Source organism: Wolffia australiana, chromosome 6 (genome assembly GCF_029677425.1).
Source record: "Wolffia australiana isolate 7733 chromosome 6, ASM2967742v1".
NCBI lineage: Eukaryota > Viridiplantae > Streptophyta > Magnoliopsida > Alismatales > Araceae > Wolffia > Wolffia australiana.
Window position 1 is genome coordinate 4471871 of NC_135840.1, and position 144179 is coordinate 4616049.

Here is a 144179-nt window from a genome sequence, read left to right on the forward strand (position 1 = left end):
AGCACCAATCCGACGCCCTTTCTCTCTCTCTCTCTCTCTCTCTCTCTCTCTCTCTCTCTCTCTCTCTCTCTCTCTCTCTCTCTCTCTCTCTCTCTCTCTCTCTCTCTCTCTCTCTCTCTCTCTCTCTCTCTCTCTCTCTCTCTCTCTCTCTCTCTCTCTCTCTCTCTCTCTCTCTCTCTCTCTCTCTCTCTCTCTCTCTCTCTCTCTCTCTCTCTCTCTCTCTCTCTCTCTCTCTCTCTCTCTCTCTCTCTCTCTCTCTCTCTCTCCCTCTCTCTCTCTCTCTCTCTCTCTCTCTCTCTCTCTCTCTCTCTCTCTCTCTCTCTCTCTCTCTCTCTCTCTCTCTCTCTCTCTCTCTCTCTCTCTCTCTCTCTCTCTCTCTCTCTCTCTGTTTCTCTCTCTCTCTCTCTCTCTCTCTCTCTCTCTCTCTCTCTCTCTCTCTCTCTCTCTCTCTCTCTCCCCCTCTCTCTCTGTCTCTGTCTCGGTTCTGTGCCTCCTCTCTCTCCCGGGCGATTCCATTCCGACGGGTTAATAGAACGTATTTCTCTCTCGACATTTCCCGTTTATGACGTGGAATCCACCGTGGCTGCCAGGTGGATTCCGCCGGAAATCCGCCTGGCAGCCACAGTGGATTCCACGTCATAAACGGGATATGTCAAAATCCACCGTGCCAAAAAAAAAGGTTCGGTTATATCTCAGATTTTCGATAAAGTTTGGGACATACCGTGCTATTAACCCTTAATAAAATACCCATGTATCTTTTAGAGGAAGTCTGTCCAGAAAAATATGTCCCCTTTTCCCAGCTATTTTCTGGTAGCTACGATTACTTTGTGCATAGCTTTTCTCTTGCCTTGCTTGATTAAGAAACAATATTCTTTCTACTCACAGATAGTATGTGAGTTACGTCTCTTTCTTTCATTTAAGAATCTTCCTCTTTTCATATTTCTTTTTCAAAGAGAGCTCTCTAGTGCTTGGCGATTCACGCATACCTGTTGGTCATTCAAGAGTTGAATCTTCTTAGATTTTGGCACAAAATACAGATTCTCCTTGATACTTGAGACGTGGTTTCTAGATCAAAATTTACAATTCCTGATACAAGAGAAAATTTGATGATCTGGCTTCAGTTTTTTCTCTGATGATCTGGCTTCAGTGTTAGGAAAATTTTCTAGGAGGTTTCTAGAAGTGAAGGTATGCTTAGTGGAAAGACTTATTAAGTCTTCATTAATAAATAAACAAATAATCCTACAGCCAGACCCATCCTTGAATTTTTTTATTTCAAAGAATGTTGGAATTGAAATCTTCATGACTTGTGCTGGTAAGTTTTAAATTTGCAGCAAGCATGCGGAGGAAGCTATTTGGCTTGCGTTGAGATGACTTGATGCTTGCCTTTTTCAGGAAAAAACTGAAAATCTCAAATGAAGACGTATACTTAGACTAAGATAAACTTAGATAAGAATTGATAACCTGAAAGCCAAGATTGGAAAACACTTTTAACCATCTGACTTGGTTCCTTTTCAAGACACAGTTGATTTAATTCAGACAGTAGCCTCAAGTCAAAACTGTTATTAATAAGAGCATTTAACTACGTTTTAAAAATAATTCATTTTTTTGAGATCGCCAAGTTGAGTCAAATGCTAAAGAGGTTCAAAAAAATACAGTAGTGTAATCAATGCCACGACAGAAGGTCAAGGGAAATATGTTTGTTAAATTCAAGGGGTTTAGTGAAATTATGATTGTTCTATTATGATATCATTTCGTCAAATAACACGATATTAATATCATATATTATCTATATTTATGTTATCCGTATCACGGTGAGCAGAAATGAAGTCAATCTAAATCTCTAAGAAATTTTTAAGAACAAATCGTTAAGAAAGTTGAACCCATTTCTTTAAACAATTCTAATTCACCTTCACTCGAAATACATGACTTAATATTGTGCTTAAATGGAAGTTTTCTAAAACTAAAGTCCATAAAAAAGCTGAAAACAAACATATCAGTTTATCTTTAGTTCTGTATCAGAATAATGGAAGAAGAAACGTTTAGATAATTTAAACTATTTATTTGCATGCATTTTTTCCTGGACAACTAATTCATATTTTCAAGAGATTTCTATTCAAATGTATTTATTGTTTGTTTTCAGCAGATAGTTTATTGGAAAAAGGAAAAAAAGCTATGAGTGCATATGAGATTAAATAAAACAGGGGATTCTGCATTATATATGCTGAAGTAAGCCCTCAAATCCGCAATTGAATATTTTAGGTTAGGTCACAGAGGACTGCGATGAATATAAACTTTAATATATTTAAATCTTAATGTAAATACACTTTTTCTTCAAATCTTATTGTAGCAGCGTGGATATTATTCTAATATTTTTATAGGGAAAATATAAAGCTTGTCTTACTAATAAAAGAAAGAAATATATTGAAGAGAGCTGGAATTTTGTAGTCTAAATAAGAAATATCACTGTCGGTGTTGTTGTCCCCAGACTAAAGCTGTATCTAATTGATGATAAAAGAATATAGTCACTCCCTTATTGTATACAAAGGTAAGGATTAAAACAATTACTCCCTTACTTTACTTCGTAGACCAAAATTATTTTGTTCACATTGATCATGGACTAAGGCTTAGAACTCTGCAAGTGAAACAACTTAACACTGTTAATTTGTAGACGCCCATAGTCTGCTTTGTGCTCTTGAAATTCTTTATGAATCAATCAGCAGTTTACTTTGAATCAGAACAAGTATATAGAAATTAAGGATAATTCTTTATCTTTTGAGTTGTTTTGCCAGTTCAGTCGCTCAAGATCTTTGGTCTCTAACCGGACCCAATGAAAGTATGGAATTACTTTGTTTAAATTTGTTGAGAATGATTCTGATCTAGTTCATGGCCTATTAGAAGGAGAAGGAGCTCTGAAGGGATTCTCATGGAAATAAAAAGATTCCAGTCAGTTTGATAATAATTAAGCGACATTGCTTCTTCGGTGGGAACCAAGACATCCATTAGATATGATGCAAAATGGATCTTGTTCTATCGTCGATCAAAATTTTCTTCTTGGAAAATATGAATCGGAGTTTGAAGGGGAAGGACCCCTCAATCCACGACAGATAGAGGCAGATTTATTCATAAACTTAAAATTTTGAATTATAATAATGAATAAATAACAACAAATCAATTACTTCTTGACGGATGAAAATCGAGTTTTCCTTGGTTCATTATTTCTAAAAACCCAAAAACTATAGAACATTGATGACCAATGGATCATCAAACAATGAGAGTGAAGACTCAGACCCATCGAAAAATAAAAAATTAATGTAAAAAAGCACAAAGCAGCTCATAGGTTGGATAATATCTATGTAGTAGTGTTAGGCCCCTAACTAGGAGGCATTCCTGCCCAGAGGCATGTGTGCTTGTTAGGAGGGCATGTTCACAGGAGACTCACGATCTGTAACGATTATTTAGTGTTACGATACACAAGGGTGGTGATGCCCAACCTCATCTTTCACGCGATCGCCCCCGTTTGTGGTGATACGCTGCAGATGGTGTGCATGCCCGTTCGCGCCTAGACAAGATGGATCAGGTGAAGTCTGCGCGTACTGGGCGTGCGGGCCAACAGGCGTGAGCACGCAGGCGCCAAGCGCTGCGCGCCAGCGCCAAGCGCCACGCGTGGGTGGTAACGCTTCATGCAAGCGCCGCACGCGGGCGCAGGACGCGCAGGCCGGGCAGCAGTGACGCGGGGCAGTGCGGGGAGTTGCGCAAGAAGCCGACAGCGGCCGCGCGAGCCTTGCACGCATCACGTGTGCGGGGCGCGAGGCGGGAGACATCCCACCAAGAGACTAAGGCAGTTGCGCACAGTGAGTGCCAAGGCGGCATGGGGGCGTGTTGCCCTGCGGGTTGTGCCGAGTGCGCAGCGCTCGGCTTGAGGTGCCGAATGCGGCAGCGTCACGCAGTCTGTGCGCGAGAGGTTTCAGCGCGGGTGCTGGTGGTGTGTGTGATCGTCAAGACGGGTGACGTGTGTGATCCCCATGCCCGTGGGCGCACGGCAGCCAACCCAAGAAATGTATAGCGATGGAGCTAACGGGCGCGCGCGGAGCAGCAGGCCTCGAGACGGAGAGGCGACTATCGTGGTGCGTTGCGTATCGTATCGTTACTTTGTATCATCCTTGGTCTTTCCCCATGTTATGATCATGACTACGATGTAACCTCTTACGATATCAATGCAATGACCATATTCCTCGACAGAGTTGCGTCCCCACACTCTCCTGTAAACCCTTCTATGCGATCTTAAGCTATTGCAAAAGACCTCTGCTGCAAGAAATCAAGGCTGCTCAGTGTTTTGCTCCATACTGAGGCCGGCACACGTCAGATTAGAGCGATTGGCATAGCTCGGGATTTGACCGCGTGACAATGAGACAGAGTTTTAAGAAATATCTTTGCATTGAAGATCACCTATTTTGGTTAAATCCACATAAGCGTAAAAAAAACATTCACAAGAAAATAGGAGATTGCAGCTATGAAGACCAAAAGTAAAAGTTCCATAGAATGGGATTTTCAATTTTTCAAAATTTAATATCCCAAGCAACAGAGAAGTAGAACTCAGAAGTTATACAATTTCAACGGATTCAAATAAATCCTACACAAAGAGTGATCCTTTCGTTTATATCCCCCACATAGAAAAAATCTATATTTGTTAAATTATCTCTTTTGGCCCCTTCTCTCCATACCTTAAATGAAAACTACTGGGAGAAAGAAGAAAATGAATAGGAGAGTTGATGAAGTAATCTCCCAAGCCTCCCAAGCCTATAGAACATTGAAAAACTTTGCAGTAGAATAATTACAAGGGAGTTCAAATAAATTCCACATAAACAATGATCCCTTCCTTTCTTTCTCACACATAAACTTTATATATTCATCTAATTTTCCCCAATTTCCCTCTCTCCCCCTAGGTTTAATAGGAACTAGGGGGAGAAGGAAACAATAAATAAGAGCGTTGATGAGGTAATCTCCGAATAGCATGTATAGAATTACTTACAGGGAGCTCATGATGTCCTTTATCAACCCAATGACTGGAGGGTCTTCAAAAGAATTTCCCAGCCTTTCAAAGAGTATGCCATCCACTCTGGCCTGAATCCCAGGGGACCCAAGTTCATGCAGCACCTCCTTCATTGTGTTTTCCAATCCCAATAACAACTGCCCGAAGCCAGTTACTATTTCTGGCAATGACGGCGACCGCCTCGATACTTCCACAAGTTTTACCTGAGAAGAAAATAAAATGTTAAATAGTTCTCTACTGCAAAGTCAAATAGTTGAGTAGTCCCTAATGAGATGATTATTTTTTTTTTGAAACAAAAAAATTAATCATCTCATTAGTGACAACGAGGGATTAAAAACAAAAAAATTGTTTTTTTGAAACAAAAAAACTAATGAGATGATTAATAACCGATTTTTTTAGTCAAACACATTGCAAGTCACTAGGGCTCCCCGACAATGACAAGTTTGTCGTCAACGAGGGATAATGATGAGTCATCCTCTTCATCGCATTCGCCCACAGCCAGAATAATGAGGATGAAATTGTCCTCTTAGTCACAGATGAATGATGAAGACGATGATGAATCACCATCATTTTCATCATCTGAAAGACTAAAAATAGAGAAAGTGACGAGAACATGATGGCAGATCGTGAATAAAAGACGATGACAACGATGAGAAGTCATTGTACTCTAGCTAACACAAGAGATCACGGAGCAGGTTATTTTTTGTCCTGTTTTCGATGTTTTAGAATGAGGTGATGACAAGCTTATCAAGACAGTGGGATTTTGACCTGCTTATCGTGTGGAATGCCAGCCTTCTGCTTGGCAATTGCGACAGCAAGAGAAAAACCACCAATTGCATCAACTAGACCACGGGCGGCGGCATCTCCACCGCTCCAAACCCGTCCTTGAGCCACGCTCTCCATTTGATCTACCTGCCATTGGCACAAGCAATCTTTCAGAAAGTTCATTGAGAAAAACTGTAACATTGGAAAGTTTTGGAGGTGCCTACAGTGATTGATCTGGAGAATGCAGCCTTGTCCCTGAAACGCTCATAGGCGTCTTGTGCAGATTTCTCAAAGAGTGCAGCTTCATCTGGCCTAAAAAGAGAAATAATTTCCTTATTCGAATCGCCATTTAATAAAGAGAAAAAAGGGACAGGATCCTGGTTGGGATCCTATCAAAATGTGAGACCTTATTTTATGGGATTTGCTATGTTTATTTAAATCAGTGATTGCATCTTTTTTCCAAAATTAATAAAAGAGTTCTAAAATTACCTCCGGTAAAATAAACAGAAGGTAGCCCAATCTTGGTTGATTGGATTAATTCAGAAAATTAGGACCAGTATTGAAACTCAAATATAAGGAAAACCATGCAATGAGTTGAAATCCCATTTTCCATTTCAAAACAATTGAATTAAATGTGATGGGTCACCTGAAAGGGCGCTGCTCAGCAGCCTGAAGCTCCGCAAATTTCCCCCTAGAGATGATCTCCTTATTGAAACCAATCCTTTCATACAATTTCTGTAAATTGAACTTTCCTGTCGATGAAAGCTCTTGTCACAATTACCGTCATGATATAGCTGGTCAAAAATTCATCAGAAAGACACAAGTTCGTCCAAATATACACTTGAGAAAGAAGAACAATGGTGTCCCAGACACCACGCTTATTATGAAAAAGATTCGATTTTAAATTAAGCAAAGTGGAGTGAAAAGATGACCCTTCATCAGATGATATCGTACGAACAAACCAATCACTATATTTTTTTGTCATTCTTGTTTGCAGTATTGTAGTACACAACCATACGCATTCCAGAACTTCCCATCCAAGAACTCTTCTCTAACATTGATTGCAAAGAATGTATCTGACAGATCAAACTTCTAAAAATTCATTATCCAGAGCAGAAAAGGCTAATCTTTGGTAAGTTTACAACAGAGTAAGATTGGCACATCCAGGAATCAAAGTGGAACAAGTTAAGGAGGAAAACATTTGGACTGAAATATTTTACTAGACGCTTAGCTCTCTCATTCAAAAATTTTCATTTTGTAAGTACAATCTTTTTTTCAAGATCAGTACCAGAAGGGATAAGAGCTTCGGTAGAAAATGAAAATAGTGCTCACAATGATAACGCCAAGTTTTTTGCCTTTCCTGTACTTTGTTACTTACTCTTGAATACACCCTCTAATCCTAAATTAGGGTCATACAGTAATCTTAAAATAAAGCACCACATTTTATCAACTTTGGGCTGGACAACAGGATTAACAGTTCATCATGAACATAAAATAAAATGCATGCTTAACCCTCAAATTCAAAATTTTATATTTAACATTCAATTCATAGAAATAAAGAGATAAACCTCCTGGTGTAAGTTCTATAATCTGAGAGATGAAAACCACTTGCCTGTGACTACTCCAATTGAGCCTGTCAACGTGAGCTTCTCAGCAACAATCGTCCCGGCTCCCATGGCCATATAGTAGCCTCCACTTGCGGCAACATCCGACATTGATGCAACCACAGGTTTCGAGGCAGCAAGAAGCCTAATCTCCCTCCACATTCTAGCATGGAAGAAGGATGGATAATCGCCAAGTATTATTTCATCAACGGACAAGATAACAATAATATAGCGCTTTTACAGTCCATGAAAAGAGAAAAGAAACTGACCTTTTCAGATTACAATAAGGTTTAAAAAGCAGATTCATGGACAAGCTTAAATTCGAGAAGAATTACACATTATCAGATACCGTGAGCCCACTGATACTGAAAAGCATGAAAAACTTAAACATGGTTTCAGATCTTTCTTTATCAAGCGTTCATCCCCTATCTAATAGACTATCATGCTGATCAAATCCTTCACAACCACTTTAGTCTGATCTAGGATTAATCTAATTGGTAAAAAACTCAAAAATTTTCAATTTCTTGTTGACTTCCTCCCTTATTATCCTCTTTGTAAATAAGCTCGTGTGTCGTACATTTATATGTATGTCCTCCCCTCCCTCCCTCACTAAATATTATTATTGAGTGTATTATATTTAGTGTGGTACTTCATCTTCCCTCAAAAACTATTTTAATAATTTATGAATGGCGAAGAGAAAAAAAAGTTATTGTGCTGCCAACAGTAAATAACGAGGTACAGGAACCAGATAGAACATCCACTATGATGTATCTAAACAGTAAGCACAAAGATATAACACACGCAATTAATGAGGGCATCCCAAGATAAATGAGGGAAAAATTGTAACAAACAGTTGATATATAAGGAGAAATGGAGTAGCCATATGCACGCAGAATGCATCCTTGACAGTAGAGAGGTGGGGGATGGGTAAGAGCTTGGGTTCTTAGTGGGAGGAGGTGAGAATGTCACTGTTAAGAGAGGAGATGAATGGTGGAATGGACATAAGTTCTTCTCTGCCTGCCCCATAAGAAGGCTACAGCTATTTAAGGGAAAACTAACCTTAAAGGGAGAGAGATCAAAATACCCCTCGAGGATAAAATCATAGAAATGCCCCAAGTGGGATAAATGACTGAACGACCCTAGGTACAACGAGGGTTATCTTGGCCAATAACAAATAGTCTCTTGAACTCCACCGAGTCTCATACTGAACAACTCCTTGAAACCTTATATTCCCTTTTTCATCCAAGACTCTTGTTTGAATCAGGAATGTGATATATAGATAGAGGAAGATACTAGAACCACCTTCATACGAACAACCTCCATGGCAACATATGTAGCATTTCATGGCTGGACATGCTAGGGGGAGCGAAGGTGCGGTGACGAAGGTTCTCCCTGGAGATGTGGCCTTGGGGGAGATTCAACGACAATCATCCATGAAGCTAGAAGAGTTCTGTTGGGCAATCGATCATGGAAGACGATGGAGGCTATTGTCAGGCCATTCATGTGACTCCATCGCACAATCTTGACTGGAATGGTATCCACAGACCACAATGAGGAAAGCTTGGAAGTGGAGGTGACTAGGAGATTCCAGCTACCAGGCCTGGCTTGGCTTAGAGGTCCAAACAGTAATTTCAAGGTCAGACTAACAGTGCGACCTCCCCTGCCACTGCACAAGACATCAGCGAGCTCTGGCGCATGAAACAGATTTCATGAGGAGACAAACAATATAGGTAGATTTGAGGAGAGGAACATAGGGGTCACCGCGTCCTTTGGAGGAACAATGGTCCAAGAGAGACCTACGTCAGGCGGCGACATTGGCCGAGGGTCAAGTGGGCAAGCATCCATCACCAAACATGACTCTGGAAGGCGGCAGATAGTCATCGGGAGGAGGAGCCCAGCACCGGACCACGGTCAGCCAGAGGTAGAGTCTGATAGTTAAATACTAGAGCAGAAAGCACATGGTGGTTCGCATAAAAGACCGCCCTATTAGCCATCATGTGACTTCGAACGTTGGCCATCTGGGTAGTATAAAAATAATCACTGGAATTATCTGATCTGAATTTCTTCTCTCCGCCACCTAACTTGGCCTTAACCAAGGAGAAGAACTATTTTATAAGGTTGGTTAAGTCAGATTTTCGATTGAGTAGAGATCCCCATGAAAGCCAAGTGTTCATTGAGTAACATAAGGAACCAGCTGGCAAGGTCCCTGGCGGAGCACGGTCTCCACACATCACTGTGGACGATTGCTCCTCTCCCTCTTCTCCACACATAGATGACAAATTAGCCACGTACACAGCTCCTTGGAAATGATGATCATCTTTACTGGAATAGATGGAGATGAGAACCAGATTCTAAGCAAGAGGCATTCCTATGCCTTTGATGAAAGAGCCCTAGGGCCATTCTGATACTTTCTGTGAAATGAGATCGCCTACTCTTCCCATCACATCTTTGTTTCTCAGGTGTAGTACACTGTGAATATTTTTTTTGAAACATAGTACACTGTGAATATATTGGAGCAAATTAGAATAAGAGATTGTTAACTTGTGGGCATGCCTATTGATCCGAACTCGAAGCTGGGACCACATGAAGAAGATTCTCCATTCAACAAGGAGTGGTATCATAAGTTGATTGGTGAGCATTTACATTTCAATCACTCCAGACCAGATATTGTATTTTCTTTGGGACTTCTTCTCCAGGCATGCGTCTCCTACAGCCTCATGCGCAGTCATGAAAAAAGATGCATTCTTTTTTTTGAAAGAGAAAAGTTACTTTCATACTTGAAGGAACAACATGTTATGACTTGATGTTCCATTGTGATGGAAATTTGCTTCTGCTTGTACAGGTGGAGAAGACCAGCCCCTGCTACAGAGAAGCGGATCTCCCTTGGTGCAGTCGGTCATTAATCCTGACCTTTGAAAGCCTACAGGCCAAAATTTTGTGAGGGACTTGAGATTTCCTGTATTTATTTCTGCTGCCATCTATCCTCCAGATCTTATGAAATAGACCATGGCTCAACATCTAACAAAACGAGCTCATGAAAGCTCCATAAAGGCTACGGGGGAATGAGTTCATAAAAGCTAGTATATCAGTGAGTTAAAATCCAATGCTTCAGTCCACAATTTACAACTGATGCGAGTACATGGAAGCTACACAAGTAAGTAAAGATACATTATAATGAAGGACTTCTATGAACCATGGGATCTGACTAGATTGCATTCATTTTCTTTGACATTGGCAACAAATCTACCACACAATGCAAGTACATTGATGTTCTAACATATCTGAGAGAGATCTATCAATGGAATACCCACACGTAGAATTCAATTGATATGCTGAAAACTAAAATTGAAGAAACCTAGCATTGGAAGAGTGATTTAAGGTTCATTACATGGTACTTATAGTGGAGAGGAGAGAGAGTCCGAAATGTCCCATATTATTGGGCTATTTCATAGACATTGAAGAGAAAATGAAAGAAACACATTCAACAAATATCACCACACAGAGGTGATGTCATAGATATAGTGACAATGAGCATTGCCCAATACAAAAGTTCAAATGCTGTCTGGAAAATGCCTTGAAGTTGGCAGATGACTTTGCAACACAGAGAAAGACCAACATTGAGTGCTGTTAAATATGTCAGTGAAGGTGGAGCATGCAACAACACCCATCTCCAGTGAGAGGCTTCTAACAGCCAGATTTTATCTTATAGGCTGGTTATTTAGCGCAGCACATCTTTTAGCCCTCCATCAGGGCTCCTTTTCTCTCATATTTTAACTCTAAAATCCTTTGACAAAGACTGAAGCATTCAGGTTTCCTTCTGGCTTCCCATTTTTATTAAAGAAGATAGCAAGATCTCCAAAGATCAATGATCCTCCTGGTGTAATATATATATGTTCATTGAATACACAAAAGACCCAAAGGCCTCCACACCGCTTGTACGACTCCTCCAGTGATACCTCCATTCCCTAAATATAATCTCATTTTGATGCAGCTACATAGCCCACAGCACTGTAACAGGTCATACCCGCTCTTGCCCCCCTAGATATGTCGCCCCATTAAGAGTGCCAGAAGGCCTCTGCAGAGGCATCCACCCTGTGATTGGCTGGCTGGCCTGCACTCCCCAGGCAAACCTGCATTAAAAGAAGAGATGAGTCTTCTTCACCCCCTATGCACAGAACGCATGCAGCTGAGTTTCCCCAGAACCATCTTTTCTTGACGGCCTGCGTCACCAACCTTTTTGTTGGAGGAGCAATGAATTGAGTTGCACCCCTTCCACTCCACCTCAACCTATTTCTTTTTGCCTCATCACGAAAAGTTCCTGAACTCTGCCAACTGCTTGGGCACCCACATATTCCTGATTACACCCCTACGCCCTCAGCATCTGGTTCATTCTCCTCTTACGATTTGCCATGAGATGGAAGAAGCTTGCGCTAACATTCCCCACTTTCAGCCACAGCTGCCTTGACCTCAATCCACCAACATCTTTTTACCTTCCTCTGCTATTGTCTCTCGGCACCATGCTGCACCTTTTCCTTTTCTTCTGATAGTGTTATGGTATCCTCTATAGTGTCCAAATCCTTAATTCTAGCTAGGGTGTTGGATCACTTATTGTTCCCCTCCTCCCTAAGTAGTTTCTTTAACTCCGTGAGGTGATTTTGTAGACCTCTGATAAGAATCTTCTGAGGGTTTATCAGAAGAAGAAAAAGATAAGAGACTTCACACATGCAACCCACAGGGACACAAGTGGGATTTGAATAAAGAGGAGAAGGCGGGACAAGAAGGTCTTTCCTCTTTGGAAGGGGGCCTCGTTCAAGAGCCGATTCAGCCTGGATACTAGCCCTGTTCTTTAATCATTTTCTGATCCATATGATTGGTGTATTTGATAGGGTTCCCTTGCCTCTCGAGGGGATTTTCGGCATAATTACCTTTGTGTTCCATTAAATAGCACAGCCCTCCTACGGGGGAGGGCGGACTGGGATTTGGTTATGAAGTGTAGTGGTTTCCCTTCCCCTCTCGTCTCTCCTATGTCTACGCGCTTTCTCCCTCCACGATCCCCATCCTCGTGATCATCTCTACCTCACCGCGTCTCCAGGCGGCACGTCCCCGGCCGATCCCTATCTCCCCAGCTCGGCCTCTCCTCCTACCCTTCCAGTTTCACCTTGCAACCCCGGGAATCCCCTTCTCGTCTCACCCTCGTCCACCTTCAGATATGGACCTCGATCGTGGATCTTATCATATTGTGTGGGAGATGCATTTCGGAGATTTTCTTGGAGGTTTCCACTTGGCTCTCTTTCCAAGTCAGAGGACCCTATCAACCTCCAATTTTGTTAGCCAACCTCATAGTCACCGGACCTTGCCCAAGACATCTGCTCAACATTTAACAACCTCCTCCTGGAGCCAGGATTTGTCTATCCTGAAATGCGCGGAACAGCTGGATCCCTAATGTGATTGCTCAACAATAGGAGAGTGATCCAACAGCAGGCGAGGACTTGACCACAAATCCACTCATGGGTAGTGCTCCAGGAGTTCCACTGAGCATTAGAAATGATACAACCGAGATAAAACTGTAGGACCTTCAGTGCTACTACATGCTGTCCATTGGTCCCATTTCCTATAGAGACGCCTCTGCAATGAATGCCCAAAAGGCCTATGATCCTGGTGCTCAGCCGCCTGCTCCCTGAGGTTTCACATCTGCCCCCAACGTCACATTGAATTCACCACCAAACCCCAACACTAAACCCTCGAGTTTTGACTCCACCCGAGTCAACTCCCCCCTTTACACCAGGTTTGCCAGATCATAAACCATGGGAACAAACTAGAAGCCATCACAGAGAACTGCCCCATCCATGACTCTTCCTTAGAAAACATCAACTCATTCCAGGACACCACCAAACCCCTGGATCTCCCTACTGCATTCGAGACTAAGTGCCCCTCAAGGAAATCACCTCCCACAGTCCTCCAATCCCATGCCTTGCACTTCTACAAAACATTGACTCCCCATTCCTGCAAATAGCACTCCATTATGCCTTTCCTTGCTCACGATGGAGCCCACGTACATTTACATCCAGGAGATGCACTTCATGACTGAGCCAGTACAATGCCTTGTCTTTTCCTGCTTGTACCCAGCCGGTGGAGTGCTAACCCCCTTCAAACTGGCTCCCCTACCCCCTTGTCAGACTCTACCAGCATGCCTGTCTCCTCTGTGCTCACCATGTGTATTGGGGTCTTTCCCTTCTAATTCACTCAGACACTGCACAAAATATCTGCTCTGATCCCCCCTCATCACCATCAGCTTCCTTTCCATTGTTCTCCCCAATGTTTACCTCAGCACTATGTCAAACTCCTTTCCGTCTGCACCAGCTCACCATTCCACTCTGTCCTGCCCTTCTCCGTGAAACATAGACCTCCGTCCTTCCTGGCAGCCAACCACACCTTTGCACCTGTCTGGTCCATAAATAACAACTTTTACCCGTCCGTACCCAATTTATTTACGCAGGAGGTACCCCCCCCCCCCCCCCGTCATGATTGATCTGCTCCGATGCAGCTTTCACGGTGCGGTAGACCTTCCACCAGCTCTTCTGGATTACTAGAAGAGAAACTAAGGAGATTCTCTCTCTGACTAAAGAACAGCGAAAAGGTGTTGAAAGTAACCATCCCAAGGCCCCGCTAGAAATGCGTAGCTAAAGATCTCATTCTCATTAAGTACATCTTCTACTGCATACTATCTTCTCGATGGTAATTTGCATATGCTCAGCAAGAGTTATTTTTCCACTGCCTTGACCTTTTGAAACATGAATGCATAATGAGTTTTTGTGCAATGTTTTGAAACATCATCATGAGTTTTCTTTTATTTCAATGTTTTTATTGGGTCTTACATGGTCAATAAAAGTTCTTACGAGTGGGTCACATGTGTAAAAGTGACCTACGTGAGTAGTTCTTTAAGTGACTTATTCCCACGTGGGAAACTAAGTGAGTGGACCCTGGCCAATGTGCTTTTATTTGTTGGTTTCTAAGCCAGTTCAGACAACTAGAACAAGTGAACTTTTGCTTCTTCTGGAAACCTCAGCTGCCACAGAGTAGAGCCTTTCAGCATAGGAGAGGAGAATAAAAAAGCAGCAGGTCTGAATGGTGGTTAAGACTTACCAATTAAGATATCATGATAAAGGTAGAAAAGGTTGAATGTCGAACGAAGGATCACCAGTAAAAAGGACTTACAGATCAGAAGCAAGAGCATCACCTCCAGGGCTATCAATTCTAAGGATAACTGCCTTGAACTTCTTGTTTTCTGGAATAAATAAAAACTGTATTAGAGGAATCACTCTATGCATAGTAAGCTAGAGAATTCAGAAAAATTGCAACAATCAATGAAAATTTACAGCCAGTACATGCAAATAATGATTATAATATCCGCAACTATACATTCACCAAACCAGTACACTGCTTCACAGACGTGATTTTGAAAGCAAAATTCAGCTTTTATGGTAGATCATTTTTCCCCAAATTTGTCGTTCGAACGCATCTTTTATTTGAAGATCATGATGTAGTAATCAAAGTGTTGAACTAGAATGTACATGAGGAGGGGTATATATACCCTAGGAGAGAGAGAGGAGAGAATATGAGTTAGTGATAAGTGAGGGAGCCTAGTGGGTTTATAGAACATGACCCAATAGGAGAGTCCTCTCACTAACAGCCCCCATAGCGAGGTATGGATGTCATCCATGCCAAGCTTGGAGGTAGCACGAACAAGGAGAGGATTTGATAATCCCTTCGTGAGAACATCGGCCGCCTGGTCGGATGACGGCACGAAAGACAAGTCGAACAAGCCCTCGTCCATCCGCTCCTTGAAGAAGTAGCGGTTGATCTCCATGTGCTTGATGCGACCCGTCTGGCCCGGATTTTGAGCCAAGGCAATAGCCGATTTGTTGTCACAATAAAAGTGGATCGGACGGGTGTACTCGACGCGAAGTTCGCGGAGCACCCCGTGAATCCACTGAGCCTCAGAGGCCCCATCCGCAAGTGCCCGGTATTCCGCCTCTGCACTCGAACGGGAGACACGATCCTGCTTGCTGCTTTTCCAGCTCACAAGGCCCCCGAAGGCAAAGATGCAAAGACCGGTGGTAGACCGGTAGTCCACAGTCGAGCCTGCATAGTCAGCGTCTGTATATACCTTTACAGTCGGCTCTGAGCTCCGGGGGAAGAGTAAACCCTTCCCGGGACAGCCCTTCAGGTACGCGAGCACCCGGTGAGCGGCCTGACGATGAATCTCATGCGGAGCATGCATGAACTGACTGAGAAGGCTAACTGCATAGCTGATGTCGGGACGCGTGTGGGTCAGATAGAGAAGTTTCCCCACCAACTGCTGATATTGATGGGTGCTGACCGGCGGAGAGTCACCCCCGGCGCCCAACTTGACGTTGGGGTCGATGGGGGTCTTCACAGGAGCACAGTCGGGCATACGCGGCAAAGTCAGCAGGTCCACCGTATATTTCTGCTGGCGGATGAAGATACCACGGGCCGAGTAGGCCACCTCGAGCCCCAAGAAGTACCGGAGCTGACCAAGGGCCTTGATCTCGAACTCGCGGGCAAGGGAGCGGCTGAGGCGTGAAGCTTCGGCAGTGTCCGACCCGGTGATCAGGATGTCGTCCACATAAACGACCAGGATAGCGACCCCGGCCGGGCCGTGACGGAAGAAGAGAGTGGCTTCCCCATTGCTCTGGGTGTACCCTTCGGCGCGCATGACGGAGCTGAAGCGGCCGAACCACATCCGCGGTGACTGCTTCAGTCCATACAAGGACTTCCGCAGTCGGCAGACGGTCCTCGGAGGCCCGAGAGGTAGCCGGAGGATGATGCATGTAGACCTCCTCGGTAAGATCGCCATGAAGGAAGGCGTTCTTAACGTCGAACTGGCGAATCAACCACTCATGATGAGCGGCCAGCGCCAGGAGGAGGCGGACGGTGTCCATCTTCGCGACCGGAGAAAACGTCTCGAAGTAGTCGACGCCGTAGGACTGAGTGAAGCCACGAGCCACGAGCCGCGATTTGCGGCGTTCCAGGGAGCCATCGGCGTTGTGCTTGGGGGTGTGAACCCACTTGCAAGAGACGGCCGTCTTCCCGGGTGGGAGAGGAACCACATCCCACGTGTGGTTTTTGAGCAAGGCGCGCATCTCCTCATCCATCGCCGCTTTCCAATGAGGACAAGCGATAGCATCGGTTAAGCGGCGTGGGACGAAGACAGAGTCGATGCGGGTCAAAAACAGGCGGTAGGGAGTACTCAACCTGGCGAAGGAGCGATAGTGAGAGAGGGGGTAAAGGGGAGTGCGGGTGCACTGGCGGACCCCTTTACGCAAAGCGATAGGCAAGTCAGGGGAGTCATCGTCAGCAGGAGAAGAAGACGACTCGGAAATGGCTGGCGGAAGAGAGGAAGGCGAGGACTCAGCAGACGGGGAGGGAGCGGAAGCAGGAGGCGAGGATTCGGGGGAGGAAGATAACGGAGTAGGCGCAATGGGTGAGGAAGGAAGCCCGACCGGTGGAGGAGAAGAACAGGACGATGGAAACGACTGTGGGAGGAGAGACGACGGTGGGAGGAAAGGGAGCAGCGGGCTCCAGAACCAGATCCGGCTCCAAGGGAGGGGCCGGAGGAGATGTGGGAGAAGAAGGGTTGAAATTCAGAGAAGGTGACATTGGCGGAGACGAAAAACCGACGAGAAGAGGGATGAAAGCATTTATACCCTTTCTGAAGCGAAGAGTAGCCAACAAAGACGCATTTGGCGCCGGGCATCCAGCTTCGACAGGAGGCGTCGTGTCATGAACATATGCCGTGCAGCCAAAGACGCGGGAAGAAGGTGAGTGCGGAGCTGCGGCGGGAAAGGCAGCCGACAACCGGTCAAGCGGAGGGCTGAACTGGAGGGTCGGGGTGGGCAGCCGGTTGATGAGATGAGTACTCGTCAGAACGGCTTCCCCAATAAGTCCACGGGACGTGGTAGTCCAGCAGGAGAGTGCGGGCAGTCGACGTGACATACCCAATACGCCGCTCGGCAAGGCCATTCTGCTCGGGCGTCGCCACGCAAGACGTCTCGTGGAGAATCCCATGGGCGGTGAAATACGAGGTCAATTCCTGGTTGACGTAGTCCCGCGCATTGTCGGACCGGAACCGCTGAATAGTCCGGCCAAACTGAGTCTGAAGCATGGTGCAGAAGGCTTGAACAGTCGAGGAGACGGCGCTCTTGGACGGCAACAAGTAGGTCCACGTGTAACGGGTGGCCTCATCAACAAAGATCAAGAACCACCGGTGTCCCTTCAGGCTGGCCTGTCGCGACGGACCCCATACATCGCTATGAATGCGATATAAGGGAACATCACTGTGAGAAGTCGACGGAGGGAAGGAGGCCCGGCGATGCTTCGCCAGTTTGCATGCATCACAAACAACAGAAGAGAGGTCCAAGCCAGTACACAATGTCGGAAAAAGTCTTTTCAAAACATGGAAAGACGGATGCCCGAGCCGCTGGTGAGTGAGTAGAAGCCGCTGCCGGCGCTGGTCCTCGACTGTCAACAAGCACCGCTGCACCGGGTTCCCCGACCGCCCCCTCTCGTCCAACAGCAGTAGGCCATCCGAGCGCCTAATTCGCAAAGTCTTCCCCACCTTGTCAGTCAAAAAGATCCCATCAGACTGAATGTGGAACGAGCAATGGACCGCATCGACGAGTCGCTGCGGTGACATAAGTAAGGTCTGAAGGGACGGAACATGAAGGACGTTGTGAATGATACCAAGGCCATCCACATGGATCGACCCGATACCAGTCACGCGAAGTCGTCCCCCACCCGCCGTGTGGACAGCTCGACCACCAAGGTGCCGCTCGTAGGACAGAAACCGGTGGTTGAACGGGGTCATATGCTCTGTGGCCCCAGTATCAAGCACCCAGGTGGTATCCGAAACGAAGGGAGCTTGGAGGGCCGAGTGTCCACAATACCACTGATCTGACTTGGGAAGGAAGAACGCACCGAAATCACTGAAGTGAGCCACGGTAGGCTGCGAAGAAGACCCGGTCTGCAGGGCAGCCAGCTGGGAGCTGAGACGGACAAGTTCGGCAGTCAGCTGGTCATTAGTCATGGCTGGATGGCTGGAGCTAGAGGGCGACGGGGCCGGTGCCTGGGCAAGATGGGCTCTGGCTTTGCGGGACCGGCGAGACGACGAGGCAGGAGCTGATGACGACGAGGGGGCGACCTCCGGATCCCGGGTACTGTCCAAAAATTTCTTGATGCACCGGGCCTCAAGATGATTCGGCTTGCCGCAGTAGGAGCAAACCACCGGTGCCCGAGAGCCCGAAGAAGGCTTGGGCAGCAAGGGAGGTTGCTCCGTAGGGCGGGACAGGAGGGCAGCACTCTCGCCGGGGGACTCGGCAGGCAGGTCCAGCAGCGGACGTTGACGACGAAGGCTGCTTTCAACCTCCGTCAACTCCTTAACCAGACCATCGAAGTCCGGAAGAGGAGTCTGGGAGTGAAGAGCCCGACGCCTGACATCCGCATATTCCGGATTCAGCTTGTCGAGAAATGACATGTAGCGGAGCTTGAGAGCATGGCGGCGGTCGACGCAGTTCGGATCCCCCACCGGCATGTAATAGTCCAACTCGCGCCACAGGGCTTGGTGGGCAAGGCTATAGTCCATAATGGACATGGTGCCATGTCGGAGTACACTCGCCCGCTCGGCCAAAGTAAAGATCTTCCAGTCATCAGCATCATGCCCGCAGTAGCGACGAGCGTGCTCCCAGATCTCCCGCGGAGTCGTCAGGTGGAGGAACTTGTCATAGACCTCCCGAGAGAGAGTGTGAGTCAAGAGCCAGGAGTGGACGAAGTACTGCTCGGCACTCCAGGCCGGGAAATGCGGGTCCGTGACGGGGAGGGGCTGGCAGGTGAGATGTTTCTGGAGCAGACGGCCGCGCAGAGTGTACTCGACGAACTTCAGCCACGACATCAAGTTCGGAGCACTGAGACGGCAGTTATCCGGAGCCGGAGGGAGAGGAGCACCGATTTTCGGCGACGGGAGTTCCCGGGCAAAGTCAGCCGCGGTGAAATCTGCTTGGGTTGACGTCGGGGCGGTGGATGCAGACGGATCACTGCCCATGCTGGAGGTAGTCGACATGACGGCAAACAGCAGCAGCGGCAGCGAACGAAGAACCGAACACGGTCCGAAGACGGGAGACAGTTGCTTGCGGGCGAGCGGTCCGTGCGGGCGCTGCTCGCGGGCGCTGCTCGCGGGCGGTGCTCGCGGGCGGCTGCTTGCGGGCGGCTGCGCTGCTCGCGCGCTGCTCGCGGGCGGCTACTTGCGGGCGGCGGCTTGCGGGCGAGCGTCCGTGCGGGCGCTGCTCGCGGGCGGCTCCTTGCGGGCGGCTGCTTGGGGGCGGCTGCTCGCGGGCGGCTGCTGCGGGCGGCGGCTTGCGGCGGCGCTCCGTGCGGCGCTGCTCGCGGCGCTGCTCGCGGCGGCTGCTGCGGCGGCTGCTGCGGCGGCTGCTCGCGGGCGGCTGCTGCGGCGGCTTGCGGGCGGCGCTCGTGCGGCGCTGCTCGCGGCGCTGCTCGCGGCGGCGGTCCGTCGCGGCGCTGCTCGCGGCGCTGCTCGCGGCGGCTGCTGCGGCGGCTGCTTGCGGGCTGCTCGCGGCGGCTGCTTGCGGGCGGCTTGCGGCGGGCGCTCCGTGCGGCGCTGCTCGCGGGCGGCTGCGGGCGGCTGCTTGCGGGCGGCGGCGCTTCTTGCGTGCGAGCAAGGAGAAGATTGAGAGGGTGATGGTGAAGAAGAAGAAGAAGAAGAAGAAGAGGAAGAAGAAGAAGCCCGCACACAGGCTTAGGGCTAGAGATGGGGATCAAGAGCTTGGCTCTGATACCATGTTGAACTCCATGCTAGGGCTTGGAGGAAGGAGAGGAAATGAAATCCTTAACTAGAATGTACATGAGGAGGGGTATATATACCCTAGGAGAGAGAGAGGAGAGAATATGAGTTAGTGATAAGTGAGGGAGCCTAGTGGGTTTATAGAACATGACCCAATAGGAGAGTCCTCTCACTAACACAAAGATGTGGAATCTGCAGACTGCGATACTATTGGGTACAAACTAACTTGGATGTCACTTTAGAGTTACCACACAAGCTTTGATAAAAAAGAATTTGCTATCTTTGTCTTTCCCAATTGCCATGCAGTTAGAGAGTACAATAAAGTTGTCCAGAATTCATTACCAATAACACTGGGTATGTATACCAACCCTTGTGAATGAATAGGGATGTGTTATAGCAACCCTTGGGGTATGTATTACAACCCTTGTGGATGAATAGTGTAGACTATAACAAGAAGTTGTATCGCTTCCAGACAGAAGATTTGTCACATAACTAGGCAAACACAAGAGTCTTCAGACTGTTCCGATCTGGATAGATGTAGAAAATAATGCAGAGAATAGATGTAGAAAACAAAAAGCATGAGATCCGATCTGGATCTCCCCTCCTGGACATCGGGAATGTGCCTTCAGACTGCTCCAGCTCCTGCTACTGCTCCCCCGAAAGGTAAATTTGAAAAAATAAAAGACCAGCGCAAGTGTCTTCTTCCCCCGTGGTGTTCCTTATAACTGCACGCTTATATATCGGGCACGTGCTGTTCCTTTTCACTCCATTCGAAACCTCCTCCTTGAGTATGCCTAGTTAAAGTACTTATCTGGATGTTTTAGCATGTTGAAGAGTTCTACCTACTGTACCATTTTTCTGAATTTCTTCAGCTTCTTTTCATCTCCTAAATCCTTGTTGTCCCTCTCATCTACCTCCTCAGTAGAACTATCTTTATCTTCAGAGTTAGAGTAATGGATCTTATCAATGATCAATAAATAAAACAAATTATGGGATAAACCTCGTCATGCGGCAACACTTGGTGGGATAACAATAAGTTCAAGTTGGCATGAAAATGGAGCTGCAAAATCATGGAAAATATTTTATCTCTACACACACCAAAAGTAGGCATATCTTTGTAGAAAAAAATGATTCAGGAAAGCGGTCATGAATTTAAAATTTGGGGAAAGAACAAGTAAGATGTTATTGCATATTTATTTCCAAAAATAGATGTTATTGCATAGCACTTTCATAAAACAAATTAACCAATGAAGGAAAGAACAGTGACGCCGACCTCTTACACTACGGATTTTTTCAATAAGTTCATCACTAATTATGCCAGACCCAGGTAGGCTCAGGCCCCCCCGAGCGCGATTAATGCTTCCAGAGGCCCTAATTACAGCCACCAGATCTCCACTTCCCTCTAGCCCAAGTGTCCACTTTCTAACTCTGGAGTATCTCCTGGATGAAAGAAGAAAAGGGTTTTGAGTATTAAAATCAGTAACAGACCAGTTGCAATGTAATATTTTCCATCTTCCAAAAATTAACTTGAAAATAAAATCTGCAACAAACAGATTTTAGTACAAATAAAACTAACTACAAAGAAACCGTTGTCATTCAAAGTTTTCCCTTGCAACAGCACAAAAAATAAAATAAGTGTCTCTATGCAAAATATCATGACAGGCGAAGCATGAAGCTGTTTGAAAACAAACATTTAAGAAACTCTACACGACATATCTCATAGTTGGTCAAAAATCATTAGTCAAGATACAGAGAAAAAAGATAATTTTCAAAAAGCTGCTGGTTTTAATTTTAATTTAGGAAAAGCTCAACTAGATTTTTGCAAGTCTATTGAAACTGTCCACACATCCCCTCGGAAGCCACATCAACTGCCCTAAAGTTCACATACTTTTCGGTCTTCTTTTTTTTTAAAACAAAAAAAAAAATAGTGTTCCCAGTCGTCTAAAATATTGATCCCAGATCCCTTAAGGGTTCCAAAAAGGTAAATGTGATAAAAAAAGTAGCGAAACAAATCATTATTTTTTAATCACGGAAGCAAATCAAGTGCTTATCACTGTCAGTAACGTGAAAACATGTAGCTTGTCATTGATCAGTATCACTCAGTTACGCATTATCTTCAGAAGTCAATTAATTTTACAGGATTATAGAATAAATGACGTTCAACAATACCTAAAATCAACAGAATGAAGTTTACTTTCCTCTTTCTGCCCAAATTTCTTCTTTAACATCGATGTGATCTGCATTGAACAGAACATGAATGAATAAAACCTGATCCATCAGTTATCGGCTCACCACAAGAATTCACTATGTGCATGACACAAAAAAACGACAAATATAAACTCTACAGTTGCGCGGTGGCATGAAAACTGGCAATCAAAAGATGATTGACCTTACACGTCGTCACAGAAAAGAGGTACAGATCCTGCTCACATGGAAGCTACCTAAATATAATCATTAAACAAATCTCTCAAGTTTCCTTTTTTTTGAATAACAAATCTCTCGAGTTAACACAATACACAGCGTTGTCTCTTGATAGACCATCATTGGGACCTAAACAAGAGGTTTGGTCACCAGAGAGAATTTCATTCCCAGTGATAAAAAATAAGCTATGATGACCAGAAACCACATTGGCTTAAGGCAGTTAGGCCACTTTAACATACATGTCATTGTGGGATATTTTGGGTATTGTGCCAACACGTTTTCCAGGGCAAAAAGATATTTCAACAAGGGTGATCCATAAGAGAAGATGCAGAGGGAGGTACTTCTATTTTAGACATCTCTCTCTCCCACACCACTGACCCCACGGCGATGATATCACATTGCAAAGAAAAATCCAAATACTAAGGATGATTCATTGTGAACTGTATTTCCAAAAGGCACTGTTATACAAAAAGTGTGACGGAAAACAGAGAAGTATGCAAGTCAGGTTCTAAAAATCTTCTCAATATGCCAGAATTTTGGCAGAATATTGCTTTGTGAGCATCTGTCCATGAAAAGGACTAATTGGGAGGATGAGTTTCCTGAAGTTAAAGAACATTCGAAAAGATCATGACAAAATATTAAAAACACTTCCAAGGGTTAAGGGAAAAGACCTCATTACAACACCGGTGACTGGTATATACCATTTTACAGAAGACTGGGCACATTAGGAGTAATTTATAAGTGGGGCAGATATATAAAGGATGTTGATAGGTTCCTCGCCGGCTCGCACAGTATTCAATACAATTCCAAAATTGCAACAAGTGTTCTCCGTGAAACAGTAGGGAAAAACTGATGTTCGAGAGAAGAGGAAGGATAGGATAGGGCGTGACGAGAGAGGGAGACGTCAGAGAGAGAAGGAGCGGGGAAGTCTCCTGCAGATTCGTCCGCCTGGAGCTCCTGGGAAAAGCGAGGAAGGGAAAGGGTTAGGGTGGCGTGAGAAGGAAGAAGGAGAGTAGGGGAGGGAGAAGGCTTACTTGGGCTCTTGTCTGATTCTCTTCCTCGGCCCCCCTTCCCTTATGACTCAGGGGGCTCTGTGAGTCATAACCTTTAGTGGGTTTGGGCCTGTTCGGACCCCCCTTTGTGGGCTGAAAAGACAGGGGGTCGTCTGGGCCCTTGCTGACGTTGATATTTCTGGATCAGGGTCTTAACAGATGTCTATCATCCCTCTCCCCCTCAGCCTTGGTATAGATGTTGAATACCATCCCATGGAAACTGGGACCAAGAGGGCCCTTGTTGAGGATATCCGCCACTTGATCAGGTTGCCTCCACCTTCTGTTATAATGTCACCCTTCTGTTGTCCATGCTGATCTACCTCGACATGTTTAGTCTGTCTGGTTGTGTTGAACCAGATTATGGGCAATAGTGATAGCATATTTTTTCATTAAACAATTAAACTGGGCCATCAGTCACAAACTTCAGGTGCTGTAGGATCCCTCAGATCCAAAAACCTTCACTGACTCCCAGGAGCAAGGAGCTGAAAGACTCTGCACTTGATCAAGAGACGACATGCTGTTTTTGTTTCTTCCAGCACACAAGACTGCCCCACAAGAAGGCACAATGGCTTGACATTGACCTTCAATCTACAACTGAGCCTGCCTAGTCAGCATTAGTGTAAAATTTCACAGATCTGTCCTTGGATTTAACGAAGCATATCCCCTGTCCTCGAGCTTTCTTGACGTACCTTAGGACACAGTGCAGCTTGCAGATGAGTCCCACGAGGGTTGTGCTTAAACTGATCAGTAAGCTGACTGCAAAACCAATGTAAGGGTTAGTATCAGTTAGGTAAATTTATTTAGCAATCAATCTTTGATACAAGGTTTGATCCATACAAGGACAGTGTCAATAGAGTCCCAGTTTTTCATTCAGGTCAATGGGTGTGCTCATGGGTTTGCATGACAATTTCTCAGTCTCCTTCCGCAAATTCAGGGTGTACTTCTGTTGAGACATAAAGGTACTGTCTCTGGAGTATGCCACCCATTTACAGCTGGCCATTTTCTTCCCCAAGGAAGTGATACCAAGTCACAGATACCATTCTTCTGGAATGTCCTCATCTCTTCATCCATGACCTGGCACCATTCACGACTTGATAAAGCTTCCACCATACTCAGCCGCTCAAAAGATGTAAAGTTAGAGATGTGGTTCAGTGGTCTTTGTGTACAGCTGTTGTTCCCTTTGCGCAGCAATAGGCCCAAAGAGTTCTTCCTCAGTAACGTGGATTTCATCATTATGACACTGCTAAGCTCCAGAATTTACTTGAATTTCATCCCCTTGATTGGATTGATCTGGTATAGGTACTTAAACCACTGCACTTGGGTGTGATGCCTGTGCCCCACCATCTTGGAGTTCTGTCTCCGGCAGTGGCTGACTCTGATCATTGCCCTGGGTCTATAGGTGGAGAGGAACTGACTGAATCAGATGATCATCGTGCGGGTTCGCAGAGTTGACTGGAAAAGAATATGATCCTTCCCCATAGAAAGGCTTGGCTTCATTGAACATCACACTGGGTAAGGCAAGGAATCACTTGGAAGATGGATAATACCACGTGTACATCTTGGTGGAGGAATGCCCCACAAAAATTACTACTGATGGAACTGGGATCCAACTTTCTAACCTCCGGAGTCTCTTCTTGAACACGGGCAGCACGCCGAAATGTCCAAGGAAGAAGCTCTATCTTCAACTCCACCTGGGATAGTGACTCGGCAGCTCACCCAGACGGCTCAAATAATTGAGATTCCTGGACAGTATTTAGTTTGTGAGGTGAACACTAGTCAGCATTGCCTCTACCATGTAAATCATTGGGACCCTCATATAAAGAATAAGGTCTAAGCTGTAGCTAATCCTCCTCTTGCCCCTTGCATTCTGCTGGGGTGTATGAACACAAGAGGATTAATCAACAATTGCCTTCAAAGAATGTAATAACTTCTGAATTGAAGTAGTCGCACGCATCCACAGACCGAAACCACTTTATGGTTGTATCAAACTTGTCTGTATCATTTCACTGAATACCTGCACAGCCCTACTTCAGATTTTTTTCTTCAGTACCCATACCCAAATATAGCTACTATATGCATTCACAAATACAATAAACCTACATGCCCCGGACAGGCTCATTCCAGGTGCTGGCCCCCTCAAATCACTATGTAAGAGATACTATGAAAAGAATCAAAGTAGGCATACTGGCGCTATGAAAAGATGTTCTCTTGTGTTTGCCCAACATACAGGTCTCACACAAGTTTGAACATCAAATCCAGAAAATAAGGAAGAAGATAGGCAACGAACTTCTAAAGGTGAATGGTCCATTAGGCTATGACGAAGCAGAATTCTCTCTTTTGCTCTTGTGCTCATTGGGTCCTCCTGGGTCCAAGCTGGCTCTCCGCTGCAACACATAAGCAATTTCCGTCTTCCAGCAGAAGCAACCCATCCACGCTCAAAGCAGATGTAATCTTCTTCTCCACAATTTTGTCATGTAAGAAGCAGCCAGTATAATTTCACCAGAGTAGACAAGAAAATTAGAGGCCACCATCTCCTCAATTGTGCCACCTCAGTTTTCAACTGCTCTAGCTCAGACCGGTGAGGGTTAGGGATCAACTACATTTGTCTGGTCTGAGTTGAGCTGCCATCTGATTCTTGAAATTTGGCCACCCACGCCTTGCGCTGGTCCCATGGCTTAGGAGGATATTCACGGATCTTGTAACAAGTCTCCTTGGTGCAATGGATTTGTTTGCGCTCGGTGAAATACAGGAAATCCTTCTCCTTTGACTCTCCCTGTCCCGAAGTACAGATTTCTAGACTGAAAACACTGTGGTGTCACCTTTTTCATCCTGAGATTGGACGCCAAGTCTTGCCTCTCCTCCATAAGTGTATAAATCTCATCAAGGTGTCTCTTCCTCATCAAGGCCTGTGTAAGATCTGTTATCTCACATCTTCATGCATGGGTTCACTCCCATGAGAAAGACAAAGAGTCAATCAGTGCATAAATTTGTCAGGAGTTTGAGTGCAATTGATGTGAACCTGATCCCACAGTTGCTTGACCATGCCCATTAGAAGGAAGTTATCATAGATGTCTGGATTCATGTTGCCGAGGTGCTATCCATAAATGAACCCCTCTTCATACCAATGGGGTCCTGAACAAGGTGCTTAATCAAGTATCTGGCCTTGAGTGTAAGCACAACAAACCTCTATCACTGGTAGAGTATGGTACTGCAAAACTTGATCTTCTCTGGAGCAGTAGGCATTGGATAAAAGATCTTGACTGACGTTGGTTTCCCCACTTCCTCTTGCCCAGTGGAAGGGATGCCGACCACACCCTATGTAGCTGTGCCATTTAGTTCCATCCTCTCTGTCAGCAGGAAATGCAGTAAGTCTCGTTGATGGGTTGCCCTCCCCCTAAATGACCGAGGTCGAGAATTGCCCCTTATCAGGAGATATGGATTTGCCAGGAGGAAGAAGCTTCCACACCTGCAATCACGTCCCGAGAGGAACAAGCTCTGATACCATGTCAGCTGCAGCAACAGCAGCAGTCTTCAGACAGACAGCAGACACGTCTAGGGTGAGGAAAAAGACTTTCTTATATCACGGGTTAAGGACTGGTATAAATACTAGTTTCTCAAAGTCTGGGTCCATTAGGAGTAAATTATGAGTGGGTCAGACAATGAAAGAGAATACATCAGGAATAATAAAGAGATATGGATACTGGGCCCATTTAGTTGAGGCCCAATACCATTTACAAATGAAGAGGAGAGAGATATAAACTATTATATCTAACACAGCTATAAGCATGAAGTCTATCCACGAAGTTCCACCTTACAATTACAAGGCAACCATTACCTCGTCATCATAGAGTAAGTTCGTAACCCAACCTTCTTCTTTCAATCTTTCGGCTTGGTACACGCCTGAGTCAAGAAAAGCTACGATTTCTTCTCTTTTCTTTCCTAAAGAAGAATAAATCAGAAGGCCGCAGTAAGAATGGATGTACCAACACATGCATTGGACATGAAAAAAATTGAAATACCTAGAGTTGAAGAAACGACGTCCAGCCAATTCCCATAAATATTATCAAGCAATGTCGTAAGCATTTCACAGTTTTCTTTTGACATGCTTTTAAGAGCTATCTGATCTCCTGCACTTTTATATTTCCCTAGGCGTTGCACTTGAGGCTCTATTCCCACTTTATCAAGGATACCTGTGCAGGACAAGTTGTAACGCAAAAAGCAATTAAAGTAATAATCTTTTTTTAAAAGGAAAAAGGAAGATCATCTTATCAGTAATCAACGTGCAATTAAATTTATGAACTATAAAATAAGATTTTAATTATGTTTCTCGGTCGCTCTACTCTGCTTCAATAGTACGAAGAAGAATGAGAACCAAGTCCGTTAATCATGAATCCATCATGTTACGGTGTGAAAATATATATTTGGATAAGGCAATACTCAATTATTCAAATAATTTGCCCTTTCATATAAGATAAACCAGAAAGTTGGGAATGGACTGACTGACTATTTTGAGACTAGCAAAATTCCAAAGGACAATATGGACCTTTTTACATTTTACAAGAATTTCAATACATCAGACAGGTACACCCATTATGGGAAGAGAGGAGACTGAAAAAGTGTTAAGAGAGGAAGAGAGAAGATAATGACATAACTCCAATGGAGTATATGTGTGGGTATATATATACCCTAGGAGAGAGAGAATGATAAGAGGGCTAATGGGCTTATAGAATAGGGCCCATTAGCCCATAAGGCGTAATATCTCACTAACACCCCCCCGCAAGCGAAGTGTGGATGTCATCCATGCCGAGCTTGGACACTGCACGTTGTAGGAGAGGGCGAGATAGTCCTTTGGTGAGGACATCAGCAGCTTGATCAGCGGATGGAACAAACTCCAAGTCAAAGATGCCCTCGTCCACGCGCTCCTTGAAGAAGTAGCGGTGGAGTTCCATATGCTTGATTCGTCCCTGTTGGCCAGGGTTCTTTGCCAAAGCGATTGCCGACTTGTTGTCGCAGTAGAAGTGGATCGGGCCTGAATACTCCACACGAAGGTCATGGAGGATCCCGTATATCCACTGGCCTTCAGAGGCCCCATCGGCAAGTGCCCGGTATTCGGCTTCAGCACTGGAGCGGGACACTTTGTCCTGCTTGCTGCTCTTCCAACTGACAAGACTGCCGAAGACAAAAGTGCAGTACCCCGTGGTGGAACGACAGTCCACAACTGAGCCGGCAAAGTCCGCATCAGTGTACACCTTCACGGTCCGCTCCATACTCCGAGGAAAGAACAAGCCCTTCCCGGGGCAGCCCTTTAGATACCCGGTTGGCCGCCTGACGATGGATCTCCTGCGGAGAGTGCATGAACTAACTGAGGAGGTTGACGGCCAAACTGATGTCGGGGCGGGTGTGGGTCAAGTACAGGAGTTTCCCCACCACCTGCTGGTACTGATATGCGTTCACCGGTGCTGAGTCCTCCCCCTTACCCAACTTGACGTTAGGGTCGATGGGAGTACTAACCGGCGCACACTCGGTCATGCCTGTCAAGGCCAGTAGGTCGACGGCATATTTCTGCTGTGACACAAAGATCCCCCGGGGGGAGTAGGCCACCTCAAGGCCGAGGAAGTAGCGAAGAGGCCCGAGGGCCTTGATCTCGAACTCCTTGGCCAATGCAGAGCTGAGGCGGCCGGCCTCTGCAGAATCGGACCCCGTGATGAGGATGTCGTCGACGTACACGGCCAAGATGGAGACACCCGCGGGACTGTGACGGAAGAATAGGGAGGCATCCCCATTGCTCTGAGTGTAACCCTCGGTCTTCATGACCGAAGAGAACCGACCGAACCACATCCGCGGCGACTGTTTCAGTCCATAGAGAGACTTCCGCAGCCGGCAGACGGTGCCTGGAGGACCAAGGGTATACCCGGGAGGTGGCTGCATGTACACCTCCTCCGTCAAGTCACCGTGGAGAAATGCATTCTTCACATCAAACTGTTGTATCGGCCAGTCGGAGTGAGCCGCAAGCGCCAAGAGGAGACAGACTGTTTCCATCTTCGCCACAGGAGAGAATGTCTCGAAGTAGTCCACACCATACGACTGAGTAAACCCCCGAGCCACAAGTCGAGACTTGAGGCGCTCAAGAGTACCATCGGCATGATGCTTCTTGGCATGAATCCACTTGCAATCCACCGCCCTCTTGCCAGGAGGAAGTGGAGCGACTTCCCAAGTGTGGTTCTTGAGCAAGGACTACATCTCCTCATCCATCGCCGCTTTCCAATGAGGAGAAGCAAGAGCATCGGATAGGCGACGAGGAAGTGGATGTGACTCGATGTGAGAAAGAAAGGACCGGTAGGAAGGGCTTAGCCGGTCAAAAGAGAGATAGTGAGATAAGGGGTAGAGAGGTGTGCGAGTGCACTGACGAACCCCTTTTCAAAGGGCGATGGGCCATCCCAACTGAGCGTCATCATCCGTAGGCGAGGGAGACGCATCGTCCGACGGAGGAGCGGAAGCAAAGGGGGGAGAAGAGGCTAGCTACGCGGGGGTAGAGAGAGGCTCCCCGGGGGAAGGAGGTGCACTAGGAGAAGGATACGGTGCACCGAGAGTAGAAGGTAGCTCCCCGGGGTGAGAGAAGGACTCCCCGAGGGAAGGGGGTGCACTAGGAGGAGAATACGGTGCATCGGGAGATGAGGCGGTAGGGGGCAAGGGAGAAGTGGACGTGGCGGGAGACAGCGACAGTGGAGGAATGGGTCCCACAAATGGAAAGGGTTCCAAGGAAGGAGTCGAAGAAGCCTCATCCAGCGGAAGGCGTGACGAGGTAGAGTCACCGAAATAAGACTCATGCTCGGCAAAGGTGACGTTTGCCGAGATGAAAAACTGCCGAGACGGAGGGTGGTAACAACGGTAATCTTTCTGGAGAGAAGCGTACCCGACGAAGACGCACCGAAGAGCTCTAGCATCGAGCTTCGTGCGAGATGGAGCCGTGTCGTGGACGTACGCCGTGCACCCGAAGATGCGAGGGAGTAGTCCAGTCCGCAGCGAGAGATGGGGGAAAGCCGTGGTGAGACGAGCCAGTGGGCTGACAAACCCCAGGGGCTGGGAGGGGAGACGGTTTACGAGATGGGTACTCGTTAAGACCGCCTCACCCCAATACGCCCACGGAACATAATAGTTCAGCAGAAGGTTACGGGCGGTCGACGTGACATACCCGATCCGACGTTCCGCCATACCGTTCTGTTCAGGGGTGGCCACACAGGAGGACTCGTGGAGAATCCCATGGTCAGCAAAGTACGTGGCCAACTCGGTGTTGACGAAGTCCCGCGCATTATCGGAGCGGAACCGCTGAATACCCCGGCCAAACTGAGTACGAACCAAGCTGCAGAAGTGACGGACCGTCGGAGCAACCTCAGATTTGTCGGTCAACAAGTAAACCCAGGTGTAGCGGCTGGCCTCGTCAACAAAGATCTGAAAGTATCGGTGGCCCTTGAGGCTGGCCTGCGGGGCGGGTCCCCAAACATCACTATGGATGCGAAATAATGGAGTGGATGAGTGCGAGGTAGACGGAGAAAAAGATGAACGACGGTGCTTTGCCAACTGACAGGCTTCACACACAATAGTCTGAAGTTCCAATCCAGTACACATCGAAGGAAAGAGACGCTATAAAACTGAAAATGGCGGGTGACCCAGCCGTTGGTGAGCCAACTGGAGACGTCCCATACGCGGCACATCCGCCGGTCGGATTAGGCGGTGAAGTAGGAAGCACCGAGAGCGTCCCCCATCGTCCAACAACAGCAACCCGTTCTCCCGCCTAATCGGTGTAGTCCGACCCACCTTGTCAGACAGAAACATCCCGTCAGGCTGGAGGTGAAAGGAACAGGACAGACTGTCAACCAAACGCTGAGGAGACATAAGGATAGCTCGCAGGGCGGGGACATGAAGAACATTGCTGACCACTCCGAGGCCGTCTACAAAAACTGCCCCAATTCCAACAACACGCAACCGTCCACCACCGGCTGTAAGAACTGTACGGTCCCCACTATGCCTTTCGTAGGATACAAACCGGTCATTGAACGGGGTCATGTGTTCGGTTGCCCCCGAATCAAGAACCCAGGTCGTATCCGATACGAGAGGCGAGTGGGGAGCCGTGTGACCACAATACCACTGTTCAGACGGAGAGAGAGAGAACGCACCAAATCTACCAAAGTGTGTCGTGGACTGAGTCGGAGTCTGCATGGCAGCCACTTGGTCACGGAGACGGGCCAAGTCAGCTTGGAGCTGCTCGATAGTCGCCGGGCTGGTAGAGGGGGAAGAGGAGGAGGCGACCATAGCTTTCCCGTCGGTAGTCTCCTTCTTTTTCCGGTTGTCATACTGACGCTTCTTGCACCACTTGCGAAGATGTCCAGGCTTGCTGCAGTAGGAGCAAATCAGCACGGAGGGGGCCACCTCCGCGGTGGGAGCAGGAGCGGGCGAGGGAGGCCGGGCGAGGAGGGCAGTCGAGTCACGAGCTGCCTCCGGGGAGAGAGTGCCAAGAACATGGAAATGGCTCTCCTCTTCCTGGAGTTCCTTCACCAAGTCGTCAATGGACGGAAGGCCGTCCTTGCGATGTAGGGCACAGCACCGAGTGTCGTCATACTCCTTGTTGAGACCATAAAGAAACCCCAAGAAGCGGAGGCGAAGAGTGTTCTGGAATGACTTGCACGTCGGATCATCCGTCGGCAAGTAGTAGTCCACCTCGTCCCACAGCTTCTTGTGTTCCAGCGCATAGTCCGAGATGGACAGTGCACCCTGGCGAAGGTTGCTGGCTTTGGCCACTAGCATAAAGAGGCGCCAGTTGTCCCCTTCGCGGCCGCAAAAGGTGTTGGCCTGGTCCCAAAAGCCCTTCACGGTGGAGCAGCAAGGAAACCGGTCACGGAACGAGGATCCCAGGCAGGTCGTGTAGAGCCAACCAAGGACGAAGTGTTCCTCGGCTTCCCACGCCGCATAGTGCAGATGGGTCGGTGGAGGAGGGGCTTGCGTACAATGCTTGAACAATTGGCGAGCCTTGAGAGTGGTCTCGACAAAGTGACGCCACTGTAGCAAATTCGGGCCCTGGAGACACGTCGAGTCGGGAACCGCCGGCAGGGAATGAGTAACCTTGTGTGACAAGGGTTCTCGTTGAAAATCTGCATCGGTGAAGCCGTCGGCTGTGATGGCCTGTTGACGAGTCTGACCCGTGGAGTAAAGTTCCTCCGACATCGGAACCGTGGCAGTAACTGAGACTGCTGTTGTAACTGGGGCTGCAGCTCGTGCTGTCTGCAAGGCTAGGCTGCGGCTGCGGCTAGGCTGCGGCTGCAGCTGCTGCTTCGGCGGCGGCTGCAGGCTACGGCTGCGGCTGCGGGCTGCGGTCTGCGGCTGCGGCTGCGGCTGCTAGCAGCAGCTGCGGCGGCGGCTGCGGCTGTGCGCGGCTGCGGCGGCGGCTGCGGCTGTGCGCGGCTGCGGCGGGCGCGCGGCGGCGGCTGTGACTGCAGCTGTGCGCGGCTGCGGCTGCGGCTGCGGCTGGCACGCGCCTGCGGCTGCGGCTAGGGCTGCGGTTGCTGGCTGTGCATGGCTGCGGCTGGCGCTCGGTTGTGGCTGGCGCTCGGCTGCGGCTGGAAGAGCTCTGGAGCTCTGTTACCATGTTAAGAGAGGAAGAGAGAAGATAATGACATAACTCCAATGGAGTACATGTGTGGGTATATATATACCCTAGGAGAGAGAGAATGATAAGAGGGCTAATGGGCTTATAGAATAGGGCCCATTAGCCCATAAGGCGTAATATCTCACTAACAAAAAGCATAAGCCAATTTCAAAAGGTTTCCCTTTTTGCAGTGTTGATTATTGGATCCCCTGTCAAAGGTAGAGAATCTGGCTTATAAATCCATAAATCTTTGCGTCATAAGAGCGCTTCTACAAATAGAAGAAAATCAAGGCTAAAAGGGAGTCTCTCGACCTGTTTGTGTTTCCTTCCTTGTTTTTTTTCTTCCTTGTGTTTTCCTCATTATAGATGTACATTTATCGGCACCAAATCATGAGAGATCTGGAAGATTCTTTCAAAATAAAGAGCTCTGCTAGAACCCTACAGTTCTCTCATGGAAATCGTTTCTAAATAGTAAGACATAGATGTAAGAGTGGCAGCCGAGTGGAGGCGACGTGGACGTCGCCTTTTAGAAAACTGCTATTTAAAGGGTAGGGCTACTTCTATTTAAAGGGAAATCACAAAGTGCCAAATGGCAAATACGCCCCTAATGGGCTTAGAGTGCCAAAGATACTCTTGGACGTAAAGAATCGTACAAATGTCATAAGGATCCCCTTTTTCTTTATAACTCTATTGGGCCTGCACAAAATGGCCCATCACATGTATCCTCCATGAAAGGGGCCTCCCACTTGTGTGAGCTAAAATCACCTCAACAATACTTGTGTTACATACTGGCTAGAGGCGCTAGATGCAAAGACAGGGTTCACAGGAGTCAATTTCCGGAGGAGCAAACTTTATCAATGAACTAAACAAATATGAACTGCCATAATATGACACAACTGACAAAACAAACCCAGAAGATAGTGAGAGAGGAGTCGAATGCCAAATGATAAGCCTTCACAACTCCAGAAAAATTCAAGAATTAAACAAACAATATTGCATAAACCCCACCCAAGTCAGCAAAGGAATCTTGGTGCAACTTGAATCTCTTTGTGCAAGTCAATAAATGAATCTTTCCCCTTAAATCTCTTTTTCAGCAATCCGTTTGATCTTGTTTGCTTAACCAACTGCTATTGATCTCTTGCGGTTTTGAAACCTCTAGATAGAATGAGGCATCCGAGATGAAAACACCCACTGTACTAATCATGGCAAATTAACAGTAACTGTTCCTGTCAGAGCTTGGTTCGCAAAGGTTCATCATCGACTGCAAACCCCCCGCACAAAGACTGAAACCAGTAGAGAGTTTGAGAATTGGAAATTTTAATAGGAGCCAGATGGAGTTGACATTGCCCACAGCTAACCTCACAAGCGCACGAAGTTACAGGACACTGATAAGACCTCCTCTGACTGAGAAAAATAGTTGCAGCAATATTAAAGTTAACCTTCTACCTCTGGTAGCCAGACAAAAGGTAAACAAGGATTAATTCAATCTGTCTATCTCAATGGAATATTTCACCCCTATCAACGAGATTAAGGTTCATCTAGGATGACAACATAACCTGGGGATCTCTGATGCAGAAAGAGAAGTCCTAATTCAAGTAGCCTTATGATCCAATCAAATTCACAACTCTAAAACCCGCCAGTTTCTTTCTAGAACGATGGTAAATTGTCTAGACATTTAATAAGGCCCCTGTAAGGACCTTCATCCGCATGTCATCTTTGAATTAATAAGGTTGGGTTTTACCCACTCACTTTCAACAAAGGAGGAGATTCAGGATGGGGATGATTGTTTTTCAAGAAGTTGTTGGCGAGCGAAGTTGGAGATACTCCAACATCATCAACAAGGGAGACCCAATCGGGTTCAACCTCAATATCACTGCAGGAGAAGGTCGACCTGGCTGTCTCTTCCTACATCCTCTGTTTTCCAGATCAAATACTTGCAGGAAGCATCATTTCCATCGATGTCTTCTACATCGGTAATGTTCTTGGATAGTAGTTATTTTGAGTAATCTTCCAGACTTTATTTTGTAGATTATTCTTGAAGTTCATGTGTGAGTTTCATTTATAACATTGTTAAAGATTCCTGATATCACGACTTCTCGAAATTCTTCAATCAAAGATATCGCCGTCTGTGTAAATTCAGACTCGTAACATTATTCCTCTTTTTTTCATTTTACATATGCTCCTTAATAGTTGTGTACATCATTAAGTGACCCACTTAAGGCCATTATGTTTCTTTTTTTGTACTGCATTTGGGCCCATGATACGTGATCCCACACTTAAATGGGAACTCCTAATAATGAAGGGTGATTTGTCTAAGATGAAGCCTTATGGCGACAACTGACCTAGGAAAATTGTTGATGCCAATCATTTATCTTGGAATTACCTGCAACATTTGCAAAAGAAGAAAATTTGGACTTACCTCTGATAAAAGATGCTTGAACAGTCAACCCATAGATAGAGACATAAGCACTGGGAGGCATGTACAACTCTTCGCAAGCACAAGCCAGGTAGTATTCCTTGACTCCACAAAGAGGCATGTAGCTAATTATCAACTTACCTACAGAAAGTACAAAAAAAATATGATACCGTTGAAGAAAGATAAAGATTTAATTTGAATTAACTAATGATAAGATTGATCAAAGTTGTTATTAATCACAAAATTGATGAAAAAGAAAGTGAGAGTAACGGTGGGATTTAGGAAATTAGTCCTCAGTTTTTCTTATGGAAACTCTTCACTTTAAAATGCCAACGAGTCTGAAGAACTTGATACAAATTACTGACCGGAAAATTTGGTGCTTCTGTCATGTAAACCTCGTCATGTTTAATCACGTACCGTAAAATCGATGAAATAAGAGTACACTTAAAACCCTCATAACTGAAAAGGGACATTCATAGATATATAATTCCCATATTCGCTTAAATTCCACCAAATTCTCCAAGGAAATCAATGCCACATGAAATATAGACACCTACAGTATAATTCAGAGAAATTCCTAAATTTCTATGCCATGCTATGTAAAGAACACAAAGAATATCGTACTGACAGTAAAGTACCGGAGCAAAAAAAACTAATCACCTGACTTCCTGAAATTCAATATATGCCTTCGTATCTCTTCTACCTTGGCCCATCCACAATCGAGAGGTTCTATTTGAAGGTATACTGCAGAAATACGAGGATCATGAGCAGCCTTTATGAAGTTTTCACAAATTTGCGGTAGTGATAGACCAGATGATAAACTGCTCTTCGTTTGATCAGGGATCTGCCCAATGAAATCACGCAGCCCAACAATTAATCAACCTTTTTCCCTCCTTCCTAGCATCAATGAATTACAAAAAACCACGATTCCGTTACTATTTAATGTCTCATCCGAGCTAATGCCTTAAAACATATGGAAAACTAGCCGATCGAGCGAGGAAGGAAATCCTGATTGCACCAAACACAGCGTCGAGCGCATAAATTGCAAATTTCAGTGGCAGTCAATCTTCACTTGTTATCTCCAAACGAAATCAAGAAGCAAAAATATGAGATAAATTCAAATTTTGATTGAAATTAGATTGAAATCAAGTCCACTACGTCAAAGTTTTTACCGGCGGACGAGCACAAAGAAAATAGAGAATAAGAGAGACTGACCGTCCCTTTCAACTTCATGGAGAGAACGCTGCCCTTACGAACTCGTTCCCACGGCAAGGCAAACAACATCCTCAACCGCACCAGGAACCGTCTCCACCAGTCAAACTCAACGATCTCAAACGCATCGCTAGGCAACTCCTGCGTCCCGGCAGGGCTCCCATTCCCCCTGTCAACCTCAACAACCTCCTTCCGCGGTTCAACACCAGAATCTGCGCCATCAACGCCGCCATTACCGTCTCCGGAGGAGAAACCAGCACCAAGATCGCCTCTTCCACCCTGAGTCTCTTCCTCGATCGGAGAAGACGATGAAAACGAAGAATCAATCGCCGTTCTACGGCGAGAACATCCGACGAGCGGCGATCGAAGGCGGCGCGGCGGCGGAGTCGCCGGAAACCGCCAGATCTGCGGCGAGGAAGCGGCGGCGATGTGGATTGCCCGGTGGAGAGAGCTCAGGCGGTTGGGAGGGGATAACAGCAGCTTCGCCATAGCCACGCTGCCCAGTTCAAAATTTGTAACTGCCTGGCAGTCGGCCTTCCTCCGTCGTATTTATACCTCTGGGCTCTGGGAGGCGGACGGAGTGCCACGTGGCATGTTTCTGGTCACCTGGGCAAAGCCCATTATGGGATTTGACTTCTGGGTCATGGAAATTGTAGCCACTCGTGGGAATGATTATCTAGTAGTGAATTTTTTTTTTTCTTGAGTTTTCCCTTTCCCATGGTTTGAGATTGAGTTTATAATGTTTTTTTCTCTTTCAAAAGTTGGGTTTTAGAGGGTTTTTCAACTTTGGGCTCTGTGGCGTGATTTCAAAGTTTTAAGTTTGTTGGATTATTTGAAGAAAACTCTCATTGGAGTGGATAAGATGAGGACAAGGTAGGTTATTCCCATGAGTTTTATAATATGAAGGTTAGTGTTTTTATTTTTTCGTTAATTCATTTCCTGATTTTTACAATTTCAGTGTTCCACAAACACGTTTTCTATTGAATGCTGGGGGATAAGATTAATTAGGTAATGTTAAAACTTTAAAGCAGGTTCATTGGAGACATAAAAAATACCTAAAATTTTTGAAAGAAAATTAAAACAGGCCTCCTAGCCTCACTAGAATAGGAGGGGGAATATGGTTTGGATCATGGAAACTTGCATCAATGAATGGATTAAGTTTCCATTACACTAGCCCATTTAATTTAAGGTGATCTGATATTTTTCTTGGTAAAGATTATGTGAGCATGAAGTTATTCTTTGGATGCTTTTCTGGTGCTCTTGCTTTGTATCTCTGTATCACATGTGTCACCTGTTCGTATCTACCTCATCTAGGTGCACAACCTCCAAAATAAATGGATGCCTTCATCGAGAGTCTCTAAAGTGTACTTTAAATGAGATAGTAAAGGTAAATCTTAAATATGCATTTTTACTCTATTAATTTCTCAATTCCTTAATTAGATGGGCTCCAATCAGTATTTTAGACACATCCCCCTTAAAAATATGCATGCAGGTCTCCAGCCATGCAGCTCGTGCTACTACAAGTGGTACAACCTTTCACACCTCAGTTAGCCACTATTCATGACATTCTGGATCTCTATATTGTTGGTCGTCACATGCTTCCATCTTTAGTTAGCCACTATTCGAGAAAGGAAATTGAGTGGATGACTTGAACAGCATGAAAATTACACATTCCATTGTCCCAATATGTGAAGTGTGAAGTGTGTGAAATATGTGAAGTGTGAAGTGTGTGTTTTAATATAATCACCTTTGCTTACCCTTGACTGGCACTTAAGGATATATTAATGGGAATAACCTAAAGCAGGTCATTAGATAGAGTGGTGATATATTCATGATACCCACATACAGTTCTGATACCATGATAAATGCATGTGTATTTCCATACATTTTAGATGTTTTTGGTATTATTAATTTAGAATTTATCACGTTATCACTTGAATTAACTAAATATTTATGCACTAGCTATAAATTCTAATTTTTGCACATTATGGTTATTTTTTACTAAACTTCTTGACTTCTTTTAAGTTAAGCAATTGTATTACTGATGAGTATTTTAAAGTTTCACATGTGCAGAAATTTACAGGAATGAGAAGATGGTAATTCTTAAATAGTTGGAGAATTTTTTAGAGTTAAGTGGTCCTCTAAAGGGGCTTGAAAGGAGCAAAAGTTGTGGGCCTTCAAAAGATAGGTCTGAAGGACATGGGCCAAAACCTGGCATGCCCATTGGGCTTTCAAAAGCCTCACAAAGAAATAAGCTAAAGATTACAAGGGGAAGCTCTCAACCAATGGAGAAAAAGAGGCAAAATGGCAAGAAAAGATAATAGAAAATGCCCAAGGGTATTTTAGTAACTATCCCAATGTATAAATATTCTCCCTCATTTCTCCTCATTCTGGACGTGCTCTGGCAAGTGGCTGGCCATCAATACAAGGTGTTTTTCAGAATCCAGGTTGTTCAACCTGCTTGATATAAGTTTATTGAAGTTTTCTCTTTACCTCATCTCTTGTTTGCATTGAAAAACACCTGATCTTGGTGAAATATAAGGATCCAGACTTGAGAGGAAACACTGGGCTCAGTAAACTTGCACTGAGGTTTTAGTCATAGATTTCTGTTTTCTCATCATTATCTATCCATTCACCCTTAAAATCCATCACTTTCTCACTCTAAACTATCATTTCCCCCTTTCTCTCCATAGAATCATCCTTTTATCTCTCTAGACCTTCATCCATATCCCAAATTCATCCTCTCAAAATTTTTGAAAAAATCTCCTTCATTTGCACCTTCAAATTCTATCTCAAACTCCCTCTACTCCCTTCTTCAGTTTTTTCTCTCTATCTCCTCATTTTGACATTTTCTCTCTCTAAAACTATTTCTATCTCACACTAGACTCTGCCTCATCTTTCCAAATAATCCCTAGAAAAATTTTCATTAAAAATTCATTTTTGAACCTTTCAAATTCAGATTTCTTCCATTTTGTGGCGCCCTTGTGCGGTGGCGTGCGCTACTCGGCAGTGCGCTTGCGCCAGCAGGCGCACTTGCCCGCCGCTCGCGCACGCGCCATAACTGCAACTGCTGGACACAGAAGCACCACTCTTGAGAACTTAGCTGATTTCCGTTTAAGTCCACAAGAGGTCGACCGGTTCGAACCGGTCCGAATCGGGTCAGACCGGCCTTAAAAAAAAAACAATTACATATATATTTGTTTTTTTGGGCCAAGCCCAACAGGCGACCCACTAAGGTCAGCCCTATAGGGGGAACACCAGGCCCCTCGGCCCATCTGGTCTGCCATCACCACCGTCGCCGCCGCTGCCTCTGCTGCCTCTATCTCTTCGCCAACTCCACTGCCTCCGCCGCTACTAACGCCGCTGCCGGCGCCGGCGATCGCCAGACAAGGTAAATTTAATAGTCTTTAGCATTTAAAAATAAAAAAAATCAAAAAATTGGGGGGAAATTATTTTCTGAATTTAAAAATTCCAAAAAAATCAGGAAAAATCCCTAAAATTAATATAATCAATTTCTAGTGATTTTAACATTAAAAAATCTGTCTCTCTTGTTATTAATATTTCTAGTGGTTTTTGGTGTAAATTAAACTCCAGAAAATTCTAAAAATATTTATTTTTTATTCTGTTGTTCAGAGAAATTAGGAAAATTAGTGTAAAATATTTTAAGTATTTTTATTTTTAGTTATGTTTGAATTTAAATCATATGAAATTATATAAATAAACTAAAAATCCAGAAATATCCCAGAAATTGTATTTTTCACTTTTAAACTCATTTTCTTCATTCCTAGCTTGAGAAAAATTCTGAAATTAAATTTCTGCCTCTCTGTGGGTCGACCTCTTACTTGCCCTATATTAATTACAGAGTATTTAAGTGGAAATTTTCATAAATATTGTTTGTTAAGTCTGAATAAAAACAATGACATTTAAACCCTAAATTTGGACTTATCAAGTTCCATCTTACTATATATAGATAATGAGGCCAGCTTTCTATTATTCTCGTTTTTGTCATAAAAATTAAGAAATCAGTTTGGTTGCTCAACCTGTTGGATTCTATGCCACGATTGACATGACACCTTGATGATTAATGCAGCATAAAGAGCACAGCAGAATCATTCATCCAAGTCCCTTTTATCCATCTCATCCACATCTAAATAATCTCAACACACTATATTTCCTCCCTTCGCCTAATCCACATTCCACCTTTTACACCTTCACACAGAAATGCACACACACACATATATATGTATGTATGTATGTATTAATCTATTCGCCTCGTCATCTCTCAATCATTCATACAGCCTATTCGTCTCTCACACAATATATATTTAAATTACGACCACTCCCAATCCTTCCCAAAATCATATATTCATAAATTCATATATGAATATATATATTTATATATTCATAATAACTATCACTATTAGTTACCATTAACTATCCCTATATGTATCTTTGCTCTAATAAAATACACATTCTCATACTCGAATCACCATTTAAAAGAGACATAGTCTGTAATATATGCTCCCTATGGAGACGAATATTTTCATCTCTCTATAATCTTATATTTTTATTTCATATATAAATATCAATGAATGAATAAATTAAACACCCTAAGATTTGAGTTCATCATGTGGGTCATTACAGGGGAAAAATCCATTAGGGATTGTACATATTTTTATCTTGATATTTTATTTTCCCGCACTATTTATTCTAACAGCGAGTATTGTCAGCAAAGAACATGGAAATATGCACAGAAAGTAATATTTTTAACACTCTTTTTATTGGTAATTACTCAGTCATGTCCTTCTACATTTTTATTTATTAGGAAATTAATTCACATGTTTACAAAACAAATTAATGACATCATAATTAAATATATGATAAGAATCATGATCCTGTGATGTTACAATAAATCATATGAAGCACATCATTCTAATTTCAATACACTTGAAAACAGTGTGTGGATTTCTGTAATCATTATTCTGAAAACGTTCCCTAATTATCCTTGAAAGAAAACTTAGATTATAGATTTATTGAATAATTTAAATTTTTTATTTTTTAAGATGTATGAATACTTGGAAGGACAATTAATAAGTACACAATATTTCACAATATGATTTCTTAGCTTGATGATTGTTTTGAACGTTACCAGTACTTAGTAAATTGTTTTAGGGACTATAACTTTGATTTAGGATTAGGGTAATTGAAAATACGATTATAAATATATTTCATGAAGAATACTTTTTGAAAAATCTTTAACATTTTGAATCACATCTTTCACTTATAACCGAGACTTTGTTAGGAATAAAGTCAACTTGAGAAATGTACGATAAAACTTTTTAGAATAAAGGCAAGAATACTAGTATGATAAAGAATAAAGGCAAGAAAACTAGTATGATAAAACTGTTTAGAATTATAACTAGTATTATTTATAAAATGGTATCAAAAAATGATAAAGAATCGCAAGAGGATATTTTGATGAAGATTGGGCTCAGTGTGATATAGTCCTTTAGAGAGATATTTTTTGATATTCACACATTATCTTTGGATGTTGAAAATATAATTTCTTTGAACCTGTAAAAATAGAATTAAAAGAACACAAGCTCAATTGAAATAAAATAAGTTTTAATGAAAATGAAAATCGTTTATGTCCTTTTTATGATACTTATGACACTCATGCATCATTTCTACATGTTTAAAATTTTGTTTCTAATGATGAATCTTGTGATCAAATTAGAATAAAATTTCAGGTCAAGAAATTTTTTGAAGAAAGCTGTGAATAAATTGAGGATCGTGAAGCTTAACCCTTCACTATGGGTTGTGAAAGATGGTTTGAACCTTGACTAAATAGAAGAAAATTGAAGAATCTACTCCATATAGATGGGCATTCTGAACATAATTTATTTATGTTAAAGAAATTAGTTTTAGAAGGACCTTGAGAGTAATAAGATATAGAGATTTTCTGGACCAGTTTATGCAATTTGAAAATACTTTATATGGTTAATGTTATGCTTGATTGATTTATTTTTTCATCACATGTGAATTTAATTATCATTAAAATCATTCCCAGAAATATCTCAAAGTATAAATTCATTCAATTTTCTATTGAAAGTATTACAAATATTGTTAAGTATTATAATCATCACATGTGAATTTAATTTTCTATTGAAAGTATTAAAAATACTGTAAAGGTAGTGATTTTCATGGCTATTTTATAACTTTTAATCCAAACGTGTTTTAAATTATGATGATAAAGAGGAAACTACCAATGTTATTAGTAATCCTTGTGATATTGATCAAGTGGAAGTTGTTATTTGATACATTACTCACAACAATTGGATTTTCATCGGGATCTAATCAAAGGATCCATGTGTGCTCAAAGACGTAAAACTGATACGTGGGAAATGTTTCACGCAAAGTGCATTTACCACTTTTTTGGACAAAATAGACAAACATTACTTTAGTAACCAGGAGTTTAAATGGAAAACAAAGCTGAACGAGCACCAGCCTAAAAAACACAGCGTTATCATCTCACTAGCTGAACTAGTACAATGAGCGACGGTTTGCCATTTAATTTGTTTCAATGTTTTTTGCATTCAAGAGAGTGTGTGTTGATTTGGGGGGAATAAATTTCATGCCATGATTAAAACGTTTTTTATTTGATGTCTCAAATCCAGTTGGGGGGGGGTGAGAAATTTGTAGAAATATTTAGTTTTTTTCAAAAATTATTCTCTTCTCAAGAATCCCTCTCATGAATTTAATTGCACCCATCTTGGAATGCTTATGTAGCCCAATTCCTAGAAATATGAGTGCATAAATTAGGCTCGTGTAACCAATCAGAAGTATCTCTAGATGGAATGAGGCATGGATCTAGGAATTCTTGGCCAGCTTGTAAGTGGTTAGGATATCCATTAGGGTGATGAACATATATGAAAATAAAATGGTAGATTTATTGTTTATACTGGAAAGGGATGATCATAAACTTGAGTGCACCCACATCTCACTTCCTGATTCAGGTTTATCGATCCCACTCATGTGTTTATGATCTTAACTACATCGAATGTTTGTCTAAAATAATAATTGGTCATCTCTTAGAGTCCTACGCACATAATTACCTCACTTGAGACACCTTAAGTCAAATTTAGAACCATGCCTTACATTATGCCATCCTCCCTTTTCTGGAGACCCTGTCGCCTTTTCTTATGTGTCATTACAGCTTTCTCTTCCCTCTTCTACCTATAGGTATCCATGCTTCAATTCAGTGTTGCTAATTTTATTTTCCTGTTATGCATTTCACAATGTGCTAAAAATGGTTATGAATTTCAGATTGGAGGGAAGATTTCAATGCATTGAATAGCCATACATGTTAAGAGAAACCTAGCTTTCTATTGTTATGAGATCCACATTTCACTAAGATAATGAAATAGTTTCATGATGATAGTACTACACCTACAATAAGTAAGCTTCCTCCTTAAGATAGCTAGCTCAAACAAAAACAACAAGGGAGTCAATCATGGTGTTCTAGAAATATCCATAAATATTCATACTTATAAGTATGATCAATGTGATTTAAAAAATTTGCTTATATCTTTAAGGTTCTCAAGGTACATAGATGGTCCACGAAAATTTATAGGTGTATTGCCAGGAGATTAGCAATCATATCAGAGGGGAGGTGTGACAACACATTAATTATTACATATTATCATTTATTTTATATTTTTTGCATTAAAATGATCATACTTGTATTTCATTATGATTCAAATGATTAAAATTTTCTGCAGGGGAATTCTGATTTTTATGTATTTTCAGTATTTTAAAGAAATTTTCTGAATCGTATTTATAGAGTATTAATTTTCTAAGTATGAATACATTTCTCGGAAGTATTTATATAGTTTAAATGGATTTTCATGTTATTTAATAGGTCAAGACATCTATCATGACATGGCTTATTTGGATCCCAACTAATAAGATCAAATAAATCATGATAATTATGTGCCAACTCACTTTTATTTGCCACTTGAAAATAATAACACACATGTCAAAATATATTTTAATTCCAGTAATACCATAAATAGTTCTGAATCATCGTATTCTTTGTGCTTATTTAAGGTTTTTAATATTAACCCCACTTGATTCATCGAGTCAACTGGAAAAAATTTCATGATGTTTTATTGAAATATAGGACCTAGGTTAAATGGAGTTTAATTTTTCATGAAAATTGGAGAAGATGGATAACCCAAGAGACACATTGGTCCAGAATTGGATGCCTAATATTCAATAAGTAGGAAAAGCCCAACTTACCCGTGTTTGTGCCTACAAGGAACTTTTATATTTAAAAGCCATATATCACACATGTTTTCATCCATTCTACAACATGTTCTCATCCATACTTCTTGAATATTAGGCACCTTATTCCATAATAATATTCCTTATATGCACGGGGAGTAGAAAAAAACCCAACTTAACCCTTGTTAGTGCCCTCGTACAACTGAATTCCTAATTATAATCTATAAGCTGATTTCATGTTGGAGTATGGGCAAAAACTTATTTCAGAGATGGATTTCAAGAAATATAAGCCTTCCAATTCTCAGGAATTAGTTCCAATGGCTGAGATCTTTAAACTTATTTCCCCCATTTATGTATCTTATCATGGTTTGTGGAGTAGATATTTCATGATGTATGATCAACAAGTTGGTGATGAAAACTTTTTAGGGAGTGACAATAAGGTTATTGAAAATTTTTCTGCATTATTATTTGTGCCAAGTTCCAGTCCTAGAATATAATTAATGAATCAAACTTTCAAATGCTTCAAAACACTTAAAAATGCTCTTTCAAAGAGAGTGAAAAGTGATTTAGCGCTCTGCATGCACCCACTGCACCCGCTGGTTGTCCACCTTTGATGCAGAACGACGTCGGTGACGTCGTCCCGAGGGTACCGAGATGATGCTCGGATACCATTTTGATGCCGGACCTCGTCCGGTCGAGTATCGAGGCGATGCTCAAATACTGGGTTGATAGCGGACGTCGTCGAAGGCGTCATCCGTTGGGTATGGATCTACGAAGATGCGACTACGTGATGCAAAGACTCCTAGGCGGATGTATGTGCAGGCCCCGACTCGTGGGGATTTGCCGACTTTCGAGCTCTGGGGTGCGCGATCGGTGATGGTCACGGTGACCTTCTGACCCTCATCGGAGCGACGACCGCAACTATGACATTGAATGGAATATTTCCATCGGCGCTCGCACGTAACGGATGGGCTCGGCCCATACCTAGGAAGACACTTGATTCGTATTTTTATCAATGTAATCTCTCACCTAATCTAACCCGAGCACAGTGGAGTGCAGTTGGAAAGCATACGACAAAAGATAAAGTAACTGGCGAGAGAGGGGAACGAGGTACCTCTGAAGTTGCGACATCCCAATGTCGATATACTTGTCGGTGCAGGAACTGGACGGGCGGATTCAGGGGAGCTGTGTCGGAGACGTGCACTACGTCACTCGACTGGCGGCAGATTCGTGGCTCAGGAGACGTGATGGTAGAGAAAAGAGGTGAGGCGGGCAGGCAGGGCACGGCGACAACGGCGCTGGGCATGGAGTTGACGGCGCGAGGTGTGGCAGCAACGACGCGAGGCGGCACGACGTGAGGCACGATGGTGTGCAATGCGGCATAAACCTCGCGGCAGGCCGGCGGTGTTCTGGTACGCGGGCACGGCGGCAGCGGTCACAGGGTTGCGGACGGCGCGAGAGCACGACCGGCGGTGGGCGACAGCAGCCCGGACGCGATGGCGCACGGACAATCGCCGTAGTTACGGGTGGCGCGAGAGCACGACCGGCGGCGGCGGCCACAGGGTTGCGGGTGGCACGGGAGCATGGCCGACAACGGGCGATGGTGACCCAAACGTGAGCGCGCGTGGATGCCGATGACCCACGGCATACAGCGGTGTCCCGTGGTGGACGATCACCGCAGTTTTGGGTGGCGCGGGAGCCCGACCAGCGGCAGCGGTCACGAGGTCGCAGACGGCGCAGTAGTGCGGACGGTGGCAGGCGGCGGCGGCAGGCGACGTTGGCCAAAACGCGAGGGCGCATGGATGGCAGCAACCCGCGGAATTCGGTGGTGACACGCGGGGTTCGACGGTGACCCGTTGCGAACGGTCGGGAGTTCGAGGTGGCGCGGGAGCACGGCTAGAGGCAATTGTCGGCGCCCCGAGCATGTGGGTGTATGGACGGCGATGACTACGGCGGACGACGGCAGTTCGGTGGCGGCAATTTCCTCTTCCCCCTCTTCTTCTTCTTCTCCTCCTATTTGTTCTTCTTCTATCTCTCACACGATTGGGAGTGGGGTGGGGCCCTTTTCAAAAATACAAAGTTAACTTTGACCAAATTGAGAGGGCGCCCACTCCTTCCGTTATATAGGGATGTTAATGGGCCCCTTGAAAGAGGTCCAACAAGGGGGCCCATTAGACATATGGGCCCCCTTAAAAACCCAAAAACAGAAGGAAAAAAACACAGACGAAAATAGAAAGAGGGGGTTGAAAGGAAGGACCTTGCGGGTGGATATGGCCCGAAACATGTTGAAACTTACGAGCATGGGATTGTTTATGCCTTTGCCTTGGTGTGCTGGTCAGAATGGGCTCAAACTGGCAGTTGTCGATGATAACAATGTAGACTACCATCTTGTCTTTGATGAAGTGGGACTGCTCGCTCCATCAACCTTTCTTTCTGCAATCATATTATGTGCCTACATGTGCGCCACTTGCCAACTGTGCAGCTGTTGGCATGATCCACATTTTTTGGTTTTAGAAGGAGTCAAGTCAGCAAAACCAAATTAATTCAGCTTACTCAATTTGAACTAAACCAATTCAACGCGCATCTATCTAACTGAAATGAGCCAAACCAGATGTATTTTTTTCAATTGATTTTCACTATAGAAAATTTTTAATTTTTCTCTAAAATTGAGATGAATAATATAAAATAAAATAGATATCTTCAACTTAAATTTAACTATTATAACTGGTTTAACTTCATTTAATGGTTTTTCCCTTCTGAATATATCTAAATAGCTTTAAAGAGTAAAAACAACCACATTTAAAAATGCTAAATTTAACTTAAATTCACTATTTAAATACATACTCTCTGGGTATTACCCTTACTCTGTGATTCATAAGTTAACTATTATGTTGTTTTGCATCAATCAAAACATTAAAATGATATATTAAACTTAATTTCTAATTGATAGCCAACCAATGGCTGTCTACCCCAATCTTTGCAATAAGGTTCTATTATGGTGTGTGTCTATGGTATGTACAGTCAATATTGGGGCACTGATTGAAATGGATTCTGAAGAGGAAAATTCGGGATGTTTGGTAGAAAATTTTGGGAGACGAACTCTACATAGTTTAAGGGTTTAAATACAATAAAATAACAGATTTAGAGAGGGAGAGTGATAGAAAGGAGTAAAATAGAGATATTATGTGATGGAAATGACGGAAAAGTGGGCAAAATGGATGGGGACATTCTAGAAAACTTAGATATATTTCCATATAGTTCTGATGATTGTTTTGGATTCCCAAATTCTTCATCGTAATCACAAATCCTTATACTTCTTTGGTTCATGCAATTTTCTCTACAAGAAAAGGACGAGCACTAATAAACACTTATACAAACCAGCTTACTATAGAGCACTGTTTTGCTGGTAAGCCACTTTCTAGTATCTCCATTTCATTATTTCCTCTTTTCTGATTAATAGGGGGTTCCATAGCTTGATTTCTGTGCTCCTCATCAAGAGGGAAGGTGAGGAAATATTGGAGGCATTGAGGTCGTGGTCCATGCTCCTATAAATCATTATTTGAAGCCCAATACTGAAAATTCTCCAATCTGGCCTAGTAGCCCCAAGAAATAGCTTTCACGGTCAAATGGCATGCTCCAGACATTTCATAACATCACCATTTAATTACTTCAAATTTATCTCTAATGGAATTTGAAAATAGAACAGCTTCAGATAGAAGTCAAGCATGGTTACTAGAAAAATCCATAATAAGTACATAATTATATTACTATGAAACTCAATCAAATAATTAATTAAATAACATAATAATTAAATATTCAGTTGCTGGAACTCATAGCAAATGCCTGTAATTAGGGGCATAGTTATCATGTTATTATGCAACTTTAAGCCATTATTATTTTATTTCTTAAGCCTTATTCCCGTGTTTCTGTGGGGGGTATGGAATATGTTCCAAATTGAGATTTGTCAAAAAAGAGTTTTGTACCTGAGTTTTGGAGACGTTGAGGATGCTAAAACCTATATTGATGTAACATCAGTCAAGAGGAAAGAGAGAATAGAGAACATTCACATCCCATATTGAGCCAAGTTTGAATTATAGTTTAAAATAAGATTTTTTCAAATATAAATAAAAATTAGTAACTTTTATATTGTGCATTTTGTTGCAACGTTTGTGGAATCGGTTCAATAATAGTGATATGCCTAAAAAAAAATTAAAGGACTCATTTATTATCTCATTGAATTTTAGAATACTTAATGACATGAACTGGGTACTTGTGGAGTGCTTAAACTTGAAATTGAGAGAGATACCATTTAACAAGATCAAAAGAAAAAAAAATCATAGTAAAAAAGGAACAAGGTGAAATAAACTTACCTTTTCTTATTCATATTCATATTTCATAAATATCTTAATCATTATTTAGATATTTACTTAATCAGCAAATCAGTTATGAAATCCATTTGATATATTCTTGGATAAATATTTATTGAGATTGAATAAATATTTATTGAAGATATTGTGGATTAAAATGTCATCATCATTGTGCACTCTTGAGCCAAAAATGCTAGACACAGTTTTCACATTTGTTAAAATGATTTATGAAAAACAGAAGAAGGTGTCACTTTTACCATCCATGGAAGATTTTTGGGGGTCAAGGAGACCAGAACTGCTCCAATAGTTATCTTGTTGATATCTTATTAACTATTGAAATGATATTACAATAATGACAAATTTTACTTTTTTTGCTAGAAATCTCAAAAGAATGTTCCTTTATGAAAGATTGGAATTTGAAAGGAGGAGTGAACTTTCACTGGGATATTTCCTCAGCGCTTTCTACCAAGTAGCGAACTTTCAGTAAGGTTTAAGACTGTCTTGGGTTTTTCTCCTTCGTTTCCCTCGAAGGAGCGAAATTTCTCTACGATTTCAGAGTTCTTTCTGAACTAGGGCAGACCCGATTACTGGTTACAGAAACTTCGTAAGCAGGCTTCTTTCCCTTCCCCATTTGCTCGTCATTTATATACTCGCCATTGAATCCTGAAACAGTCTTCTGGGCAGTGATCTAGCGTTCTTCATCATGGTGCGGCCAAAGGCTTCTGGGTCTAAGAAGACCAAACGTGGCGGTGGCGTCGACTTTAAGGTATCCGGGTATGGAATTTGAACTTAATTTGTTCATTTTTATGCTTAAGCGTACCCTTTCCTGCAGAAATTCAAACGCAAGATTGGCCGCAAGTTGCCTCCGCCGAAGAATGCGACGAACACGCAAATCAAATCCAAGGGTGCGAAGTCTTTAGAGATGGGTTTTGTCTGTTCTTTGATTTACGTTAATGGGTCAGGTGTTTGATTTGAATTTCTTTTCAGCAATTGTTTTGCCCGAGCAGAGTATGTTGTCGGAAAGAACGGGCATGGCCGTGAATAGCAGGGGCCTGACATTGAAGGAGCTTCTTCAGCAGACATCTCACTACAACGCAAAAACCCGGAAAGGTAAGAAGCTATCCGTGCCTTACTTTTTACTCCATGTAGACGCCAATTTCTGATATTTCATTTGTTCTTAGAAAACCTTATGTTTGAAACCTCATCTCTGAGAAGCAGTTCTGGCTTCCCTCGACTGAATTTTCATTGGCATGAAATTATCATGCATTCTGTGGCACTTTGTGGAATCTCAAGGTTTACCCATTCTTTTCCTTGTAAAGGAGATCGATCCTTGTGATAGTTCATATTTATTTTTAGGCTGCTAAATTACCGTTTCCGATGTTCGAATAAGAGTTTGTCTATCGGGACTGCACATCAACAGAGAAAAATCGGAATTTGTGGGTTTCGGCCTCTCGACGGAGGAGGAGACCCAGTGTGCCAGTGCGCTTGAATCGCCAGTGGGTTCACTGCCTATGAGATACCTGGGGCTACCCCTATCTGTTGATAGCTTACAACAAGCAGACTGGCAACCAGTGGTGGAGAAGGTGGAGAGACGATTGGAGGGGTGGAAGCAAAGAGTCTTGTCGCGAGGGGGGAGACTAGTGCTGCTGCGATCAGTATTATCAGCAATTCCAACTTTTTATCTATCCATGTTTAAAATCCTGGTGGGTGTTGAGAAACGCCTGAGCGGGATCATGCGGAGATTTTTTTGGAAGGGGGCAAATGTGGGGGAAGGACGTGTCATGGCGCTGGTTTCATGGAATGACATCTGCACGTCAACTAAACAGGGGGGACTTGGGGTGCCTGGCCTAAATACACTAAATGTGGCATTATTGACGAAATGGGTTAGACGGATCGTGGGACCGGAGGATGACTTGATTAAGGAGGTGGTGAGGGACAGATACGGATCCAATTTGGATTGGGAGAAGTTGATGCGTAATGTGAGGGGGGAATCGGCTTTTTGGAGAGGGCTGAGGAAGGTATGGCCAGTGGTCATGGAGTTTTTCCGGGCCCAATTGGGGAATGGTGCTGGCTTTAGGTTTTGGACGGACAATTGGTCGTCGCATGGGCGTCTCCGTGATCTGTTCCCTCGTCTTTATTCCCTTGCCCGTCACCGGCATGCCTAGGTGGAAGAGTGTTGGGATGGAGTGTGGTGTCCAACTTTTGCGGCCATCTTATCTAGTCAACGGGTGGAGGATTTCTTAAGCCTTCAGCAAACTCTGAGCAACTGGAGGCCAATGGAGGGGACGACAGATGGGTGGGTATGGGCATCGGGTCCGTTTTCCAGCCGAGGTGTTTACCAGATTTTGAGACTACACCACTATGAGGACCCAATCATCTTAAGGGCATGTCGCTCAATCTGGAGGCAAAAGATTCCCTTAAAGGTTAGAGTGTTCGTATGGTTGCTCGCCAGGAAGCGGACAATGACCCGTGTGAGACGGCGAAGGTTCTTTCCGGCTGAATCTTTATTATGCCTTGTGTGTACGGAAGAGGAAGAGGAGTGCGAGCATCTGTTCTTCCAATGTCGGCTTGCTCGGGCGCTATGGGCTAGCCAGGGGCTGGCAGAGGTTACGTCGAGCTCGCAGCTATGGGCCACACTGCTGTGGCGCAAGCAGGGGACTGACAAGGAGCGGGGGCTGAGATTCGCGGTGCTTTGGACGATATGGTCTCACCGCAACAAGGTCGTTTTCAAGGGGGCGGAAATGTCGGTGGAAAGGGCTAAAAATGATGTAGAGAGACTGGTTTTTTGTTGGTTTGGTCCTGGATGAGGTGGTGGATATGGGCGGAAGGATGGACTTATGCTTTTTGGCCTAGACCCGTCCACGTCCATGTGTACGGAGGGTCACCAAGTTGGGCGATCTTCTATATTATTCAAAAAAAAAAATAAAATAAAAAATCCTTGTTTAGACATGGAATAAGATTGAATTAATTGAATAATGAGTTGGATGGGGATGCAGGCGAGTGTGCTTGAATTCATAACCACTAGAAATGACTATTACGAAATCTGCCTTCTCTCGTGCTGAAGCTCTGACTCAGAATTCAAATTATATTTACGTTGACCTGTAAAAACTTGGAGGTTAATTTACGTTGAAAATAATTCAGTTTGAAAAATAATAATTCAAATTATCTGCTGAAAGCTGTAGTTTAAAGTTTTGTGTTTAAACTTATCTATCTGTGGTGGAGGAGCATCTCGTTAACAGTAATTAAATGTGGGGGAAAATGAAAGAAGAAAACAGGAGATACGGTGGTTGATGGCAGCATTGAGTTGAAGGGGGCGGTGATCAGGGAGCAGTGTTGAGACGGCGATCGGGGTTGGGTGAAGATCGACAAAGGTGATGGTTCTATGGTGGTAGGGAAGGACAGGGTCGACGTCGAAATCAGGGATGGTATTCCGCAGCAGAGATAGGAAGGGACAACTGGGGGGGGTGACATAGGTGGCCTTGGAAGATTGACAGCTGCAGGTTGAATGACAGTGCTGGTGATGGGTCGGCAGCTTAGATGCGAGTGATATCTCCTCTGGATAGCTCTGGGTGAGGAGAGATGGAGGCGCCTGCAGAGGGTTGATGGGGGGGGGTCTTGCATCTGTGCCAGTGGTGTTGTGTTGACGTAGTCCTTTCCCTTGGACAGTGGTCAATCAGGATGAGGACCGTCACAACAAGAGTGATAATAGAGGCTCGATGTCCCATCTGGACCGACCTGGCAGAGGCCTGGCAGAGGCTGCCGCGGAGGGTTGACGACGGGGGGTCTAGTGGCACTGTGAAGACAATGGAGAACAAGTGGAGGCAGAGTTAATGGCCTTGCTTGCAGAGGACAACAGTCGTACTGAGGCGGTAGTGACCACTACGATGGCATAGGCCAGCGTGTCTATCATACTAGGAAAATTGGAGGGAGCAACAATCATTTGAAGGGGGGAAGCAGCAACGGCAGTCCCATGGATCATCCGGCTAGCAGTTGACGAGTCGGCTCTTATCCAATGGGCAACAATAATTGGGCAGTCGCTGTGTGGTCGTGGGATTGGGGTGCCTGCCTGAGGGGTATTAATGGAATATAGAGTATGGCTGGCGATGGAGGCTTTGGTCAGACCTTTCGGGCGACTCAGCGCCCCATCTCGATGGGGCTAGAGTCTGGTGGCCCCAACGTAGTTGTATTGGAGGTGGAGATGATTGGAGGGCGTTCAGATTCGATGACGTCCAGAAGCCAGAGCTCGTTCAGATTCGGGATCATGAGGGTTCCTTCAGGATTTGGCTGAGGGTGCAACCCCTCCGCCAAAGCCACTAACCTTACAGGGATTGGAGGTGTAGAACATCAAACCCGAGAAGACCCTCAACCTGCGGGGTCATGAGGGGAGGAATAGTTAGGATCTTTTGTCTCCTATAGGGAGCAACATCCCGTATATTTTTACATCAAGAGGGGGCAACAATCGAGGTTTTAAGCAGGAAGGGATCTGCCAGCAAGGGCATCACCAAAATTGGCTAGAAATCTATCTGCAGTGGGAATCTGGATCGAGTGTTCTCATCCTTTGACACAGCGCTGGAGATGGGGGATAGACCTTATGGAGCTGGCGGCTGGGACCTGGGCTCGACCGCCTTCTGGAGTGGAGACAGATTGTGGCAATTGTGGTTGAAAGAGGGTGATGCTAAAACAAAACCTTTTCATCTCGTTGAAAATGTAAGGAGGTGATCAAACTAAATACCTAAGTGTAGTTGGTGTAACATGAATATGTTGGGGCATAAGTATTGGGTGGAGCTCTAGCAGACCCCTTCTGGGTCTTCTTCAGGAAGGGGCTTGAAAGTCGGTGGAGATGGATTGGCAGCGGGGCCACCAGGGCGATGCAGGAGTAGCAGGATGATCAAATGAGGCTTTTCTCTGTCGATGCGGTGAAAAAAAGCCATCAAGGAGTTAAATGGAGAAGGGGTTCTGGGTTAAATCTAGTCCGTATGGCTTTCCGGTGCTCTTCTTCAATGAGGTCTGGGAGTTGGTTGAGGAAGAGGTTATGGACAACTTGAAAGAGTTTCAGAGAGCAAATCAATAGATCACACCAATTGATTTCCATTTATCTCACAATAGGCAAAGGTCTAGGCAAACATGTGAAGGGGGATAATAGTGGACCTTTTCAGTGAGTTTTCATTCCCGTCAGGCAGCTGGTGGATGGTGCAGTAATAGTAGGTGAAATCCGAGTGACATGGAATAAAAAAAGGGACTAGGGACTTCATGTGGTTAATTGACTTTGCAAAGGCTTATGTTTCCCTTGACTGGAATTTTTTGTGGTCCTCTATGAGGAAGATAAGTTTTACCACCAAATGTGTGGCATGAGTTTTGAGATGTTTTACTCCTATTACTTCTCTGTCTTGGTGAATGCTCTCTGGGGTGGGGGGGTGGATCCATCCGCAGTGGGAGGTCAGCAGGGATATCCCTTAGACATCATTATTGTTCCTCCTCAGAGTGGGCACCCTGGCTGCATGTACCATTCAGGCATGTGCGCCTGACCTGTTGAGGGGTTTCCAAATGGCGAGTCACCTGACTGGCTTTTTGTTACTCCAATATGCTGACAACACCATATTCTTTTTGGAAGGCTCAGACGAGGAAGCTCGGAACCTCTGCACGTTATCCGATCTATTTGCAGATTTTTTGGGTCTATAGATCAATCAAGCTGAATCCGCATTTGTCAGGTTTAGGCTAACACAGGAGGAGGCACAATGCTTGGAGCGTTGGGATACCCTATGCACTATTTAGGCCTGCCATTGATGAGGGGATGGTTATTGACCCCAGATTGACAGCTGGTGATTGAGAAGGTGGAGAAGAGATTGGAGGGCCACATGGTGTTGCTGCAATCAATCCTTTCAACAAGATGGATCTTCAGTCCCTCGGTCTGTAAGCTACCTACAGGTGTTGGAAAGGGCTGGATGAAGAGGTTCTTTTGGGAAGGATCAGGGACGGAGATCAGCAGTGAGATGTCTTTGGTCTCCTAGGATGTGGTTTGCAGACCGGTGGAGTGTAGGAGATAGGGGATTCTACATGTACAATCTATAAACCTGGTGCTGCTGATAAAATGAGTGGCAGAATTATGATGTTGGAATAGGATCTGATTCTGATCATCTTGAAGGACAGTTATGGTACAGGGCTGAATTGGGAGAGGGATGTGCTATGAGAGAACTCTTTGCTTTTTTTCCCTTGCATGCAACCCCCATGCCATGGGATGCTGGGATGGCTCATGGAACCCGATCTGTTGGGCAGGAGGATGAGATAGCTGTTGGGCATGCAGCATCCGTTATTGCACCTTAGACCTTTAAGTGGGACACAAGATGGCTGGTAATGTATATGGGCTGATGGAGGATTAGGTGGCAATTTGTGAAACGAGCGCTCCAGAAGAGAATGTTCCCGGATGCCTGACAGAATGCACTATGTGCACAAGGGCCAGAGAAGACTGCTCTCACCTTTTCTTTGCATGTCAGTTTGCCCAGGTAATATGCGCCTCACAGAAGATTCCATGTCTTGGACTTAATCAGGGGAAGTGGGTCTGGGAGGAAGACAGAGTGAGGAAGGCTCCTCGCGGTGCTGTGGGTGATATGGCTGCACTGCAACGAGGTTGTGTTTAAGGGGAGGACTGCCTCAACAGATAGCGTTCTTCATGATGTGGAGACCTTGTTTCATATTGGTTTAGAAGGGGGTGAAGGGTGAGGATATTCTGGTCATCCAGTGTATTTAGGGTCCACATATATTTTATCAAACCAGGTCGATCACTGTTCTTAGGTGATCTTTCCTATTTGGTCAAAAATAAAATAATAATTAAAGGTGTTAAAGTGTAGATGTTACATCTTAAAGAACCGCGCTAACCTGACATTATTGTTATTAGTGGACTCATCCTTCAAAATTTTAGCTGTCTACTCAACTATTTGTTGATGGAATGGGGAAGGCTTCTCGCTCTGTTATGGGTGATCTGGCTGCACCACTATGAGGTGCAATGTGTTTAAAAGAATGCCTCAACAGACAGTTCTTCATGACGTGGAGTCTCTTATGGCATACCGGTTTACATGAGGGTGAAAGGGGGAGCATTTTGTTCATCGTTGGCTATTCATCTGTTTCAATAGCACCAGGTTGATCACCATTCTAGGGTCGTCCTAATTTTTTTGAAAAAAAATATTCGACATGGAATTTGATCTTGTTCATTCATTTGAATTTATCACACTTAATTTTACTGCGTTAGGATTTGCCTTTAATGAGTTTTTTTCTCTAGATCATAAAATCATAGTTTAAAATCATTGCATTCTGTTTTATTATTATCATCATATTTATTTATTATTTAGGTTATCCAGTGCTGCTTTGCATTAATTGGTTTCTGATCCATGCTACTTGTTTCTTGAAGTTGCTTTGAATGGCATACGAGATCTGCTTACCCGTCATCCGTCTGAGCTTAAATTGCATGCTGTTGCTGTAACTGAAAAACTAAGGGAACGTATCTGTGATAGTGATGATGCAGTCCGCGCGATGCTCTATAACTTTTTGAAAACCATATTTTTTCCCCAGATAAAAGAGGTAAAAGTTGGGTTTGGCTCTATAGTCGTAATCATACCCAGTATCGTGCTTTCATTTAAGTTTACTTCATTAATATTTATATAATAGAATGATGCAATCCCAAGCTCTCCAGGGATATGTCTGTTGATTTAGCTTTTAGGGGTATTTTGGTCATTTTCCTTGCTGAAAAAATATTCCTTTAGGGTAATCCTCCGTTCAAGAGAAGAGTGACGAATTAATGTTTCTCAATGGTGGCGTCAGCCTCTGCTGCAGTAGTTAAGCTGCTGCCACTTCCAGGTTGGACCGGCCTGATCGAACGGCAAAAATCAACAACCCAGCCTGCTGAGATGGCTCAGGCAGACCCCACCCCACTCATCCAACCAGGCTGGTCCTCATGGCATCCTGCTGCAACCCAGCTAGCTGTGCCCAGGCCAGACAAGAGTCCAAACTATGGTTTGGACAAGGTTCAGCTATGGTTCAGCCGTTGGAGTGAAGCTGGTAGCCTAGCTGCAGTCTAACTGCGTGTCTGTTAAGACCCCAAATCCGTTCATATATGTAGAAGAACAGCCAAAGTTGAGCGCCAATGTTTTCAGTCCAAAGAGGCTCAACCCAGGGCAGGCTTATTTGAGATTGGTCCTGATGTTGGCCGTGGGGGAAATAAGGACGCATGCTTGGACAGTGGGGCCATGGCTAATCACGCTTAAACTCTTTCCCTTAGCCTTGATACACCAAAATAATATAAAAAACATAGAAATAATCCTTCTTGAAAAAATGATACGGAATCAGGTAGAACAACTTCAGTTTGAGAGGGTTTCTCCAATGTATCTCGCACAGAAGCCTAGAATAGAGAAGAATCAAAGACAAACTGAGGATCTCCACTCTGGAGCCCTCCTCCTCAGGCTGCGGCTTCTCCTGCAGCTCCAGCCTTTCTGTTGCTCCTGACCAATCTGCTTGTGACTTTCTAGAAAAATGACTCACGATCCCCTCTTCCCCGTCAGCATATTATTTTAAGGATTCCTCGGGTGCAAGCTTATCCACATGTGCATCTAACTGTTGGCCCCATTCTCATGTATCTCCTGCAATGCATTTTTGAAAATAAAAAATACCCTTCATTCTACCTTCTCCCTTCCGTTCCCTCATAGTTCTTGTATCCACGGAGCAGGAGGAACTGGAGTAGGACGGCACTGACTAGGCTGGGCAACTCTCTTGCTGACTCTCTCTATCATCCTCTCCACTCATGTCTTGGTTCCCTACATTCTGTGATGAATGGATGTTTGGACTGTGGTTGCTTATTGAAGTTGGGATTTTCATTGTCCGGGTTTGGGGTTTACAAGGTTCTCACCACAGTTCAGGTGTGGTCAAGTCATAGTCATACCATGTCTAGTTGCTGGCCCAGCTGCTGATCCATCCTGTGGTCCAGGCCTGGTCCACCCTGTGGCACATAGCAGGTCCATCCCATGGTTCAGCCCTCGGTCTGTTTGCAGCCCAGCACTATGTCCAGTAACGACCTGCCTGGGCCCACTAAGCCAAAAAAGTTGCTGAAATCCCAGCCTGAGGAAAAACTGGTCACAAAGAGGGAAGTATTGATATGATCTCCAACCCCAATGGCTTTTCCTTGCTTTAAAAATATCCTTTAAATACGGTGGCTCTCCCGTTAGGAGGGAAGCCAATAAATGAAGATGCGTTGGCTCCTCTGTCTCAGTCTCTTCATTCCTCCGCAATCCCTGGTCCCTGCCATTGGCTCTATCACCCTGGCTCTTCAGCCATTTGCTTTCCTGCTTAATCCTCACTCACTCCCCTTCCTCAATAGGAACCGAAATCAAGGTTTGCATAATAGAATCAGAGAGATATCTATCATGAATTGTTCGCCATCATGTGATCTGACATCATTGATAACTCCTCAGATACACATAGTCCATCCTGTTGTTTCATGGTTTTGCTTGGTCCGGCTTGATTTTAGTGTTTTAATACAGTTTTTACGCTGTATTAATTTGTGAGTTCATCTGCATAACTGTTGCTCATTCTCGTGGGATTTTATTTCCTATCAACTTAAATTTTGGGTTTGATAGCTCCTCGGTCTGTAAAATTCAAACTTTGGCGTACTTTTTGGAAAATTCCAACTTATTGTCTTGTTTTATTTAATATTTGTAATACTCATATGTTATTTTATTTGAATTTTTCTAACATTCTGCTATTTATTAATTTTTTAGGAAATATCTGCTCCGGTCATTTCCCTTTTGATGGCTTATGTGTTCAATGCAATGACACATTTGGCAATTGACATACGAGTAATGGGGTTCAAATTCTTCCTTCTCATTGTGCAGAACCACCCGTCATCCTTTTTGCTATATGCCGAAAAGGTTCATCGCCGACATTCAGTGAATATTTTATGCTTCTTTTTCAGCTATCCAATGCGTTAACTAATTCTACAATGATGCGAGCTGTTTTATTATTAGTATTTAATTTAGTTGATATTTATCAACAATTGTATTCTTCTGTTTCAAAGCTTTGCCCTTTTAACTGTCCAACGATGTTATAGATTACCTGGCTATGAATTTCTGATGAATATATTCTATGCTCTATGAAGATCTATTCTCTTGACAAATGTCTCATACACTTTGAAGCATATCTTCCTGATAGTTGGATTCAACTTGTTTTACATGTTTAATGTGTCTTTGATACCACCCTAAGAATATGATAGGGGTAGTTAGTATTTTAACATTTGAATTGTGGATCTCTATATATAATAGATACAGTTAAGCGGGAGGGGGAATTTGATATGACAGTATCGCAATTCTGGTATAAATATCAAAGACAGGTTTCTTAAAAAATATCAATACGGAAGAAAAGGAACGATCCTGGTTTATCTCGTGGTCGTTCATAACTGTTTCTCTCCTTCCCTGCAGTTTAGATATCACTTGAATGTCCTCTCACTCTGCCCATGATTAAGAACCCCAAGAGCCTTTGTCTTCCTCAAGCGCTAGCAGAATGCAGCCGCGCTCCATTAGACCTCCCAATTCTTGGATCCCCACAAAAGCCTTCCGATCCTCCTGCTCCTGCGCCTTCTATCTTATTTTTTCAAACCGTTTTTTCTTCCTTATGGCCCTTCTTAAAAGTCCTGTCTTCGGCCCTTTATTGCTAATCCCTCACACGTCGCCCTGCACGTGACGACCTTTTGTCTTCTCTATGCTGTAGACTTAGGGTCATCAACTGCTTGACCCTTGTTCTGTTCCCCGTTCACCCTTGCCTCATTCCACATCTGACTTTTCCAACCCCTTTTTAATCTCTCTTATTGTAGAATATCTTGATGTTTTAGGGAGAAGAAGATGGAGTAGATAGACAGAGATAGAAGGAAGAAAAAAAAACCGTTTAAGTATCAATACATGGGTCTTATATATACATCGGCCATAACGGCTCGTTAGCCTGTAAAGGCTAGTCTTGTAACGACTAGTTTGACTATACGTTACTTACCCGATTTGCCATTTAAGCAAATCGGGTAATGTTTTTGTGGGCCCACGTGTACTCTTTGTGGGCCAGGTCCAAGTACGATCCAGAAAATACATATTCGTCATCACTTATATTCAACATATATGACCATATCAGAATTCTCCTGTTGTGGTTAGGAAACACTGTGCTCTCTGTTAAGAGTCAAGAAGAACATCCATCCTGTTATGCTTTTTCTTTCGTCCCGTTCGGTCTCATTTGACCGTTGTAATATCAGGTCCTAAAGGACCCAATATTGTAAGTTAAATTGTGATGTAATGCCCTTTTGGGTATTACGGGAGTGCTTTTCTCGTTCAGAAACCTAAATTTGTCTTTCTTCCTCTCTTCTCTCTTCCTCTCAACACCTCTCTTGTCCTGCATCTCTGATTATCTGCCGACTGGGAAGTGTTTCTGCTGCATCTCTAAGACTGTTACTGCTTGGTATTGCCTGAGAGAATAACGCCTGCTGCGTCTACAATCTCTGTCTAGATTCTCTACATCTCCTACACTCTTGATTGGGGTACGAAGACTGAGGCCCTCTGCTTATCAGGAGATCCCTTTGAGGAGTTCCTATTTTATCTTGTTCCTTCATTCTTGGTTCAATTTTCCTCATTCCACCTGCTCTTGTAAATCTTTAACTCCAGGATCTTTATTTATTTCAATATGTCCTCAATCTCCCTTGCTAGGTTCAGGACCCTGACAGTCCTCTACTTTTCTGTTTTCTCTGCTACTTTTTGGCACGTGTATCACTTTAGTCTGATCCAACGTTGTGGATTTCCCTGCCCCTACTGTGTCTTCTTCCCTTTGTGAATTGACTTCTCATGCTCAAAATAACATAACCTTTGTTTGATTGACTTTGTAACATTCACTTGTATCTCTCACCTGAAATTTTTTCTCTTCGAAACATCAAAGCCTCAGTGGCTAAGGGGCATGACCTCTTTGTTTGAATTCGTTGAAAATAATTTTTGGGATACAGGTAGAATAGTGGTAGTTATTATTTTTTTATCAGTAATTATTATGCCTTTAATTTTGCGTGTATATGCTGATGGCTTTTTTGCTTTTGTCCAGGTTCTAGATTGCTATTATGATATTTTGAGAAATAAACAGCTCTACATAGAAGACAAGAGTAAAATCAAAGATGTGCTTGATGGGCTTCTTCATTGTCTGTCTTCTTTTGCATTTGGCAAGGAGAAAAATGATTCCGGAAATGAGGTTTGAGTTCTGTATGAATTATCTTCTTTAAAAAATTTACCTGGATATGTATCTCAGAAAGACATGAGTCATTTCTCTAGCTCTTGGTATCTGGTTTCTCTTAATGTTAGATATCCATTGAACTTAAATGGATAGTGGCCCATTGGAAAACAGTCAAATGATGCCTTCCACATGATTTAGCCACCCAGGCTGTTCATCATAAATCTCTACTTGCATTTGATCGAATTGGAGTTTCCAGGGTACAACTTTCAATATGGCCTTAGCGCTTATTTAAATGAAGTTGTTAGTTATACCTTTTCTCTCTCTTATTCAGATTGTATCTGGGCCACATTTATATGAGTGGCCCATGATTTGTCTTCTTGTTTTTTATACGCTAAAGCAGGTCCTCATGTCATCGTATTGGCTTGTGATTTATTTCTCACTTGAGAAGTAAATCACTAAAGTGGCGGGACCCAAAACCACAGTTTAATGGGACTAGACTGAACATTCAAGAGTTCTTTTTGTCCGTTCTAAATCCTAGCCATCAAGTTAGAGAAAGGTGCCAGTGGCCTTGGAACTTCGGAGAGATTAGAGAAGTTGAGACAGATTTTGTCAGAAGTCCTCTTAAAATGTCAGCCAAAGAATATGTTTTTAAATCTTTATTTCAATGTTCTGTTTTTATCTATTTGCTTATATTCCTATACGAGGGTCACATGTATGGCACTCTTAGAAGGCCCGGTATGAGTAGCTCTATGAGTTGCTCACATTGTAACCCCACATAATACGATAGGCAAACCTTTTTGGAGGTAAATGTGAAATCAAGTCTATTTCTTGTTCATCCTACTATTAAGGTTTCCCGGAGAACCAGTGCCTGTGACTTAAATAGGGTTTCCATTTGAAAACACCCCTCTGATCATGAATGGTTTCACTCTGATACCATCATGTATCTTGATCCAATAGTTTATCAGAAAATCCAAGATATTCCATTTCAAGAATAGTAGTTTGTCGAATCAAAGACCAAACATAGAGTGAGAAAATCTCAATTCTGTGAAGAAAATGCTTGGAGAGAATAAAATGAACAAAGAATCAATGAGGAGGATTAAACCAATCCTTCCCCCCTTGCTCTGGTTGCAGGTACTACTGCTCCAGCCCTCTGACATGACAGCCGTGTTGCATAACAACTTCTTGAACCAAAAAATCCCTTTCCCCTCGAGCTCCTTGTCTTCTTATCTTATTATAGGGTCTCTTGAATTGAGATTCACTTGAGAGAACCCCCCCTCTCCCCAACAACCCGCACACACACACACACACAAAAACAAACTGTTGACCAGACGTATCGTGCATTTTTGTTGAAGCGCCTTCGATACATCTTTGAAAAGAACGTATCACTCTCTCGACCAATTGTTCTTTAGGAACTCGGGCAGTCGTGCTGGGCAACTCTGGAGATCTCTTGAAATATTCCTCATTGATCATATGGTTTTTCTTCCTCAAGAACAGGTTCATCAAATGGTTATAAGATTGTGGATACTAGATCACATAAGTTCAAGCACAATGGTCATAAGGACACATAATATAATATACAAAGATCACAACATGGAAGGCAAGAAGAAAAACCATCACATTTTCTCAACACTTCATATACTAAAAATCTTTACTTTTTGTGAAGAAATTCACTGGAGCGTAGTTTCTTTATATTAGACTCCATCCCTCTTGAGTCACAACGTGCTTAGTAAAGGGCAAACTGCCTTCATTCTCAAGTGATGTCTGGTTTAGATACCCCAGCCTATACAACTAAGTGTGCCTGACCCACCCATTTGAAATCACTTATTCTCATGTGTGAGCGGCCTTCTGGTCTTTCAGTTCAGGAGTTATCCTTCATGAAATGGGGCCTGCAGAATGTGTTTACACATGGCGCAGCCTGAGGAGGCCTATCGCACTCTCTCGCCTGGACTGGTGCTTATGCTCAGTGGAAATGTTGGAATAATGGTGGAGGAATTCCCATTAACCGACGTGCGAACTCTCCCCCGACCATTATTGGATCACTCCCCTATAATATGGCAAGGTAATGCAGTCCATAGCAGACCCACATACTTCAAGATGGACAGATCATGGCTATTAGAGAAGGGGTTCAGGGAAGAGGTGTTGTGCTAGACATCCCAATCTGAACAGGGTACGGCCATGGTGAGATTGGCCAATAAATTGGAAGGCCTATGTTAGTGTCTTGTTGGGATCAAGAAGCGAATCTAAAAAGGGAGAAATCGCAGTGGAATGGCGCCCTGTCAAGAGTCCAACAGCTGGATGGCCTGGAGGACACAAGACGCTTAGTGGAAGATGAACTCAGGGAAAGAAAGGCATGCAGGGAGGTGGTGGGGGAGGAAGACAAGAAGCTGGAGCTTGGTTGGATGTAGTGATTGCGACAACTTTGGCTGAAGGAGAGTGATACTAACACTTGATTCTTCCACTTGATGGAAAATAGACAGAGTTGATCAAAGCAAATGTTAAAGTGAAAGGGGGTCGAGAATATTTTGGGACACAGGCCTTGGGAGGCGCCTTAGCTGACCACTTCAGGGGGGTATCTAGATGGTGGGCTTGAAAATAATGGCGACGAAGTGGTAGAGGGCAACCAAGGTGACACCTTGGTGATGCGGTTTCTATTGGATGAAGTGAGGGAGGCAATCCAGGGGTCCAATGGAGAAGGAGAACTGGGTCCAGATGGATTTCCACAATTCCTTGACAGCAAATTTTGGGAGCTGGTGGGGCAGATGTCATGGATACATTTGAATAGTTTTGGTGTGGCAATTATGCACTAGAGCGTAGAAACCGCTCAGATCTTTTTCCCTTTCCCAAGTGACCAGGGCAGTCAGTGTAGGTGTAGGTGACTTTAGGCCCATATCACTTTCAAATTGTATACTTCTCATCATCGCCAAAGTATTGGCCAAGCGGTTGAGGGGATAATGTGAGATCTAGGCGGACCTTTTCAGTCAGTTTTACTCCCAGCAGGCAGCTAGTGGACAGAGCAGTAGTGGCAGGAAAATTTAGCAGCGTGGAAGAGATATGGAACAAAAGACTTCATGTGGAAAGTCAACTTTGCGAAGGCATATTATTCCCTTGATTGAAAGTTTGTATGGTCCATTATGCGAAAGAGAGGCTTTCTGGATGAATGGGTGTCATGGGTCTGGCGTTGTGTTACATCCTTTTCTTTCTCAATCCTGGTGAACTGGCATCCAGAGGGGAGATGGCTCCATCAGGAACAAGGAGTCAGGCAGGGATGTTCGTTGGTACCATTATTTTTCTACTCAGCGATGAACACCATTATTATTCCACCAGTACCCTCGCTGGCACCTCTATTGCTTTGGTCTGCCTTGGTGCTGCCAAGCTCGGTATCCCAATCCTTGGCGCTGCAAAGCTCGGTGTCCCAATCCTTGGCGCCTACGCGTCGCAGCACTACCCACAGGTGCGCCTTGCCCCTGCGACCGTCTTGGCACTTTCTGCGCCATGCCTTGGACACCTGGCGGAATGCCTTCCGCCCGCGCGCAGTTTGTGCAGCCTGCGCGTACGCGGCGCTTAGTGCCCCCGCCCACGCGCCCGTAGCAGTCTGCGCGCACAGCCTGTGCAGCCGGCGTGCGCGTGGCGTGCGGCCAGTGTGCACAATGCCCATGGCCTGTGCACGCGGCCTGCCCTGATCCGCGCGCCGGCAAGGACGATCACGTAGTAGGCCTTGGCTTTAAAGATCAGGGTTGGGCATCACCAACCGTGATGCGTGCAGTGTCCACGTTACAAACTCAGTTTTCAATAATGAGTCCAAATATGCAGGCATATCCTTGAAAGTTAGCACACAGGCCTCTGCGCAGGAAAGGCGCCCACTTTGGGGCCTTACACCTTGTCAGAGCCACGGGCGAAGAGCTGATGGATATACAACAGACAATCATACATCTCAGCCCTTTGAGCGAGTCACATGATGTCTGGGAGCGGCATGGTTCATCATTTTCGGTAAGTGTTGTGGAAGAGAAGAGGAAGATAATGACATACCCATAACTGAGTACATAGGTGGGTATGTATACCCTAAGAGAGAGAAGGATAGATGGGCTAATGGGCTTATAGAATAGGGCCCATTAGCCCATAGTAGCTAGTCTCTCACTAACACCCCCCCGCAAGCGAAGTATGGATATCTTCCATGCCGAGCTTGGAGACGGCACGTTGAAGAAGTGGGCGGGAGAGGCCCTTAGTGAGGACGTCCGCTGCCTGGTCGGCGGAGGCAACAAAATCAAGGTCAAAGATCCCTTCGTCGACTCGCTCCTTGAAGAAGTAGCGGTTGCGCTCCATGTGCTTGATACGTCCCTGTTGTCCAGGGTTCTTGGCCAACGCGATCGTCGACTTGTTGTCGCAGTAGAAGTGAATTGGGCTGGCGTACTCCACGCGGAGATCGTGAAGGATGCCATAGATCCACTGGCCCTCGGAGGCCCCATCGGCGAGTGCGCGGTACTCGGCTTCGGCACTAGAACGGGACACTTTGTCCTGCTTGCTGCTTTTCCAGCTGACAAGACTGCCAAAAACAAACGTGCAGTAGCCCGTGGTAGACCGATGATCCAAGGACCCCGCAAGGGGAACTGAGGAAGAGGAGACGGGGCCCCAAGGGGGGGGGGCGAAGGAGCCTCATCCAGCGGAAGGCGTGATGAGGTAGAACAGTCCCCAAAGTAGGGTTCATGCTCGGCAAAGGTGACGTTTGCCGGGATGAAGAAACGCCGAGAGGGCGGATGGTAACACCGATACCCTTTTTGGAGGGAAGAGTAACCCACGAACACGCACCTGAGGGCGCGAGCATCAAGCTTTGTGCGCGTCGGAGAAGAGTCATGGACGTAGGCCGTGCAGCCGAAGATACGAGGCAAGAGCCCCGTCCTCAGGGAAGCGTCCGGGAAGGCCGCAATCATCCGGTCCAAGGGGCTGGAGAACTCCAGGAGCGGGGTGGGGATATGGTTAACGAGATGAGTACTCGTCAAAACCGCATCGCCCCAAAAATGCCTAGGCGCCTTCGAGTCCAACAGCAACGTGCGCGCTGTCGAGGTAACATAGCCGATCCGCCGCTCAGCCATGCCATTCTGCTCGGGGGTGGCCACACAGGAGGACTCGTGGAGAATGCCCCGGTCGGCAAAGAAAGAGTCGAGGTCAGCGTTGAAGAAGTCCCGAGCATTGTCGGACCTAAAACGCTGGATGCCGCGACCAACCTGCGTCTGGAGCATGGTGCAAAAATGTCGAACATTCTGCGCAACCTCCGACTTCGCAGTCAGAAGGTAAACCCACGTATAGCGGGTAGCTTCGTCCACAAAGAGTAGGAAGTAGCGATGCCCCTTCAGACTGGGCTGTGGGGCCGGCCCCCATACATCACTGTGGACGCGGAACAGCGGGGTCGTAGTGTGAGACGGAGAGGAAGCAAAAGAGGATCTACGATGCTTGGCCAACTGACAAGCTTCACAAATCACAGTCTTGAGGTCCACGCCCAAACATAACGACGGAAACAAACGCTGTAAAGTAGAGAAAGGTGGGTGTCCAAGACGCTGATGCTCCATCAGAAGACGACCCCGACACTGCTCAGCCACCGAGAGTAGAGTCCGGTGCACCATGAAGCACTGGGAGCGGCCTCCGTCATCCAGCAGCAGCAGTCCATTCTCCCGCCTAATCGGTGTAGTCCGGCCCACCTTGTCAGACAGAAACATACCGTCAGGCCTGAGGTGGAATGAACAGGAGACGGCATCAACTAAACGCTGTGGAGACATAAGAACTGCCCGCAGGTCGGGAACATGCAGGACGTTGTGGACCACACCAAGACCGTCCACATAGACTGCCCCGATGCCAGCCACACGAAGACGTCCACCCCCTGCCGTGAGAACAGTACGGCCACCCTAATGCCGCCAGAGGACACAAACCGGGCATTACTCGGGGTCATATGTTCGGTGGCCCCCGAGTCAAGGACCCAAGTAGTATCGGAGACGACAGGAGAGTGAAAAGCCGTATGACCACAGTACCATTCATCGGAAGGGGAAGGAGTGGAAGACGCACCAAAACCACCGAAGTAAGCCGTGGATGGATTCTGCAGGGCTGCCATCTGGTCACGAAGTCGGGCCAAATCTGCCTGGAGCTGATCCATGGTCACTGAGGAGGCGCTGGCGGAGGATGAGTCAGACTGGGCCACCATGGCCTTGCCGTCGGCGGCCTCTTTCTTCTTTCTCCAATCATTCAGGCGCTTCTTGCACTTGTTCTTCCCGTGGCCCGGTTTGCCGCAATATGAGCAAACCGCCGTCCCAGCTGGTGGAGCAGCAGATGTGGGCGTAGGGAGGATTGCCGGGGGCTTGCCGCCGGAAGAAAGTGCAGACGCGGTGGGGGCAGAAAGCAGGGCGGTCGACTTGTCCGGAGGACAGGAGGAGGGAGTCCCATGGAGGAGAAAGTGACTTTCCTCCTCTTGGAGCTCCTTCACCAATTCCTCAAGAGCAGGTGGACCTTCTTTGCGGTGCAAAGCACGACGACGGACGTCATCATACTCACGGTTCAGGCCGCTGAGGAAGCCCATGATCCGCAAGAGGAGCACATTCTGGTACGTCTTCGACGTCGGGTCGTCGGGTGGAAGATAATAGTCCACCTCATCCCACATCTTCTTGTGGGCAAGTGCATATTCAGAGATGGTCAGCGTCCCCTGACGGAGATTGCTTGCCTGACATGCAAGAGCATAAAGGCGCCACCAGTCGTTGTCCCGGCCACAGAAGGAGCGCGCCTGATCCCAGAATCCTTTGACCGTTTTCTGATGCGGAAACCGGTCGCCGAAGTTTGGAGCCAGGGTGTACGCATACAGCCAGCCGAGGACGAACTGTTCCTCAACGTCCCACGCCGCATGGTGTGGGTGGTCGACTGTAAGGGGCTCTTCAGTGCAGTGCTTAAAGAGCTGACGTGCCTTCAGGGCGGTTTCGACAAAGCGCATCCACTGAAGGACCGATGGGAGCGGATGAGCCACCTTGTAGGACAAGGGCCTCTCGGCGAAGTCAGTCTCAGTGAATGGCATGTTGGTTTCGGTGGCGGCGTGCGGCGGCGGCTGGCTGCGGCGCGTGCACGCTGCTGCTGTTGCTGCGGCGTGCGGCTGCTGATTACTGCTGCCCAGGCGCGCGGCGGTGGTGGTTGCGGCGCGGGCGCGCTGCGGCTGGCAGCTGCGGCGCGGGCGCGCGGCGACTGGCGGCTGCGGCGCGGGCGGACAACCTCATGGAATGGGGAAGGCTTCTCATGGTGCTATGGGCAACCTGGCTGCACCACAATGAGGTGGTGTATAGGGGGAGGACAACCTCAATGGATATCATCATTCATGATGAGAAAACACTAATGTCATTATGTGTATTGAATTGTCTTTATATCTTAATGGCATCAGATTGATCATCAGTCTTGGGTGGTCTTCCTTTTTCTTGAAAAAAGAAAATTCTCATGTGTGAGAATCAGTGACTTATTTGGTAAGTTACGTGGGCCAATTAACGTGTGATCCACTCAAACCATATAAAAGAAAAGAAATCCTTGTGGTTATCTATATCACGTGGCCGTCTATTTGATGGATTACAAAAAAAGGAAAAGGACACGAGAAACATGTAGTGAATGGTTGCGGGCTGATAGTTTAGTTAATCAGCCTGAGTTCAGAGCAGCTGAATACTATGTTGCATCAAAGTTGGAATTCTAGAAATTTCAACATGCAGAAACATTGCCTATGTATCTGATACGGTCCTCGCAAGAATATCCACGACCAGCTTGTAAGCCCCGATACTAGCAATTCGGGAGAACGAGATGAGAAGTACCAAATTGTCGATACGATAGAATCCAGAAGAATGTAGTCCGGAACACAATCTCAATTTCCACAAGATGAAGGAAGAAGATCAAACGAGAATACAGAATTAGAAAGGAAACGCCAACGGGGCGGATCGCTCCCGTCGCCTTGGAGTGAGAGTATCTCCCGCTCCTGGAGAATGCCAACAAACTTTCAAGATGCCGTGGTTGCTTTGCTTCTCCTTATTCATAGGCGGAGTCGTCCCCTAATGCCCCTCTTGATCTCGATCTGACGTGGCAGCATTGACTTTTCTCTTCTTTCTTCTTTTTTCCAAGTACGTGCGGGGAAGACTCGTATCAGTATCACGCCTATGCCATCTGCTGATATCATTGTTCCATTGTGAAGAACGAAGATTATAATATTTTGTATTTTCTTATTTCTGTCTTATGGAATTAATGACTTGAGTATTAATTTGAATCCTTGTTTTCAAGTAATTGTTTCATATTTCCTGAATGTAAAATCCTGATATCATTTTTTTGTAACAATCTCAGAGAAATGAACAGAGGAAACCTTTGCATGCGTTCAAGGTTGAGAGCCTATTTGAAGAAGCAGGTCGGTGAAATTCTATAGTCATATTTCGACTTCATGCATCAATATTATCTCGACTGTATTAGTTCTATTTTTCTCACTATCCAGTTATGGCGTAGTAGAAGAGGTGATTTGCCCACTTCATCATAAAAATATGATGAGTACTGAGTTATGTTTGTTTCTGTTTGACAGTTGCTGTAGGCCCCTCTAGTGCCTCTCAAATCCTTGGAGAAAGTCCATAGTTCATTGAGTGCGTCATATCTCAGATTTAAGTTCACGCTATGTAAGCAACTCACTTGGCCATCTTGAGTGAGCAAAGCCATGGAATAGTCCATAAGTTGGATACGGTGATGGATATGATTAAAACACAGGAAAATAAAAAAATAAATTAAAATGTAGTTGAGGATTCATCGTTTGTGGCTACCCCTTCAGCCCAACCCAACCCAACCCGTGCCGCCTAGGTTCCCAGCAGGTATCCCTCTATGACAATACACAGATAATACCTTGTTTTTCATGGAGGGGTTGGAGGAGGCAAAGAATTTATCCATACTGCTGGACCTGTTTGCAGTGTGTTCAGGACTTCATATTAACCGTCCCAAGTTAGTCTTTGTATGCTTTGGTTTGTTGTTAGATCAGGCACAAAATTCCATTACCTTGGGGACATGGATTGGTAGCCGGTACCGGAGAAGGTGGAGCGGAAATTTGAGAGATGGCAAGCTAGAGTGCCGTCAAGAAAGGGGCGCTTGGTGTTCTTACGACACATGCCCTCAACAATCCCCATCTTCTACCTCTTGGTCTTGAAACTGCCGGTGGGGGTTAGCAAGCACCAAGAAGGTATGTGTTGGAACCCTCATACCAAAACTCCGAACAACTTTCAACTTAATTCTCCACACCAAATAGAGGTCTGGAGCGGAAGGAGGAATAGCAGAGAAATAGAGAGGGGTGTGCGAGATGCTGGCTGAGGCACGCAGCTCCCTCGGTTTGTCAGGAGACTCGGCAGCTCGATGGGTAGCTTGCTGGAGAAGACCATGAGGGGGAGGTTAGGGCAAGGGAAGAGTGGGAGAGAAAAGGGTCGAGAGCTTACTAGTTGTGCAGATGACCTTCAGCTCCTCAGGCCCCCTCTTTCTTATGGCTCACGGCATTCCTGCGAGCCATAACGCCTGAGGGACGGGGCCCGAGGCGGCTCCCTGTGGAGACGGAACGCCAGGGGGCTGTTTCGTCTTCCGTCGATGATAGACCCTTAGCGGGGTCTTAACAGTATGCTGATGAGATTCCTATGGAAAAGCTCAGGATCAGAGGAAGGAGGGGGATAATCCTGATTTCTTGAGAAGTCATGTAGACTGATCAAACTGGGGGGGTAGACTGCTGGGACTGGATGCAGATATGGTTAGAAAAATCCTGAATGATAGTTATGGAACTAGCATGGACTGGCAGAGATGCAAAGCTCTGGTATGAGGGTCGTCTGTGTCTGGCAGGGTCTCAGGCTGGTTTTTCCTCAAGTCTGGGAATTCTTCAGCGCCATCAAGGAGATGGCGCAGCGTTCTGTTTTTGCTTGACAACTGGTTGACTCAGGGCACACTAATGGTACAATTCTCACGCCTGTTTGCTGGGCATGGACCCCTAAGGGCACACTATGGGAGTGTTGGTATGGTGCTTGGAATCCATCCTTGGCCAATACCATGGATGACTACATGAGGATGCAGCAGTCCGTACTAAACCTACTTCCACTGAGGGGGACAAATGACAGTTGGGGATGGATTGGCATATCCTTCTGTCTGGGATGCTTATGCAAGGGTCAGACTCAGACATGGTAGAGGACCCGAGAACCATCCACAGATGCCGCATCATGTGGAAATAAAAGCTCCCCCAGAAGGTATGGTTCTTTGGTTGGATGCTCCTTTGATGAAGACTGGTGATACAGGTTGTTAGGAAAAGGTGGCCCCTGGAGACCTTGGTTGAATATGTTCTATTTGCAAGAGACGAAGAAGACTCTGCCCATCTATCCTTGGAATGCTCATTTGGCTGAGCAGTGTTGGTTCATCAGCCAAACACATAGGGTGCATGTCTCCTCAGAGGAGACCTTCTGAGAGTCTGATATGATCCCAGGGCGTATTTACGAGCGCCGGCAGCCCACGAAACCAAAGTAGCCCACAAGCCCACTGGAAGCCCTAACTTAGAGGTTTAGAGAAGGAGAGAGAGGGGGCAATCCCGACGTGGGTACACTCTTCTCCTTCCCTAGCGACCTTCCTTCTCTCCTCTTGGGCAGTGTTCATCATCCTCATTGTGCAAATGTTCTTCCCTGCAGAGGAGGTGGCCTCTCACAGACGTTCTTCCCTTTCTTCTTCTCCCCCTTTCTAGACTGAGTCTCTTGAGTTCTTCCCCTGAACGCTAGATGCATATCTCATCTCAAAGGCATCGACAAAGCCCCAGAGAAGAGGACCCTCTTCTAGTTGTTGACAATATTAGTGGGTTCTTATCAGACTCCATGAAGGGTAATACACCCAGGGGGCGAGAGGGGCATGATTGACCATTGTTGGTGCTCTGGGCAATATGGCTGCATACCATATGGAAGGTTATCTTTGACAGGAGGGAGACATTCCCGGACAGTGCAGTACAAACAGTGGTAATTCTTGCCTCTTCATGATTTAAAGGGCTGTGGCTGACGGGTGCGGTGGCCCTTTAGGCCTTCTGTGTACTTCACAATCATATCCACCGATTTTGGAGATCTTCCTATATTTTTTCAATTTTTTTTAAACGTAAAACAAAGATCTCTGTCTATGTAAGGCAGTTAGAAAGTCAAATATCTGTCTCTTCATGATTTTGGTTTAATTCCTTTGCTTCCAGGGCGATAGGCTTCCTCTCTCTTCCCATCATAAAAGATGACATGGTATCTGAGAAGATTCAAGGAAGAGGAAGGAGAAGGGGGGGGGGAAACGAGGCACAACGATATCTAGTGGTGCACCACCACCGGAGTGCAGGAGCATGTCGAAAGGAGCAGATGCACCATCAGAGAAGAGCTGGGCCATCACTGGACAGCTTGGGCGCACTGTGTACCCCTGACACACTCTTAGTAGGTGTTTGATGCAGTGCTAAGTTGGGCGCTGGTAGCTGGTGCACTTAGGGCGTGCCCTGACACACATCATGGAGCTTGTGGAGCACATGCTGAGCAAGTGTTCGTCCAAATGAGGACCCAAGGTGGTAGTGCGGGCACTCCACGTCACGTGTAGGTGCACTGCTGCCAGCACGGGCTGCACCACAGCAGTGCAAGTGGACGATGTATAGGTGGGTGCATATGAGATGTTTGATGAAATGCGCCGGTGGTGGGCTGTTGAAAGAGGGCACGCATCAAATTTTTGTTGAAGTGGACAAGTGAAAGCAGCACCAAGGGCAGGAGGTAGAAAAGTGGATACCTCTGCAGAGGCCATCACCGCAGCAGCTGAAGCAGCCGCCTTTCCACCAGTGTGGTTGAGGACGCGGCATCAGCACTTCTGATGCTGCGCCATGCGTTCACACGCGGCCTCACATAAGGCAATGGCTCCCTGGAGCCTATCCATGCCCCTGCTGCCACAGTTGTTTGTGTACTTGCAATTGACATGCATGGTGGTAGCCGAAACCACCGCCATTGCACCTTGGTCGCTGTACCAGCCAGCCCATTTGTTGGTGGACACTTTGTCCACCTGGACAGGTTGGGCTGACCCTACATTTTGTGCCCACGTGCCTCGCCAGTCCAGTGGACCAGCTACATGCATGCGATAGACCCACTACCGAAAGACCTTGATGTAGGTACCTTTCGCTCTTGAAGAACAATCTAAAGATACCCAGATAGATTGAGAACTAGATGAATAGAAGCCCAGATTGGTGCCTGTACACCTAGAGAGGGTCTCCCATACTACATCGGCCCTCTCATAGGCAGCATTTTCCCTTCCGGTCAGCCCCTTCACTCTCTCCTGTCTCCTTCTTGAGGCATAAGCCCTGACGAGTAAATCTTCTTGCCTGTTCCTTATTTTGAGGATTACATATATTGATAGATAACTAATCTTCTGATAAATTGTTTGAGAATGTGTAGATGAAATTGGAGGGCTGTCAAAGCCGAGTGTCATCGAGAGCTGGCTGAGTGGCATTGTCGAGTTTAGTGCTCTCCACATTACCAATATTCTGTCCGTCTGTTTTCAAGCTGCCTAAGGGAGTCGGACGACGCTCAGAATCCTTGATGAGGCGCTTCTTTTTGCAAGGCCCTGGACTAGGGGGTAGTAGCAGACCGGCTGTGGGATTGGCAGGTGGTTTGCCGTCCCATGGAGCAAGGAAGCCTGGGAGTTCTGATTCTACAAGACATGAATATGACACTGCTGGCAAAATGGGGGTCAGGATCATGGGGTCTGGGGAGGACTTGGTCACGAAGGTTTTGAAAGATAGTTACGGTCCAAAATTGAGCTGGGAGGAGTGGCTGAACCCTATCAGAGTGGCATCCACATTCTGGCAAGGATTGAGACAAAATTTTCTAGTATTCAACGGTTTTTTGTATTCATTTTGGGGGACAGCTATGTTCTATTATTGGACTGAGGATTGGTCGGCCAGAGGCAAGCTGAGCGAGGCTTTTCCCTGACTATTTGCATTAGCAAGGAATCCCCAAGCCCTGTTGTAAGATTGTTGGGATGCCGGACAGACCTAGATTTTCGAGGGTGCCCTGTCGAATCAATGAATAGACGATTTCCTATAAATGTGATACATCCAGGTTGTATCACAAAAGGAATTAACCAGGAATACACAATTGAGCTTGATTCCAACAAATCAAGAAATGTCCAAGAATGTTCTGACAAATCTGTCTTGAGAGAGAGAGAGGTGAAATGGACTGCCCCTGATGGACGAGTTCCCCCCTGGCCGTGGATGGATCCTCCGCTGCTCCGGCCTCTGGCGCTCCACGGCTTCTTGCCGATATCCTGTAAGACTTCCAAGAAAATGCCCATTCTCTCCTGGCACGGGTTGCTCCTCTTTTTAAACTGATTCACTGGTGCCAACATTCACGCATGCGCTCTGTTGGGTTCTTTTATTTGAAAGCCGATGATACGTTCTTGTGAAGAACATATCAAAATGCAACAAGCTATCTTACATCTGAGACCCACAAATGGAGCACAAGGCAGCTGGACATGAATCGATGGGTCGTTTTCAGTTCGAGAGGCATTCAAAAGGATCAGAGGGGATACGGCAGAGGAAAACTGCATTATTACTACTTGTCGTCAGTTACGAAAGCAGAAGGTCCCATAAACAAATTAGGATCTTTTGATGGCTGTTCATTAGACGACAACTGATGACAAGAGTCTTACGTAATCACATACTACTGGGACACAATGGTGGTGGGCCCCATGTGTGCGCATGTTGATGAAGACTGCTCACACCTGTTGTTTGAATGTCCGTTTGCCCATGTGGTGTGGAGATCACAACTTTACAATGGGAGCACTTTTGAGCTCCGACGAGGCACTTTGGAGCTCGCTCCGGGGGAAAAATACTTGCCAGTAGTTTGAGCAATATGGCTGCACTGTAATTATTCTGTGTTTAAAGGAAGGGTTGTTTCTTTGGATATCACACTGCATGACGTGGAGAGTTGTGTCTCCTACTGGGCGGTAGGGGGGATGAAGGTCGATTATGAGACCATGATGGTTGGACATGTAATTACCACGATCATATATTTCAATATACCTTGGCTGATCACCATTTTTGGGTGATCTTCCCTCCTATTCTTCAAAATTTAATCTTCTGGTGAAAGACAAGTACCCCTGATAGGGTAATGTATTGTATCAATGGCCCGCTTAAGTTTTACTTTAAGTCATTTATTCCCGTGCCTGGATTAATGACTCAAGTTAGATTGGTCTTGGCCCATGTACTTGTTAGCTGGTATGTAACCAGCAATCTAAAGATTCTTACAGTGGTGTTTCTGGTGTCTTTTTTTAAACCCTAATAAGACAGGAGTTGGTAGGTCCTGGAGGAAAGAGATTCTTCGGTTTCAGGACTCCCAGCTACTAATCCATGACAAGAATGATGGTGGTGATAAAGGATTTTATCTCGAATGAGGCGTAGAAAATCCATGAAATGATACTGATAATGTCACAATTCATTAGCTCTTAGGTCCTGAATTAGCTGACCCATGCACACATTTTTACATGAGGTGACCAGTGAGGGGCATTTGGGCAATGAACCTGTTCAGCTCTGGACCAGGATCACATCCCAACTTTTGTGAGACTACCAGACTATCTGAAGAAAAGTGCGGGAGCCACTTAACCTTTTCTTCAGGATCAAGAGGCTGTTTTGTACAAGGATCTGAATAGGTTTATTGTCCAATGGAAAAGCTCAATGCAGTGTATAAAAACCAAACCCTACCTTCTTAGTACACTTAGTATCTATCAAAGAATTTTACTTCAACACAATAGGTGTCTCATATATTTGCCAAAAATAAATTTCTTATTGACTTGCAAAGAATAAAGGCAGCTGCTAAGCACTAGGACTTTGATAGTGGAAGACAAGAATGGATGAGGAAGTGGATTCCTTGGGATGTAATTAAACATGAGACTTAGTTCCATTTTCTCTGGGAAAGACACTGGTGGGCAGTTGACGGACTTTCTCAATTGACTACCATGTTGATGGAACAAAAGAGCTATACAATGCAAGGTGATACGATCCCACTTGGAACATATCCTCTCTAATGTAATTTGACTCTAAAGAGAGCTCCCAGGATGAAGAGAAAATGGGAATGGTCAAGGAGAGGCCGAGTGGAGGGGGATGAGCTGCCTGAAGACTTGGTGAAGAGAATGATCACGGGGGATGGGGATCGCAGGAGGGATGGGGTTTGGATGTAGATAGAAGAAAGTATGGATAGTTGGTACTTTGACTTCCCTGTTAAAGGGAGGACACCTTATATAAAGGAAAATGCTTAATGGAAAAGACACGAGTACCCCTAAGAGGGGATAAAAGGATTAGGGATCATATCACAAGGTTGGTTGCATAGGGGCATTATGAGTATCCCAGCTCTGAGATGTAGCCAACCATGCAGTTAGAATAGCGAACCTCACAGCTTTGGGTCCTTGTGAGCATGCTTGGTGCATGGTCTGATTTGGTTAGTCAGATGGAACAAGTGGTTTGCATGGCAGCTAGACACAATGTTGCAGGCGGGCCAACGTGGCATCCGCATACAAGCATAATTGATGACACAGAGTCAGCAAAGTGAGATATGCATTGTGTCACAGTTCAATAGAAGGCCTATGCTCAACATGTACTTGCACTCACAGCAGCAAAAACACATGGCCCTCGAAGTCAACTTCATGCAATTCAAATGGTTGGCTCAGGCATACTGGTGCCCACAAAAACAGGGAAAATCAGAGCTGTTGCCGTTGTGTGCAAGACACTTCTGGATTTGGCTTTACATGCCGCCCACCTGACTGTACGAGGTGACAGTCAATCAATGCAGATGTGGATGCTTGGAGACTGCAAAGGCACCTCTGCCCTGGCCTCAGAAGAATATTGACGTTACAGCGTGTGCTGAGATTTGTTTTATTCTCCATCTTCTCCATATGCTACTTTTCATCTTTTTTGTTATAAATTTCATCCATTTTATTTTCAGAAGATAATCTTTTCAAAGCCATTCCTATGGGCTAAAAGATTCACCATATCAGTATTTTATTTTTTCTTCTTTCATTGTTAGTTTTTACTGAAACTAACACTAGCGCTTCCACAATCCTATCCTCAGGTCTGTGTTTGATTCAGGACAAATTCGAAACACTTCTTACTCTTCTGGTCCACTGTTTTGAAGAGTTCAACGCCACAGCTCATGCAGAAGGAATGATTGATTCACTCTCATTTTCTTGCATGCTGTACATACTTCGTATTATCAGTTTGGTGGTGAAAATTTCTTTTCCTCGGAATGTTGAGTTGCCTCAAAGAATTGGCTTTGCCATTCATTCTATTACAGAGGACCATAATAATGCCAGCTTTAATGAGCCTGTTTACTTGAAGAAATTATGGGAACTTTTCCCTATTAGTTCATCCAACCAGTCTGTGGAGGAGGTTAGTTTTCTGATCAATATATTGCAGCATTTTTTCATGCGGTTTTTTTATCTTTTTACATCTGTCTCATATTTCTTCCTGTGACTTCATTATAGTGGAAAAAAAGAATGATAAACATATACCCATAATCTGGCACTAGAACTTCTAGTCTCCTGCTAAGGATGAGAACTTCATGATTTCCTGATGTGATCTGCACCTGAGTTTCAAAAACTTCCTGGATCATGGAGAGACTATTCCCTAATACAACTGAGAACGCCCAAGTGAGGTGAGTCTTAGATACAGGGGGGAGAGGCAAGGATGTAAGTTCAACTCTGATACTTCTTCCTGGCTATCCTTTTAAAGGGAGACTGCCTTATTTGAAGAGAAATACAAGCATAATACCCGAACTTCTCCTTAAAGGGGACATGGTTCGTATCAGAATTTCAACAACTCTCTCATGTGCCCGTCACATTTCTTCATGGAGAGCTGACAGGGAAGGTGTAAATGACTATCTCTCCTGGTTACTGGTTATTGTATCAGAGAAATGTGGTTTGCAAGTTAAATGAATCACCAGAAAGCCTCAAGCGTTAGCGCCAAACTTTGTTTGGAAGATTCATCATAACTTGGTCCTCAATTTGGTTTGTAAGTTGACGGATTTTTTTCTCAAAGGTAGGCCACTCTCTCTTCAGCAAACATGATCAGTTTGGTGGAATGACAACTCAAGTCATGTTTCTACACTGTTCCTGGCCTAAGGCTGGATCAGGAAGAATGTATTAATAGAAGTATTATGGGAGCAGTTACAGACAGGAGTACCACCTCTGGATATTGCTTTTTGTGGTTGGAAATCTTGTAACATGTGTCAGCCGAAGAGTATACACATATTTGTGCCGTTGTTTTTCTATTCTATGTTATTGAATCTGACTAATGGGCCCATGCATACCCATTCCTTATTTACTCTAACCTGGCGTTTACACAAGGTCTTTTGCGTAAACAATGTTAAGCTGTTTTTTCCATTCTTTTTCCCTCTTTTCTATCACTCGCCTGGGGTTTCCTAGAGAAGATGATGTTTATTGTTGACTACTAAGGACACTTGTCATCATTGAAGGCAACATGGAATAAAAAACAATATGTGGTTGCGTGATCCAGTGCAGAGACAGAATTTATATATATGGTCAAAAGCATTTATGAAACTCAGTGGATCAGAGATGTTCTAAGCTCGTTAACAATCATTGTGCCTGATTCTAGAAATATGTGATCCCCTGCTGTATTTAAGGGTACTCCAGATGTTTGGTCCTTTACGGGCATTTCTATCTGTTTTCCTTTCAGGTGGTATTGTGGCTGAAAGATTTTAACCGTTGCTTTCAGGGGGGAAACAGACATTCCATCTTGAATATTATGATCTCTCAAATTTTCTTTCATTTCACGGAGTTGACGGAAGTTCACACGTATTTGAAGGAGAAATTTCTTGAATTTTTAGAGACGACTCTCTTTCTTCAGGTATTTCTTTTGGTCATTCTTTGTCTTTAAATTCTTGTTTATTTTTGGCCTTTAACCTTATGGAACGTTACCTAATTCTTTTCCTGATACACTTATTGTCTCATTCCAATGTTTTCATAGTCATAGGTCTCAGTATGAAGGGTCTCATTTCATTATTCCTCTTTGTTTGGAAATATTCAACTCTTTAATTTACCAAATCTGTTATTGTTTAGAAGCAGCGCAAAGGGAAAAAATCTCTCCGTTCGGAAGTCTCAACAAATGCTGTCTTGTGAAGATGCTGTTTGAGTCAAGATATCTTTTACCATGATCAAAAATAATCTCATCCTATTCTATATCTGGATCTTCATCTTAGAATTTGACGCCATTGGGGCCAAATGTGCCTTGTACAGCACCTCCCCAACCTTACCCTACTCCACTAGGCTTTCAAGAAGAAAGTAACCCATATTCCAAATCTTGGTCTAGCTGGTTTAAATACCAGATTTCAAAGAAGTGAGCTGTAGCACACAATTTAAGTCACTTAGTTTCTATGGATGAACAAGTGACTTAAAAACGCGTTATGTGGTTCAGTTGTAACTCGTGGCACACTTACAGGTGTCTCTGAAAAATAAATACAAAGCATCTGGATCAGTTTTAACACCAGCCCAAGATTAGCACTAGTATCAGCACACTAGTGTACCGGATACCATTAGAACTCCGAAGTTAAGCGTGCTTGGGCGAGAGCAGTACCAGGATGGGTGACCTCCTGGGAAGTCCTCGTTGGTGACCACAGCATGGGCATGTGATCACAGTTCAAAATTTTTAAAGAAATAACACCGGCCCGAGATATGATCCCGGTTCGGGATCATTATTGATCCACACTGTAATTCAATGTCAAACCCGAAATGATAATCCAAAATCTCAAAGCTTTCACAGAGGGATGAGAGAGGGAGGCAGAGAGTGATATTCCGGGGTAGAGAGAGGAGAAAGGGGAAGGGTGGAAGGAATGGCGAAGGATCGCCGACAAGAGGTTGTTGCTTGGCAAGGGGGACAACGTCAGGCCTGTGAGCACAGAGATTGGGAGAGTCATGATCGGAATGAGGTAGGGAGGAGAGAACTAGAGTGACTCACAGTACATCATACTTCCTGCCCTACTTCAAGGGATAAATAGTTTAAGTAGGAACCGAAGCGGGCTGGGGCTGCACGTCCAAAATGGGCTGCTGTCGGTGCTTCTGGGCATAGACCTGCTTGCAAATCATATCAGGAAGTAGGACTCGCTTGCAGATGTCTCTAAGAAATCAAAGAAAGCATGTGTTTTTCCCCCATTGTCCACTTACATAAATAAAATTTGTTGGCAGGAGGAAAGCAATTGATGAAAAAGATATTTGTTGGCAGGTGTAAAGCTCCTCAAACTCCAAATTCCACGAATTCCAAAGAGCCGTCTATCAAACAGGATGCTGATGCAAGTAAGAGACCGGATTCTGAATCAAATGAAACTGAAGGATAGACATTAATGCAGACGTGATAAATCCATTTTACCTTTGATACCATCTGAAGTAACTGTACAATACCATGTTTAACCTCACCGATGTCTTCTTCAGCACCAAACTGAGGCAAGATCAACTTAATGAAATTTTCATATCATGCTGATACGACTCTTCCCCAAAAATATCTGAAAAGGAAGAAGCGTGCCAAGTTTGCACATGCTGATTCAAACATCACGCGAAGTGGAAAGCAAGGTGGAAATAGATCCCTAAAAATTAGAAGGGGGAACGACACTGGAGGGACCTCTTCTTAGGTTTAGTTGCTGTGGCGACCAAGGGCTGGCCCTTGGGAGATCCTCCTGATTCTGCAGAAGAGTTGGCCGATCTAGCTAGTTTCGGTGTATGATACACTCTGTTTCGGGGACATGTCATGAACAAGTGAGAGGGAGTGGGTCTCTGGTGGGATGGACAATGCCGAGGGGAATCAAGGACAGGGAGAGTTGGCAGAGAGGACATCTTCAAGACAGACAAGGCTTGGAGTGGACTACGTTGGTGGGATCAATGCTGCCAAAGGGGAGATTTGACTATGTTAATTGCTGCCCTCCAACAAGGGGTACATGTTTAAAATAACATGCAAGAGTAAAAATGAAAGAAAAAAATGCCCCTAGTGGGCTTACATTAAGAGGGATCATATCACCATTCATTCCTCACCAAAGGATTCTATCACTCTCCATGTAAGGCTCCAGCTTAAGTACAAGTTCTATTGTCATTTGGCCCATAGCTTGAGTGTGTCCAATAACGGCTATAAAGGGTGTAAACCTTTGAGTGAATAATAAGATTCAAATTGAAGAAACTAAAAGAAACAATAAAAGAATGTTAAGATGGAGGTCCTACGAAGTCCACGTACTGACAAACTATCGTGATTCAAAACAAGTTTGCCAGTTATATTTCCCCGTTTCCTTCTGTTTTCTATCTGCAGTACTGTGTTTGGAAATCTGACGCTCACAACTATTTCAAAAGAGAAAAAAGTGCATATGAGGAGAGGGAGGGAGGGAGAGAAAGATAGTGTATGATATACTGACATGGCTTGCATGACCCAATATAGAAAATGTGTATTCCACTGTGTTTGCAATTTTTGTCCACTGTTTTATTACCTGCTATTGACTCAACCTTTCCCCAGGTTTCTAAAGACAATGGGTCCGGTGTGGTGATTCTAGAAAAGCACGTCATTTCTCTGATCGAAGTCATCCCTCATCTGGTGATGCAAACGATGGGATACTGGCAAGCTCGTCTTCTGCAGGTCCTTTAACCTGAGGGGTCGATGCTAATAATTTGCTTTGCCTTTCCCAAGTTTTCACTGAACAACTGATAATGATAGGGAATGTACTGGAAGTATCTTCCAATACAATATTGATATGTTTCTTTCAATTTACTGATTTTATCATTTTTTACATTCTTATCGTTCCCTGGTTGGTTTCTTTGGCAGATTTTTACCAGTGTCTTTGAGAGTTGTAGAGTGGATTCTAAGCTTATGTCTGCCTGCATATTTGCAATAATGCAAATGTTGCCACCTGTATGCTTCGTTATTTCCTTTTTCCTCATGGTCAGCTCAGGAGATATAATTTTATAATTCCTGAAATTCACTTTGTATTTCTCTTTAGAGGCAAATTCAAGACATGCAGTTGTCATACTCCAACTCTGCTGAGATGCTATGCTATCAAGTCACTTGGTTGCGCAGGCTGCCTGAGATTTTGCTTCAACTAGGTGATAAACATCCTTCTTTATCAAAGGTATTATATAATTCTTCGTTTTTTAAAAAACGTTTTATAATTCTTCGTTATTTCTCTGGTTATTGTCGCAGATGCATATTTTTCTAAGCCCGTTAATTGCTATTTGTATCATAATTAGTTTTTAATGATGTAGGATGGTCATTATTTAGGTACTCTTGCAAATAGTGAGTTGAAAAAATCTTTTCATCTACCCTGTCACTGACCTTTTCTTTCCAGCACATTCATCCTAATTCTATTCTGAAAGTACTTTGTATCCCTAGATTGAATGGATGTAAATTTTCTGCAGGACGTTATAAACAAATTATGAACTTGGTTAACAAATAAAATAGCAGAATGATATTTGGGAAATTCCCCGTGATATTTTGGAAATGAAATGTAATTTTCTGAGTTTTAGTGATTTAGTTCCTAGTTAGAGCAGAGATAGATTGGTGATAGGAAAGCTGGACATAATAAAATGTGGCAATTATATTAGACGCTAAATAGATTTGATAGAAAAACGTACAAGAAGAAACTCATCCGCCAACTAATATGTGTCAGTTCACAGTCTGTCTTGGCGACGGAAAGAGAGAAGAAGAAGACATGTAAATGAAGAAAAGGGAAAAGCTTGTCTATTATTCTGAAAGAGGGAGAATATGTACAAGCAGGAATAAAATGGTTTGCCATTAACGGTAAAATTTTCCTGGAGCTACGTGTAGAACGTACCACTGATAAGAATTTGTAAATGGTATGTGAAATCCAATATAACCAAAGTACAGAGACGGCTCCAAAGTCAACAAAATTAGAGAGGGAGCATGATCAACTGCTTTGGGTAAGGAAAAGGCCTGTGCCAGTGATGGGTTCTTGTTGTGTATTGAAATCGTTTTTCTATATATTTTTTTCCAAAATTTTATGTGGTATTATTGATGTTCCGTAGTGTATTCCTCTTGGGGTTTTCCGTTATGTTTGGTTTTCTCAGATTATTCTAGAGATCTTCTTGTGCGTTGGTCAATCTTCCATGCGTGGCTCTTCCACGGCACTTGAGTATGACAATTTGCAGTTCTCCTTGCGAGAATATTTTAGTAAAACGGACGACCAAGGTATTGGCTCCTATTTTTGGTTATTTTATTATCACTGTTATGTAAGACTCAATAGGCACCCTCCAAAGATTTGAAAAAAAATATTATACGGCTTCACCATATGTTATGGCATTACCCAGTACTACCCTTTGGTGATAGTCTTTGTGAATAAAATTTTTATTAACTCTTTGTTTCCTTGATCCAGGGGTGAGACAATACGGTTCCTTCATTAAACTTCCAAAGGACTGCCAAGATATCGCTGTATCTGGGTTATTTTATTTCTCAATCATAAGTTTGCCGTTACTTCAATCATTAGCCGTTTGTTTTTCATGTGAGTAAAAACTTTTTCTAATCCTTTTATTATCTGTGTTACTCTTCTCGCTTCCTATGCGATTACGTGCGTAAAATATTCATGAAACATGTCTAGGGTAATTGATTATTTTTCCTGTTCTCTTCTTTTTCTTCCTATGTATTACACTGGCTGGCTTTGTATATCTTCTGTCGTTTTTTTTGCAATCTTTATTAGTATTTATATCTTGAACTCTTTTACGTATTACTTTTCAAAAATGTTGTCTTTCTAGATCGAGTGGTGAATTAAAGTCTGTTGTGTAAATGACTGTGTTTGATACTTCCCTGATAGATTCACATCAGACTTTATTTCAGATGGTCAACTAACCCAACTTTCAGCCAATGGCGTTTTATCATAGCATAGAATGTACTCTCAGTTCACTCACTCTATCATATCCAGGCTAATCATCAGCCTGTCTACGGTGTAGTGGTACCTGGTATTTAAACCAGGTCTTACTGAAATGAAATAATTTGATGATCTGTCTTTCTTCTTCTCCCGTTTATGGTTCTTTCTCGTTCTTTCTCTTCGTCAATTTATGTTTCCATTCTGAATTAGCTTGTTAAATCTTAACTCTAAATGCACGCTTCATTTTCTAGTCCGTTGGATTGTCATCCAAAGTAGAGAAGAAAGTCAGGCCACCATATTTTTGTGTAATGTCGTGCATTTACTGTTCTCATATCATTTGCATTCGACTAGATAAATAGAGACGCCATTACCTGCAATTATGGTGATTAATTGTTACTGCACATGTTCCTTAATTTATTTTTCCACTGGACGCAAATACCAGTCACTTTTTATATATGGATCGAGTTTTTTAGCCCAATTTTGACGAAGTTGGTGCCTTCCCTGGCCGTCCGTTTCGTTAAGTGTCTAAATCTTCGGGATGGATACATTGTTCTCTGTAATTTATTTCCTTAGGATTGTTTACGTCTTCATCTGTAAGTTCGTGATGTCTTAGCCGCTACCCTGGTTAATTTATTTTGGTTTTACTTTCCTACGTTGGAATGTCTTTGCTTACCCCTCTTCTTATGCAGGCAATGGCATGGAGCCATCTGTACGGATGAGGATATTGGAGGTTTTAAACTCTGCATACAAATCAGGACGTGTGAAACTTGCTGACTATATAGGCTTCTTAATCACCATAATTGCACACTTTAATGTCTATCCAGGTTAATATTTCTATTATTCTCATTTTTTATTCTTTATTTTAGTTTTATTTAATCAACATTATGATACCTCCTTGCACAATTCTGAATATAGTAGAGATAAAATACCTTTGCGTTGAAACTATTACGCAAAAAGTTATGTTAAGAAACTAATTTTTCATGATTATTTACCATTTTGTTCCAGAAATGTACCCTCAGAGTGGAGAAAATGATAGAAAGGTCTCCAATCGTTCGACATTTTGGGGTATCTCTGAGGCGGTTATGACTTGCTTCTCAGAAATGGGTGATCGCTCCTTGGTTTTACGGCTATCATGGAAAACTTTACTTGAAGCAATGGTGCTTGCTCCTGTCTTATATTTTCCTTAGTTTTTATGGACACTTCTTTGCTTACTAACATAATATATTATGATATTCAGTCGCTGAAATCAGGCCTTGATAACCGACGAAGTATGCTGAGGATGATCATACTTCTCGACTCAACATCTTCAAGATTCACCGAGGAATCGAGCGTTGCCCTTGGACAGATTATTTCTACCTATCTAGTCGATGCTTCAAGTGTATGCCACATATTCAAACACATGTCATCTGAAAGTAGGGTTTAGCGTCAGTGAGGATGAGAGAGGAATGAAGTCTTGCCATTGTACTCATCACTCATTTTCATTGAGATGGATGTGACGATGACAAGTTAGTCCTCGCCATCGCCCTTTGTCCTGAAGTTATTGATGGATGATGATGACTTGTTATCCTCTTGTCATGACTATCTATTTTTACTCTTTAAGAGGGCGAGGACTATGACCAGTCGTCAACCATCGTTCGTCTGTGGGTAAGATGACAGTGACTATTAACTCATTGTTTTCCACAGATTAGGATGATGAGGACGACTTGACATCATCATTTAACCCTCTCTGAAATTTCTTTAGACGCATCTAAAACCTTCTTGTTGTGCAGTACTTGCCTGGAAGACTCAACGAAGAGCCCTTGGCGTATCGGTTTTACATCAGTCCTTGCATCGTACTATTCTTAAGAAGCAACAAGCTGTTGTTCGAGGTTTTAAGATTCTTTAATCTTGGAGATTGTGATTCTGACTCAAGTAAACTTGAGTCAGTTGGATCTAGTCTTCTGTTTATGCTCAACATCTCGAAGCTCCACCCGAATTTATCGGGTTGCGAGGGTCCTATCAGTAACATCATTCATAGTTTATCCGTCATACTGGTAAGACCATCCTTTCTAGAAATATCAATATCCATCGCGTTTAATACCCTTGACAGACCCAACTATATTATGTCTACAATGGAGCAAAGATTTTTCCTTTTTCCGTTTTTCGAATGATTCACTCGCCAGCATATTCTGGTGATTTCCAGAGAAATCGGCCATTAAACACCAAGTATTTTATTCTGAATTTTGTTCCGTGAATTTCTAGAAAACAATTATGCTTTTTGGTGTTGTAAAAATAATCATGCTCCTGTTCCTTTTTCTCCTTCTGGGTTCCAGGATACCTTATCTTTGCTACAATTTTCTCAACTTTTCTCAATTCTTTGATCCATCGGAGACTGATAACAACAATAACTAACAGTCCGAGGCTGGGAACAACATGGACTCTGAAAAAAGGTGCAGACTGGAGAACTTGTTTTTCCAGATAAAAGCTGGAGTCGCCAAGCTGCTGATGCAGGGACCCATTGAGCAAGGATGATTGATTGACGTTTGCGTTAAAAAAGTTCAAAATCAACTACACTGAAATCAAAAGGTATCGTCCTCCATTTATTTTAGTTTTATTATATATTACTAGTTGAAGAAAACTTGAACCGACACTGCAATTCCTTTTATTTTCTCTCCCAGCTATTTGTAACAATTCTTTAACCTAGGATTTTTGTCTCTTTGACAGAGTAACAGTTTCTTAGGTAGCAATCGGCCACTGACCAGAAGGACAAAAATCTATCAGAGAATACAGAAAACTTTTTCTTCCTTAAGCGCGCCAGGATTCTCAGGTCATCCTCTCATTGAAATTTCCATCGAGAATTGAGTTCAAGAGAGGAAGAAGGTTGCGTTATCTGCTCTTTTGAGCAATGGATAAAATTATTCTTCTGTATATGGAGAAATCCTTCAAATTTTGATTAAATTAGCAGATCATTTCGTTCTGATTTTGTGGGATGGACCAGTTAACCTCAAGAACTAGCTTTTAAGGCGGTGAGAGTTTTAGGCAAAATTTCCCTCATTTAAAGTAGAAGTTTAAGCTACAAACCTATGATCTACCATAATCTTTCTGATTTTGACAAGATTTATGCATAAGTTTGCATGAATAAAAAGGCTCGGGTCTGTGATCTGTTTGGCAACACGGTGAATATCATTGGGTATACAATGATGTCACTTGAAAATAATGCTCAAAATATTATTGATTTAATGGAAACGTGAACTAAATGACAATAGGTGGTACACTACAAGGTTGTAGGGAAAGACATCAAATTATATAACTTGAATCATGACTTTCTCTGTATGAACATTAATCTCCATCTCCTTATATCCTGAATCTCATCGGTTTATTGCTATGATAGGCGTTCTAATTAATTCATTTTAAAGACGTATATTATTGTGTTTTATCCTGGATTTTCTGTATTTTTTATAGTCACCTTGATGATCGTTTCTGGTAGCAATCATTGGCCACATAGATTCATAATTGCAGTTTATAATTTGCATGTGACTCGAGTGCATCTTCTTTAAAATGGAAGGGGGATGTCTAGAAAACTCTAGAGATAAAATGAGTACTGAAGATTGGAAATTTTCCTTACATCAGCATAACTTGAGCAAATAATAATTAGAAAGCAAAAACAATCTTCCAATATTTCTTTGCCATGAGAGGTATTATTGATCAAAGGAGAAAATGGATTAACAAACCAATCCCGTAGAGGAGTTCAAAAGAGAACTAAGAGGTCAAAGGGCAAAGAATTGGTATCAACCCCATTTGCCGGACTGTTGACAACATGAGTCAAGGCATACATATTTTCAATGTTCTGGTGGTTAGACTAGCCTATAAGGTCTACTCTCTCTCTCTCTCTCTCGTGTCTATACAGGACCATGTAGAATCTCTCTTTCTTGATCAAGTATTTTCTATTTGGTTGACTTGGTATCAGAGCAAGGTTTGATCCTGCCTTCATCTTGGCTGCAGCCATGATACCCATAGGGCTGTAGAGCTCTGTTTTGTGTCTGCGTCCGTGATCACCTATACGCTTTTTGTGTCCACACCTGCAACTGCGACCTTGGATCCACAGTTTTGTGCTCATATATGGCCGCGGATCTGCATTTGTATGTTGTGACCAACTGCAGATCCACATTTTGCTCCTGTGCCTGAAACGCACTGTTTATTGCATGAATATCACAATTTGTACATGTTTATTTGCATGAAAAAGATAATACGTGTATGCTATCAATCTTTAAATCATTAAATCTATTTTAGAGTCAAAATTTATTTTTTCTAGATTTTATAGTCAGAAGATATATTTGGAATTATGGATTTAATAAGGGTTTTCCAAATTTAAGTGGCGTTGTGCCAAGTGTCAGAAGCCAATTTATTTGGATTTCAGCCAATCATTGGGTGTGCTAAGGAATAAAAAAAGACATTATGACATTATGATTCACAATGCCATAAGGTGCCAACCATGGAAGCTGTGCTAAAAAAAAGACATTATGACATGTGCTTAGTTAATGATTGGTTGTCATCAATCATTTGGTAAGCTGTGACTCGTTGCCGTTCGACGAATCGAACGGCGACACGTGGCAGTGCAACATAAAAAGGGCTAGAAAATCTTCTAAAATTCATATTAAATAAAATAAAACCCCAAAATACAAATAATTATATATTTCTACTTAGAAAAATCATATATTTTCAAATTTAATGTCAAACAATTCTAGAAAATCATATTCTGTCTCAGAAAATTATATTTTCATAATCTATTGTCATAAAAATCCCCAAAAATACATAAAAATTCAGAAAATTCAGAACATCATTCTAAAAATAGAATTTATCATATTAAGCTTGATAACATGAAAGTATAAGTAATTTAATGCAAATAAACATGCAAATATAATCAGATTAAGGTACTAGAAATGCATGTTATTAATGTCATAACGGCCAATGATTAAATGCGCGTGCAGACACTAAGGGAAAAAATCTGGCATCACATGATTGGAAAAAATGGAAAAGTCCCATTATAAAAAATAGAGATAAAAATATGCTATCTTTGTTGCCACATCATTGCAAAGATTGAAATTTTATATAGGTAGTGACATGTGTCAATGTATCAGTTATCAAAAATAGGAAATGCATTTATGTGATGCACCTTAACACGTTGCCACATCATTCCTATAATGCTTATATTCCTTTCCTTTATTATTTTTAGTATTCAGTGCAAGACTAGTCACTCTCAATGCTGTCGATTGCCGATGACGAAGAAAACATGCCAATCATCAAAAAAGGAATATGATTAATTTCCAAAACAGTGAATGGAAAAATCTTATGCAATTGCAACACTGATGTGGATGATAAATATTTAATAAAATGAAAGCCTAGGAATACTCCAACTTAAAGGTTAAATATCTAACAGTCTAGGAGGCTGAGTGTGCTGAACTTTTGACATAGCTTCTTATTTTATCCCTCATTATATCAGTTCCTAAAATCTATAAATTTAGGGTTAATATCACGGTTCAGCCTAAAGTTTTCCGAAAATTTGAGTTACAACCCTATCTTTTTTTTCGCCGCGTCACAGCTCGAAACGCCCATTTGGTCCGCCGCCGCAGCCCGGGCGTGACGTGGACTCGACGTGGCTGCCAGGTGGAATTCTGGCGGCGTCCACGTAAGCGGAATCCACCTGGCAGACACGTGGAGTCCACGTCATAACGCGATTTGAAGAAAGTGAGAAATAGGAACGATCAGTCACCTAGGAGTTAGTCACCCGGGAGAGAGCGCAGAAGGGTGGTGAAGGAGAAGGAGACGGTGGAGAAGGAGGAAGAAAAGGCGTCGGGGAGAAGGGGCTTTCGCGCTGATCAAGGACTTTGGCCACAACGGCGACCACACCCTTTCTTCCTCCTTCTCGCCGTCGCCCTCGCCCTCCTCCATCGGCTGAAGCGGTCACTCGACTCTGTCGCACAGACGGTCCTCACCTGCAACACCGTCATCAACGCCTGCGCCCGGGCCACGGAGGTGCCTTGGGAGAAAGAGGAGATGGGCAAGCTAAATTCATGCTCTTCCATACCCATTTGCCCATTTGCGCTTGCTGTTCTAGGGTTCTTCGAACAAGAGGATGTGGGCAGAGAAGATGTTCTACGGACGTGCCTGGTTTTGTTGGGAGCAGTTGTTCTTGCTGTGGCTTTCTTGACCTTCTCTGTCAAGAAGATGATCGCCACTTATATCTTCGGTATCCTTGGAATCTCTGGGATTATGCTTCCGGATTGGGAGTATTTCGATCGTGATTACTCTCAGTGGCTGACTCCCTTGCCTACTGATAACCACAGTGGCACCGTCGGCGCATTCGACCAGAGCTCCAGGTTTGATTGATCTTCAATTTGGGAAGTATGATATCGCAATCTAAATATCGCAATCTATCTCAATTTCAATCTATCTTAATTCTACTAAATTTAACTTCCCAAGTGGAATGTAAATTTTTAACTACCTTGAATTTTGTGATAAAAATCTGAGAAAGTATTCCTTCCCAGGTTGTTATCAATCAGATTGGAGAGGCCCTCTCATCTGCAACTGAGGTTCTTGAATCGTTAGCTTTCCGAGTCTTATGTCTTTGCCAAAGGGTTTCTTTTTCACCAGATAAATCTCATCATTTACTGGGAAGCAGCAATTGGAAATTTAGTAGGCACGTGTATAATTTTTCACCAGGTTGAAGGAATGCAGAGTGTTGCTTCTGATCTTGATGAGGTGGTATGTGAAGAACGAGCACTTACTGAAGAGTGCGGAGAGCTCTTGGCTCTGACGCAGGCACTGCAGGTAAGTGAGCTATCCACTAGTCAATAATTTCTTTTTTTGTAATATGAACGTTATTCTTAATAAGACATTTTTTTTTGTTCATTCATAAGTACCAATTTCTGTTAGACAATAATTATATTTGCTTTTGTTAATTAGTTCAGCCGACTTCCCATTCCACGAGAATCTTGGCGTGGGAGATGATCTTCCACCTTAAATTTTTTTCATAATTTAATGTCAAATTTATAGAATTGTAGGTGTCTCTAAATATAAGAAATCTGTAAATTGTTAACTTTAAATTTTCTTGTGCAGATGCGTTCAAACAAATAGAGTGTCTGAGAAAACTGATATTTACAGTTTTGGGGTCGTTTTGCTTGAGCGCGTTACTGGAAGGCCAGCAATTGATGTGGACAGAACCCACATTACTCAGAGAGCTCAAACAAAACTGTAACAGGGAGATGTATGCAGTATTGTGGACCCAAGAATATAAGGCGAATATGTATCCCCATGACAGGCCGTCCATAACTGATGTTGTTGTGCAACTGAAGGAATTTAAAGTTGTATCCCCACTTTCACATGCTGACTTCTGGTTATTGCACTTAATGTTTAGTTTGGTTTATCATTTTGGTTAATGAATTAATTGAGCAGGCCTGAGGAAATTAAGCAAATTACATTATAATGCTGATCTAGTGCCTAATGAAATTGTCTTCTAAATGTTTCAAATTATGCCACCTGAGGAAGCAAACATAAACAAATTTCATGACGTTTTTAACAGGAATTATTGATACACATCTATGTCGATAAAACCATTCACATTAAAAGCAACATCATAAACAGCGGTTTGAAATGTTTTGACAAATCATTACGACCACCTGGATCATATGTCTTCCGCCTGTATATGTACCTTCCATTTTCATCCTCATCATCGGTATCATTGGGGGTTAACATGTCACCCTCGGAATCATCATACTCGCTATGATATCCAGCAACAAATGTTTGTTGTTGGACATGTTCGTTTCTAAGTCTGTGGCCGTCTACCAATTCCTCATCCCATTCGTCACTCGAATATTCGTCGGGGGCACTTAAGTACACTTCACTTTCCTCCTCTTCCCTACCTATATCATATTCAGAGTCATCATCGCTATCGTAATCAGAACCAAACACCTTACACTCGTCATCAACCCTGTATAAGAGATAGATGGAAAACAGTAATTGATCATGAGTGCAAAATACTTAAATTACCAAGGAGATCTTACATTCTTCTACGACAAACAGATATCTGAAATTACATTGGAAATAATAAAAAATACAATATTTAAGTAGAAAGGGAAAAATAAAGATAATAAAAACTTACATTACTTAAAGCCAAGCGTCCACCGTCAAAGAATAGAAGAACGCCTAAAAACTCAAAAAAACAAAAGGATGTTCGCATTGAGCCGAGGAGTTAAGTCAATTAGAATTCCAAAACGTATGGGTTAAAAAGGAATTTTGCATCAAGGTAGATATGTACAAAGATAGAGAGCTACGTAGCTAGACAGAAAGACTGTAGATATGTACATTGATAGGTAAGAAATCATGTAGAAAAAACACATTAATAAACTGACATAAAGAATGAGATATACAGTCCACAGATATCCTCTGCGGTTTAAAAAAACCAGCAGGTCACCACACGAGGAAATAGTCCACAGATAGAAAGATGGTTATATCTAAAAAATTATAAGATCATTTAAAATCCACCTATCCCAACTAAAGATCATTTAAAATCGACCTATCACAGAATGAACACGCGGATGAATGACTCAAACCATTCAATGTTAATCCATCGTCATTAAATTTTCATAAAATTTCAGCAACATGGGCCAAAAATTGCCGGCAATAACAAGAAATAGACAGTAGGATAGCTTCTACAGCCCAAGCAATGAATGTTTAAGGAATTTTCAAAAGCCAGTACTGTCAATCGACGCGCAATAAGATACATTCTTAGAAAATATACATGAAAAATCTGAGAAAAAATGAGGAGATGAACGATGACTCAGCAAATGAATATGCAGATGAATTAGTCGAACCATTCAATGCTTACTCATCATCATTAAATTTGCAAAACATTTCAGCAATATGGGCCAGAAATTAGCGGTGATAAAAATAATAGCCAAGAGAATTTTAGGACAATTTTCACACGCAAGAACTGTCGACCGACACGCAGCAGGATACATTCGTCGAAAATAAACATGAAAAATCCGAGAAAAAACTAGGAGATGACCCATGATTAAGTGAATGAACACGCGGAAGAATGACTCAAACCATTCAATGCTAATCCATCATCATTAAATTTTCATTAGATTTCACCAATTTGGCCCACAAATTGGCGGCGATATCAAGAAATAGACGGTAGGATAGCTTCAAACTCTGTTGAATAGATGTTCGCTCTGGTTTTATACGACTTTCCTCAGATCAATATTACCTTGAGGAATTTAACATTACAGAGTTTGTGTTAAAAAAAATCAATGTTACATAGGTATATCTTAGACCTCTAATTAGCAGATCAGTGGGCCTGAATGGCTACGAAAAGTGTTTTAGTTGAAGTGGCCTCTGATACGAACCTAGGTGTTCTATTCGGCACTTCATGGTATACCCATGGATTGGCGAGTTCCTATTTGGAAGGTTGCAATTTTTTAACTGCTGTAGTTTCTACTCCTGCGAATAGTTTAGCTCACTCTTTATTGCTTCTGTGGGGACCAGAAGCTCAAGGAGATTTTACTCGTTGGTGTCAATTGGGTGGTCTGTGGACTTTTGTTGCTCTTCATGGGGCTTTTGGGCTAATAGGTTTCATGTTACGTCAATTTGAACTTGCTCGATCTGTTCAATTGCGACCTTATAACGCAATCGCTTTTTCCGGTCCAATTGCAGTTTTTGTTTCTGTATTCTTGATTTATCCACTGGGTCAGTCTGGTTGGTTCTTTGCACCTAGTTTTGGTGTAGCAGCAATCTTTAGATTCATCCTTTTCTTCCAAGGGTTTCATAATTGGACGTTGAATCCATTTCATATGATGGGAGTTGCTGGAGTATTAGGCGCTGCTTTGCTATGCGCTATTCATGGTGCTACTGTAGAAAATACTTTATTCAAGACGGTGACGGTGCAAATACATTCCGTGCTTTTAACCCAACTCAGGCTGAAGAGACTTATTCAATGGTAACTGCTAACCGCTTCTGGTCCGAAATCTTTGGGGTTGCTTTTTCCAACAAACGTTGGTTACATTTCTTTATGTTATTTGTACCAGTAACTGGTTTATGGATGAGTGCTCTTAGAGTAGTCGGTCTGGCTCTGAACCTACGTGCCTATGACTGCTTTCCCAAGAAATCTGTGCAGCAGAAGATCCTGAATTTGAGACTTTCTACACCAAAAATATTCTATTAAATGAAGGTATTCGTGCTTGGATGGCGGCTCAGGATCAGCCTCATGAAAATCTTATATTCCCTGAGGAGGTTCTACCACGTGGAAACGCTCTTTAATGGAACTTTAGCTTTAGCAGGTCGTGACCAAGAAACCACCGGTTTTGCTTGGTGGGCGGTAATGCCAGACTTATCAATTTGTCCGGTAAACTACTTGGAGCTCACGAGCCCAAGCCGGATTAATTGTATTTTGGGCCGAACAATGAACCTATTTGAAGTGGCTCATTTCGCATCGAAAAGCCAATGTATGAACAAGGATTGATTTTACTTCCCATCTAGCTACTTTAGGTTGGGGGTAGGTCCGGGAGGAGAAGTTATAGATACTTTTCCATACTTTGTGTCTGGAGTACTTCACTTAATTTCCTCTGCAGTCTTAGGCTTTGGCGGCATTTATCATGCGCTCTGGGACCTGAAACTCTTGAAGAATCTTTTCCATTCTTTGGTTATGTATGGAAAGATAGAAATAAAATGACCACAATTTTAGGTATTCACTTAATTTTGTTAGGTCTAGGTGCTTTTCTTTTAGTATTCAAAGCTGTTTATTTTGGTGGTGTATATGATACCTGGGCTCCAGGAGGGGGAGATGTAAGAAAATTTACGAACTTGACCCTTAGCCCAAGTGTTATATTTGGTTATTTACTAAAATCTCCTTTTGGAGGAGAAGGTTGGATTGTTAGTGTGGACGATTTAGAAGATATAATTGGCGGACATGTATGGTTAGGTTTCACTTGTATACTTGGTGGAATTTGGCATATCTTAACCAAGCCTTTTGCGTGGGCTCGTCGCGCATTTGTCTGGTCTGGAGAGGCTTACTTGTCTTATAGTTTAGCTGCTTTATCTGTATTTGGTTTTATAGCTTGTTGTTTTGTCTGGTTCAATAATACTGCTTACCCTAGTGAATTTTATGGTCCAACCGGACCAGAAGCTTCTCAAGCTCAAGCTTTTACTTTTCTAGTTAGAGACCAACGCCTTGGGGCTAATGTGGGCTCCACTCAAGGACCTACTGGTTTAGGTAAATATCTAATGCGTTCCCCAACTGGAGAGATCATTTGTGGAGGGGAAACCATGCGTTTTTGGGATCTACGAGCTCCTTGGTTAGAACCTCTAAGAGGTCCAAATGGGTTGGACTTGAGCAGGCTGAAAAAAGACATACAACCTTGGCAAGAACGCCGTTCAGCGGAATATATGACTCACGCTCCTCTAGGTTCTTTGAATTCCGTGGGTGGCGTAGCTACCGAAATCAATGCAGTCAATTATGTATCTCCTAGAAGTTGGTTAGCTACTTCTCATTTTGTTCTAGGCTTCTTCTTTTTTGTGGGTCATTTGTGGCATGCGGGAAGAGCCCGTGCAGCTGCAGCAGGATTTGAAAAGGGAATCGATCGTGAATTGGAACCTGTTCTATTCATGACCCCTCTTAATTAATTGAATTGATATTTTTTGATTTATATATCTTTTTTTGTTCTGGCTCGGCTATCCTACGTCTAGACGAGCCAGAACAATTTATAACAGTATATTAGGCCAATAAAAAAAGATTCAACAAGAAAAAGGAGAGAGAGGGATTCGAACCCTCGATAGTTCTTTAGAACTATACCGGTTTTCAAGACCGGAGCTATCAACCACTCGGCCATCTCTCCAAAAGACAATTTCTATTTTATTTCTACAAATAGAACATGGCCATATGAATTGTTACACTACCCTGTTAAAGTGACATTCTAGATAGGGTCTATATATGTATTCATTTGTATGTATCTATGTGTATATTGATAGGTATATACAGGATCTAGTATATCTATTTGTTAGTTAAATATATAGTAAACTAAATCAAATACTAAATAAAGTGGTAATAACTTTTAATGAATGAATTGATTCATGGTTAAATCCCGCCATGATGCATTTTCTCAAAATTTTAACTAAATAAGGGATCAAATGGTATAGTTTATTTGTTGGTAGCTTGGAGGATTACAAGCATGACTATTGCTTTCCAATTGGCTGTTTTTGCATTAATTGCGACTTCATCAGTCTTACTGATTAGTGTACCTGTTGTATTTGCTTCTTCTGATGGTTGGTCAAGTAACAAAAATATTGTATTTTCTGCTACTTCATTATGGATTGGATTAGTTTTTTTGGTAGCTATCCTCAATTCTCTCATCTCTTGAACCTTTTCTCCGGCATTTCTTCCATCCAAAACACAGCTACTTCTAATAAAATTCTTCTTTTGAGATAGATTTGAATTAAAGTTTGAAAACAAAAAGAAAGATATTTCTTTTGTTTTATTTTCAATCATATCGTTGATATCATTTTTTGATTACTTATTTTATCGTATCTATCGGTTTTTTGGAATCGGAATCTTCCTGAAACAAGAAGAAGAAATAGTATCAGGTCCTGCACAAATATGATCCAAACGCATATATGATATATCATATATGTCATATATGTGTGGACATATGTGTGCGTATCAAAAAAGCGGATATGGTTTAATGGTAAAATTTCTCCTTGCCAAGGAGAAGTCGCGGTTCGATTCCGCTATCCGCCATGGGGAAGTAATTTACTATGATTACTAATTTAGTCTAGTTTACTACTAGAGTGTCGTCGTTAGATGATTCTGTTTCTTTATCTACTCGCCAATCGAAAAACAAAACCTACCATCCAAAAACAAAAAGCTTATTAAGAACTAGATACTAGAATAATACCACACCTAAAATAAGAAAATATTGAGATTATCTAGATATGTATATTTCTTTTATCTATTTTGATTTGATCAAAAAACAATGTTGCGGAGACAGGATTTGAACTCGTGACCTCAAGGTTATGAGCCTTATAGCTACCAAACTGCTCTACTCCGTTGAAGAACTAAGTGGACAAAAAGAATATACGCCCCTTTACCATATCTATATAATTAGAATAGTCCATTTATACAGAATGGTAAAGAGGGGCCACTCCATGATCATGGATCATAGAGATTTATAAAAACAAAAGTGAACGGTATTTTTATCCTTACCAACTAGACCTTGTAGCGCCCGGTAACAAACATGTATTAACCATTTCTCGAAGTATGTGTCCGGATAGTCCAAAGTGTCGATAGTTACCCCTAGGTCGTCCGTCAAAAAACAACGTCGATGAAGCCGTGTGGGTGCACTATTACGTGGTAGGGATTGCAATTTTCCATGAATTTCCCATTTTTCAGTCAACGACGAATTTGGCTTATTTCTTTTTAAGGATTGACGAATCAAATGATATTTCTGCTCCAATTTCTGTCTCTTGCTCTCCTCTGAATCAAACTTTTTCTTGCCATAATTTTCAGTTCCTTTTATTTTATTTTTAAAAATATAGTTCGGATCTTAGATGTAGATATATAATAAGGGCTTCCTTATTCATCAAAATAAAAGGAATGAAATTCTTGACGATACAATACAGGACATAAAACGAATAACTAAATTAACCAAATTTTCCTGATGTAGAGGCAATCAAGAAAGCCGCATAAGTGAATATATAACCTACAGAAAAATGGGCCAATCCGACCAATCTTGCTTGGACAATAGAAAGGGCCACTGGTTTATCTCTCCATCGAATCAAATTTGCTAAAGGTGTGCGCTCATGAGCCCATGCTAAAGTTTCAATTAATTCCTGCCAATAACCGCCAGGAAATTAAAAACATAAAGCCAGTAGCCCAGACAAGATGTCCAAATAAGAACATCCAGGCCCAAACCGATAAACTATTCATACCAAAAGGGTTATATCCGTTGATAAGTTGTGAAGAGTTTAACCATAGATAATCTCTTAACCATCCCATCAAATAAGTGGAGGATTCATTAAATTGTGAAACATTACCTTGCCATAGTGTAATGTGTTTCCAATGCCAATAAAAAGTAACCCATCCAATGGTATTTAACATCCAGAAAACTGCCAAATAAAAAGCGTCCCAAGCCGAAATATCACAAGTACCACCTCGTCCCGGCCGTCATAAGGAAAACTATAACCAAATCCTTTTTATCCGCATTAATTTAGAACCACGTGCATCTAAAGCACCTTTTACTAAAATCAAGGTAGTTGTATGCAAACCTAGAGCAATAGCATGATGAACCAAGAAATCTCCAGGACCTATCGTTAAGAAGAGTGAATTACTACTCTCATTAACAGCATTCAACCAGCCAGGTAACCATATGCTTGTACCGGCATTAAATGCGGGCCAGTCGTTGAAGATAACAGTACATCGAAGCCATATGAAGTTTTACCATGCGCAGATTGTATCCATTGGGCAAATATGGGTTCGATCAAGATTTGTTTTTCCGGAGTACCAAAGGCAAGCATCACGTCGTTATGAACATAAAGGCCTAAAGTATGGAATCCTAAAAACAAGCTGGCCCAACTTAAATGAGATATGATCGCTTCTTTATGGGCTAACATTCTTGCCAATACATTATCTTCATTCTGTTCCGGATTATAATCTCTAATGAAGAATATAGCTCCATGAGCAAATGCTCCTGTCATGATGAACCCTGCGATGTATTGGTGATGAGTATATAACGCAGCTTGAGTAGTAAAGTCTTGGGCTATAAATGCATAAGCAGGTAAGGCGTACATGTGTTGAGCTACTAAAGAAGTAATAACACCTAAAGAAGCTAGAGCAAGACCTAATTGAAAATGACGGGAATTATTGATTGTGTCATAAAGACCTTTATGACCACGTCCTAATCGACCTCCCGGTGGGTTATGCGCTTCTAAAAGATCTTTTATACTATGCCCAATCCCAAAGTTAGTTCTATACATATGCCCAGCAATCAGAAAAATAAATGCAATAGCTAAATGATGATGAGCCATATCAGTTAGCCATAAACTTTGGGTTTGTGGATGGAATCCACCAAGAAGAGTTAAAATAGCCGTTCCCGCTCCTTCGGAGGTACCAAATAAATGACTACTAGAATCCGGGTTTTGGGCATAAAGATTCCATTGACCTGTAAAAAGTGGGCCCAACCCTTGCGGATATGGTAATACATCTAAGAAATTATTCCATCTGACATATTGCCCCCTCGATGCAGGAATTGCTACATGAACTAAATGTCCTGCCCAAGCCAAGGAACTTACTCCGAAAAGTCCTGACAAATGATGATTAAGACGAGATTCGGCATTTTTGAACCACGAAACACTTGGTTTCCATTTAGGTTGTAGGTGTAACCAACCTGCTATTAAAGAGATAGCAGAAAGAAATAATAGAAAAAGAGCTCCAGTATAAAGATCCTCGTTGGTGCGTAATCCGATTGTATACCACCACTGATAAACACCAGAATAAGCAATGTTAACTGGGCAGAGCACCTCCTCTAGTAAAGGCTTCTACAGCGGTTGACCAAAATGAGGATCCCAAATTGCATGAGCAATGGGCCTTACATGTAAAGGGTCCTTTCCCATAACTCAAAGTTTCCTTGCCAAGCTACGTGAAACAAATTTCCGGACGTCCACAGAAAGATTATTGCTAACTGACCAAAGTGAGAAGCAAAAATGTTCTGATAAAGACGTTCCTCAGTAATATCATCATGACTCTCGAAGTCATGCGCGGTAGCAATACCAAACCAAATACGACGAGTAGTGGGGTCCTGAGCTAAACCTTGGCTAAACCTTGGAAATCTTACTGCCATAATGCCTTTCAAATCCTCCTAGCCATTATCCTACTGAAATAATTCTTGCTAAGAAGAATGCCCATGTTGTGGCAATTCCACCCAGAAGGTAATGGGTTACTCCTACATCACGTCCTTGTATAATACTCAAGGCTCTAGGCTGAGTAGCAGGAGCAACTTTTAATTTGTTATGTGCCCAAACAATAGATTCAATAAGTTCTTGCCAATAACCACGACCACTGAATAGAAACATTAAGCTGAAAGCCCATACAAAATGAGCACCTAAGAAGAAAAGACCATATGCAGATAATGAAGAACCATAAGACTGAATTACTTGAACTGCCTGTGCCCATAAAAGTCTCAAGCCAGCCATTAATAGTAGTGGAACTCTGTGCAAAGTTTCCGCCTGTGATATGAGTTACGACCCTTGATCACTTAAAGTGCCCCAAACATCCGATTGCATTTTCCAACTGAAATGGAAAATGACTATCAAATCGAATTGTACATCCAGAATAGACCTAAGAAAACATGATCCCATGCGGATACTTGACATGTACCCCTCTTCCAGGACCATCACAAGGGAAACGAAAACCAAGATTTGCTTTATCAGGTATTAAACGGAGCTACGAGCAAATAGAACACCTTTTAGTAGTATCAATACAGTCACATGGATCGTAAATGCATGAATGTGATGAACCAAAAAGTCTGCGGTACCTAACGGAATAGGTAATAAAGCTACTTTTCCGCCTACTGCTACTAAGTCACCTCCCCCCCAAGTTAAGCTCGTACTTGCTGTTGCACCAGGAGCGGTTGTACCAGGTGCTAAAGCATGGGTATTTTGTATCCATTGTGCAAAGATGGGTTGTAATTGTATAGCGCTATCTGAAAACATATCTTGAGGACGCCCTAAAGCACTCATGGTATCATTATGAATATACAAGCCGAAACTGTGAAAACCTAGAAATATACAGACCTAGTTCAGATGTGATATGATTGCATCACGGTGTCTAAGGACACGATCTAATAGATCGTTGTATCGAGTAGTTGGATCGTAGTCTCTTACCATAAAAATGGCTGCATGTGCAGCAGCTCCAACTATGAGAAATCCACCAATCCACATATGATGTGTGAACAATGAAAGTTGTGTACCATAGTCAGTAGCTAGGTATGGATAAGGGGGCATGGCGTACATGTGGTGAGCTACAATAATGGTTAAAGAGCATAACATAGCCAGGTTAATAGCTAATTGAGCATGCCATGACGTTGTTAGGATTTCATAAAGACCTTTATGGCCCTGACCGGTAAATGGACCTTTATGAGCCTCTAAAATGTCTTTCAAGCCATGACCAATACCCCAGTTGGTCCTATACATATGACCTGCTATCAGGAAAAGAATAGCAATGGCTAAATGATGGTGTGCAATATCGCTCAGCCATAGACCTCCTGTTACTGGATCTAATCCTCCACGAAAACTCAGAAAATCTGAGTATTTTGACCGATTCAAGGTAAAAATGGAGTTGCTCCTCAGCAAAACTAGGATAAAGCTGAGCCAAAAGATCCCGATTCAAGATAAATTCATGAGGAAGTGGTATCTCCTTAGGATCTACTCCAGCATTAAGAAATTGGTTAATCGGCAAAGATACATGAATTTGGTGTCCCGCCCAAGAGAGAGAACCAAGTCCTAGTAACCCCGCTAAGTGGTGATTCAACATAGATTCTACATCTTGGAACCAAGCCAGTTTTGGGGCAGCTTTGTGATAATGGAACCAACCCGCAAAAAGCATTAATGCTGAAAAGACCAATGCACCAATTGCAGTACAATATAGTTGTAATTCACTAGTTATTCCAGATGCGCGCCAAAGCTGAAAAAACCCAGAGGTTATTTGTATTCCTCGGAAACCGCCGCCACATGACCATTTAATAGTTCTTGACCCACTTTTGGCCAAACCGCCGTGGCACGAGGTGCAATGTAAGATGGATCACTTAGCCATGCTTCATGATTAGAAAACGCAGCGCCATGGAAGTACATGCCACTCAGCCAAAGAAAGATAATGGAGAGTTGACCAAATGAGCACTAAATACTTTTCGAGAGATCTCCTCCAAATCATTGGTATGACTATCAAAATCGTGAGCATCAGCATGTAGGTTCCAGATCCAAGTGGTAGTTTCAGGGCCCTTGGCTATTGTTCTTGAGAAATGGCCGGGTTTGGCCCATTGCTCAAAAGACGTTTTACGGGATTCCTATCCACCAAAATTTTAACTTCTGGTTCCGCGAACTAATAATCATTGAGTCCTCCTCTTTCCGGACAACACATACAAAGAGACCTGCCAACAGTCAAGTTTTTAGTGAACCTCTGAGAGATAGATATTTATGATTAGTTCCTTTTTCTTACTTACCATCTATCTATTTATTTTTTAGTTATTCACTAGAGCAATTATGATATTGAAGTCAATTCGGGGCAAGTGTTCGGATCTATTATGACATAGCGATTAGGTGCTCAACGGACCTTTTAAATCTTTAACCACTTTCCAGGTCTCACGAAAAACGCTTTTTATAATCTCGCATTCCTATCCTATATAAATAGGTAGTGTCATATGCATCCAAGTGGATGCATATAAGAAATGAAATAGTTTAATTACTCTACTCTAATTAGAACTACTTTAATTAGAAATCAAAACATAACCTCATTGATAATTAATACCATCAGGATCATTCCAATATCTTGTCTTTATCTCTATTTATAGATTTAGTTAACTTTAAAAATGACTAAAAGTCTCTAGTCTCTTTTTAGCTATAGTCTCTACTCTACTCGATTCCTACATCCTTCTTGCTACCCTATATATATGACACGATAAAAAACTCAATATAATTTTTTTGTTACAAAAGGAAGGGATATAATGAAATTTCTTGATTGGATCTTTATCAGGGCGAGAATACTGTTATTTGATTTTATTTATTTAATAACCATTTGCTGGACGCAACAAACCTATTGTGATGAATTAAAAAGGGAGAGTGGTATTATTCGAACCGTCTCGTTATCTTCAACCAATTTTGTGCTTCAATATAATTACCTGGAGTAAGCGCTATAGCTTGTTTCCAATACTCAGCAGCTTGATCGGACCAAGCCTCTGCAATTTCAGAATCACCCTGTCGAATGGCCTGTTCTCCACAGTCGGAATAGGTAAATCAATTCCTTTCCTTAGAACCGTACTTGAGAGTTTCCTACCTCATACGGCTCAGCAATCAGTTATTTAGACGGACGTTGCATCTTACTCTACCCTATCTAACTTAACTGAATGAAATTTCTGATAAATTTATCCCTTTTTTTGGGGGGGGGTAAACAGAAGAAATTACTGACATAAGTTTCAAACTCTAATTTAAATCATTAAATTAGTTTTATCTTTTCTCCCACCTTCAGAAGAATGAAATATAGGTTAGGTATGGTATTTCCCATATCGTTATATTTTTCTGAAAGGTAACTATCTCGGTTTCATAGATGAAATTTATATAGAATTTTGGAAAAAGACTTTCTTCTATTTCTTCTAGAGTATATATAAGAAAAAAGACTTACTATCTTTGGGATCTGATGCTACACCGCTGCTCAATACCTTAGTGGATCAACTCTATTACATAAGTTGATTCCTAATTTTTTATCTCATCATGTTATCTCATCATGTAAGATAAATAAGCAGTTTTTATTTTATTAACTGAGAACCTTGCTAATGGATCTTTACGGTGCTTCTTTTATCAATTGGATCCTTTATCCATAGAAAGAGTATATAGGCTTCATATTATGTTGGTATTTATTTTGTTCCCCTGAAATCTCTTTCTTTGCTACAGCTTATAAAAATCGTTGCTTTCAACGATGCCTATGTAGAAAGCCTATTTCTTTTTCTAGTATTTCTCTTTGATTTACTAGCCGATTTGATCCTTTTTTCTTTCTTTCTATAGTGGAGATAGTCGCACGTAATGACAGATCACTTCCATATTATTAAGTGCTTGTGTTAAGAATGGATTGCGTTCTAGTGCCCAAAATAATATTCCAAAGCTTTTGTATGCTCCCATTACTTGTGTGTATAAGGCCTATATTATAGAGTATATAACTTGATCATAAGGATCAATTTCTGGTCGCATAGCTTCATAATAATTTTGTAAAGCTTCCATAATTTCCTCCAGATCGAGCCGACATCCGTTACGGTTGTCATTCTCTTCAAAGACTCCCAGTTCCAGAACCGTACGTGAGATTTTCACCTCATACGGCTCCTCCTTTCTGTGCATACTCTTAAAAGGAATAATCCGTGGGATCTATAAATCAAAATATCCTTTTTTATGAACTGATAGGGACTGGTATTTTTACAAGAAATCTCTAGCCATCCTTCCTGCAAGAGGTTTTTATATTACCAACAATCATATAAGTGTTAGTTAGATAGAAAAGGTAACTCCAACAATTTCTTTGTCCCTAACGCCCCATTTTCAGGAATTAGTCACTTCAACGATCTTCGATGGTTATATGGGTATCCAAAATACAAACGAGATGGATGTTTGTTGTCCCAACCATTTTTTTGATTAGTCCCGATACCGATAAGTAAGTAAAAGGGGTCATTTATAACAAAGTTTTCGCGTTGTTGATTTCTAAGTGTAGTGCTTCTTCCCCTATGCCACCCATTCATACTACTAATGTAATATAAACTAGAATTGACCTGGCTGCCATTGCAATATCTATAGGTATAACCTTTCGCTCAATACTCAAATCAACGATTCAAGCATCTGAGGCTGCATCAATCGAGGATACACGACATAAGGCATTGTTTTCTCTCCAACATTAACTTCACCTTCACGAAGGGTAGGTTTATTTACATAAAATATTTTCTTTCTATCTTGAACCCCAGAAATGTCTCTTTCTAGTAAGACTGATAGCTAAAAAAAAAAATCAAATCGCACCATCTCTGTAATAGGTAAATGCTTCTTTTTCTCCTGAAGTTGTCGGAATTACTCGTAATAAGATATTGGCTACAATTGAAAAGGTCTTATCAATAAAATTTCCATTTATCCGAGATCTAGGCATAATTAGCAACCCATTCTACAATTCTTCTCATTTACCTTAAGGCAAATGATCTAACAAACAAGTGAATTGTACAGTACGAAATAACATAAAAACAGACTAATTCTAAAAAGATAGACTAGACTTTACACTCAAATTGTGCCCTTTGTCGGGCGAGATAAGATTTACTATAATTGTAATTTCATCTAAATTTGGCAGTATCTCAATGAATAGAACTATGTATGACCCGTTTAATTTAACTAAGTTTTTAATTTAAAGAATCAAGAACTTTATATTCCTCCACTCCAGATTCTGAGAACTTAAGTTAAGAAGTTTTATTTCATCATGATTCAAAGAAAAGAGAAAAAAAGAAATATTCTCTATTCACCTGCTTGTTTTTATAATGTGTCTAATACACTATAAAGTCGAAATAGAAAAACTTACGGAAGAATTCATCCATTTGTAATAGATCCATGGGGTAGATAATTAGAGGAGTTGCCATTGAGACATCAGGGGTTGACTCGAAAAAGCGTTTTTTACAATAGAACCATAGTCTAAATCTAACCATAGTCTAAAATAGCGATACTTCAGTCAGTTGATTTAGTTGAGGTTAAGTCATTGGTATTATTCAGTCTAATATATATATATAATAAAAAAATATTTTCGTCTTACCAAATTGTAATGTCTATCCCCTTTTCCTTAATTCTAAAAATCTATTGACTGTTTTTTTTTTTGAGTATTTTATGTGTGGAAAAGTTTTTCTATTTCCATCATTAGAATGGATTGGCTATACCTATACTGCAAAAATAGGAATTACTCGCTATTCAGTCGGTTTGTGGTCAATAATAAGATTATGTTATGTAGGAGAGATGGCCGAGTGGTTGAAGGCGTAGCATTGGAACTGCTATGTAGGCTTTTGTTTACCGAGGGTTCGAATCCCTCTCTTTCCTTTTCTCTACCTTCACTTAATTTACCAAGGCTACTTAACACAATTTATTAAATAATGATTTATACCTTTATTTCTCCTCTATAAGATTTCTACCTTTATTTGAGATGAAAGATGATATTTTCTATTCCCAATTACTGTAGTATAAAAATACCAAAAAATGCGAAAGCGCAATTTTTGTTTTTCTTCTAAACGAATACGATATTGTGATCTTTTACCGGAACGCAATTGGTTTTTAAGATCACTTCCGGATTTAGGCCTTTTACTAGTTAGTCCTGGTAAAGCCCCCAGACGGCGTATTTTTTTGAAACGAGGTCCTCGGTAACGAGACATAAAAACTCCTTTATGTTATTATTTTATTGAAATTTCATAGAAAAAAATCTAAATTAAGGCTGAACTAAAGCATAAACAAAGCAAAGAAAAATCTACGTAAGTATTAGAAACAAGAACGAAATGGAATTGTATCTATATATACGCATTTTTTTACATGTTTTATTAGAATTAGATATTTTCTATTATAGTTTATTTAGATTTTATAGTTATAGATAGATATCCATATATATTGAGATACATGTATAGAGATATAGATACGAGATTAAGACTACGTTTTATGATGGGTGTTCTTTCTAGAGTTGTTGGATAGAAATCTAATTACTCCAATTTTTGATTCATAGGTGGAAGTTAATGTCGCATAATATAATAAATGAGCAACTCAACATTTCACGAAAGGAAAAAAAGAGCAGTCTTTTGACTTTTTTTGATGTCAAGAGGGTATCATCAATCATCAAAAAATCAGATAATAGGGAAAAAGCCAGCTATCGGAGTCGAACCGATGACCATCGCATTACAAATGCGAAGCTCTAACCTCTGAGCTAAGCGGGCTCACATAACCAAACTAACTTATAGCACGCAAATTGATGCCGGACGTCGTCTCAACGGCGTCCGACCGTCACCGAGGGTAGGAACTCGGTGTCGTATCACTAACTAATCGGTTCACGTCCGCGACGTCAACCGATGGATATGCGGAGAACAGGAATGTATGTATGACGATAACGAGGATGATGGTCCTACTTTGGTACGTGCAATGCGCCGACAAGCTATGAGAGCCAACCCGGAGCGGGGACGGGGTCGCCAAGCTGGGTCGAACCAGCCCTCCAAGTCGTTCGAGGTGGGTCGAGGGCGCGCACGCCGCCGAATGGGATAACTCCCACTGGAATGCTCACACGCTGCGTCGGGCGTCCGACTGCATCGGACAGGTAAGACGCTGCGTCTTTGTTTCGTTCTCTCAATCTGTCTCACTCACCTATCTAACCCGAGCACGGTGGAGGCAATACGAAAGAGTACTGTAAGAAATAAGGACCGGAAGCGAGGGTAGCAGTACCTACGTCGCGGGGCGACGGTTGACTCGAGTAGGAGCTTCCACGAGAGGAGCCACTGGTGAGGGAGTATGCCAATCACGAGCACGTGACAAGGGGAGGCGACCGGGCGCAGCAGCAGCAGTGCAGCACCAAGAGCGGGGGCGGCGCGCGCGGCGCAGCTCGGCGGTGACGATCGATGCGGACTCACGGTGCAAGCTCACGGCGGACCCGGCAGTTGTGCTTGCGGCGCGGCGGTCGAGCCGGTCGCACTCACGGTCGGCTCGGCGCGGCAGTGTGGCAGCACGCACGGTGCTCGCGCGACAGCAGGAATGGCGGCAGCACACGCGGCGCGGCTCGGCGGCGGCGGTCGGGCAGGCACACGGCGGCGTCACGACCAGGTCGCGCAGATGGTGGCCATGCTGGTCGCGCAGGTGAGTCGTGCGGTCGGCAGCGCGGCTGAGGCGGCGCGGCTGATCGGCAGCGGCGCGGGCGCGATAGGCGGCTGCGCGGCGCGGCGTCAGCGCGGCTCGAACGGCGGGCGGCGCAGCGGCGGCCCTAGCGGCGCGGGCGCGGAAGGCGGCTGCGCGGCGCGGCGACGGCGCTGCTCGAGCAGCGGGGCGGCGCGACGGCGGCCCTGGCGGCGCGGGCGCGGGAGGCGGCCGCGCGGCCTCGGCAGCAGGGCGGTCGGCGGCGCGGCGAGCGAGCCGCGCAGGCTCAGAGGCGCGCGCGGCTCGGTAGCGGCGCGGACGTGGTGGACGGCCGCGAGCTCGGCGGCGGCGGCCGGGCAGAGGAGCGGCGCCGCGGTGGCCTTATCGGCGCGGACGCGGGAGGCGGTCGCGCGGGCTCGGCGGCGACGTGACTCGAGCGAGGGGCGGTGCAGCGGTGGTCTCCTTCCCTTCCCCTTCTCTTCTCCTTCTCTTCTTCCTTTCTTCTTCTTCTTCTTTCTTCTCTTCTTCTTCTTTCTTCTCTTCTTCTTCTTTCTTCTCTTCTTCTCCACGACCTGACCCTTCTTTCTCAAAGTGCAATTCTTCAAAATTAGGTCAAAGGTGAGGGAAGCGCCCACCTCTTCCCCTTATATATGGGTGAAGATGGCCCCTTCCTTAAGTCCAAAAACACAAAAGAAAAGGAAAGGAAAATAAGGAAAGAAAGTATGGAAACAGGCTTGTCAGGCCTAACATAGAAAAAAAGGGGGGGGGAGGGGTTCCTCATATGGGCCCTTCCCCCGCTACACGACAATACGAATAAAGTGAAAAACTATAGAATAAAGTAACTGACGGTATCGGTGTGCTCCGGTGGTCGGCGTCCGCGTCATGCCGAGTAACGGAATGTGGGATCCCGTGTTGCTGCGGCGGCTCGTCGTGGTAGCTGGACTCATCTCGGTGGCGAGCTGGGTAGTGACGGCTCCTCGGGTGCTGAGTCGGGGACGTCCTGCTGCTCCTCTGCTGCTGGCTCGATGACGACCGGTGGTGACGCGCCATCACAAATTATGAGTATCTTGACTATTTACAATTCAGTTTATTTTCTTCTTATCTTCTCTTCATTTCAGAATTATTGTATAGTCTTTTCTTTGTATGTTATATTTTTTGTATATTATTATCTTATATATAGCCTATATTATATATATCTCTCTAGTCTAGTATTAGAGTCCTTTTTGTCTAATGTAATAGTATATAGTTGTGTATTTATTCTTATCTTAAACATTGATTAGCATAAAAAAAAATATATTACTTAACTATATTATAGTTAATTACAAAAAAAAAACAAATAACTAGAGTAGTTAACTTAACTATTATAACTATATTATTTATTAGCTAATCTACTTAATTCTATAAGAACTCTATTAGACCTTATATATTATAAGAATATAAGTTTTATATAACAATACCAAAACTTACTAAAATCCAATTTGACTATATTAAAAAGTACTAATAAATTTTTTGAATAAATTAGTTAAATTAGTAATGGAAGGAACTAATATATATATAATTTTAATATATAATCAAAATTCATAAGATAAGAATGAAATACTTAAATTGATAATTAAATAGAACTATAAAAAATTATAAAAATGTATTCAATATGAATTGAGAAATTCAATAAAATTTTTTTTTAATCTAAAAAAAATAAAAAAAATGAAATTAAATTAGAACAATTAGAGTTATACTAGGGTCTTATTATATATAGTCTTTTCTTTAGTCCCATCTCTTTTATTCGGCATATAGCATATCTAGTCTAAGATAAGGATAAAGATACAATCCAGATCATAGTTTTCTGGTTTCATTTGTAAAGTAAGTAAATAGGACAAAACAGAGAAGATTAAATATCGACCGTTGCAGTATTCCATGTACCGATGTAAAAATAAAGTGGGTAGAGACATAGATCTAGGGATATATCTTATCACTATTGAATTGCAGATATATCAATGATAGAATCAATTTAGATTGGGATATGGATCATTTGATAAGGTTAAAACGAGAGAATAGATAAAAAAAGAGCAGTAAATACTTTTTCGCTATACTATAGAAATCAGTAGCTAATTTAATTAACTCCACATTTGGATTTCTAAAATAGAAATAAAAGAAGTGGAAGGGATGGCAATGGAATTCCAGTCTGAAATAAAAAGAAAGGGGATATGGCGAAATAGGTAGACGCTACGGACTTAATTGCATTGAGCCTTGGTATGGAAACCTACTAAGTGGTAACTTCCAAACTCAGAGAAACCCTGGAATTAAAAATGGGCAATCCTGAGCCAAATCCTTGTTTTGAGAAAAAGGATAGGTGCAGAGACTCAATGGAAGATGTTCTAACAAATGGAGTTGATTGCATTACGTTGGTATCTGGAATTATTCTTTCTATCTAAGAAAGGCTAACCCTCTATACCAAACACACACGTATATATACTGATATTTCAACTGATTAATCAGGACCCGAATCCAGAATATTAATTTAAATATTTAATATATCTATAAATAGATAAATTAAAATAAATTTTTTTTTAATTTCAGATTTAAAAGTTATTCTGAATTCATTCCAATTTAAAGTAATAGTGGAATATTCAGTAATCAAATCATTCACTCCAGAATCTGATTTATTCTTATTTTGACAATAAAATAAATTGGACGAGAATAAAGAGAGAGTCCCATTCTACATGTCACTACTGACAACAATGAAATTTATAGTAAGAGGAAAATCCGTCGACTTTAGAAATCGTGAGGGTTCAAGTCCCTCTATCCCCAAAAAAATGATTTGACTTCCTAAGTTTTTTTCCTCTTTTTCATCGGTGACTCAAAATTGACTGTATTTTACATTTACTCTACTCCTTCACTAAAAGATCCGAGCACTTTATGTTTAGACCAAGGGTTTTTGTATACGTACAAATGAAGATATATGGACAAATAGTCGAGAATAGTGAAGTGACTTATTCACTAGTAACAATTTCTAGTGTTAGGTTATCCTTTCACTTATAATATCAATCTTGAAATTCCTATTTACGTTAAGACCAAAAAAGTCAAAAAAGTTTTAAACGCCTATTATTTTTTTTTGTCCTGTTATTTTAATGAACACAAACAGAAGTACTAGATGGAGTAAGATAAGGTGATGCATGTCAAATAGTATAGTCGGGATAGCTCAGTTGGTAGAGCAGAGGACTGAAAATCCTCGTGTCACCAGTTCAAACCTGGTTCCTGACAAATAATTAATTCTCGGAAGAATAGAATACAAATTCAGCAAGAAAGAAAGGTCTGAGTACATTAATAGAACTTGATACGTACTTATTCATCCTTATAGCTTATAGTTAGATAAAGAGGAGGATTTGATGACTTTAAGATAAGTGCTGTGGATGTGGGGTTAAAAATTCCATTATACTCACTTTTTTGTCTTTAAATTATGACTGATCTCATTGATTCAAAAAGTTTCGTTTTTCATTTTTTACCATTATATTTCTTATATTTTCTAATTCTATTATTATTATGTACTTAGATTAATATTATTAGATCTAATTATATTACTAATAAAAGAAATTTATTAATGAATAAAAATAACAAAAATGCATAATAATTCCAAGAAAAAAGTTCACTAACTTTATCTATATTTTAAGTAATATATACATCAAAAAGTCAAAATAGCACCCTAACTTATAGGGGTTGAAAGATAAAAGAGATCAAATTAATTATCCTTTTTATATACAGTACAAATTAAATCTGATTCTTTTTGATTATTGAATTTTTCTTTTCGATGTATTTTTAATTTATTCTTACTTGTTTTACTTTACTTTATTTTATGGGATTTATCTATTTGGTATGCTGGGTACGAAGTTCATAGTGCAGAATCCGTTTCATTCATTCTATTGTGTGTCCTTATCAAAAACGAAGAGCATTTTAAATGGGGTTAGGAATAATATAAATTAACTCTTTTAACTGATGCAGAATACAATTAGAATCAAGTAACTCTGTTTTATAGGGAACAGACCTTAAAGTAAAAGTATTCTTTGACTTGAAATATGAAGTTGTATCATCTAAGTGACATAAGTTTCTTATCATTTAATGAGCATCTTGTATTTCATAGAAATTGGGAGTAATATAGTCCTTACGTAAAGGCCAACCTATCCAACTTTCAGGCATCAAAATACGTTTAAGGCGTGGATGATTATCATAAGAAATTCCTAACATATCATAGGATTCACGTTCTTGAAAATCTGCACTCCTCCAAACCCAGAAAACAGATGGGACTATAGGATTTTCCCTTGGGACAAAAACTTTTATACATACTTCCTCCGGTTGATCAACCCCATACTGTATTCTCGTAAGATGATATACACTAGCTAAAAATCCACCTGGTGCGACATCATAAGCACACTGAGAACCTAAGTAATTGTAACCATACACATATAAAATGACAGCAATGGAATCCCAATCTTCGGGTTTTATTTGTAAAGTCTCTATTCCTTGATAATCAAAGCCCAAGGATCTATGAACAAGCTCATACTTGACTAGCCAAGCAGATAAATGACTCTGCATCTTCTTGATCTCTCCCACATTTGGATTTATAGATGTCTTTCATATTGACAATGAAATTTATACAGATTGAAGCTTTTTATGATTCTCCTTAACAAAAATAACCTGCTCAATTGACTATTTTTTGTGAAGATATTGAACTTTTGGATCTAAATAATTCTTCAGAAGTTATTTCTGAAGTAGATGATGATTGATAAAGCAATTCTTGATTGTAATTTCCAGTATGAATACTGCGTTGAACATTAAATTTATGATTGGTAGTAAAACATCGATTTTCTTGTTGATAACCAATTCTATCTTCATAGATTTGTCGAGATATCTTCTTACGAAGTTTCGTTATTGCATCTATAACTGCCTCTGGTTTAGGCGGGCAGCCCGGCAAACAGACATCAACTGGAATTAACTTATCGACTCCCCGAACGGTACTATAAGAATCGGTACTAAACATCCCTCCCGTAATAGTACAGGCCCCCATGGCAATGACATATTTAGGTTCAGGCATTTGTTCATATAATCTGACTAAAGAAGGAGCCATTTTCATTGTTACTGTGCCGGCTGTTAAAATTAGGTCCGCTTGCCTAGGACTTGATCTTGGTACTAATCCATAACGATCAAAGTCAAATCGCGAGCCTATTAATGCAGCAAATTCAATAAAACAACAACTGGTACCATATAAAAGTGGCCATAAACTCGAGAGTCTTGACCAATTTGAAGATCATTCAAGGTAGTTGAAATAACTGAATTGGGTATTGTTTGGTCAAGTGACGGCAACTCAATCAAATTCATAACTGTCTCAATAGACTCTTTTTTATTATTTGAATATTCATGAGCTAAGACCATTCCAATGCTCCTTTTCGCCATGCATAAACTAAACCAACAATTAGGATAAGCACAAAAATTAAAGCTTCTATAAATATGGATACACCTAATACATCAAAACTCATTGCCCACGGATAAAGAAAGACGGTTTCAACATCAAAAACAACAAAAACTAAAGCAAACATATAATAGCGAATTCGGAATTGTACCCAAGCATCCCCTATAGGTTCTATACCCGATTCATAACTAGATAGCTTCTCCGGTCCTTCACTAAGGGGAGCTAAAACTCCAGAAACAAGAAATGCCAAGATAGGAATAACACTTGATATTATGAGAAATGCCCAGAAAATATCATATTCAGAAGCAGAAACATAGATGCACTCCTATTAATTAATGTGGAATAGACTGAATTAGTCGATTCGAATTAGAATTAATTGTCAATTAAGTCAGAACAGTTTAACTTAAGTCAAATAAGGATTCTATTATTCTTAGCCTTAGTGATATAACATATAGGCATTAACAAAAGAGGAATTTCTAATCTATTTAATTCTTTTTTTGAATAAAAAAAGTCAGGTATAGAATGCGGCTATTGAGTCAATACAACTATATACAAAAGGAATACATGCAATAATTATATTATCTCTTTGTGACCTATCCTAAATTTCTATTCTTTTATAAAATACTAGAATTCTTATCTGTAAAATGGAGATAATTTTTGTAAAATGGAGATAATTCTTAATTTTGTTAATTAAATCTCTTTAAGGGCTAGGAACCAAACTAGAATTTTTTTCCATATAAAAAACATTAGTTGGATCTCGACTGTCCCCACCGACTTTATAACAAAAAATAAAAAGAAAGGTGTTTTGTAGAGTTATAATGCAAAAATATTTTGAATAGTAATACTAAAGTAAAAAAAAAAGGTCATTTGTAATGAACCGACTTCTTTTTTTTACAGGAATATCACTTAGTCAGATTAACCCCTATTCATATTAGTAAGGCGAATCTTAATTTTTACTACAAGATAAATAAAGTAAGTTTGTTTTGAGGCAAACCCATATAAGTCTAGTAGAGTGGACTCAGAAATTTGACATAAGATACTTTCTAATAGTAATAGAAAATAATAACATATTAGCAAAATCGAAAGATTTGAGAAATGAAATATCGAAACCAACTGAATTCATAGAAATCGAAGAGGCTTAGATTTGTTTGAGTAGGTTTGTCGTTTTTAACCGAGATCATGTGACGATTTTGAGTTAACTTAAAAACAAAGGGATTAGGGATACATACCAAAGTCAAAAAAAGACTATCACAAACCAAACTCTTTGATGAAGGTACTATAATATAAAATGGTTTTATCTCATTTCATTCGACGATTAACAAAAAAAAAGAATGAATTTTTTAGCGGATCAGAGATTTTATAAAATAAATAGAACTATTAATTGTATCAATTGAAGTCAAATAAATAAAATTTGGGTTTGCATTTTCTTGTACATATGACTCGATGTTATGAGAAGGTAATACTTCTAGGTCTAGGGACTCACCAACTAACTAGTAAAAAACTAGTAGTAATAAGATTAGGAAAAAAGAATATGTAAATATTCAATATAAGGTATAGGGCTATACGGACTTGAACCGTAGACCTTCTCGGTAAAACAGCTCAAACTTTTTATTATCAAAATGATTCGAACTGTTTCAAAGACCCAACATGCATTTTTTTATTGCATTGGGCTCTTTCATTAACTGATAAAAGGATCAGTTAGTCCACCATGTTTTTTCTTCAACAAAAACAGGAAGATAATCAGATGGCTCCACTTGCTCTGATTCATTATCATTAGTCGAATCATGATCTAAGAGCAATACCAAAGTGTTTCAAAGAAGGATTACTTTGACGTAGGTCTGTTTAGGGTTATGGCCTAGATCCAACTAAGTGAAAGTTTAACGGAGTCTCTATCGTTCCGCTCTAAGAGTCAAATATGAGACTTCTTACACCTTAAAGTTCATAGGATGAAAAGAGGTTTTTAAGGCCCTTATACTCGTTATACCTAACATTGAATAGACTGGGTATTCACCTTATCAATTCTCAAATCAATGATGGGCTTTATTTGGCATCAGAATTCACACTCGAATCGGACTGACCAAATAGTTGTTATGTCAGGCTATTGTTCTCTTGTTCTCTTGAATCCATGGAGTAAGAAATTACTTCATCAATAAGATCAATTATTTGATTACTTGATTGACTCCTTTGAAAAAACATTGGCGCACGTGTAAACGAGTTGCTCTACCAACTGAGCTATAGCCCTTGTGATGAACATCTTAACATATAGATAATTTCTTGTCAAGATGGGTATTTGATGATCTCCATAATAATTCTTTGCCCATTGCTTTTTAATTAATTTAAGGATTGGTATTGCTTAGAAATCCTATTCTATATATAATCCCAAAAGTGATAAGTTGAATTTTTCTTTGTAGTGATAAAAGACCTACTTAACTCAGTGGTTAGAGTATTGCTTTCATACGGCGGGAGTCATTGGTTCAAATCCAATAGTAGGTACAACTTATTAGATACCAGTTATTCCGGTATCTAATAAGTTTTTATACTCATTTCATTTTTTTGTTGTATTTCTTAGATTAGGCTTAATCTCATTGTTTTCCATTTTTGGGCTCAAAATAGACAGTCTTGTCTAATAAAGAACTTCTTTTTATTGTTCTGATGCATCAACATCAACTAGCGGAAATAACATTGATAGCCTCTACTCGTGTCTTAGCTCGTCTTAGAGCTAGATTAGCCTCAATTGCTTGTCTTTTACCTTCTGCTTTACGCAAATTTTCTTCCGCTTTTTCAAGAGAAAGGAATAAGAGAAAACTGGCTCAATGTATTTGGGAATAGGAATATGCAGGTGGAATGTGCATAAAACGGTAAGACTGAAATGTATTTCCTCAAACTAAATGCCCTATAGATCGCCCAAGTGACGCAGCAAAAAGGAACGATCTGCCTGATTAGAACCTTAGTAGGGACATAGAGCCAAGAACCCTACCTCGTGGAACGCCCGTAGACAAGAAGAAGCTCGCAACGAGCTCTCCTCTCCTCTCCAACGAAGATCACGTAAAATGGAAGCCCCTTCTCCTCGACGCCCTTTCTTCCTCCTTCTCCACCGTCTCCTTCTCCTTCACCACCCTTCTGCGCTCTCTCCCGGGTGACTCACTCCCAGGTGACTAATCGTTCCTATTTCTCACTTTCTTCAAATCGCGTTATGACGTGGACTCCACGTGTCTGCCAGGTGGATTCCGCTTACGTGGACGCTGCCAGAATTCCACCTGGCAGCCACGTCGAGTCCACGTCACGCCCGGGCTGCGGCGGCGGACCAAATGGGCGTTTCGGGCTGTGACGCGGCGAAAAAAAAGATAGGGCTGTAACTCGAATTTTCGGAAAACTTTAGGCTGAACCGTGATATTAACCCATAAATTTATGCACGGATATTTAAATTATGCTTAAATTTTCTTGATATATTTGTGGGCTGATTGAAAGAGTGAATTAGTAGAGAACAATCCATCTCGTTATTGGTATCTAATATCCTTAAAGAGAGGCAACTGAATAGAGAATGAGCTTACCTGAATTTACAAATAACAATGATCCTAGAAAAATGTAATGATCTATGGTAAGTGACCTTGTCCTACATTTTTTTCAACATTATATTTATGTTTAAATAATCATTGATGCCAGACGACGGCGGTGTTGTCATCTGGACGGGTATCGAGATGATGATACCAATTTGATGTCAGACGACCGTGGTGTCATTGTCCGGATGGGTATCGAGACGATGCTCTGATATCAATTTTGATGTCGGACGACGGCGGTGTCATTGTCCGGACGGGTATCGAGACGATGCTCTGATACCAATTTAATGCTGGACATTGTCTAGGACATCGTCCGGTCATGACCGAGGACGATGACTTGGTACCTAGATAGTGGTGTTGGACGTCGATGGTGTCGTCGTTCGACGGATAGATAAACCCTAATGGGTGTATGTAACTACGATGCAATGTGAATGCATCCTACATGTAGTACTTGCAGGCCCCGACTTGAGGGAGATGCCGAACTCTGTGCTCCGAAGGGATCGCCGGTTGACGGCAACGGTGGCCTCTTGGACCTTGTTAGAGAGGTTGAAGACGTCTATAGGCCGAACGAAATCAATCCGTAGGGCTCGCACGCAATGAATAGATTCGCCTGTATCGGTAAGACGCTCCAATTTCTTAAAGTTAACTCTCAATTTTCCTCTCTCACCTATCTAGCCCGAGCGCGGTGGAATCAATAAAAGTATACTGCAAAAGGTAATATAATGAGCGACAGGGGAGGACGTGATACCTCAAGGCGTGCGGCTTGTCGGTGCAGGATCTTCGCCAATTGCGGCAACTGGTGCAAGTTGTGGTGGAGAGGAGTCGGAGAGGATCTGTGTGGCTCGACTGGCGTAACGGTGCAGGAGTGGTGGGACGGAGGTCGGAGGAGAGGACGAGTTGGAAGCGTTGTCCGGCGGAAAAGTGGCTCAAACGATCGGAGGACTTGGCGGAGCGATCGAACAGGTGGGATGCAAGCGCAATCCCAGCAATGGTCTTAGGGGGGCCGTCAGCAACGTTTCAACGGCGCAGAGTGGTACGAGCAGGTATGGCGCGCTGTAAGGGTGGCGCGGTGGTGGTGCAATGCTTGCATGCAGGCGATGCAATGGACCTGGCGTGGGATAGTGCGGCGAGACGTCTGCACAGACATCTAATAAACGTCGGACCTAGATGTTTGACCTGGCAATGGTGGGGTTAACACCGACAGAAGGCTGAGGCGTATGTGTCCTGTAAGCGCCTGGAAATAGCAAAACTGAAAACTTGGTCAAAGGGAGGGGAAGTCCTGTAGGTGCTTCCCGGCCACCTCAAACACGTTCACATCCATCGCGAGGCATTGCACGAGGAAATCAATTCTGCATCAATTGTCGGTGGTCGTAGACATGCGCATGGTCACGACGCAGAACTGGGGCACAAACACATGTGGGATCTTCAAGCGTGGCTAGAAATGCAGGCCAACGCCGGCGAGCACGGTAGACACAGAAACACGGTGGAACATGGCGGGACACAACCGACTGGAACGTAGGCTAGTGTGACAAAACCAGGCGAACGCGCGTCAATGCCAATTTTTGTTAGCCTGTTCGCGGGAAGTCGCGACAGAGCTTCACTTCAACCACTCCGTTGATGATATGATTAAGAGTTCGTTGAATCTGGACCCACCCAATGGCGCCAACGCTGTGGCTTCAAGCGACAACTATTAAACCGGACAGTTTCAAGTAGAATCTCACGGTCGTCTACACAGGGAGAACGGCCCAAGAAGAACCGCCGAGGCAAATCGAAGGCACCAAACCAGATGCTATCTTCCCATGCAAAGAACAATCTCCTCCTCTCTTCCTTCCTCTTCTCTTTTCTCTTCCTCCTTCCTCCTCCTTTCTGCTTCTTCTTGGTGAGACCTAGACGTGGGTAACTGCCAAAATGAAAATCCAGATCTACATTCTAGGGGTTCCATCTCTCCTTTATACGAGGGTCAAGATGGGCCCCTTAGGTAGGTCCAATAAGGGGCCCTTATACATGGGGGCCCTTTTTTACAACAAAACAAAGAGACTAAAAAGGATATAAAGACATGGCCACATGGCGCATGACGAACATGACAACACAAAGACATAGACTCGACATAAACGATAACACGAGCATGAGAAAACAGCAAATAGGATGAGCACAAGCCGACGAGAAATTCAGAATGCGTGAGGGCGCAATCATGCTTTTCACCCAGGATGTTAAACCAGGATGTCTTCTCCGCCACCCTGGCGTGGTGGTCCGATGGGATGCAAAGTGGCGGGCCGTCGATGATGATGGTGGCAGCTCCGCTGACGCCTTTGGCGGGGCATGATGACGTGCTCCATCAATCATCCTTACCATCATCATATCATTACTTATTTCTTTCACTTCTTATGCATTTCATACAACTACTTGTTTTACATCCACATATGTACTCATGTAAGTATATATATAGACGGCAAGTCAGTCACACATTCCACATCTCGTTCATCGTTAATCAATGCAATACATCATAATTCGCATGTGACGCTCATGATGAAGTTCATGAATACATAATTCCACATAGCAAATTATGATGAGGTCACAATACGAGATGAATATTATTTCTGCGAATGTTCCAAATGTTCATATTTGAAGGGTACTCACAAAGGACATTGGAGCATACATAGAGAATAGCACTATCTAGTCCCACTCATATGATGAACATGACTGATCGCATAGCCAGTAGTGTGGAGACACCAACAATAGATAGTGGGCCCTATTTAGCAATAAGAATTTACTGAATTGATCTATTTGAATCCCTAAATAATAGTGTGCCAAAACATCAATCAGGTTGATTCTCATCATGGTTGTGTTAGTGGTCCTTCTACATGAGACACAAATGACATCTTGTGGATGGAAGGTTGTACTTTGACTATAGGTAGTATGTGATGATTGAGTTTGAGAGTAAAAAGTTCATCAAGTTGATTGAATAGTGAAGATGGGATTGTTCACCCTCAATATAAGAAGAGACACCTCAAGGAAGTTAATGTAATGAATTCCTTGGCTAAGTTAAGTTGAATATCAGAGGAGAGTTTGTTCCATGATTCATCATGACCAATTAGGGTTTGACATTCAACCATAACCTAAGTCATCCTAGGATCATCAAGCGGATGAGGGGTATACATACAGTGAATCATGACAGATAAGTTCCATGAGTGATTTATTATGACTGATACACACTCCTTCCCCTTCTTCTCCCTTCTTCCCTTGGCTCCTCCATTTTTGATGTGATTGGGATGGTATAATGGCAACGTCATGGTGAAGGAGGATATTTGACATGCCAGGGATTGTATGTATATTTCTTGAGGCTTCACTCTTGAGAAGCTCTATATGTCTCACATCAAGGATCAATAAATATCAGATTTAATCATGCACACGTGACTTGATCAATTGTTTTTTAAATATTGTTATGTTTCCATTCAAAGTCTTTCTTTGTAGGAATTGATTTAGTTTCATCCAGATCAAGACCATAAAACCCAACATGTACATCATCCTATCATCACATACTACATATATATCCATGTATCATATTATCTCATTATCATCAGTTGATCTTCAATCTTGCTCATTCTTATTGTCACTCTTATATCACTAATCTAATTAATAATTGTCACCTCCTCGCCTCACATTTTCCTCATCTGTCTCCCATATTTATATCTATATACCCTCATCTCATCAATTGATATTTAGAAAATATGTAAGTCCTAATTATTGTTCTATATGTTGACGATCCTCACTCATCAGTAGCTAGATTTATTTATCTGAGTATACATTTAAAAGCTTATTGATTAAACTCAGAAGCACCAAGGGCAAACCTTATTTTTTTAGTTTATCATTGGTGAATTTATCTAATGTTATTTAATTTTAATTTCTGATTAATTAATTCATTTCTTGTGATATTTGATTAGTAAAGTTAGCCAATAACGAGTCATAGGGCTCATGGAATCATTAACTAGACTTATACATGGGCAGTAGAGGATCAAATGCATAAGCTCAAAGAATTCACTTAAAGTAAATTGGTATAAAAGGCCATAACATAATATAATTTTATGAAAAGATATTGGTTATAGAAGGAATAAAAGTCAAACTCTAGAAACATCCATGAAAGTTTCTCCATGGGCGCCTCTCCCTTCTTTTCCCATGCTTATTGAGTTCCCTATCCTCCTGATCTGAGTGTAATGCTGATAAAATCATATGTCATCATTAAAGTTCAATGAAATAAATGTTTGTTTGCAATTACTTTGTGATTTTGGATGATACCATGATACAATGTTTACTAGTCTTGAAATATGTATTCTAAACATTCTTATTCAAAGGATACTCTAAATATCTAGAAATAATAGCATTGCCTACTCTAGAAATGTAAGTATGGCTGAATTATATAAACACTAAGGATGGATGATGCTTGACATTTAAGGAAATAGTTCACATAATTGATCTATATGGATCCCTGAATGGTATTCTACCTATCTATTAGTCAGGTTGATTAATTTCACAGCTATACAAGTAGTCACAAGCCTTGAGATGCTGAAGATATCTTGTGGATGCAAAATTAAGTCTTGATTAAAATTTATGAATACCTAATAAAAAGATTCAAATTAGTCTTAGCTCAAACACAAAAATAACTCAGTCTAATGCATATGTTCTATCAATCAGATTGAATGGTCAAGGGATCACCCACCCTTGATATGAGATGTGATTAACTCAAGAAAGATAATGCAATGAATGTTCTTTCCAGGGTAGTCGATATGTGGGAGAAAAGATTCTCTAATGAATTATGTTATGACGTAAATATATGCGGCCAGCAAGTCAATCACATATTCCATATCTCATTCCATCTTCATTAATAGAACATATGCATTAGAGTGCATGTGTGATGCTTATAATGAAGTCCATGAATACATGAACGAACTTTGTGAATTATGATGAGATCGTAATACACAGATCAATTGTCTTTGAGTATGTGTTCTAAATATTCATATTCAAATGATACAAAGAAGGACATCAAAGTATCTGAATAGAATAACACTATCTGGCCTTACTCATATGATTAGTCTGCCCGGTCCTATAGCCATTGGTGTGGAGACACTACAGATAGATAGTGGGTGCTCTTTAGTGGAAAGAGTTCATTGAATTGATCTGTACGAATCCCTGAATGGTATTAAACCAAAATGTGAATCATGTTGATTCAAATTACATTTGTGTAAGTTTTCTTTAGTGGAAAGACACCAAATTACGTCTTGTGGACGAACAATTGTACTTTGACTATGATATCCAAGTCTCTAATCATGGATTCTAAACAGTCTTAATTCGGGTGCATCAAGAATTTCACGAAGAAAATTGAGTGGTCAAGATGGGATCGTCCACCCTTGATTTAAGAGGTAACAGGCTAAAGAAGACAATGCGATGAAGTCCTTGGCGAATGCAATGAAATATCGGAGAAGAGTTCTCTGATAATTTCTGAATGTATCAGTACTAACTCGGATGACCAATTAGGGTTTGACAGTTGACCATACCCTAAGTCGTCCAAGGAGCATCAAGTAGATGAGGGATTATAAATACACGGTAACCGATGATGAACAGGTTCCATGAAGTGAGTTGACATACACTCCTTTGTATCTTCTAGAGCACGAGATGTAGAGTGGCATCCCATGCGTTGGAGAGTCAACTAATCGATTGGGTTAAATCTATTCGACATTAATTAATTTATATGATGACATAGTTAATTAATTTGGAAGGTGAATAAAGATTATTGGGCCATTGGAGTCATTAACTAGAGCGACACATGGGCCTAGAGGGTTACATGCAAATAGTCTTTTAGACATCGAAAGATATACTAAGTTTTGGGGGCTTTATGAAAAATACTCACTTAGTATAAATAGGGGAAGGCCATGAACAAAATTCACCTAGGCCAGAATTGGTTAGGGGCCTTCCGCATCTTCTCCATTCTCCCCATGGCTCCTCTCCATTCTAGATGTAATTGCGACAATGTAACGATGTCGATGGAGATTAAAGGAGCTCGTCAATGTGACGGAGGAGATTCAACGTGCCGAGTGCCGCATGGATACTTCTAGAGGTTGTACACATGAGAAGCTCAATGTGAATCATTCAATGATTGAAGGAATCACAAATGCAATCCATGTTGAGGTGATTTGTTTCATGGTTTTGTTGGTGTCGTTACAATTTGTTAAAGTCTTTGATTGCGGATCATTTTTAGTTTTTCATCTAAATCAAGGCCTCTAGAACCTAATATGTTACATAGGGAATGATGGTTTGATCTATGTATTAATTGTTGGCAAAAACGTAAACAGATACCTAAACCTTGGTAGGATCTCAGTTTGGTCAAATATTTTTTTGGTTTGATAAAATCTATAATTCGATCATGAGTATCAATAAAAAATTAAATTCAGAGTTAGAAAGTTGTTTTTAAAATTTAGGTCAAAAGATTAATTAAAGGGGTGAAACAATAAATTTGGTAGGTAATTATAACATGTGTCAGGAATAATGACGATCTGCCACTACGACAAGGACGCCCATGTACGAGGTCCAAGAAAGAAGAGACATGGAACCTTCCAAAGGGTCGTACGGGCGCTGCCTCAAGCATCAAATCAGGCTTTTGTGAGAGAAAGCCACGACGCTCCATCACGGAGTCCCAAGGCGACAGACGAGCACTGCCATCCCCTGATAAGACTGCTAGAGCGTGTTGTCATTACTGACGGGATGGCAACAGACATCGTGGCTGACACTTGCATTAAATTTATTTAATGCACTTCTCCCCTATAAATACTCGAACATTTCGTCATTTGAATTCATGGGATTTTCTTCTAATATCCCAACCTCTTCTCTATCTCTCTCTTCCACTACTGCTCTCTCTTCTGCTACTACTCCTTCCTCTGGTTCTTCTAACATGGTATCAGAGCATCAGGAAGCCTCCAGTGCCTCTACAGAAGGTCTCCCTATTCCACTAGCGATGAATGTGCCTCCATCACCTGTGCTTGAGGGGATTCCCTTGAAAGTGCAAGCGACCACATTCTCAACAACGCCTTCCATGTCCATCAAGCTCACCAAGCTTAACTACCTGATTTGGAAGATCCAATTTGTGCCCATTGTGAAGGCACAAGGCCTGGGGAAGCACCTCATGCATCTGCCACTGCCTGAAGAAGAAGATACCGACAATGAAAATACACCATAGAAACGTGCCAACCAACAGGTACTTTCAACAATTATTTCATCCATGTCGCCTGAGCTTCTTCCAGTCATCTCTGGCTGCCTCACAGCCAGAGATGCATGGGAGAAGCTTGCTACAAAACTCTCATCTGCTTCGGAGTCTCGGATCATGGAACTCACATCGCGATTTCACTCCATTAAGAAAGGGAATAAATCCCTGGATGAATATATCGCTGATTTTTGGCAACTCTTGGCCGAGTTGGTAACTGCTGGCAAATTTGTTGCAGATCACACAGTCAAATTTGTTTTCCTTTTAGGACTCGGCTCCAAATTTTGTTCATTTCGAACCGGTGTTACTACGCGCAACGAAAACCTCTCTTTCGATGATTTACTTGCCTCTCTCCGAGCCGAGGTCTTGTTGGACAACTTTGGGAGTGATGATGAAGTAGAAGCAGCCCCCAGCTGCCCCTATGGCCAATCAGGCATAGGCCAATCTTCTCAACAACTCAAATCAAGCCAACAACTGCAAACGCAATCCACGGTATGCCACGCGCGCTGGTGACAATCGAGGTCGCAGAGGTCGCAATGGGAGTTTTCTGCCCAAATGTCAGCTTTGCCTAAAACTAGGCCATCGAGCACCCGACTGTCGCTCTCTTCGATCTTCTACTCCAATGCCCATGATGATGTGCCCACCAATACAGTCTTTTGGTGGAACTCCACAAGCATACACTGCCCACACTGCACCAGTGGCCTCTGTGCAACGCTCTCAATCTTATCAACCAGTATGGTACCCTGACAGCGGCGCAACTCATCATGTCATTACAGATGCCCAGTCGCTCCACGGAAGCGCTCCCTACAATGGATCGGAACAACTGTACGTCGGAGATGGCACAGGTTTGTTTATTAAAGCTCTTGGAACATCCTCTATTTCATCATCGAATGTTTATCGTCCACTTTTACTTAAAAACTGCCTCCACGTACCTCAAATCTCAAAAAATCTCTTATCTATTCATAAGTTAACATCTGATAATCATGTCTTTGTTGAGTTTCATCCCACTGCGTGTTATATCAAGGATCGCACGACGGGGGAGCTTCTTCTCACTGGACCAGTTCGTAATGGGCTCTACTGCATCGCTCCTTCATGGCCTACAATGTTTTTGGGCGAGAAGCAAACAATGGATGTCTGGCATCTTCGACTCGGACATCCTGCGTTTAATGTTTTGAAACAGACAATCTCGCGTTTTGGCCTTCCTCTGTCTCAAACAATTTCCTCTTCTATATGTTCTGCATGCTGTCTTGCAAAATCACATAAACTCCCGTTCTCCTCCAAGACAGCTACTGCACTTCGGCCGCTCCAAGTTGTGCACTCCGACCTTTGGGGACCTGCTCCGGTAAAATCTCACATAGGATATTCTTATTATGTTTCTTTCATTGATGAATTCAGCAGGTATACATGGTTATACCCACTCAAGGCAAAAAGCGATGTCTACTCGACCTTCATCCAGTTCCACAAAATGGTTGAAAACCAATTTGGAGGCAAAATTCAGATCTTCCAATCCGACTGGGGAGGTGAGTATCAAGCTCTTTCCAAATATTTTCTAACGTGCGGAATCAAGCACCAGGTCTCATGTCCACACACCGGAGCAAAATGGAACTACCGAGCGTAAACATCGCCACATTATCGAGACAACCCTCAGTATGATGCATCAAGCTTCTCTCCCACTGAAATTCTGGGATGAGGCTACGGTAACAACTGCTTATCTAATTAATCACATGATTTCACCCGTTCTGAAAAATAATTCACCTTTTGAATTACTACACTCCAAATTACCTGACTATTCATTTCTTAAAGTCTTTGGATGTTTGTGCTTTCCCAACTTACGATCGTACGGTAAGAAAAAATTCTCCCCCCGCTCTGAAAGATGTGTTTTCCTTGGATATTCTGCATTCCATAAGGGCTATTGTTGCCTCTCCTTAACGAACTCACGTCTTTACATCTCCCGGGATGTAATCTTTAATGAATCAGTCTTTCCATTTTCTTCTTCGTTCTTACAAAAACAACCCACTGATGGATTACTAGGTTCAGCTCCTTCATATCATACTACTGTTCAAATTGTTACCCCACCCGCTGCTCCCCCTTCGGCTCGTGCCCCTCTGCAGCAAGGAATGACTGATGAGACTGAACCCATTACAACGGGAGACGACTCCTCTGTTCCTACCTCTTCTTCTGCTCTGGAATCGACAACATCAACGCCATCTTCTACACCTCTCTGAACGCGCCGCATCTACAACCTTCTTGACCTTCCTCATTCTTTTGTGGAGCGCGCCAAGTATCTACATTCCTCTAATGCTTTCAACACTGAGGTACGTTCCTCTCCCACTATTTCCTTATTAGAACCTACAAGTGTTTCACAAGCACTCCAATCTCCTGTTTGGCGAGCTGCAATGGAGGCAGAAATGGCTGCTCTCCATCAAAACTCGACTTGGGTGCTTGTGAAACCCCTGCCAGGGGCAAATGTGGTTGGATCCAAGTGGATTTTCAAATGCAAGTTGAATGCGGATGGATCCCTGGATCGATGTAAAGCTCGCCTTGTTGCACAAGGCTTCAGCCAGGCAGCCGGAATTGACTATCAGGACACATTCAGTCCTGTAGTCAAAATGACCACTATACGCATGATACTCTCAATTTCCTTAAGTCGAAACTGGGATGTTCAACAACTGGATATCTCTAATGCGGTCCTACATAGAAATCTTAATGAAACAATCTATATGAAACAACCACCCGGATTTGTTAACTCGGCTTATCCAAATCATACATGTCTTCTCAAAAAATCTCTTTACGGTCTTAAACAGGCTCCACGAATGTGGTACAAATGACTTTATGACTTTCTTACTCTCCAGGGCTTCCAGAGCTCTAAAACTGATACATCTCTCTTCTTTAAAAGTAGCGCAGCCTTTAAAATTATTCTTCTTGTCTATGTTGATGATATTCTTATTATCGGGTCTAACTCCTCGGTTATTATAGAAACAATCTCTTCTCTACAAGGGGCCGTCCCCATTCGCAATCTTGGCACCGCCAAATACTTCCTAGGTATAGAACTTGTGAAAACTTCAAATGGCATTCTTCTTTCGCAATCCAAATACTTGGATCAAATCTTTAAAATAGCAAATATGGGTAATTGTAAACCCACGAATACACCATGCAGTACTTCCATGCATACGACTTGCATAAGTCTAGATCGGCCCGACCCAACAATTTATTGCAAGATAGTTGAGAGTCTTAAATATTTGACTATAACACGGCCTGACATTGCATACGCCGTAAATAAGGCATGCCAAAATATGCATGATCCCCATGTTGAACATTGGGTGGCAGTCAAGCATTTGTTACGCTATTTAAAAGGCCCTGCCGACTTCTCACTTGCATACTATCGAAGATCAACTCTACAACTCAATGTCTATAGCGACTCAGATTGGGCCGGCGACCCAACAGATCGTAGATCTACTCAAGGATATCTTATCTTTCTTGGCAACAACCTCATTAGCTGGTCTTCAAAGAAGCAGTCCACTGTCTCACTCTCCAGCACGGAAGCGGAGTACAAGTCCATTGCACATGCCACCTCTGAATTAATATGGCTTGAATCTCTCCTAAACGAACTCGGTCTCCACCCAGGTATGCCTCCAACACTCTGGTGCGATAATCTTGGAGCCACTTACCTCACTAAAAATCCAATTTTCCACTCTCGCACAAAACACATTGAAATTGCCTTTCACTTCGTTCGCGAACGTGTTACAATTGGTCAACTTTGAATTGCCTCTATTTCTACTAATGACCAACTTGCAGACATCCTGACAAAACCGTTAGGAAAGCAGCGCTTCCAATGGCTTCGCTCAAAACTCAATGTGGACTCCACCTTGGTATTGCGGGGGCCTGTCAGGAATAATGACGATCTGCCACTGCGACAAGGACGCCCATGTACGAGCTCCAAGAAAGAAGAGACATGGAACCTTCCAAAGGGTTGTATGGGCGCCGCCTCAAGCATCAAATCAGACTTCTGTGAGAGAAATCCACGACGCTCCATCGCGGAGTTCCAAGGTGACAGACGAGCACTGCCATCCCCTGATAAGACTGCTAGAGCGTGTTGTCATTACCGACAGGATGGCAACAGACGTAGTGGCTGACACTTGCATTAAATTTATTGAATGCACTTCTCCCCTATAAATACTCGAACATTTCGTCATTTGAATTCATGGGATTTTCTTCTAATATCCCAACCTCTTCTCTATCTCTCTCTTCCACTACTGCTCTCTCTTCCGCTACTACTCCTTCCTCTGGTTCTTCTAACAGCATGTTCACCATGAATAAACTACATAATCAAACAAATTTTTGGTATGAGTGTTCATTTTTAAAGCTTCCGGAGGAAACAATACTAAATAAAAATATGTTCTAGAACCCTTGCATATATTATTTTTTTGTTCTAGGGGACACCACTACACGTGGCTCCTTGTCTCTGTTTGGCCATGCATTTCTTCTATTTCATGGCTTGCAACTGATGTCGGAGGTCGTCGGTGACGTTATCCGGTCGACACTGAATATGATGGTCCGGTGCCGATAAGTGATGATGGTATTGAACGTCGACGGTGTCGTCGTCCAACGGATGAAACCCTAACAGGTTATGGGACACGATATAATGAATGTCCTACGTGTCGTACGTGATGGCTCTGACTCGAGAGAGGCGCCGAGCTCCAAGCTTGGATGGGTAGCCGGGTGACGGTGACGGTGGCCTCTTGAACCTAGTCGGAGCGATGAAGATGTCTACGGCCGAACATAATCTATCCGTAGGGCTCGCACGTAACGGACCTATTCGCCCGTACTGGTAAGATACTCACAGAGTCGTGGTTCTCTCAAAATCTCTCTCACCTACCCAGCCTGAGCGCGGAGGAGTCAAGACAAAAATCTACTGCAAGACGTAATTAAACGAGCGACGGGAGAGGATGACATACCTCGTCGGCGTGTTCGAGTGCAGGATTTGTCAACGATCGTGGCGGTTAGAGCGGGTGTGATGGAGAGGCGCCGGAGAGCAATGACGGCTCAACTAGCGTCGGCGTAAGAGCAGTCGAGGGGGAGCAGAGTCGAGGAGATGAAGGTGACAGCGATAGCAACTCAAACCAACAACTGGGGTTAGCTTGCGTGGCTTTTGTGGTAGCGCAACGCGGGCAGGACGAGCAGCAGTCGTGAGCTAGAAGGCAACGGGGGTGATCACCTGCGCAACAGATTACGGGCAAACAGAGTTCCGCCTGGCGATGGTACCAACATCCGAACGAGTCAGCGGAGAGGGGAATCGAACAACTGGTACGCTGGAGATCACGAGCAGAGGATCTTGTGACCCAATCCGTCGGCTCCGTCCAGGGCTCCTGACGAGGAACGTCCAGGGGAGGGAGACCGATGGGAAGTCAGAGATCCGCACCAGCGGAGTTCACTGATCGCCCAAGGGCGCCCCGCCTTCCTGTGGTGGGCGCCGGTTGCCCTAACTTCGTAGGGATCGGGTACAGTCGTCCCAAAGGGATAAATCCGAGGGCCGCGTGGGGTGGTCTCCTTACAGCAATAGTTCTGAGACTTCCTCCGAGTGTTCCTCTGGGTGTTGGAGGGCACGGTCAACCTTTGATCGTGTAGCGCGGGACGTGCGCCCGAGAACACACAATCCATTGACCTGTGGGGCGGAAGCCGTTCCGTGTCACAAGAAGACAATCCGACGATCAAGGAAGCGTCGCAGCAACCGATTGTTTGCCCCTGGTTAAATCCCGATACGAAGCTTATCTCGGGTTTGATCAAGAAGCTCCACCGCTCCGTCCGTGTCACCGTAGTGTGCAAGATGCGTCAGAGAGACGTCCGACGATCGGCAGAAGTTCCTGCCGACGTGCAACCTTGGTTAAGCTCGATGAGGATTTTGTGGCCAGCGTCTACCAAGCGGATTCAGCAATATCTGCGGCTTGGAGGGGGTCGATAGGTCATGTGAGCAGTCAGGCCTTTCCCTCCTCCTCTCAATATCCTCTTCTCCTTCTCCCCCTCTCTTCTTTCTCTGAGCGAGAGGGGTGAGATCAGAAAGAACAAAAAACACAACTTCACGATTCTTCCTAGTCTCTTTGTATAGGGCACCCTCTCTTCCCTTATGAAGGGGAAGGGATGGACCCTTAAGTGGGCAACAAAAAGGGTATTGGGTCCATTAAGGGGGCCCTTATAAATTGGGCCCCCTCATTACAAGGTAAAGAGGGGAAATTAAAATAAAGAAAGGAAGAGAACACGATGAAACGATGAAACGATGGACAGGAAGGAAGACAACAAGGGAAAATGGTCAAAGGAAGGCTCCTCTCCCTTGACGATAAAACGATGGACACACGAAACACGTCGTGAACACTATGAAAACATAACGACGAGAATTGGAAAACATAAAACACGAGAGATAGAGAGCAATGAGGATGAAAATGATAACAAGCATCTTCACCCGGTCTTCGATGACGGTGGCGGGTGGCGTGGACGCCGTCGTTGATGATCTTTGATAGCATGTGCCATCACCAACTATGCTTCATGATCCATCTTCTCACTTGGTAATAAGCGTACAAAGGCATCATGATCCATGAGTAAGAGAACACAAAATAAAAAATAATAATTTAATATATTTAAGTCATTGGAATCAATACGGTCATTAGAATCCATATGGTTTTTTGAGGATGATGTTCCTCTTTTAAATGTCACAATTCCTCACCCTACAGAGAAACGATGCCTCCTTATGGATCACTTGAGGCAAAATTTGATAATATATACTTTTTGCAAAGATATCAAGGCAAGGATATTTTGTATATCCAATATGATGCTGAGATTAGAGTGAATTGTCCTCAGTACCAATGAAAGTTTCAATTAGATAACCATATGGTTAATCTCTCGTAGATATTGGTAGCGTTGTTGTGTTTCTTTTCTCCGGCTCCATCAATGCAATAATTACTTCTGATAATTTGGTAGTTGGAAGAGGCATATATTCAATAACTGAATGAGTATTTGAATTCAAAAAATTAGGTGTTTTTTAAACAAACTGATTGAATCAGTGAATTAGGCTTGTTGGATGGTTGACGGATGACACTTCTGAATGGACGGAACACAACTGAACAACCATCTATTCAATAATTCTTCTAGAAAAATCTTCTCATCCAAATCTTAATACTTCCAGGATTCATCATCGTTACAAATTCATCAGTCTCATTCCATCATTCATCTGTGATGGTAAACAAAACAGATGATAGAAAGATGTATGACAAAGGTGAAATATTACATAAACATATTAATGTTATAGCCAAAATAAACAAATTACAGTCCTTTCGACGTGCTGCCTCCCCAGGCATGTTGTTGTCATATTTCCTTGCTGCTGCCACCGTGGGATGGTGAGAAAAAAATTACTTCTTGAGCGCTCATGATAGACTGCTGAAATTCTTGATAAATGACGCCCTCTTATCAATTTGGGAGACTTATAGTCTCATCATAGTAGTATTAGTTTGCATGTGCAGCATAATATATACACTTTCATATGATCTTGCATGTGCAGCATAATATATGCATATGATCTTGCATACAATTTGATTTATCTAGAAGTATCTAAGATCTAAAATTATTTCAATACATACCATTTGAAAATCTGAGATTATTTATTTGAAATGATTTTCAAAAAAATTAGTTTTGAAACATTTATTTTAATATAATTCCAAAAGGTATTATGCAATAAAAACTGGAAATCGATTATCATATTTTTTATTATTATTCCCTAGTCCCACATGTCAATCGTCCATGAACATATATTTTAATTTTCAACTAAATAAGCACTACTATTTCCATTTTCAAATATAGGCATTTAATTTTTTAATGGGAATTTTATTACCCAAGAAGGTGAGCAAAACATTGCTTCTGGGGGCCTCACACCATTACATAGTAAAAGACAACTAAGCTTCTTGATATGAAAATATTGATAGACCATTGGCATTCTTGATATGAAGATTTCAATGGTAACTGGTATCATCTACCATATTTATTGCTTCAGACATGTTAAGGTTATGAACAGTGGGAAAATCAGAGGAACATCTTCGAGAGTAGAATAATTTAAAATGTAATTGATAAGCCTCAAAATGTGTGTAAAAATGTCGTTGATTTGGCGTTTAGACTTATACAATAAAATTTATAAATACCCTTAATCACTAAATATAGGATATAGAGCAAGCAAGGGGTCAAAACACAGGGAGGCAGCAAGCAAGAATTTGAATCCAATTTTTAATGAATTAATTCAAGGATGAACTAATTTTGTAATTAATAAACCTTAATTATACTTAATAATGTTTTTAATTAATCAAAATCAAGTAAAAAACTTAATTTTGATTTTAAATATTTCGGTCAAAAAGCTCAAGATACAATAATTTCAATTATAAGATCATATTTATTCGGATTATTAATTGCCCAATTATTATAAAATTTTAAGACAATTTTTATGAATTAAAATTGGGAATTTAATAATCAAGAAAGGGATTTTGAAATTGGAGTTCAAGATGGATGAATTTACAGATGAAATTTTATATTTTGGGTTTTTATATATTGAGTTAAATTTCCAAACAATAAAATTTGAAATATAGAGAGAGAAACTAGACGAATTAACCTAGAGAGAGAAAGTGAAGAATTGGGGGAAAATGTGAAATCCGACCCTAAATTAAACATCTAAAATGCAGGATTGTTCCTAATCTATTTAAAACTAAATATTAACAACCAGATCTCAAATCAGACTCAAAATCCAATGCTAATTTCATTCAAAACCACTTCTAGGGCATGTATATTTTGCCCATGCCAAGGCGTTTTAGAATCTCTCAAGAAGAAGTCTAAAATGCAAACCAGAAACTTACAAATTTGAGTGCAGAATCAAGAACTATCAACTTCCAAAGCAACTCCTCTGTCCTTCCTGGCCAAATCCTTGGGGAGAGCTTCAAAAAGTGAATTTTTCCCTTTTCCAGACCTCTATTTAAAGATCCAACCATAGGGAATGTAGAGGGGAAAAAGAAAAATATGCCCTCAAAATTTCAGCCCAATCGGATATCTAGATCTCAAGATATCAAGGTTTTACTGGCGCTTAATCCTCACCGTTGGATCTTTTATCTCTTCAAAATATCTCAAAAATCGGCATTTTCTGATTGATCGGCATTATTTTTCTCGTTTTTCGCCTTCTCGGATCGTGTTCTGACACATGGTTGTCCGCGTTCGGCGCCCGCAATCATTGGAGAATGATCGCTCTTTTTATATGGCTAGGATGATGCCACATTGCCTCTTCTCTTTATTTTTCTTAAAAAAACATAAAACGACAATTTAAGCCGCAATTTCTAACTTATGCATCGTCGATTTCCGCGTGCATTTAATGCACGCCGCGAATTGACTATGCATGCGCATGGAATTACGTGTGTCGGTTAGTGCGTACATTAAATGTACGCGCTAACGACTAAAAAATAATCATAAATGCACAAAAAAATGTACCTTTTCTTCTTTGCCGGCGCCATGTCATAAAGGTTCCTGAGCTAATGATTGGCTCGTTATGGCATCGCGATTTGCGATGCCATAATGAGCCAATAATGCTCATTCCCTCTCTTTCTTAATGATTTTAATAATATTTATCCACTTATTCGCCCGAATTTTGGGCGAATGACGTGGATGCCCCTTGATATATATATAACATATAACATATATATATATATATGTTATAAAATGCCAAATAAATAGAATATGTGTTATTTAAATACAAAAAAATCATTTCTTAACTAAATATTGGTCAGAAAATAATATAAAAATATGGAATAATTCCATAAAAATTAGGAAAGCCCTTACCAACCTTTAGCCAAGTATTTAAGGCCCTGTAAAAAATATTTATTCACTGAAATGAGGTTAAATACCATATAAAAAATGATAAAAATTAGAAATAATAGTAAAATCAAAGTGTAAGTCATTTATCTTCATTTTTTATGATAACATGCAAATATGGTCATTAAAACACATAAATATAACGTAAAATTCATCAATTAATCATGTTAATTTTCAAGTTATCAGTAATTGTTAGATTTTATTTCATTTCATCTCAAGTTGTTTCATTTTTTAGTATTAACGTATACAAATTTACTTCTTGAAATGGATTCTAGTGAGGAAAATTTTTGGTGTCATCATGATGCCTTTGATCAATGTCAACAGGTGGTGGAAGTAGTAAATGATAGTACAAATTTCCCTGTATGGTCAAGTCAAAATATGAGGAGGTTAACTGGAGTAAAAATCATTGAATAGTTCAAGCTTATGGGCAACTTGAAGTACGATTGTGAAGTATATCGTGGCATAAATCTGTGAACAAAGTTTTCTTCCAAAAAAGTAAAGACAGGAGTAAAATGTTTTTTGATGACATCTATAGACATCTGATCGCAAGCAACAATATGTTGCAGACCTCTTTTCCAACTTGTCATCAACAAAATAGTACTGCACTAGTGTCACTTCGGAGAAAGAGTAGGAGATTCTATGGATTATCGTTTGTAATGCACTGCCATGGTCATTTGCTGTCTGAGAGGGGCTTTGATGGGCATGGTGATTCAGAGCACACATTGATGTAAAGATGTATAGACGGTGGATGATTAAAGATAATGGTAGGAGAGTGTACACTCATTTAAAGGCAACACTTACTAATTAAATGATGTACATAGTGCGTCCTTCACCATGGATGCTTGACCTAGGGAAAAAAGTTATTCCCCTTTAGGCATAACCGCCCATTATATTGACTCCAGATGGAATCTTCAAGAGCAGGTCCTTGGCCTGTGACATCTTGAAGATAAGCACAATGGGGGAACAATTAGCCGGCTCATTACTCAGGTCATATAAGACACCAACCTTCAATCGATGGAGTGATAAATTATTGTTATAGATATCTATATATAAAACAGATAAATCTAAATTTTCAGTCACACGCAGGTCTCTACTGTGACCACTGACAACGCTGCGAACAACATAACAGTTATACATTTATAGAGACTAGATTGCAACCTACAAATCCAACTTCAATGCTGGCATGCATTTGTTATGTGTGACACATGTCTTAAACTTGACTATGCAAGCGAGCCCAACAAGCCTTCATGTGATATTTGAGTTAATCAATGAAAAGTTATAAACCTTTACTCATAAAATTATTGGATTGGTTAATGATGAGTAAGAGTCGTCTTGATAAGGAACCAATATTAGGGAAAGGGCTTCCTCTATAGGGTGAATTCAAAAAAGGAAGAAGTATTACGTGTAGCATAAGAGATGGTGTTAGGATGAAGATAGTGATCACAAAGGAGGTAACAGTAATTTAGGATGATGGGACGAGTATCATAGTGGGTATGGATCATGATCAAGCGAGTAAGAAGGCGTGAAACAGTTATGATGAGACGATATAAAAATTAATTATAAGAGCTATCCAATTTAAGGTTGAATAAAATATAAGAGTGTGTCAAGGCGAGATGGGGTAGAAGCGATGAGATGAAACGTGATAATGAAGGTAATGAATTAGGAGTAGAGTGATGAGTGAAATAGGGAATATAGTGATTTAGGTCTTCTTAAATGAAAGAAGAGGGGACACATCATGAGATCATGACAATGAAGATGATACGTAAGGTGGACGGTAGGTGATGATAAATTGGGATGATGATGAATGGAGTGATAGATGATTTACCTAAATGTGTTGAAAAATAATGAATATAAGGCAAGAGCCTAACCTTACATCCCTATGCTCTGTGGGAATCAAGGCATTTTTTTGATGTAGATCAGCCTCCCCACTTCTCTCTTGACCCTCTTCAAGCACTAAAGACACCAAGACCACCATTGATGGACCTTCAAACCTTCACTTTCTTTCAATCTGCCTCTCTAGGAGGGAGTGAGCTTAAATATACTTTTTACAAAGATCAGGAGTAAATTTATAGATCCAACTATATGGATGGATGGAGGACATAAAGACAAAGCTACCCTTAAAACTTCAGCTCATTCGGAGCTATGGCTCTTCAATATCAAGCGTGAAAGTTGGACACTTTCTCAGCTGTTCATTCCATCAAAATATTCTCTCCTCTCGTCACATTTGCCACCGCCGCCCCTTCATAGAGTTTCTGTCATTAAATGCTTGGAATTGGAGGCAATAAATGGCCCAGATTTGTACACATAGTTCTCAATCCATGGCTATCGTTGCGCCACGTATCCCTTAAATAAAAAGAAAAAAGATAATAATGTAGATAAATAAATGAAAACGCATGTGACATGGCACTGTGTCCACGCGTGAGACATCACCCACTTTATCTTTCCACCAATAGACTATGTCCACGTGGCACCACATATGCAAAATATTCTCTTTTTGCGTTGACACATGGTCGGCACTATGATCGTTGACTAGTCTCTCGCCAAAAAAAGGATATTTTATTCCACTTTTCTTGACTTTTGGATTCCCATTTATTTGTAAGAAAGTCTGGTCTTTTATGATTGGGCCACATCATCGCCAGTATAAAAAATCATAAACATCATCAGTAACCATTGGTCGTTATCACATCATGATTTGTGATGTCATAATGGCACTTTTCCCAATGATTAATTTGTTAGCATTGCTAAAAATTAGTATTGGTCGCCATTCGATCAAATCGAATGGTGACACATGGCACAGTGAAGAATTAAAACCTTAAAACATTAATTAGTAAATATAAAATAAAGAATAACTCAGAAAAATATGAATAAATATGTTTTTCGACTTAGAACAATCATATATTCTTGAATTGAATGTTGAAAAATTCAAGAAAAACTATATTTTGACTCAAAAAATTATTTTCTTTCAGAATATGTTGTCATAACTAAATCTACTTAAGATTCATAAAATTCAAAATATAATTCCAAAAATAAATTGAATCATTTTAAGCTTTATAAAACTCATAAATAATTGATTTAATGCAAATAAACACGTAAATATGGTCATATTAACCTACTAGAAAAATGTGTTATCATTGTGCTCTGTGTGGGAGGCTTTGGCTCGAGTTCATGCACTTGGACTGATTTGACAAGGATGACATTTTTTTCTCATGATGGAGATGTTTCCAAACCTACAAGGGAATCTATTACGGATGTGTGTGAGGCCATGAATTATTAGTTTGACAAATATGCATCTGTAATTTTCTTCAATGAAGTTGTGGTGGCAGCACCGCTCCTTGAACCATCAACAAAGCTAATAGGATATGTGATATCTTGTCTCTAGTGTTCACTTGAGCATGACAACCATCCCACTCTAGAGGGAGGACAGGTGTTTGAAGGTAGTCAATGCCATACTCCCATAATTGCTAAGACAATCAAGGAGGCCAAAATTGGCATCAAATCCATGCTGATAGCAGAACCCGTACAAAATCTTGATGCCATATTGCCGAGTCTTGCATTGTAGATGCCAAGGACCCTATGAAATGATGGATAGACACCAGTGGGTGATATTTTCCATATTTTGTAAAGATGGCAATGGAGTACCTCCTTCTACTATAAACAAGTACACTGGCAGAGCGGTTCTTCTTGTTAGGCTGTAAACATTTGACATACAAAAGATCACTCCTAGATGTAGAGAGTATCAACCTGTTGTGTACATTGAACTATTTGATACAACCCACAACCTCATCTAGAGAGGAAAAATAATCTATGCATTAGAGAATGTGAACAAGGTATTTATTCTTTCAAGGATTATTCAGCATCCTAATTTGTATCTAACTTCACTTCTCTTGGTTCTTAAGGCATCCTTTTATGAGTCAGGCCTAAACATTGAGCTTCCACGAGAAATCCTAGAAGAAGGAAGTCCTTCATAAGTAGACCTTTTAATTTTATTTTATGGTGTAAGACTTGTTTTCAGTTGTAACACTTTGATCACTTTATGTCAAAATTTTGATGTCCATATTAATTGTCCCATCATTGGCCATCATCCCTAATCATATCGGTCATCGATACTCATTCCCATTGCCGGTGGTCATCTGCACTTGTTGATAGTCGTTATCTCTATTCTCTATGGTCATCATCCCCATCATTTGCAGTCATTGTTCCTATACTCGATGGTGGTCATCCCCATGCTTGGTGGTCATCATTTGTGTCCTTGGCCATTGTGGTTCTCATCTTCAATGGTAGTTTTTCTATCCTCGGCAGTTGTCATCCCCATCCTCTGTGCTGGTTGTCTCCATCCATGATAGTCATTGTTCCTGCCATTGGTGGTCCTTGTCCTAAGTGGTCGTGATCCCAACCATCTGCAATCATCATCCTCGGCCTAAGTGGTTGTCATTGGTGTACTCAACGATCATTGTATGCATCCTCGATGATCTTCGTACCTGTCTCCAATGATCATCATCTCTGTCATCGGTGGTCATCCTTCCCATCCTCCATGGTCATTGTCTACCTCCTCAACGATCATCTGTAGTCATCCCCATCGTCAATGATCATGGACACTTGTTGGCGGTCATCGTTTCCATCCTTGGTAGTCATCATTCCCTTCTTCAGTCATTGACATCCCCATCATCAGCTGTAATCACTCATGTAATCATCTGCATCATTGGTAGTAACCATTCCCATTCTTGGCAATCATCGTTCTGTTCCTTGGTGGCTGTCATCCCCGTCCTTGGCTGTCATTGTTCTCATCTCTGCTGTCAATGATCATTGCTGCAGTCCTAGACAGTTGTTGTCTCTATCCTCGATTGTCAGCATCCCTATTGGCGGTGGATGTCATTCTCATGCTCTAAGGAGGTTGCCATCCCCATCTTTGCCAGGCATTGGTAGTTGTCACTGTCATCCACAGTCGTTGCCTCGGTCCTGGATAGTCATCATCCCTATTGTTGGGGCTTGTTGTCTCACATCGTCAATTGTCGTCGTCCCCATCATCGACAATGGTTGTCCCATTATCATCGGTCCCCATTGTTGTCTTCGTCATTCGCATCATAGTCTCTCATCACTCATTGTAGTCAATTGTCACCATTAACCATTCCCATTGGTGGCTTTCCCCTTATAAGTCATTGATAGGTGGCGTGCCTATTCTCTATGGTTGTCATCTCCATCTTATTTATCGATGAAGATAATTTATGTTTTATTTTTCGTTATTATATATTCATTTACATTTCGTCAATGGTTGTCCCATTATCATCGGTCCCCATTGTTGTCTTCGTCATTCGCATCATAGTCTCTCATCATCTCATTGTAGTCAATTGTCCCCATTAACCATTCCCATTGGTGTCTGTCCTCTTATAAGTCATTGATAGGTGGCGTGCCTTTTCTCTATGGTTGTCATCTCCATCTTCTTTATCGATGAAGATAATTAATGTTTTATTTTTAGTTATTATATATTCATTTACATTTCTATCGTCCTGAATGGCATCACTCATCCACATCATCTGTGACGAACGAGTGAAGAAAAGTCATTCAACCATCTTTATATCATTCCAAATGATGACAGATGACGCTTTGGAACAAAATGGATGACATTTCCCATCTGTCTGACAAGCCTAGATAGGAATTTTCTAACTCATAGGAAAAAATACAAACTTTATTTTTGGATCAAACACTGTAGCAATATATAACACAGGTTTCATCTTTGAAAGAAACTCATACTCTAATAATTTTTCATTTATGGGAACATATGCACTTTTAAGTGACCTTGATTGTTCAAAGGTTACAGGTACCCTCACTTCACTTTTAAGAGAGTTGTGTAGACCTTCTTTTGATTCTTCTAAATTTCTTGATACCAATTCATAAGCTCTTGAAATGGTTGATGATTTAACAGAATTCGACTTACAAATTACCTCATTTATGTGATGAAAAACCTGAATTTCACCTAAAAATAACTTTATGAGATCTTGCTCTTCATCAGTGATGGAAAACTTCACTTTATTGGTGTTGAGATAGTGACTCAACAAATTCTATAATACTCTTCTTTTAGCCAAATCTGCTTCAATATCATATGCCAAGTTCCACCTTGTGATAACATCTTTAATGAGTAAATTACAGTTCTTCCTGCCCAATTTCTCTCATTTTTTGGTAGTGGTGAAGCCTTTGCGATGGAGCCCTCACTGCAATGATTAGTTTTTGGATTCTATAGAGAATATCTTTGAAAAACCTTGAAATATTATATTCAACTACACTTTCATGTTGCTTGAAAGCCTCTTCAATTATATTTTTGGTCCCTACATCTAATCAAAAAATTATAATGCTATAAATTTTTATGGTCTTGTAAAAAATCAATGAGATAATCTTTCATTATAATTAATACCTAGTTTTGTCAAGTTTAAAACTAATCATGATAAGTTTAAAACATGGGTCATGCACAATGCATGATGTCGCTTGTTGAACTTGGAGCCAATATCATTTAGTAACTTGGAGCACTAGTATCAGTAGTATTATCCGTTGTGATGGAAAATACACCTAAAAGAAGAAAAATAATGTCAGGTAGTGATTAAGAAAAAATGAATGAAGTATCAATTACCTAAGTGAGATATCTCTTCCCAATATGAGCCCTCATGTGATCTGATTAATTGCTCTACACGAAAAACTGATGGGGACCATCTATCAATGAAGACGGGTCTCAACTAGCTCATGGAGTGTAGGCTGAAGGGGATATTGGCCTTCAAGTATTCGGCCTAGTCAATGGGCCCCTAGAGGTTGACGTTATCTTTGTCATATTTTTTTATTCCTTCTTTCTAGATATGAAGGTTGTATATGTGGCCCTATGTGTTCCTATGTCTAGGCCTCGTTCCCGTCTCGAGGACCACCAATATCCTTTTAGTGGGCCTCTTTTTAGAGGGAGGCCCAGATGAGACCCCTATGTAAGGGGGGAGGGTTGGGGCACCCCTCCTTGAGTAAGAGAGAAAAAGAAGTAAAAAGTCTATTTTTTTTTAATTTCATTGTTATTTTCAGTTTTTGATTATTTACAATTTCGCCTCTTTTAATTTGAGTTTGCAAAACCCTAGTCTGTCGTTAACGCCGCCCCCACACCCACAATCAGCTGTTGTCCCTGTTAATGCCTGCAACCATTGCTGCCGCGCCGAGCCCCACAGCCCTGCCCACGATCACGTCGAACGCGGCCACCAGCCCGCCTCACTAGCACTCGCCTGCATACCACCCTCTTACTCCCCCACACTGCCCAATCTAGTGCCTCTTGGTCCCATGCCGTCGCGCCATCTCTAGACTGCCACGCCGCCCAATGTCATTGTGCCACCTTTGCAATGTCGCACCCCTTTAACACTGCTGCACCTTCATCATGCCACCACCGCAACTGCACTGCCTGCGCTGCTGCTGGCGTGTCGTTGCACTGCCGCGCCTCTACTTCGCCACACCATCGCTGCGCCACATCGTTGTTGTCTGCACTGTGCCACCGCTAATGTGCCATGCCGTGCCACGCCACCACAGGGCCTTCACCGCGTTGCACCACCACCACACCACTGCCACTTTGTGCCACTATCATGCTGCACCAACGTCGTGCCTCCAATGACAACGTAACCCACGCCGGGCCTCCTTCACTACAGTCATGACCACCCCCTACTCCAGGCCCTGCTGGTACACTGCAACCATCCTTTTTGCCATTGTCTTATTTATTTCACTACCTCCCGAACGTGTTTCCACTGCGGGGTTAAGGTAGTGATAGATAGGAAAAATGCTTTGTGGGATAGGATTTCTGTCGGTACATCCTTGGTTGGATTTGTCGGGGGTGTACACAATAGAGGGAGTAGCCGTGCTCACACTTTCGGCCATCAACCCAACTTCCAGGTAATTGGGAGCCTAATTGCATTCCCAGGCCTATCGTGTCGTGATTTAGTGGTCATCGGTGCCCTTCGACGACCTTATTGTACTTCTCATTGATTTTCTCGACGCTTTTAACATTGTCATCCACCTGCATTACCCCGCCAATGGACACTGGAACGGTCGTCGATCCTGGCACGTCGTTTCGCATCAAGAAATCATTCATGAAATTTCCATTCCTCATTGATCCAACGAAAAATCATCCCACAAACAGCCACGCGCTTGGTGGTAGTCCATGTATCCATTATGATTTAGTCTTTTTCAATCAAGCTGATCTCATATTTAAACTAAGTTTTCTCTTCTTCAAATCTTTCATTCGCTGCACTGCATGTTGTCTTGGCACTTGGAAGCTTCATTTTTTTTCATAGTGCAAAGTACTCACACTTTTTTTTGAATTTTAAACGTTCAACTATCGAGAAGGGCATATCAGAACTGATGATAAGGTCTAAGAGTTTTTGTTTTGTTTGCTCCAATGTTCTACCTGTAAATTATGTAATTGGTTGAAAATATTATGAACCAGGTTTCTTACTAAATGAAACCTCAAGTTGTCTACGAACTGTGGCATGAAGCTTTTTCAAGATAATCTACAACCTCATTGTGCTACTGTCTTATCCTCTAACACTAACAACTCCTTCGCCTTACAAATATTGCATTGATAATCAGAGTTAGTCTTTTTTATATAGTATTTCAATACAGGTAAAACTCTCTTATGGTGCAAATTATCATCTTTACTCATCACAAAATTAGTTCCATGTGTGCATGATTTGATGGGACTCTCCATTTCATTTCACAAAACCAACACTCCATTTCAACACAATTAAATAAAAATTGATATCCATTGTCCATGGAGAAAAGTGTAAGAAATACTTTGACGGAGGGGTAATAAGAGCTGGTTCAAGGGAGGAAGTAATCATACTGGTAATGCATGTACTATTGCAAGTGACAGCAGGAGGTGGAAACACAATAAAGTAGGTGGCGACGATGAGCAATGGCACGAGCAGAATGTTCCCATAGCAACCAGGGAAAGTGGAAACTAGTTTCCTCTCGGCTTTTCACTTTAGTAAATTTTATATTTTATATGTTTATATTTTTAACCATATGTGTCTTTCAAAAAATTCCAATGGCACAACTGGTTGAAGGGGTAAGACGCCAGGAAAGAGGAGACTCAGGTTCCAAACCTTGTGGTAGCATATTTTATTGAAATGTTATTCTTTTGCTCTATCTTTGGTTCAGTTTTTGTTCTGGTTTACTTTCTTTAAACCTGTGAATCCCACAACAAAGTTATCGATTCAGTCTGATTTTATTGAAGTCTGGTTAGAAATGGAGAACCCTAGTTAGAAATAGATATAGATATAATGAATGATTATGGTGTGACAGTGAAACATACCCTAAGTCATATAAGAGTCCTGGACAGATGAAAGAATATGTGTTTATGATAACAGGAGATAGTAAAGGTTATAGAGAGAGTTTATACACTCTAATCTTCTACAAGGAGATGATCTTGGGAACCCACGTACTAGTAACTGAACCTATAGGTTGGGTTATATTAATCAATATATATGTCAAAATCATTAATTAATGATATTAGCTAATAAATTTTATTAGTTAGACTAATATATGGGCCTAGAGGATTTCGTGCATACAATTTATGGATAGCAGTGAA

At 42.2% G+C, this 144179-nt stretch overlaps 2 protein-coding genes, 4 non-coding genes and 1 pseudogene across 9 annotated transcripts; 4 read left to right on the forward strand and 3 right to left on the reverse strand.

Moving 5' to 3' along the window:
- Positions 1-4798: 4798 nt before the first annotated feature.
- Positions 4799-37563, reverse strand: SPPA (signal peptide peptidase). The gene is made up of 13 exons (XM_078576827.1): positions 37038-37563; positions 36483-36666; positions 35826-35963; positions 27786-27956; positions 27602-27705; positions 22463-22530; positions 21567-21733; positions 14635-14704; positions 7428-7582; positions 6462-6567; positions 6040-6127; positions 5819-5962; positions 4799-5253 (listed from the first exon to the last, which is right to left on the reverse strand). The coding sequence occupies exons 1-13, from the start codon at positions 37521-37523 to the stop codon at positions 5026-5028; spliced, it is 2109 nt and encodes a 702-aa protein (XP_078432953.1). The 5' UTR covers positions 37524-37563; the 3' UTR covers positions 4799-5025.
- Positions 37564-50112: 12549 nt separating this feature from the next.
- On the forward strand, positions 50113-87772 carry LOC144704290 (ARM repeat superfamily protein). Of its 4 annotated transcripts, none has more exons than XM_078576657.1 (21): positions 50113-50291; positions 50360-50453; positions 50520-50592; positions 50675-50797; positions 57090-57259; positions 59449-59598; positions 61790-61933; positions 70253-70313; positions 78025-78341; positions 79647-79817; positions 82458-82577; positions 82764-82850; positions 82939-83067; positions 83981-84143; positions 84328-84453; positions 85506-85640; positions 85822-85973; positions 86054-86194; positions 86586-86849; positions 87211-87381; positions 87520-87772. In XM_078576657.1, exons 2-20 carry the CDS (start codon positions 50391-50393, stop codon positions 87325-87327), a joined length of 2706 nt encoding a protein of 901 aa, XP_078432783.1. In that variant the 5' UTR covers positions 50113-50291; positions 50360-50390; the 3' UTR covers positions 87328-87381; positions 87520-87772. The 4 variants fall into 4 exon arrangements, with proteins under 4 accessions (XP_078432783.1, XP_078432782.1, XP_078432785.1 ...); XM_078576656.1 differs by having other exon boundaries at positions 50372-50453; XM_078576659.1 differs by having other exon boundaries at positions 50114-50291; positions 50372-50453; positions 84023-84143.
- LOC144705022 (5S ribosomal RNA) lies at positions 80464-80585 on the forward strand (annotated as a pseudogene).
- Positions 87773-96594: 8822 nt separating the features above from the next.
- On the reverse strand, positions 96595-96683 carry TRNAS-UGA (transfer RNA serine (anticodon UGA)). Its single transcript has one exon. It is a non-coding gene; the product is annotated as a tRNA-Ser (tRNA).
- A 9880-nt stretch (positions 96684-106563) lies between these two features.
- TRNAS-GGA (transfer RNA serine (anticodon GGA)) lies at positions 106564-106650 on the forward strand. The gene has a single exon. It is a non-coding gene; the product is annotated as a tRNA-Ser (tRNA).
- Positions 106651-107455: 805 nt separating this feature from the next.
- Positions 107456-107528, reverse strand: TRNAT-UGU (transfer RNA threonine (anticodon UGU)). Its single transcript has one exon. It is a non-coding gene; the product is annotated as a tRNA-Thr (tRNA).
- Positions 107529-111620: 4092 nt separating this feature from the next.
- TRNAF-GAA (transfer RNA phenylalanine (anticodon GAA)) lies at positions 111621-111693 on the forward strand. The gene has a single exon. It is a non-coding gene; the product is annotated as a tRNA-Phe (tRNA).
- Positions 111694-144179: the final 32486 nt, after the last annotated feature.

Bases quoted from the DNA above. Each gene is read 5' to 3' on its own strand.
- SPPA (XM_078576827.1), bottom strand. From the start codon at position 37,523: ATGGCGAAGCTGCTGTTATCCCCTCCCAACCGCCTGAGCTCTCTCCAC. The intron at 22,531-27,601 runs GTAATGGTTGCC...TGTTCAATGCAG, and splicing joins ACTTACTCTATGATGACGAG to ATCACATCGATGTTAAAGAA. The intron at 5,254-5,818 runs GTCAAAATCCCA...TTTTCTTCTCAG, and splicing joins GCATTCCACACGATAAGCAG to GTAAAACTTGTGGAAGTATC.
- LOC144704290 (XM_078576657.1), top strand. From the start codon at position 50,391: ATGGTGCGGCCAAAGGCTTCTGGGTCTAAGAAGACCAAACGTGGCGGT. The intron at 50,454-50,519 runs GTATCCGGGTAT...CCTTTCCTGCAG, and splicing joins GCGGTGGCGTCGACTTTAAG to AAATTCAAACGCAAGATTGG. The intron at 50,593-50,674 runs GTGCGAAGTCTT...ATTTCTTTTCAG, and splicing joins CACGCAAATCAAATCCAAGG to CAATTGTTTTGCCCGAGCAG.